The sequence below is a fragment of the Pelecanus crispus genome, chromosome 21 (genome assembly GCF_030463565.1).
Source record: "Pelecanus crispus isolate bPelCri1 chromosome 21, bPelCri1.pri, whole genome shotgun sequence".
In the NCBI taxonomy this organism is placed as follows: Eukaryota; Metazoa; Chordata; class Aves; order Pelecaniformes; family Pelecanidae; genus Pelecanus; species Pelecanus crispus.
In genome coordinates this window covers 5433815-5547129 of record NC_134663.1, presented here as the reverse complement: position 1 = coordinate 5547129, position 113315 = coordinate 5433815, and the positions used below count along the sequence as shown (strand labels likewise).

General features: G+C 58.3%; 8 protein-coding genes across 14 annotated transcripts; 6 read left to right on the top strand and 2 right to left on the bottom strand.

The window, feature by feature from the left end:
- The first annotated feature begins 454 nt into the window (after nt 1–454).
- On the top strand, nt 455–8594 carry RASSF2 (Ras association domain family member 2). Its single transcript, XM_075724051.1, has 10 exons — nt 455–563; nt 1712–1787; nt 1947–2098; nt 4889–4958; nt 6580–6759; nt 6853–6954; nt 7114–7165; nt 7268–7389; nt 8125–8222; nt 8442–8594. The coding sequence occupies exons 1-10, from the start codon at nt 505–507 to the stop codon at nt 8509–8511; spliced, it is 981 nt and encodes a 326-aa protein (XP_075580166.1). The 5' UTR covers nt 455–504; the 3' UTR covers nt 8512–8594.
- Nucleotides 8595–18314: 9720 nt separating this feature from the next.
- Nucleotides 18315–22308, bottom strand: PRNP (prion protein (Kanno blood group)). Its single transcript, XM_075724126.1, has 2 exons — nt 22167–22308; nt 18315–19111 (listed from the first exon to the last, which is right to left on the bottom strand). The coding sequence occupies exon 2, from the start codon at nt 19107–19109 to the stop codon at nt 18315–18317; it is 795 nt and encodes a 264-aa protein (XP_075580241.1). The 5' UTR covers nt 19110–19111; nt 22167–22308.
- A 13602-nt stretch (nt 22309–35910) lies between these two features.
- Nucleotides 35911–42530, bottom strand: LOC142595541 (prominin-2-like). The gene is given in 24 exon segments (XM_075724053.1): nt 35911–35974; nt 36086–36192; nt 36405–36494; nt 36647–36715; nt 36931–37011; nt 37427–37480; nt 37592–37684; nt 37755–37826; nt 37946–38092; nt 38217–38301; nt 38386–38477; nt 39010–39133; nt 39508–39660; nt 39787–39946; nt 40066–40129; nt 40219–40293; nt 40383–40582; nt 40688–40777; nt 40863–40926; nt 41117–41237; nt 41342–41544; nt 41662–41711; nt 41928–42174; nt 42176–42530. Coding segments are annotated over 24 exon segments (2703 nt in total). The 5' UTR covers nt 42374–42530.
- A 2370-nt stretch (nt 42531–44900) lies between these two features.
- Nucleotides 44901–50614, top strand: DUSP11 (dual specificity phosphatase 11). The gene is given in 11 exon segments (XM_075724028.1): nt 44901–44941; nt 45254–45329; nt 46283–46414; nt 47046–47169; nt 47707–47767; nt 48101–48147; nt 48625–48697; nt 48978–49106; nt 49518–49535; nt 49537–49560; nt 49949–50614. Coding segments are annotated over 11 exon segments (984 nt in total). The 5' UTR covers nt 44901–44906; the 3' UTR covers nt 50214–50614.
- Nucleotides 50615–50972: 358 nt separating this feature from the next.
- STAMBP (STAM binding protein) lies at nt 50973–64231 on the top strand. 3 transcript variants are annotated; one of them, XM_075724020.1, is made up of 10 exons: nt 50973–51070; nt 52983–53223; nt 57859–57934; nt 58579–58674; nt 59373–59748; nt 60449–60573; nt 61490–61627; nt 62824–62936; nt 63383–63482; nt 63924–64231. In XM_075724020.1, exons 2-10 carry the CDS (start codon nt 53009–53011, stop codon nt 63978–63980), a joined length of 1296 nt encoding a protein of 431 aa, XP_075580135.1. In that variant the 5' UTR covers nt 50973–51070; nt 52983–53008; the 3' UTR covers nt 63981–64231. The 3 variants fall into 3 exon arrangements, with proteins under 3 accessions (XP_075580135.1, XP_075580136.1, XP_009480715.2); XM_075724021.1 differs by lacking the exon at nt 50973–51070 and adding an exon at nt 51882–52545; XM_009482440.2 differs by lacking the exon at nt 50973–51070 and having other exon boundaries at nt 52558–53223.
- A 5190-nt stretch (nt 64232–69421) lies between these two features.
- LOC104033361 (actin, gamma-enteric smooth muscle) lies at nt 69422–71857 on the top strand. Of its 5 annotated transcripts, XM_075724022.1 has the most exons (8): nt 69422–69547; nt 69648–69776; nt 69862–69972; nt 70551–70635; nt 70733–70894; nt 70988–71179; nt 71416–71597; nt 71714–71857. In XM_075724022.1, the coding sequence occupies exons 1-8, from the start codon at nt 69422–69424 to the stop codon at nt 71855–71857; spliced, it is 1131 nt and encodes a 376-aa protein (XP_075580137.1). The 5 variants fall into 5 exon arrangements, with proteins under 5 accessions (XP_075580137.1, XP_075580138.1, XP_075580139.1 ...); XM_075724023.1 differs by lacking the exon at nt 69648–69776; XM_075724024.1 differs by lacking the exon at nt 69862–69972.
- A 1054-nt stretch (nt 71858–72911) lies between these two features.
- DGUOK (deoxyguanosine kinase) lies at nt 72912–76391 on the top strand. Its single transcript, XM_075724067.1, is given in 8 exon segments — nt 72912–72960; nt 73579–73625; nt 73627–73764; nt 73851–74032; nt 74537–74684; nt 75826–75941; nt 76053–76152; nt 76365–76391. Coding segments are annotated over 8 exon segments (807 nt in total).
- Nucleotides 76392–89209: 12818 nt separating this feature from the next.
- TET3 (tet methylcytosine dioxygenase 3) lies at nt 89210–107160 on the top strand. Its single transcript, XM_075724065.1, is given in 12 exon segments — nt 89210–89309; nt 96634–98205; nt 98207–98861; nt 101662–101752; nt 102481–102574; nt 103017–103225; nt 103359–103509; nt 103966–104055; nt 104174–104311; nt 104719–105055; nt 105436–105755; nt 105757–107160. Coding segments are annotated over 11 exon segments (5016 nt in total). The 5' UTR covers nt 89210–89309; nt 96634–96678.
- Nucleotides 107161–113315: the final 6155 nt, after the last annotated feature.

The following is a 113315-nucleotide window of genomic DNA, read 5'->3' as shown; positions in this document are numbered from 1 at the left end:
GAACCAGCCCAGCGTCTCTCGCTGCTTGTGGCAGTCAGCCCTCACGCCTGCTGTCTGCTCTCGGGACGGCACGAGGAAGCGTCAAGCTGGATGCAGACCTGCGTGTCCGAGGCTTTGTAGCAAAACCCTAGTAAGAGAAATGGGGAAAAGGAACAAATCCTGCTCACAACCCTTCCACCTCCAGGCCTGGCGTCGCTGGGGCGGTCCGTAGATGCTCGAAATGCAAATGGTAGCGTAAGCGTATCTCTGCCGGTATTAAATTTTCAGTGAGTTTACAACGCTTCTCCCCTTATCTGATTTCCCCTCCCTCCCCATCGAGTTTCCCAGAGCAGCCACATCAAACTTCACTGCATCCGCTGGAGCCTTTTCCCAAGAGCTCTTCCCAACCCAAGCAAGTTTATTTTTTTCCCCGTTATCCAGGGATGCGATAGCGGGATGGTTCACGCCGATGCTTTTCTCTCCTCCCTCTTTGCAATTCAGCTCCCATGAAAGAAGAGCGGGAGGATGGATTACGGCGGCTGCGAGTACCTGGTCCCCTGCGGAAAAGACAAATACATCTCCAAGTAAGATGCTGGGCAGGGCTGCGATGCGGAAACACGGCGGTGCTGGTGGCTGGGGAGTTAGTCGCGATATTCCCGGGGGTTTTCGCTTTCGAGCTGGGAGGAGGGAAGTGACCCTGGGTTTTAACTCAAATTCGGTTGCATTTGGAAAGAAAAAGCCGTTCTGGGGCAAGAAATGGCAGCTTCCTTTGAAAAAAAAAAAGCTTGTTGATGGGATTTTGAAATTTTTTTCTTCGGAGCATGGCCAGATGCTCTATCAACTTTCATGAAATACAGGGTTTGCTGAGAAAGGTCCCGATTAGTAATTGCACTTCTATGCTTTGGTAAAGAAGTAAAAGGATTCTTAAGTTTCGAGGAAGATTTTGGAGGATATATGTGATATTTTTTCCCCTTTTTTCTTTCTCATAACCCCAAATCCCCATGACTTGTTCTTCGTTATACTAGTCTGATGGCGTTGAGCATCCTCACACTGTCAGCCAGCTGAATTAATGACAGCTTTATGAATTAATGCCGGAGGCATCGCTTCCCCGTGATTCATAGCTGTGCTTAGACAGCCTGGGTTGGGTTTCATTTTTATTTTTATTTTTATTCTTATTTTTATTATTCATTTGCAACTGGAGCAGGGCTCAGACTTTTAATTTGAGCTCGAGGTCAGGGTCCCGCGCGATGAGCTGACGTGATAAACTCGCCTGTGATAACTTGTGACTCCAGCATGACCCAAGGGCTTGGGCGCTCTGAAAATTTCCTTGCTTTTCAGCCTTGTGACCGACTCCATCAAGGTCTGATGGGTTTTCTTACATCTTTTGGCACGGCTTATGGAGGGCACGGTTGCAGAGAGCTTGTCCCCCTGGTCGTGGTTGCAAAGGGCAACCCCTGGGGGAACCCGCAGCAATATCCTCAATGGGGGAGGTCTAGAGGCAGCAAAAGACCCAAATTTGCTCCAAATGGAGCTGGGCTGGGTCCCCCAGCTGTGTAGCAGGTTCAGTGCCCAGCCTGGCCCTGGGAAGCAATTCCTGCTTTCTCCCAAATCCCCCCAAATTCCCCCCCCAGCCGGCTCAGGGGGTACCACTCTGGGTACCGAGCGGTGCCTGCAACGTCCCCCCTCGCTCCTCTGCACCTTTTCTCAGCACCTTTCCCATTTTTTTTCCCAGAAATGAGCTGCTGTTACACTTGAAGACGTACAACATCTACTATGAAGGGCAAAACTTGCAGCTGCGGCACCGGGAGGTAAGAAACCCCGGGGCAGGCGCCCAACTTCTGCCTGGCAGCAGTGAAAAAACAAGGAAATTGGGTTTGACTCAGACGTGCGAGATCCGAAAAGGTGCCGCTTGGTGATATTCTCCGCTGCTTGTATTTCGGCTGTTGAGCTGCCCCTCTCTCGCGCAGGAGGAAGGCGAGCTCATCGTGGAGGGGCTGCTGAACATCTCCTGGGGCTTGCGGCGACCCATCCGCCTGCAGATGCAGGACGACAACCAGCGCATCCGCCCTCCGCCCTCCTCCTCCTCCTGGCACTCCGGCTGCAACCTGGGAGCCCACGGGTGAGGGGAGGGAAAAGGCGGCGGCGGCCCCCGCCGAAGGCGGCGTTTGCTGGGGGGCAACCCCAGCTCCCTTGTCTGGGTCCTGGGGTTTTTTTTTTTTTCCCATGTACAACACCCTGAAGAAGCCAAGGCTGAAATAAAGCGGCTCGGTTTCACTTTGCAGCGGCCTCCCCTTTTGCAAAGACCCCCCCCTTTTTGCAAAGACCCCCGTTTTGCAGAGACTCCCCCTTTTGCAAACCCCCCTTTTTGCAAAGACCCCCCTCTTTTACAGCCTCCCCTTTTTGCAAAGACCCCCGTTTTGCGGAGACTCCCCCTTTTGCAAACCCCCCTTTTTGCAAAGACCCCCCTCTTTTACAGCCTCCCCTTTTTGCAAAGACCCCCGTTTTGCGGAGACTCCCCCTTTTGCAAACCCCCCTTTTTGCAAAGACCCCCCTCTTTTACAGCCTCCCCTTTTTGCAAAGACCCCCGTTTTGCGGAGACTCCCCCTTTTGCAAACCCCCCTTTTTGCAAAGACCCCCCTCTTTTACAGCCTCCCCTTTTTGCAAAGACCCCCGTTTTGCGGAGACTCCCCCTTTTGCAAACCCCCCTTTTTGCAAAGACCCCCCTCTTTTACAGCCTCCCCTTTTTGCAAAGACCCCTGTTTTGCGGAGACTCCCCCTTTTGCAAACCCCTCCCTATTTGCAAAGACCCCCCTCTTTTACAGCCTCCCCTTTTTGCAAAGACCCCTGTTTTGCGGAGACTCCCCCTTTTGCAAACCCCTCCCTATTTGCAAAGACCCCCCTCTTTTACAGCCTCCCCTTTTTGCAAAGACCCCCGTTTTGCGGAGACTCCCCCTTTTGCAAACCCCCCTTTTTGCAAAGACCCCCCTCTTTTACAGCCTCCCCTTTTTGCAAAGACCCCTGTTTTGCGGAGACTCCCCCTTTTGCAAACCCCTCCCTATTTGCAAAGACCCCCCTCTTTTACAGCCTCCCCTTTTTGCAAAGACCCCCGTTTTGCGGAGACTCCCCCTTTTGCAAACCCCCCTTTTTGCAAAGACCCCCCTCTTTTACAGCCTCCCCTTTTTGCAAAGACCCCCGTTTTGCGGAGACTCCCCCTTTTGCAAACCCCCCTTTTTGCAAAGACCCCCCTCTTTTACAGCCTCCCCTTTTTGCAAAGACCCCCGTTTTGCGGAGACTCCCCCTTTTGCAAACCCCCCTTTTTGCAAAGACCCCCCTCTTTTACAGCCTCCCCTTTTTGCAAAGACCCCCGTTTTGCGGAGACTCCCCCTTTTGCAAACCCCCCTTTTTGCAAAGACCCCCCTCTTTTACAGCCTCCCCTTTTTGCAAAGACCCCCGTTTTGCGGAGACTCCCCCTTTTGCAAACCCCCCTTTTTGCAAAGACCCCCCTCTTTTACAGCCTCCCCTTTTTGCAAAGACCCCCGTTTTGCGGAGACTCCCCCTTTTGCAAACCCCCCTTTTTGCAAAGACCCCCCTCTTTTACAGCCTCCCCTTTTTGCAAAGACCCCCGTTTTGCGGAGACTCCCCCTTTTGCAAACCCCCCTTTTTGCAAAGACCCCCCTCTTTTACAGCCTCCCCTTTTTGCAAAGACCCCCGTTTTGCGGAGACTCCCCCTTTTGCAAACCCCCCTTTTTGCAAAGACCCCCCTCTTTTACAGCCTCCCCTTTTTGCAAAGACCCCCGTTTTGCGGAGACTCCCCCTTTTGCAAACCCCCCTTTTTGCAAAGACCCCCCTCTTTTACAGCCTCCCCTTTTTGCAAAGACCCCCGTTTTGCGGAGACTCCCCCTTTTGCAAACCCCCCTTTTTGCAAAGACCCCCCTCTTTTACAGCCTCCCCTTTTTGCAAAGACCCCCGTTTTGCGGAGACTCCCCCTTTTGCAAACCCCCCTTTTTGCAAAGACCCCCCTCTTTTACAGCCTCCCCTTTTTGCAAAGACCCCCGTTTTGCGGAGACTCCCCCTTTTGCAAACCCCCCTTTTTGCAAAGACCCCCCTCTTTTACAGCCTCCCCTTTTTGCAAAGACCCCCGTTTTGCGGAGACTCCCCCTTTTGCAAACCCCCCTTTTTGCAAAGACCCCCCTCTTTTACAGCCTCCCCTTTTTGCAAAGACCCCTGTTTTGCGGAGACTCCCCCTTTTGCAAACCCCTCCCTTTTTGCAAAGACCCCCCCCTTTTGCAACACGCCCCCCTTTCAAAGCCCCCTTTGCCTGCCAGAAGCTGCTTCCACAGCCAGCCTGGGGCTTCACGTCGATACAAATGTCAGCTGGACGCTGCTCCGGGCCCAGGTCGTTCCCCGGCCCAGCCGGTTCCCAGCCGCCCCCTGCAAGCACCCGCGGGCCCTGGGCTGCAGCTGGCCCTCGGGTGCCCAGAGCAGCAGGTCCGTGCCTGTCCGGGCCGTGGTGGGGTCCGCCGGGGTTTTGCATCGGTTCTTGGATGTCTGCAAAGAGGAAAAAAGAGCAGGGTCAGCTTTGCTTGGGCAGGTCGTGCGCTGGAGCTTGCAAAACGGCTGTTTCGGGCTTCAGCGTCCCTTCCCGGGAAGAGGGCAGCTGGGATAAGACCCTCCCCAGGGTTTTTTGGGAGCGGGACAGGACGAGATTCAGGATTCATATTGCAAGTAGCCCGCGCTGCGACACCACAGGGATGGTTATCTGCCGAACGCGCAGGGAGGACGGGCTGCTTCCCATCCTGGAAACAGCAATGTGGGGGCTTGGCGGGGAATTATCCTGGTTATCATTCCCTCTGCAGCTGCATCCTAGCGGGGCGCTCATCTTTTTTTTTTTTTTTTTTTTTATTGCCAGGTCCGTGCTGAAGCCCAGCACCTTGCCAGACATCCAGGTTACGGATGTGGAGGCCACGCCAAACGCGGAGGCTCCCGGGAGCGGTGCAGGTAAGCCAGGCTTGGATCCGGTTGGATTTGGCCGGGCAGTTGGGAGCAGCTGCCTTATGCTCCAGTTTGATTCGAGAAAAACATAAACCAGGCATTTTTTCCTCTAGAAATCGGTGTCTCCATCTCGCTCCAGGTTACTTTAAGCCATTGCCAAAGCACCTATATTTAATTTATTTAATAGCAGCAAGAAATTCTTAGCCCCGACCGCCCAAAACCCTTCCTGAGGGCTTTTGCTTGGGAAAGGGCCACGGCGGGATGTGGTGAAGAGGAGCTTCGAAAGAAATAGGGGGATGGAGCAAAGAGCCTCGTGGGATCGGAGGGAAAAGGATGTCGGCGTTTCCCCTTCCCGGCGGCTCCGCTTTTAGGGAAGAAGAATAGGCGCCGTTGGGAAGTGCCGTTACCATGGGGAAGTCAACATTTCTGCAGAGTTTTTTCCCCTCCCTGGTTTTTCCTCTGTAAGAGGGGGAAGAGCTCGTCCGCCCTGGCTCTTCGTTAACCCCTTGCTTTTAGCACGAGGCAGCGACGAACGGCACACAAGCTGTCCCACTGGCAATTCCCGCCGGAAAAACCTGCTTTAAGCATTTTTCTCATTTGATCAGGGCATTTTGCAGATGTTCCTGACTTTTTTTTTGGGTGGGGGGTGTTTTTGTGGAAATACACCCTGGGGGCAGGGAAGAACCAGCTAATCCTTTCGGCTTCAGGTCGCTCGTGCACTTCCCGGCTCGGGGAGGAGCTGAGCACTTGCAAAACTCATTGACCCATGAGACCCTTTGCCCCACCCCGATCCTCCAGCTTTTCCCCTTTCCCTTTTTGATCTCCCCACGCATGACACTTTTTCCACCCCCCCCCCCTCTTAATTAAAGCTTGCCTGGGCAATATCCGCAACGCATCAGAACCAGAGAAATAACCCAGCAGCGATTTCAGCCAGCGATATGATGTCAGTCCTCTGCCAGCGCATAAGAAAGAAGTCTTTTATTATATTTTTCTCCAAAAGCCTATAAAAAAAGAAAAAAAAAAAAAGCATCGCCTAACGTGCGTGCACAGCTCCTCGTGAGTGCTTAGTCACCGTGGCCCGTGGCGTGCATCTGGAGCAGCGCGCACCAGAGATTTTCCTTGCCGCAGACATGCTTTGAATTAAAACATCCAAGCTTGAGCCCGAGAGGTTCATTAAAAATGGATGAAGAGTGAGTTTATAATAATCTGGACCCAGGCCAGTTTTCACACAGAGATCTGAAGCGCTGGCCTCGTTTGCCGGCTCTCATTAAAGGAAAGGAGAGAGAAGAGGGGGAAAAAAAAAAAAGTTAAATTGTGAAAAAGCGAGTAAAGGTGCTCGAGTCCCTGGGAGAAGGGGCTTTATCCAGGTAGCAGCCTGGATTTGCGCAGTTAATTCTGAATTAATAGCCTCCTTCAGGAGCTGGGGGAGAATAAACCAGTAGCTGCGGTGGTTTAAACTGGTGGGTTAAATCTGTCCTGGGAAGTTTGTAGGGCTGTGTTTCTGGGATGGGGACTTTTGCATCCATAGGGATACTCCCAGGAGTTATTTTGCAGCAGGGAGACGCTGGGGCAGGACCCCGGGGGTGCTCGCTTGCCCCAGGCCCTCAGCCCCCTCCTCCCACCGGCTCTGTTCCAGCTGCCAAACCGCAGCCGGAGGAGACGCCGCAGCTGATGCGGACGCGGAGCGACGTGGGCGTACGGCGCCGGGGCAGCGCCCGCACCCCCAGCGAGCAGCGGCGCATCCGCCGTCACCGCTTCTCCATCAACGGGCACTTCTACAACCATAAGGTGAGCCCCCAGCCTCGCCGGCTCCCCAAAACCTCTCCTGACAGATCGCTGGGGAAATCCGGGGGGGGGTTAAATGGACTTTGCGCCCCGTAGACGTCCGTGTTCACGCCGGCGTACGGCTCCGTCACCAACGTCCGGATAAACAGCACGATGACGACCCCCCAGGTCCTCAAACTCCTGCTCAATAAATTCAAGGTAGGTCAGCTATCCCCGGCCCGCCCTCCCGCGTTGCCCTGCACAGGGAATTTATATCCCCTGCATATAAAACGCAAAGGCGGAGCGAAATAAGGGGATGTTTTTTCATTGCTGGGATAGAAACATGGAGCTTTAATAGTGATTTATGTCTCCATTCAGATTGAAAACTCGGCGGAGGAGTTTGCGCTGTACATCGTGCACACCAGCGGAGGTGAGTCTGCAAAAAACCCCCTGCCCCGGCAGAGCCGGCGGGTCGGACGCGGCAAAGCCTCGTCGTCCGCCGGGCCAAACGCCGGTGCTTTGGGCATTGCAGAGAAGCAGAAGCTGCGAGCCAGCGATTACCCCCTGATCGCCCGCATCCTGCAGGGCCCCTGCGAGCAGGTCTCCAAGGTCTTCCTCATGGAGAAGGACCAGGTGGAAGAAGTCACCTACGACGTGAGTTTGCCGGCGCGGGGTATTCCTCACTTTTGGATGGGCTCGGGACGCAGCCGGGGCTGGAAAAGCGGGGGGATGTCTCCATGCTGGGGATGTCTCCATGCTGGGGGTGCAGCAATTGCTTGGCTTTGCTCTCGCGTCTCCCCATGAACCCCCCCATCTTACGGCAAAACCCTTGTTCTGCGCTTGAAGAGCATCTTCAAACGGCAACCGAGCGCCAGCGCCCCAGCGCTGTTTTGCCATCCCAGATCTGCTCGCAGAGGAGCAATTGCTGCACGTTCTTTGGTGTAACTGATATTTTTTCCAGCCGGGGAAGGCGCTGCGGGCGGGGAACGGCTCGTTCGTGCCATCTGCCGGCTCCCTCCCACCCCGGCGCTGCTCCGCTCCTAAACCAGAGCAGAGATGAGGCGTTTTTGGGGTGTCTTTGGGCTTAGGCAGCGCTCCGTGCTGCGCTGGGGACACGCAGGGCTCTCCGTAGGAAGGGGCCAAGTCTTGCAGCCAGTGGGTAAAATACAATAAACCTTCGGTGGAGTTCTTTTTCCGCGTTTGCACAAGCTGATGTTCATGCTGTGCAAAGGAAACGTGGTTTCTTTTAGGGTTTGTTGCAAAGGGCAGGGGCATCCTTGATTTCCCCGGTTAAATGTGGGGAGAGGATGCTGCGAGGCTGCCTTCAGCCTCGCAGGGTCGGTGCGTCGCCCTCTTCATCGCCCGGCTTGGCGTTTCTCTCCCGCCCAGGTTGCTCAGTACATCAAATTCGAGATGCCCGTCCTCAGGAGCTTCATCCAGAAGCTGGAGGAAGAGGAGGATCGCGAAGTGAAGAAGCTAATGCGCAAGTATGCTGGGCTCGGTGCTGTTGAAGGGAGATGCTGAGAGTTAAGGACATTTTCGGGGGGGTAATTTGGTGCCAGAAATTCATTTGCACAGCCTTGCATCGCTAATGCAGGCATGAGCCGTTGGTTTTTGCATCATTCCAGGGTTTTCTTGGCAATTTGGGTTAAAAGCCCGGCTTGATGCTGCAAAAATCCCCTTTTCCTTGTCCTTCGCCTCTCCAGATACTCCATCCTCCGGCTGATGATTGAGCAAAGGCTGGAGGAGATTTCCGAAGGTCCGACGGCAATGTGAAACACTTCGCCGGCGCCCCGGCCCCGGTTGCATCGCACGAAGAGCCGTTTGCCCGCAGGATGTAACGTACCGATTCCCAACGCCCCGTCGTTCCCAGACCGCTCCCGGTGTCCACCCGGATCGCTCCGGCTCTGAGCCAACCCATCCTCCCGCGCCTTCATCTGCGCAACATCCTCGGGCGTTTCCTCCTCTGCAAATGGGTTTTTTTCCAGCAAGGCTCTGACCGGTGGCAGCTTCAACCAAAACCTCAAATCCCTGGAAATAACAGGGAGGGGGAAAAAAAAAAAAAAGAGGAAATCCGTGAGCAGGACAAAGCCGCTGAGGACAGGGCTGAGCGAGAGCTGCAGGCGTTCGACAGCAAGAATTTGGGCTCAGTTTGAAGACGCTCGCTGCAGCGGTGCCCGCGCACGGCTCCCGGCGGAGGACCCGCTGCTCAGTGGCAAGAGAGCACAAATAATTCCTCTTTTTGTAAAAAACAAACAAAAAAAAGCACATTTCTATTGCAATAATTCGCAGGTGACGGGAAACTGTTGTAAATCGATAAGGGTCTGCCGAGAATTGGGGGTTTTTTAACACTTTTGCTGCCGAAAGCAATCCTGGGGACTGACGGTTGGATTTACAGCAAAAGAGTAAATCACTTTTTTTCCCTTAACCTGCCTCTGGTCGCCTAACTCCCTCCTTCCCCCCTTTCTAATTTGCACTAATTTTAGGGATTTTTAACAACAAAAAAAGAAAGATGTCAAACCTGTCTGGGTAGCCGCACCATGCCAAATTGCGTGCACCAGAATAGCTTATGGCGCTGAGCATCTCTCGAGGGATGCTGTGTGGGAAGCGGGGGGGCGGCAGGAGGAGGGAGAGGCAGAAATAAAGAGGGGTTTATTTTGCAAATTGGTTTTGCAGCGGTGCCGGCACATTATCCCGGTGAAACGGGGACCGGGACTGGCTCCGTAATCACCATCACACCTGGAAAAACCTCTTTCTTCCCGGGTGAAACCAGCAGTATCAATTTTATACCTCGACGTGAACTAAAACTCTGACTTTCTCCCTCCCTTGAGTTTTTGCAATGTACCTTTGTAATGTTTTTTTTTTTAATTTTGATGGTACCTTTTCCACCTTTTAACATGTGTTAGGGCAAGTATTGTACAGCGAGAAAAGCTTTTTATGTATTTGAAGGATGACTGTGGCATTGCTTCGTTGATTAACAAGAAAACAAAATATGTAGCAACTTAATACAGAATGAAAACCCCCGAGTTAGAGCCTGGTTTGTTCGCAATAAAGCACTTTGCGGATCGAAACGCTACTGAAACGTGCTCCGCGCGGGCTGGGAGCGACGAGGGAGAAGAGCAAAACCTGTCTGGATCCTGGCGGAGAAGTTTCCCAAGGAGCAATGCTCCTGCCCTGCAGTTTTGGGGAGTCCCGGCTGAATCAGTGGAGGAGCGGGGGGCTGTCGCAGGGTTTGTCCAGCCCTTAGGGACTGCTTGTCCCCAGGCACCGTGGTCGGCAGGCTCCGTCCTCTGGAAATTTCCCTTCCAGAAGGTAAAACTCACCTCTAGAAAAAAAAAAAAAACAAACTCAGCATTGCTTAGCCTTGTTTTAAACCCATTGAGTTTTTAAACCTGATATATTCAGGGTTTTTCTCCTCCTCGGGGCTGAGCTCTCTGCATCCCCAAGGTTATCCCCAGCCGCGCTTTGCTTTCTCCCCGGAGCTGCCGGCCCCGCGTTATCCAACCCGCTGAAGCCCGTTTATCCCTCCCCGTGCAGGAGGGGGATACGAGTGACGTTGGCTCTGCTTATCGAAGCTTTATCCGACGGGAAAAGTCCGATGTGAGTGGAGCCCGGCGGGCGCAGACGGGGAGAACCATCGCCGGCGCGGCCCCGGGTGCACGGGTAAGGGCGGCATCCTCGGCGCGGAGTTGAGGGATAAAAAGAGAAGGAATTGGGTAGATAGCAAGGTGAAAAGTGTTGGGTTTGGGCACGCACCTGCGCTGGAGGTTGGGATGGGGAGGCACCGCACTCTGCCCGGCCGCTTCCGCACGGGGGTTTTCCCTGCATTGTGATCCATAAGCTCGAATAATGCAGGGGAAATAAAGCGGGGAGAAAAATAAGAAGGCAAAAATCCCCATGTCTTAATTTTTATGGGGTTTGCCGCCAGGGTTTGCGGCGTTTCCAGCAGTGGCGATGCAGCTGCAAACAGCTGGAAAGGGGACCCACGCTTCTCCGGGCTTTCCTTAAAATAAACCACATTAGCTGGAGGAGGCGGGCAGCGAAACAAGGCAAATTAAATTAATCAAGCCCTATTTTTTTCTTTTGAAGTGCTGGGTTTCAAAGCGGGGGGAGGTCAGGCCTGGCACCTTCTAGCAGGGGCTGCGGGAGGGAAACGCTGACGCAGGGATGGGGCGGCCGGCCAGGCGGGCTCTGCTTTTTCAAAAGGCTTTTGTCAACAGGGCTCCTGCTCTTTTGGGGACGATTCTGGGGCCGCGATGGCTCAGCAGCTTCAGTACAATGAGCCTGTTTGCTCAGCCGCCGGCTGGAGGGGTTGCAGGGTGGGGGACGGGGCGAGGGGAATCGCATCGTGATGCTCCGGCGCTTTGCAGCGGGGTGGAAAAATGAAGGCGCGACTTTGTTCGGGGAGTCAGGAGAGTTTGCATCGCACCACGTCGGCAGTGCCCACCCTCTGTATTTAATAAATATATAGAATACGGTAAATACGTACAATAATGGATTAAATGCATTGAATTCTTAACCTTATTACATGTAGGTTGGCCCCAGCTGAAGGCAAAGCACGCGGTGCACGGAGCCGGGGTCCCTGCGCTCACCGTCCCTCCTTGTGCCCCTTTCGCAGGTCGGGCAGGATGAGGCCCCGCGACGCCTGGTGCTGGGTGGCCATGCTGCTGCTCGCCCTCTTCAGCGACATCGCCGGCAGCCGCCGCGGTGCCGGTGGGAGAACCGGCGGGCGAGGCGGCGGCGGCGGCGGCGGCGGGGGGCTGCGCGGGGGCTTTCGGGCCGTCTCCCGCGGCGGTGGCACCCCTGGCCGTAGCTCTAAGGTGGCGGGGGCCATCGCAGCCGGTGCTGCCGCGGGGTACGGCATGGGGCTTTTGGGGCGCCCGCGACCGTCCCGCCTGGGTCACGGCGTCCCGGCGGTCCGGCAGCCCCCGCTAGCGGGTGGCTTTCACGCCCCGAGTTGGCCGGACGTGGGTGCCAAGCGGGGACCCCCCAGCCGAGCCCCTGGGGACCGGCGCGGTGGCATCGGCCCCGCTCTGCTGCTGGCACCCGCCGTCTGCGTCGTCAGCCACGGGCTGCAGCGCTGAGCACGGAGAGGGGACCCCGGGTGACCCCCGGCCGGCTGAGCCCGCCGGGATTTCTTAGTGAATGACTTTTCCGGGAGATTAGATGTGGCTTGGGGAGGTGGAAGAGATGCTCCGCCGCTGCCTCAGTTTCCCCCCGCCAGCGCGATGGGACCCTGCGCCAGCAGCCGGAGCTGGGCAGCCATCACCGTGCTCACGGGACCACCCGGGAGCCGGCCGGATCCTGCAAACCCCCATCTGCGAGAGCACGTACGTGAGCAAATCCAGCCCTGAAAGGACCCGCGGATATCTGCACCCGGAGAGATGCTGGATCAGCCCCGCCCTGGTTTCCCATTACATGGCTTTACCAAAACCCACTCCTTTCCCCCCAAAAAGAGCGCTGGGACTCGGGGTGGGGAGGGATGTGGGGCTTGAAAACGGACCCCTCCGCCTTGCAATAAAGTTTGGCCTTGAGACATTGTCCTGGTTTCGGCTGGGATAGAGTTAATTTTCTCCCTAGTAGCAGGCACAGTGCTGTGGTTTGGATTTAGTAGTAGAAGAATGCCGATAACACGCTGATGGTTTAGTTGTTGCTCAGCACTGCTTATGCCAGCCAAGGACTTTCCAGCTTCCCATGCTCTGCCAGGAGCACAAGAAGCTGGGAGGGGGCACAGCCAGAAGAGTTGATCCCAACTGCCCCAAGGGCCATTCCATACCATACGGCGTCATGGGCAGTATGGAAACTGGGGGGGTTGGCCGGGGAGCAGCGATCGCTGCTGGGAACTGGCTGGGCATCGGTCGGCGGGTGGTGAGCAATTGCATTGGGCATCGCTTGCTTTGGATATCATTATTATTCTTATCATTATTATACTGTTACTATTAGCATTACTATTTTACTTTATTTCAATTCTTAAACTGCTCTTATCTCACCCCGGGAGTGTTTCTCACTCTCACTCCTCCGATTCTCTCCCCCATCCCATCGGGGCAGGGCAGCGAGCGATGGCTGCGTGGTGCTGAGCTGCTGCCTGAACCCCGACAGACATCCTCTCTGTTTTTAAGCAAACCCAGCGCGTTCAGCACCGGTCGCAACCTGAGGAAGGGCCGCATCTTCGAGGGAGGCTGCGGGGTGGGCAGCGTGCTCGGGGACAACCCCGCCCCAGTCCCACCTCTCCGGCTTCGATAGCATCAAACACGTCCCAGTCTTCAGCACCCCCAGCCCAAAACACACCCAGCTGTGGGACTGACCCCGCCTCAGGTGCTTCGTGTTGGGCAGAGATGCAAATCCTCCCTGGGAAGAGCTGAAAAGGAGCGCTGAGGGATGCTCTCCCCTCCAGCATCTCTATTTTTTTCTCCAGTCCCTGTCTGGGGTGGTTAAAGCTTCCCTAAAAGCTGGTTTAGCTGCGGCGGCTCAGCCGTCGCCATGAGCAATGAAAATAAAGCGGCACCGAGCGAAATCCTGGGGATTCCCAAGAAAGCTGCGGGCAGGCGCAATCGCCGTCCTCCAGCAGGTGAGTCCCTCCCCGAAGTGTTTTTGAGCCTGGGTGTCTGTGAGCGGGTCGTGTCCCCTTGGAATTAGGGGCTTTGGGGGTGCGAGCATCCCCGTCATCGCCCCAGGAGACGGGCTGGGTCCGGTCTTGCCTCTCTCAGGGTGGAAGGAGCCCTGGCCAGTGTACATTGATTTTCTGGGCTCTTTTACAATACTTTCTTAAATTCTACCGAAGCCATTTGGCTCCTGAGGGATTTAATAGCGTTTCGGAGCAGGCGAGCACAGGATGCCCCTGAGGCCGATGCTCTTACAGCCGTCAAAATCGCTGTGGTCTCTCCCCCAGCTTCAGGGACAGCTTTTAGGCTGACCAAATCCAACTATCCATCTAATGCAGCGAGGGGTTGTTTGTTTTTTTTTAATGTGCTTGTTTAAAATAAACAATAAACCCGGCAGAAACTCCAGCCACAGCTCAAATTTGCATTTTTCCCGCACATATTTTGCATCCAGACCTGCTTTTACGTCCACACCCCGTCGTGAGCATCCTCTGCTCGCAGCCCTGATTTACAGCCTGAGCTCAGACGCGCCGCAGGGATGATGCCGCGCTTCCTACGTCGCATTCCCAAATTTTTCTTGCTTTCCCCCTCTTGCCAGCATGCAATACATGGGGACATGCTCCGATCTCACCCCCCAGTTTAATTTCCAGCCCTTGCAAAGGGCTGCGCTGTAGGAAAAGGCCTTAAAAGCTGTTAACGTCCTCGTTAACCATCTTGTGCTGGGGAGTTTTGGGGTTGCGTGTTCAGCTAGGGGAGCGGGGCTGCTCTTGAGCACCCCCAGATGCCGAGATCCCTTGGAGACGTGTTTTTCTAGGCGAGCGGTTGCAGGCAAAGTCAAAGCGTTTCCGTGCATTTTGCTCTGAAACAGCAACAGAGCGAGCGCCGGCCTCCAGCGCGGCCGGCTGCAAAGCTCAGCCCAATTTTGGAGGGTTTTTTGGGAGACCCAGCCTTGCAAAACCATCGCCAGGGTTGATCCTGGGAGCCGGGGCCGGGAGCGGACGGGAGATGGTGCTGTTCGCTCGGCGATGCGGCTCCTCGAATCCCCTACGCCCGACCAGACGCACGGATAAAATCACCCCCGGATGAGGTTTGAGCACTTGCTTTGCATTTCAAGCCTCCAAATAAGACTATTTCTCCTCCAGCTCTCTGCAAACTGTCCAGCTGTGCAGCAAAAATCCTCTTTTTGCAGGTATTTTTTCAGGTGAGAAAAATATATTCGCTTGCTCTGCCTGCCTGGGGGATGCTTATTTGTGGAGATGAGGGATGTGGGACAGGCGATTCGGAGGAGAGCGTAAAAAAAGGACCCTCAAAATTTTATTGCGTTTGTACTTTGGAGGGTATTTGTTATCAGCCTGGTAAATCAGAAATGCTTCCCCTTGTTGCTTTTCAGCAAGGCTCCTGCCCACGCTGCAGGATTTGGAGTATTTAAATTAATTGCTCTGTATTAATTAGCTGTCTAGTTCAACAGACTGCTCCTAGGGGCCAAGAGGGCTCCAGGATTATTGGATCCAACCGTCCTTAAAGGACATGAGGGCTGGGACCGTGTCTCGCTCAAGGGCTGCCGGAGCCAGGAAAGCGCTGACATTCCCCACCGACCCCGCAGCAGCGAGCAAGCGGCTCCAATAATCACCAAAAAACCCAATTACCCACGCGGGAGCCCACGCTGGTTAAAAAAAATTGGGTGCTGTGCGTGCAGAGGCGGGGGAAACGGCGGGGTTTTGAGCTCGCGACGTCGGTGTTTCCCGCTGCTTGGGGGGGTTGGAGCTGCTTCCCCATGCTGGGTGAAGCGCGGGGAAGATGGGGGGTTTTGGGGCTAAAAATTAGTTTTTGGTATTGCTGCTGGCTGAGGTCAAACGCTCCTCAGCGGAGTTTGCCGGGCTGGCGCTGCCAGCCCCTTCCTGGCCATATCCATGTGCTCACCTCGGAGAACAGGGTATTCCTTCTCCTGGGGTTTTCCCAGTTCTTTGTTGGTTTTTGGGGGGTTTTTTTCCCCCTCTTTGCTGGGGGTTCTTCCTCCTCCTGCTGGGCTGCAGCTCGCCAGTGCAAGGTCTATGAGCAGATGGGTTCTCCAAGCCCACCGCTGAAGGACCGCATCTTCATCGCTACCGCTTTCTCTTCTAATCGCTTTAAATCGCTCTCGTTTTACCTTGAAAAATCTTAATTAATACGAAGGGCTGTATAAACCACCCCGTGGTAGCTTGGGGACCCGTGAAGCATTTTCCCTGCAGGGCAGCAGAGCTGGGGGCTTTGGAGATCTTGTATTTATTTGTGTGTGTGTGTGTTCATCTTTAAATGACATGGGGAAAAGTCTGAGCTATTCACTTTTGAGTATTTAGGGCAAAATAACATCCTAAATAAAACGTCCCGGTAAAGTTTGGAGCTGGAGAGCTTTTGGGATGCGTTAAGGAGTTGGATGCTGAGCTGGTGTAGGATGAGCAGCGGCTGTAGGGATGCTTAGGACCGACCCAATAAATTCACGGGGGCTTTTTATTCCTCAAATCTTCCTTTCCATCGCCGTTTTTGAAATTGCTTTTGCACAGGGAAGATGTGAAGGGTGGAATCCTGACATTTTATTTTTATTTTCCTCATTTGGGAAACTAGCTCCAAAGCTAAACCTTGCCTACCATCTCTTTGTTTTGCCCCACTCCCCATTTGCTGCTCCACTTACCAAAATTCAGAGATAACGTGGTGATTCCCAGTAGCCATTTTTGAGCAAAAAATGTCTATTTTGCTCTTTCCAAGCACCTATGGGAGCTCTGGATCCCCATTATGGACCTCTTAGGGTTTCTTCTTTGGAGGCAAGCTGCTTGCATGCAGGATTAATCATCTATTTAGTGCTGACTAGGGATTTTTTTCCTTTATTTTTCTGCCAAAAGTATGCCAGAGAGTCACATTTGGGGTTTACCTGGAGCACCGCTTAAAGACCAAATCTTTTAGCATCCTTGCAGGCGACGGGGTTTGCAGCTCAGTAAATCGCATGCTGCGTAGGCTCAAACCAAACAGGTCCAAGGCTTGGTCTTGAGCTTAAAATTAAAGCACCGTCTGGCTGAAGGGTCCAAACTCTTCCATCTTTTTAATTGTGATTTTTTAACCCTTGCTGTAGTCTAAGTCGTCTAACAGTGATGCTAGTTTAGGTACTGGGGAGATTTGCATTTCTGGCAACATTAAGTAGGGCTTGGGGCTTCACGTGAAGTTGGTCGGGCTTAACGCCATTGAAACAGCAAATGTAAAAACTCTTTTATTAGACAGAAAATAGATGTAGTAAATACAAGGTATAAATGGGTGTTGACTTCCTATGGGGAGAAGAAATCCCCGGCCCCACCTGGTGCATTGGCTTTATTAGAAACTCTTTGTTGGACGGTAGCGATACCATTAGCGGGAGCAGGGGAGGAGAAAAGCTTAACTGAACCTGTGGGGTTTAGGCCAAATTTAGTCCCGAAAGGGAACAAAGGTGCCCACAGGCTGGGGAGGCAGGGACAGAAAGGGCAAAAAATGTCGCTTCTGGCTGCGGCGCCGCGGGGATGGGTGAGAGCTGTTTGCACGAAGGAGGCTGACGTGCACCTTGGCTTTATCCGTTTTAATTTGTACCAGACGGCGAACACTTAGAAAAGTATCGGAACGGCAAATTTCGTGCATGCACCGTTACGGATTTACAAAACATTCGCGTATCACAAAGTACGGGTTACCTCAAAGACCTGCTTTTCTGGTGAATATCCTGAAAGATTTCTTTTCTCTCTATTTTTTCTATATATCTCTATATATCTCTTCACTTAGCTTACACCGATGCAAAAAATCATTTAGGACGGTGTCATTCAGTGCCTTGCAAAAAGAAAAAAAAAAAAATACACAAGAAATATTAAATATAACTCAGGGCAACTGGTTCAGCAAGCGCAACTTTACAGATGCTACAGGTTACCTACAACCCAGCATCCACCCAAACACAAGAAGCAAGAATTTCACCCGCCGCTTCCACAAATTACTTGCAAAACGTGGGGGGTTTTTAGCATCTCGCATCCCTCAGGCTTGGTTTTCTTGATGCTGTTTGCCGTAACCATCCAATTTAGCTGATTTAAGTCTCTTGCTACGTGCTTGACCCCCTGCCCCAAGCATCCTTTTTGCTGTATTTTAACATCCTTTAGGTCAAGGTGATGAAGTGTGAGCATGACCTGTCACCTATAGCGCATCCAGAATAGCTTTTTCTCAGGCTGTAACACACCAAGCGTTACAGCTTTGGGGTTTTTTGGGGGCATTCAGCAGCACTTTTTGCCTTTAGACAGGCTAAAAAAGACAGCGAGGCTCAACCAAAAGCAAAGTGGCGCGGGGGTCAACTGAAACCCGGCCAGGGCTTCAGCCTTGCTGGGGGTGAGGGGTGTGTGGAAATCACTTTATTTTTGTGTATTGCTGCAGGAGGTATTTGCAGCATGCAAGGTGCGGCGCGGGCAGGTCCATATGTACACGAGGAAGAGTGGTTTTTAGGATTAAAGGGTTCAAATTGCAATTGGGCAGCTTGTTCCTTGAAAAACCCATACCTGACCCTCCTAAAACCCCTGTGGGGTACATAGGTGCTCGGGCGCAAGGCTGCGTTGTGCTGGGGAAAGGGGTTTTGGTGGCAGTGGGTCTAAGGGGATTAGGTAAAACCCTGCTTGTTAGCAAAGAGGATTTTTGGAAACGCTCTTGCAGGGATCTCCTCTCTGCCTGGTCCCTCTTGGGGTAGCCCCAAGGAGGAGGAGGTGATGAAGGCCATTTTTTGGGCATCCAGCTCCATCGCTGTCCTGCCACGATGGGGACGCGTTTGGGGTGGAGAAGAAAATTTTCATCCGGTTGCCTAAACTGGAGCCTCCGGGGAGGTGATGGGGAGCGTTGGTGCCCGTGCGCCCCAAGGGCTCTTCACCAAAGACGACCACAAGCAAGAACGAGGAGGTTTGGGGGGTCCCCACAGGGACACAGGTGACATCTCAAAGCCATGGGGTCCGGGGCGCATCAGTGCATGGCGAAGAGGGTGAGGAGGAGGAGGGTGGCAAGGGAAGCGTCGGCGAGGTGCAGCCGGATGCCGGAGGCCAGGCGGTACTCGCGGTACTGCTGGACGCACATCTCCCGGATCACCTTCGTCACCACCTTGGTCTCCAGCTCCACCTCCGTTTGGTTCACTGCTGGACCAGCCTCTGACATGTTCTTCTTGGCGGCGGGTCCGATGTTGTATTCGGTCACCGTGATGTTAAAGCAGTCGGCGACGAAGACGTCCTGCGAGACGGGGCTGCTGTAATCCCGGTAGTAAACCTGGTTGGGGTAACGCGCCGCGTTATTCCTCCACCACTGGTACTCATCGGGGCTGTCGAAGTTATAGTGCATCCCCGACATGACGCGTCCCATGGCGTAGCCCCCCAAACCTCCCACCACAGCGCCCGCTGCCGCCGCCCCGGCCACGTGCTTGAGGTTGGTCTTGGATTTGGGGGGTTTCCATGGCTTTTGGTTGTGGTAGCTTCCCCCACTGGATGGGTTGTAACCCTGTCCCCACCCCGGGTTGTGGGGGTAGCCAGGGTTGTGGGGGTAGCCAGGGTTGTGGGGGTAGCCAGGGTTGTGGGGGTAGCCCGGATTATGGGGATAGCTGGGATTTTGGGGATAGCCGGGCTGGCGGGGGTAGCTGGGCTGGCGGTGGCTCCCGGTGCCCCAGCCTCCTCCGCTGGGTTTGCCTTTGCTCTTCTTGGAGAAGGCGACGTCGGTCCAGGCGACGAGGAGCAGGGCTACCAGGCAGCAGGTGACGAGGAGCCTGGCCATGGCTGCGGGACACAAGGACAGGCAGCGTTACGGGCAGGAGGCAGAGACCCTGCATCCGCGCCGCCACGAGCATCACGGGCTTTAGGCTCCCTTATGCCTCATATAAAACACCCATCAACCCCTTTAATCTGGCTGCGGAATAAACAGCTTTGGATTTAAATGCATATTTATCCTCCCCAAACCCCCTTATTTATATATTTTTAAAATACTTATTTACATATATTTATATTTTTTGTGTATGTGTATATATATCCCCCACCTCCCCAACAGGTCCTCTGCTAGTAATGGCGATTTTAAGTAGTGGAAGAAAAGCTTTTGGGAAAAATGTTTCACTTGGTTGGGAGGCAAAAATCCACTTATCAAAGCTCCTCTATCCAATCAGATAATACAAATGAGATTTCTGATGTGCAACAACTGATGGCTATGAACAGATTCATCCCAATCTCAAAGCTTTTGGGCACCCAGGGCTGCAAGGAGGGCAACGCCCAGCCTTGCCCTGGATTTTTATTTTTTTTCCCCAAAGAAGGAAATTTGGTGTGTTTTGCCCAAGTCCTTGTTTATGTGCAACAGGCCTTAACCGAAGAACAGCATTTTTCTAGTTTAATGTGTTTGCAAATATCCGTTTACTCAGCGTTTTGCTGTTGGCATCCCAGGGGCATGCTAGGCGTCTCCTACGCTAGCTGGTGGGCTGGCAAGGATGAAATCCCATTTTAAGGAGCTGTTTCTCTCTCTGTGTATAATCCAGCCTGTATAATGCACACCAGGTCTGCAAATCCTTCGGAAAGACCTTTGGAAATCACCTCCCAAGCTGCAAAATCCCTTCGGGTGCCTCCCCGCAACGCCAAGGAGCGTTGAATTGCTGTTACCCTCGCGTTTAACGTGCAATTCCAGCAATAGCAAAGGGTTTTTCTGTCCTGCCCGAGGCTGAGTTCCCCCCTAAAATACCCCCGTGCATGCCAGGATGCTGGGGAGGGCGCGCGAAGCATTCCCGGCAAAGCATGGGTGGGCATTTTGCAGCATCCTTGGATGCTTCGGATGCGTTTGCGGGCTCACGTTACAGTAAGAAACAATTAAGGTTGGGATCCCGCGTGGGGTTTTTTGCAGGAATTAGTGGACTGGCTTCCTTGCGCGTCGCCGTTCAGCCCAGAGATAAGTTGAATGCAGTTAAGCGATGACGGTCTCTTGTGAGATATTGCCCTTCACTGCGCAAGCAGCTGGAACAAACCCGTGTTTCAGCCAGAAATTCTTCCGTTGCATGTTAGTTACGGGTTTACGGTCCGTAAAAAGCAAACTAATCTCTCCTTGGGTTCAGACAACGATGCTCTTTCTCTCCTCCCCCCGCCTCAGAAAACCTGGTCTTATGTCCAGAAATGTTCGAATTAAGGTCCTTTAATGTCAGCCTTTTGGTTGGGGGAAGATGCACAAGGCTGTCCCTTGTGATGGGGAGGAAAGCCAGGCTCGGGCTGCCTGCTCATTAATAAAAAAAAAAAAAAAATGGGTGCAAGCTGCCCGCCTTTGAGCGGGTTTGCTGCCTCCCTCGCCCCGCAGCACCCACCCGCTGGGAGCGAGGATGACATCGGGGGTTTAAAATAGCCGAAAGACACGGCAAAAACTTGGATGGGTGAATGCTTCTTGGGCACTCAAAAAAACCCCAAAACAAAACAAGAAGAAGAAAAAGGAACTAGGGGCGAAAAAGCAGCAAATTGGCAATTCTTCTTTTTTTTTTTTTTTTTTTTTAAGATGTGGCTCCCCACAGTGAGTTGCAAGGCGGGGAAAAATCAGCCCCTGGATGAAACCAGGTTACGGCAAAGCCCCGGAGGATATTCCAGCCTGACGGCACCAACGTATTCCTCTAATTGCCTTTGCAGAGACGAGCTCTGATAAACAGGGCAAAGGCTCATCTGCGTTTGCACTGCTGTTTATCGAACATATAAAATTATACACGTTCCTTTTCCGAGCTGAGTAAAGGTGGCCCACCCGCCGAGGTGAAGCGCCGTGGTTAATGGCTTTTATCACCAAGCACCTTGGGCAGCGGAGCTCCACCCCGGCTAAATGCAGTCGCTGGTACAAACCCCCTCTGCGTGATGGGGACCAGGGAGCTGCTTCCTCTGCTTGGCAATAATATTTACGGCACGACCGTATTATTGTTAAACTGTATTATCCAATGCCTTCGCAGGTATTTTTTTCGCCGACTCTTTTTAACCTTCCTCCCCTAATTTTCCCTCTCTGCGGGGGAACATAAGCAATGAGAAAATAATTCAGGTGATTTACACCAGAGCGATTTAGATCCGCGCTTGTGTTGGAAAACTGGAGGAATCCCGGCGCTCCTTAAGGGCAGAGGGGGAGGTGGAAAATGGAGGATGCGGAGCGATCGCAAGCAGCAATTACGTGCGCAGGGCTGGCAAGAAGGTGGCTTCGGCTTGGGAGGGGAAAACCAACACCCTGGTGCCAAAATAACTATGGAAATAACCTTAAGGTGCCCAGGAGGAGAGGAAAAAATGAAGGGAGGAGGGGAAGGGGAAGGTGGCGGAGCGATGCGGCGAGGACGGTGGGAAGATGCTCGGGAACGGGGGTGTCTGGACCCTCCTGGCAACGCTGGGAAGGTCCTGGATTGGGGGGGGATGAAAAATCAGGGCTGGGGCTACGGGGAAGGGGGATGGAGGCTGGCACTTTGCTTTCTGAGAATGCTACCCCGAGTTTTTAGAAATCACCTCCCCTTTTTTTTTACCCCCCCCAAATAATGGGGGAGCACAGTCCCGCGCAGCCGGGAGCTGTGGGAAAGAATAAAACCCTCCCGGTAGCTCGGGGGGGGAGAAGAAATTTCCCACCAGCGTCAGCTTTAAACCAGCCCTGAATAAACAAGCAGCGGCAAGAAGCAAAGCTCTGTCTTTTAAGGAGGAAGGTCAGCTCCGGAGCCTGAAATGTCTATTTTTAGGCAGCGATGGCTGGGAGAAGAGGCAGCCCCCCCATTCCCCGTGATGCTGCTCGGTGCTAAAAGCCCCCTCACCTCCGGATTTACCCCGCCCGCAGCCCCCCGTGTCCCTTCTCCCCCGACACTCACCGGCTGGGAACCCGTCGCTTGCTCGGTTTGGCGTGATTCAGCCTCGGCCGCAGAGCCGCGGCGAGGAATAAATAGCGAGAGGGAGGAGCTGGCTTCTGCGCAGACCAGCCCTGCACAGCCTGGCCAGCATCCATCCTCCTTCCCTAGGGAAACCGTGGCCTGCTGTCCTGCTTTCGGCTGGGATAGAGTTAATTTTCTTCCTAGGAGCAGGCACAGTGCTGTGGTTTGGATTTAGTAGTAGAAGAATGCCGATAACACCCTGATGGTTTAGCTGTTGCTCAGCACTGCTTATGCCAGCCAAGGACTTTCCAGCTTCCCAGGCGCTGCCGGGTGCACAAGAAGCTGGGAGGGGGCACAGCCAGGAGAGTTGATCCCAGCTGCCCCAAGGGCCATTCCATACCATACGGCGTCATGGGCAGTATAGAAACTGGGGGGGTTGGCCGGGGAGCAGCGATCGCTGCTCGGGAACTGGCTGGGCATCGGTCGGCGGGTGGTGAGCAATTGCATTGGGCATCGCTTGCTTTGGATATCATTATTATTCTTATCATTATTATACTGTTACTATTAGCATTACTATTTTACTTTATTTCAATTCTTAAACCGTTCTTCTCTCACCCCAGGAGTGTTTCTCACTCTCGCTCCTCCGATTCTCTCCCCCATCCCATCGGGGCAGGGGCAGTGAGCGATGGCTGCGTGGTGCTGAGCTGCTGGCTGGGGCTGAACCACGACGCCCGCACACCACAAAATTGGGGTTCAATGGGAGGCGATGCCGGTGACCAAATGGGCAGCTGGAAAACTGCGGCGCTCGGATGGTTTATTCAAGAAATATCAATAGGGTCAGCAGGGTTTGGGGCTGGCTTGGAAATCTTGGGGTCAGGGTTCTGGCAGAGGAAAAGATGCTTTTAGCAGTTGCTGGCTGCAACTCCAAATCCATTATCCGATGAAACAGAGAGATGCTCTGCGCGTTGATGGATAGGAAAGAAAATAGGCTCAGACCTACAGGGGAGAGGATGAATCTGGCTTCTGCGTTTGTCTCGCTCCGGAGCAGCAAAACTCCCTCCTGCACAGAGCGGTCGTGTTTTACATTGAGGTACCCCAACATTTAATGGGAGGAAATGCCACAGAAGGCGATTAAAAATTGTATGGGATGCTCGTGACAGGCTGGGGCTTTTACGGCACCCTTTTTCGGGTGAGGGGGTGTGTGGCTATAGAGCCCTAAAGACCAGGACGGGGAGTTACCCCCACCCTTTTAGGGTTAGGATGGGCTGTGATAAACGCCTTGAGTCCAGAGCAACCTGGGATGCTTGCATGGTGCTTGGGAGAGGCAAACGAAGCTTGAAACTAATTGCACTGAGACTGATTTTGGCACGGCCACGCGATACAGCCAAATCCCTACTGAGGTTTTGCTGCCGAAATAGCCGGGCCAGGTACGGCTGTCCTGGCGGCACTCCCGTCCCCGGACCGTGGAGCACATCTGGCTGTAAAGAGGATATCTGCCCCGCTGCTCCATACGCTTCTTCATCCATCTGGCTGGATTATGTTAAAATAAAAAAAAAAATTCTGTCTGGCAGGGAAATGGGTTGTGCTGGGCGCTTTGGCTGTACCGGGGAGACATCCGTATTAATTTCTGAAAGAGAAAATTAAATAACAGGGGCAGGATTAAGGTCAGCGAGCCTGTTGAAGCCCTGTCTTACAATGCACAGGGGTATTTATTCCTCGTGCAGATGGCTCCTCATTCCCTGGTTTTGGTTTAAATACTCTTCAGTGGGCTATCTAAAATCCAAAACCAGGAGAAGAAAGAAATACAGCTTCGGGAACAGGATGGTTAGGATGAATTCACCCGTGGCTTCTAAAAACCAGGATTTTTCCATAATAATATATTTCAGAGGAAGTTCTGGTCTTGTTTGGGGAAACATAGAAATTCTGTCGGATCCCAGCTGCAAATTGAGCAGGAGCAGCCTATGGATTTTTAATTAATCTTTACTTTATTGTGGAAGTTAGCAGTGCTAAAACCGCCCAAACCAGCGCATCCACAGCATCTCTTCCACGGAGCCGTGTGCCACGCCGGTTCTGTAGCGGCTCGGGGTCAAACTGCCCCCGGCAGCAAGCCAGGAGCTGCATCAGCCTCGGCTGGAGGCTTGGCCCTTCTGCAGCCGCAGCTCAGGCAGCGACGGGGCACGGAGGAAATAATGGGACGTTAAGTGCGACGGGGGTTCGTGCCAGGTTAGAAAGCATTAATGGGATGGGTTTTTCTCGTAACAAATGGCAAACACTGACTTTGGTTTAATGATGAGCTGGGAGAGGACCCACAATCATCTGACTCTGCTTCGTTGCTTCGCATTGATTTTTCTTTTTGGTGTTTTTTTTTTTTTTTTTTTTGCTTTAATTCATGCAAAACATTTTTATTCACATAACTCCAGACTTGCTTGGAGAATTAGCTGCAGCTTGCAAAGGCAGGGTAAGGCATTAAAATGGTTCGTGGGAGATTTACTGGGGTTTGGGGGTAATTTGGTGGGGTTTGGAGGTAGGGATGAAGCCCCACCGCCTGTCTCCATCCTGCTGTCACTCCCTGGAGCCAGCAAAAAATCTGGGCTCAAGCTCACCCCATCTCAAATCACGCTTAGCTTATCAGGAAACCTCTTTAAACTCCCCAAGGGCAAAAATAAGTGGAAATAAGTGCTGTGTTCAGAGGGTTAATGAAATGCATTTTGCAGAACTTGTTTATTTTCTGGTCTCACCGCAGAATAGTCTCTTTTAAGTTAAATGTTCTACTTCGGATTTTTCTTGGGAACCAGATGTCTCAGTAATATTTGGCTCCTGCCTGGATGAGAGCAGAGAAAATGCAATTTGGGGAATAAATGGGAGCGCAGGGAACAGAAGCGCTGGGAGCACTTGCTTTCCAGCAAAAAGGGAAGATGCCACCCGGTCAGGCTGTTATTTTCCTATGTCAGTGTGTAATTAAAAAATTGAAGCCTTATTAGGGTATTTTGCATTTTCTTTGGCCGTGAGGGCTTCATTGCACGAATGGGGTAAAGCAAGGCTGAGGCTCGCAGCCCTGCAGACCCCAGGAAGGGCAGCTCCCCACCGAGAGAGGGGAAATGTCATTTTTGGGCCATTTTTAGTAGAAGAAGGGGTTTTCCATGCGCTGGATAGAAATCTTTACCTGCACCATTATTCTGTATTAAACTGCACAAGAGGAAAGCACAGCTTACGGATAGTGTTTCTCCTTTGCTCTTGACAACCATAAGCTGTCCTGTAAAAAGGAAAAAAAAAAAAAAGATAAAAGGACTATAGAAATGTTTAGCCTTTTGCTGTGGATGAAAACAGGCCAGGAGGCAAAACTGGCTGGAGCAGAACATTAAACACACGCACCTCCAGAGCATCATCAGCACGCAGTCACGCAACCCGCGAGGGTGAGAAATCCCTAATCCCGGAGGCACGTAAGGGCACAGACAGCGTGCCAGGAGAGGAACCACCGAGGAGCAATAGCAAGCCACCCAAACTTTCCAGGCAACATCTCGTGCTGCTTCCAGGAGGGGTTTTGGGTTGGGTTTTTTTTGGTTTGGGTTTTTTTTTTTTTTTTTTTGACAGATGCAGCTCTGTTGCAAAGCCAAGGCGTGTAAAGCTAGCATGGAAAAAATAGATTAGGTTATGACTGCTCTAGTAAATGAGACTCGTCGCAGCCGTGGTGCTGGGGAGGAGGCTGTCCCCCGCCGTGCTGATCTGCTTTCCTCCCGGCGATGTCTCTTTGCAGCCTGATCTACGGGCAGATGTGACTGCCGGGCAGCAGGATCCCGCGGGCATCTGCCTGCCGGTGGGAGGCTGCAGCGAGGGACCACTGAAAGCTGGTTGTGCGGGGAGAAAGCAGCAAGCAAGGCAAGTCGTCGTCTCCTTGTGTTTCAAAGACGAAGCCGGATCCTTGAGGAAGCCGATTAGCTAAATTAATTTAATATGAATTTCACTTCCGCAGGGAGCAGCAACTGAAATACAAAATATTGGCGCCTGCATGCACGCTCCTTTTCTTTACTATTAGACTGTCTTTAAAAAGCTATAAATGTTCATCCAGCTGCTACAATCTGATTAGGCGTATAATAACCTCTGCCCGTGTGCTCCTGCTCTTCCAGGCAGGGACACACGTAAGCTCCTTACGGATGGGGCCCTCCCTGGCCGCAGGCTGATGCCTTTCCAATGATGCACCGCGTCTTGGGAAGATAACCTGCATGAGACACAGCTCCCAAAAATGTGCCTTTGATGCCTGTCAGGGTTGGCGGCATCACCCAGGTGTGCTAGAAGGTAAAAAAAAAAGCTTTTCTTAGAAAGAGAAAAAAAGCGCCATTTTTAGAAATACTTTCTCATTTTGGAATAAGCGCTGATAACAAAAGTGCTTTGAAGTGGGGGGGGGGGAAATCAAGTTTGGGTATTTGGGCCCCCCTGCTGCCAGCTAGATCAGTTTATGGGGAATGGGAGAAGTGGGTCGTGCTTGTTTGAGGAAGATGTTTGCTGTCGTTTCGGTTTCAGCCCAGCGCTTGGTTTAAAAATGAGTTGTCCCTGAGCCGTGGGAGCAGCCACTGTGGGACACGCCGCGTTTGTGCCTCCAGGCTGAACAATTCACCGCTGTGTCCGGCAGAATGAGCGAGGGGAAGAGCCGTACCCCTTCGCAGAAAGGGCTCGTTATGTGCTTTCATATCAGTAAACCTCCTGTTTTTCAGACAGACGAGGGCAGCCCGGTGCTTGGGCTCTTCTAAAACATGATGCCCCTCCATAAAGCCGCAGGAACAAATATTTTCCCAGCAGTGCTGTAATCCAGCTTCCCCTAAACTTCCCTGAGCCGTGCAATACCCACCAGCTGGCTCCTTCGCAGGAAAAGCTGAATATCTGTATTTTTTTTTCCTTCCTCACATCAGGGCTTGTAATATATGACTCACCGGGAGGCTTTCCTTTGCCTCTCCTCCCATTTATTTTTAACTTGTAATCCCCTCGGAAGACTTTCCGAGATCAGAGCAGCGGCGTAAGCATGTTGCATGACATAACGTGGCTGCGCTGAGGTCACCTTCTTAAAAATAAACCAGGGCACACACAGGAAGGGCGAAGGCACTCCCATTTCCATCGTTCTTACATCAATCATCCGTGCCAGCCTCAGACCCCGCTTCAGGGAATTGCTCTTACCCCGGAATGCGTCAGCTGTGTGCTGAGAGCTTGTAGGAGCGTGCCGAAATCCTGGCTGACATTTGAATGTTGTATTCCCCAGGTGGAGCCACAGGCAGGAGCATCTTCTTTTGGAGGTGGGATGGGTGGAGGGATAATGCCACGGTCCTTGGGGCTCCCTGTGGATTCCTGGCTGGGTTGTGTTGGGAAAGGGGCAGGAGAAATCAGTTTTCCTGGTGGGAAAAGGGGCTCTGGGGTGAGATGGGGAAAGCTGAACCCCAGGAAATACAGACAATTGTTTGATTTTTGATTTTAAAAAAAAAAAAAAAGTCAAGCAATAGACTGAAATAAGGACCAGGTTGGAGATGAAGAAATATTGAAAAGAACTGTTACGTTTTTCTCTTAGCTATATGTTTTTCTTTTATATACATAGTTTTGGTCCAGGTCTTCACCTTGTTTATTCACGTGAGAGTGAATCGAGCTTTCGCATCCCATGACCTGGTTTCTAACTCGTGCTCAGCGAGGATGAGATGATTAAACCCAACTCTTTCACAAAACAGTCATGCAACTCCTCTTAGCAGAGCCCGTGAGTACATTTCCACCCTGATTTTCCCCTCTCCCTCCATATAAAGGGTTCCCAGGGCCGAGGCCGGCTTCATGGGTTTTCATCCCCTTTTTCTCCAGGTGTAAATGAGAATAAGCAAAGACAAACTGAGCTTGGGAAATGCGTACCCATGGGGGAAAGTGGGCCAGATTTTTAGCTGTTAGGATTTGTAATCTATTGAAACAGTTTCCCGCGTGATGTGTACCTTTCCATCCATTTTGGAGCATCCTCCAGCTGGGATGTCGACCCAAAACCGTGTGTGACTTAGTCCAAAGCTTTTCCTTCCCCTAAAGCAACAAATTAAAGGCTCTTTACAAAGCTTATGCTGAGGATCAGGCTGACATTATATACCAAAGAGACATTATATACCAAATATTCAGGCATTATATGCCCAATCTGCTCCATATGTCTAAACCTCTGCCCTTCTGTCTTGGAAGGGGAGCTGCTGATGGGGGAAAGCTTTACCATCACCTGCGTGGGAGCACAAACAAGCCAATAATCGCTGTCTGGAGCAAGGAAAAGCCTGGGGAGAGACAAGGCGGCTCCGAAGACGCTGAAGATGCTCGTGCAGAGTTGTCATGGGCACAATGCTCTCCGTAGTCATCTCCATGGCTACCTCGGCGCACCGAGCCGAGGGGATGCAAGCGACGCAGGAACGGCATCATTAACTTAAATGCTGCACGCTCTCTCTCGGCTGGTGTAAGTAAGTAATGCTTAGGATCATCCAAGAGGTTTATCTCCAGGGATGACGGCTGGTTTTTAGCCAGAGCTTGAAGGGAGCTGAGATGCAAATGTTTTTATTTATGAAAAACTGAGATTTGTAGCATCTCCCCTAAGGTATTTCTATGGTGGATGCACTGGGGTACAAGTGCATTATGTACTCAGATAAGGCGCAGGTTTTTTTACTCGCCCTTAGCCAATGCAATCAAAAAACCCAGGTAATATTCCTGCTTCTGACCCAAGATTATGCTATGGGAATGGCCAGCCTAAGAAATAAAGCTGTGTAGGAAGCTGTGTTTTGACCAGGGTGTGGAGAAGGAAGTGTTTTGAAATTAGGGGTTTTTTTCCCCCTACTAGCAATTTTTTTTGTAAAGAGCATCAAAGATTGCGCACGCTAGGAACGTCTAGTTAATACAGGCTGGAGCTGAGATGTGCTAGCTTTAGGGGCTGAGTGGAGATGCCAGAGCCGACACCTCCCCTAAAGGATTTCTCCTTAATTTTATCTCCTTAACTTTTTCCAAAGCAACTCCCAATGCAGTGCGAACGCTGTGGCTTGCAGCCTGCGTGGAGAAAGCCAGGAGAATAAAAGTCATGTTAAATCTGTGCGGAGGGCTTGAATTACAAGGGAAGAAGCCCCCAGGCTTTTCAGGGCTTGGGGTTGCTGTGATCTCCACGCCACCAAGAGCAAAAAACCGGAGGTGTGAAGCACGGGCTGCAAAGCATTTTCTCTAGTGGTGCTTCGAGAGGAGGAAGGAATGGTTTGTAAGATGATGAACATAAACCTTGCTCCGAGTCCACATGTGGGAGCAGCACCGGAGGACAAACCCCAGCGTGGGCAGCAGTGTTTTGCTCCAGTGATGCACAGGGATTTTTTTTTTTTTTCTTTCTATAATTATTTCTAAAGCTGCTTCTGGTTGAACTACATGACTCTAACTTGCCCTTTTCCCAGCAGTTCTGCCGACCTTGGCCCCCAGCTTGTTTTTCAGCGCATTTCTCAGGAAGTCCATCGAGGCTCTAGGGGGAATGATGATCAAAGTATGGAAGAAATTAGTTTTGCATTTACAGCAGTGGGTTGGGATCGGCTGTTTATCCTGAGCCGGGAGATACACCGGGCAAATCATTCACACCCGGCTCGGCGCAACGAGGCTTCCTGCAAGCAAAGCCCCATCTGCAGCCATTATATAGCAAATAATAATTAGCACTGATAACACAACACAGTTTATTTTTCCCAGAGTGTTTTCTTGTCCATATTCTGGCCTGAAACATCTGTGCCATCCAAAATATTTTTGTGGTAGCAATGATCCAAGGAGCTTGTCATGGTAAAAACAAAGGCAGCTGGAGCAAAGCCTCCGGGACTTGATTTCTCACAAAGCTTAGCCTGTTTGGGAGCTTGCATTATTCTGCTAAGGATTCATTAGGTCATCTGTTGCCCAAAAAAAAAAAAAAAAAAAGGAACGTTTGATATAATTAGGCCAACTCTTTGGCTGAGGTGAAATGAAATAAAGCTGAGAATTGGGGTCTTGTTGCTCCCTCACTAATCGCTGGAGCTCTCCTGCAGGAATAGCTTTAAAATGAACACTTTGGGGGACCGGGATGGGGATGTAGTTTTGAAGAACTCTTCACGGCAGCTGTTTTGTATCTCAGCTTTCTGAGCTGTTTTCAGGGGATGATGAGAAAAGCAGATGGAAGAGGTCGCGGATCCTTTTTCTGGATAAAAAAGGAGGTTGGCATTCCTTGAAAAATGGGGAGGGGAAAAAAAAGGGGGAAATGAAATAACAATAGTAAACCTGGATGCTATTTTAATTCCAGAAACAGGCTGATTCTGGCAGAATTGGCTGCAAGAGCTTTTCCTGTATTTCTCCTTAATTCCAGGCATAGAGAAGAGAGATTTATGTCTTGAAACAGGTGGTGGTGGGGAAGCGCACCTGGGCTGAGCAGAGCTCCCGGCTCGCCGCCACGGACACAACCAGCGAGGGAGAGCTGACAATGCCACTGCCCTCCAGCCCTTTGAATTATTGATCTTATATATATTAATTATAGACACTTCTCAGGGTCAGGAGGTAGAGCACGAGGACAGTGTGCCAGGTGAGGTGTCGCAGGAGTTGAATTCCAAGAGAGGAGGGTTTGAGAAGGGAAGTGGTTTAAGCAACACCAGTTTAGTTAAGTCCCTATAAATGCACAGAACATGGATCCCAGACAAACTGAGACAGGAAAAAAAAAACCCAACCATCTGACGGAGGAGATACCCGCTTTTGGGGGGGAAAAAAACCCCTAAACCTACATCCAGGAGCTGGAAATGAGCTAATTTCAGTCTTCAATGACTCAGTACACGTAATCAAGCAGAGGGAAGGAGTGTCAGCCTATGCGAGGGGGTCCCTTTGGGGAGGGGTTGGAGGTTAATCGTAAACCATGACCTTGCTCTGGGTGAGGAATCATTATCCAGCTAGGTCCTCTTTTTTTTTTTTTCCCCCCCTATAAAATAAAGTGCCCTCCAGTCGGTTTAGGACAATTTTCTGCATTATACATTGGTGATTTACTATTAACTCAGAGATATAATGGCTCACATTTAATCCATCTACCTCCCAGGCAGGGAACAGAGAGATGGCAGCGGTGACCACACATATTTATAACACACATCTATTTTGGGGTGAATTCCTCTGTTATTCATTGCTTCTCTGTGTGCTTAGCTGTTATCTATTGTGACCCAGCTATAAGAAATAACTTTAGGAAGACGAGCCAGCTGAGTTTAGCTCATTTGTTTGCAAACCTGTATCATTTTTCCAGCAATGACTCAGCTAAACAAGTATTATTGCATTTATGTTACTTGCCGTGTAAAGTAGATAATCCCGTTGCTCTTCTGCACCACATAGTGGGTATTATTTTATTTAAAAAGTAGTCCTACTGTTGAGAAGGGGCTTATAAAAACAAGGCAGACCTTTCCCTTTTAATTATCTCAGTTTCATGATTGTAAGCCTTCAAAATATACCACAGAATCATAGAACTGTTTAGGTTGGAAAAGCTCTTTAAGACCATCCAGTCCAACCATTAACCTGACACTACCAAGTCCATCACTAAACAATTAAGGGTGGAGTAATAATTAATGTAATGTTTCCTGGCTTGGTGGCTGGATTATTTTTTAATGGAAGGAAAACTAGAATAGAATCATTAAGGTTGGAAAGGAGGTCTAAGATCATCAGCCCAACCATCAACCCAACACCCCCATGCCCACTAAACCATGTCCCCAAGTGCCACCTCTGCCTGTTTTTTGAACCCCTCCAGGGATGGGGACTCCCCCGCCTCTCTGGGCAGCCTGTTCCAGTGCTTGACTCCCTTTCCGTGAAGAAATTTCTCCCAATATCCAATCTAAACCTCCCCAACACAGCTTGAGCCCATTTCATCTCGTCCTATCGTTTGTTCCTTGGGAGAAGAGCCCAGCACCCCCTCCCTGCCCCCTCCCGTCAGGAGCTGCAGAGCGATCAGGTCTCCCCTCAGCCTCCTCTTCTCCAGGCTGAACACCCCCAGCTCCCCCAGCCGCTCCCCACCAGCCCTGTGCTCCAGACCCTTCCCCAGCTCCGCTGCCCTGCTCTGGACACGCTCCAGCACCCCAATGTCCTCCTTGTGCTGAGGGGCCCAAAACTGGGCACAGCATTCCAGGTGCAGCCTCACCAGCGCCAAGCACAGGGGACGATCCCTGCCCTGCTCCTGCTGGCCACACTGTCCCTGATACAAGCCAGGATGCTGTTGGCCACCTTGGCCACCTGGGCACAGGGCCAGCTCATGCTCAGCCGCTGTCAACCAACACCCCTGGGTCCTTTTCAGCCAGGCAGCTCCCAGCCACTCTTCCCCAAGCCTGCAGCGTTGCATGGGGTTGTTGTGACCCAAGCGCAGGACCCGCACTTGGCCTTGCTGAACCTCATCCAATCGACCTTGACCCATCGATCCAGCCTGGTCAGCTGGGAGCAGAATAGCCGTGAACCTATTTTCTGATTGAATCTCAGCTACCAACACTTCTCCACACCCCTAGCCTCTCCCCACCACCCCCCTTCCTCTGACCACAAAATATTCCACTTTAAATCTGATTTTTGCAGATGATACCACCGGATGGATTCCAGATGGGCTGAGGACATCCCTGGGCATGGGAGTTCCTGCAGAATCATTCTCCTGGCTTCAGCTCCCCAGATCCCTTTTGCAAAAAGCCTTTGCAATGCTGACCTCTGCAGGCAAATGCTGCATAAAACCAGCCGGCTCTAGGCAGCAATCACCTAAATAATGCATAAAGCAGGTATTTTACGTATTATCACTGGCTGTGGGTAGCAATAGCCTTTCAATAATGCATAAAAATGGGGCATTTCTCTGTTGGTGAGCAAACAGAGTATTTCAGTGAGAGAAATACTACGATCTTAGAGGTCCTTTCCAATCTTAATGATTCCTAGTTTCTACTTGCATTAAAAATAATCCAGCCCCCAAGCCAGGAAACATGAAATTGCTGCTCTCCCCTTAATTGGTTTAGTGGTGGACTTGGTAGTGTCAGGTTAATGGCTGGGCTGGATGATTTTAAAGGGCTTTTCCAACCTAAACGATTCTATGAAATCCTCATTTGCTTGGAAGGGGCTGATCTGCTAACTCCTGTAGAGACTGTGTGAATAATTTGCTAGTTGGACAAAGCAGTTTGAAATCAGGGGGTGAAGGATGCGAATGAAAAGCAGCCATTTCGCGCCGTAAAGCCATCCATGCTATAAACAGGGAGTCACAGGCCCTGCCTGGGCTTCCTTGGGAGGGGGGGAAAGAGCCAGAAACCACCTGCAGCCTCCCCCACCCTTAACCTGCAGTTTTGCCTGAGACCCCACCTCTAATTAACAGCACCCTGAGGGCCAGGAGGGCCCCCAGCCCTCCGGTGGGACGGGGCCATGTGTGCTGGGTCTCTGGGGGGCTGGAGATGGGGCTGCCATGGGCCCAGACCCGGTAGCCAGGCCCTGGCCCAGCCGCCTCCTCAGGGCCTGGCCCCAGAGCTTGGCCGGAGCTCCCCCGGCCTCCCCTCACCCCCGGCGGCCTGGAGCCCGCCCGGCCACGGCCGGGCCTCCCATGGCCCCAGGTCCCCTCAGCCCCAGCTCCCCTCAGCCCCGGCCTCCCCCGGCCCCAGCTCCCCTCCAGCCCCAGCTCCCCTCAGCCCCGGCCTCCCCCAGCCCCTGCTCCCCCCCAGCCCCTGCTCCCCTCAGCCCCGGCCTCCCCTCAGCCCCAGCTCCCCTCCAGCCCCTGCTCCCCTCCAGCCCCTGCTCCCCCCCAGCCCCTGCTCCCCTCCAGCCCCTGCTCCCCTCAGCCCCGGCCTCCCCCGGCCCCAGCTCCCCCCAGCCCCAGCTCCCCTCCAGCCCCAGCTCCCCTCCAGCCCCAGCTCCCCCCAGCCCCAGCTCCCCCAGCCCCAGCTCCCCTCCAGCCCCAGCTCCCCTCCAGCCCCAGCTCCCCCAGCCCCAGCTCCCCCAGCCCCAGCTCCCCCCAGCCCCAGCTCCCCTCCAGCCCCAGCTCCCCCAGCCCCAGCTCCCCCCAGCCCCAGCTCCCCCCAGCCCCAGCTCCCCCCCAGCCCCAGCTCCCCCAGCCCCAGCTCCCCTCAGCCCCAGCTCCCCCAGCCCCAGCCCCAGTTCCCCCCAGCCCCAGCTCCCCCCCCGGCCCCAGCTCCCCCAGCCCCAGCTCCCCCCCAACCCCAGCTCCCCCCCAGCCCCAGCTCCCCCCCGGCCCCAGCTCCCCCCCGGCCCCAGCTCCCCTCCAGCCCCAGCTCCCCCCAGCCCCAGCTCCCCCCAGCCCCAGCTCCCCCCCAGCCCCAGCTCCCCCCCGGCCCCAGCTCCCCCCCGGCCCCAGCTCCCCTCCAGCCCCAGCTCCCCCAGCCCCAGCTCCCCTCAGCCCCAGCTCCCCCAGCCCCAGTTCCCCCCAGCTCCCCCCCGGCCCCAGCTCCCCTCCAGCCCCAGCTCCCCCAGCCCCAGCTCCCCCCAGCCCCAGCTCCCCCCCAGCCCCAGCTCCCCCCCGGCCCCAGCTCCCCCTCCAGCCCCAGCTCCCCCCAGCCCCAGCTCCCTCAGCCCCAGCTCCCCCCAGCCCCAGCTCCCCCCAGCCCCAGCTCCCCCCCAGCCCCAGCTCCCCTCCAGCCCCAGCTCCCCCAGCCCCAGCTCCCCTCAGCCCCAGCTCCCCCCAGCCCCAGTTCCCCCCAGCTCCCCCCCGGCCCCAGCTCCCCTCCAGCCCCAGCTCCCCCAGCCCCAGCTCCCCCCAGCCCCAGCTCCCCCCAGCCCCAGCTCCCCCCCCGGCCCCAGCTCCCCTCCAGCCCCAGCTCCCCCAGCCCCAGCTCCCCCAGCCCCAGCTCCCCCCAGCCCCAGCTCCCCTCAGCCCCAGCTCCCCTCAGCCCCAGCTCCCCTCCAGCCCCAGCTCCCCCCCGGCCCCAGCTCCCCCCCGGCCCCAGCTCCCCCCCGGCCCCAGCTCCCCCCCCGGCCCCAGCTCCCCTCCAGCCCCAGCTCCCCTCAGCCTCAGCTCCCCCAGCCCCAGCTCCCCCCAGCCCCAGCTCCCCTCCAGCCCCAGCTCCCCTCCAGCCCCAGCTCCCCCCCAGCCCCAGCTCCCCCCAGCCCCAGCTCCCCTCAGCCCCAGCTCCCCCCAGCCCCAGCTCCCCTCAGCCCCGGCCGCCTGGAGCCCGCCCAGCCCCTCCGCCACCCCCAACCCCGGAGCCCCCTTGGCCGCGGCCTTGCCACCGCCCCGACCCCTTCGAGGCCTCGGGCGGCCCTGGCCGGGCCTTCCCCCTGCCTCGGGGCTGAACGGGATCCCTGTGAAAAACGAGGGAGACGGTGGCCGCGAAATAAAGCAGGCGGTGGCAGGTTGGGCTGGGGAGGACTTTAATGTGCCCCTGCCCGGGGGTCCCGGGTGCAGGGAAGCGTCGTGGGGCAGCGGGCGGGCATCCTTCCCTGCGGGGTCTGCGAGGGGAACGTCGGTGGTGAGCGGGAGCTGCGGGGAACCTTCCCCTGTGTCCTGGATCAGCCGGGCTCCGGGAGCATCCCTGGTGGGTGCTCAGACCCCGAAAGCTGGCTGAGGAAGAGGCATCGGAGAGACCCGGAGCTCCACGGCGTGTGGAGATGAGTGCCCCGTGCCCAGGAAGGATGCTCAGACCGTGAAGGAGACCGAGGAGGAGACGTCAGAAGGACCCGGAGCTCTGCGAGACGTCGGAGGGACCCGGAGCTTGGGCACAAGTTTGATGGGAGCTCCTGGGGCGCAGGGCGTGCCACCACGCTGCTGCCCCCCCCGTCCTAGAGCTTGAGCGCTGTGACACGGGGGATGTGGAAGGGACAGGTCTCCTCTGAACCCGTGGAGCTGCAGAAGAAGGAGAAAACATTGGGGGGGTCAAGGAGGAGCCCGCATCTCCCCTCCCTGCATCCTCCCACCCCAGGCAGCACACCCACCTGCCCCGTCCCCGCTGCTTACATGAGCCGGTTGCGGATGGGGCGGAAGTGTTTGGTGAGCCTGATGGCAAAGATGATGTTGGGGATGAGGAAGAAGGTGCAGGATCCCAGGCTGAACCAGAAAGCATTCTGCAAGGAGAGAGCATGGGGTCCCCGCTGAGCTGTGTGGGGAGAGGCAGCCCCCAGGCTCTGGAGGGGTTTGGGGAGCCTTGGGGTAGCTGGTCATCGGGGTGTGGGGCTGTCAGGGCTGCTGTCAGCCCCGGCTGCCCCGAATTCGTGCTGGTTGGTGGTGGGATGTCCCCCGCCGGATCCCCGCGGGGGGACAGGGATGGGATCCTTACCCAGGGGTCAGCGATGCGGTCACACAGGATCACCCGCCCGTTGTCCAGGGCCGTGGCGAGCGGCTGGCACGAAGCCACGTCCTCCCTCAGCTGGAACGAGAAGTGGCGACAAGGCGTAAACCCACTCCTGGCTCAGCGAGGGGATGCGTTTTGCTGCCTCGGCTCAGCGAGGGGCTTGCATGCAGCATCCATGGGGGCTCCCGGCCCCAAAGAATCCCTCTGTGGCGAAGGTGAGCACCTACCGTCTGCCCGACCCAGTTCAGGTACTGCGTGAAGTACCGCAGCTCCTTCCTCGTGAAGCAGCCGATCTCCTGGGCAGAGGGAATGCAGCATGCAGGATAAGCGCCATGCTTCCCAGCCCAGCTCCAGCCCCGCTCCAACCAGCTCTGGGCTAACGCCGGGCTCGGAAATGAAGGTTGGAGGCTTCAGGTGCCCCTTCCCCTCTTGCAGCACCCCGTTCTCACTCTTTCCTTCTGGCTGTGGGGGATTTTTGTACCCCCCAAGGGCTAATCCAGCCCTGGCTCACCTGCCGGAGGATCTGCTGGGCTTGCACAGGCAACCGGGCTTCTACCGAGGCCGTGGTGGCCAGCGTCGTCTTCACCCGCTCCTGGGGAAGCACGGGAAGGGCAGAGCATCCTTAGAGCACCGAGCAGCAGGACGGGTGCCCCAGGGCGCCGGGAGCAGGGCGTGCAGCACCGTGCACGTGCCGAGCATCGAATTGGGTCTGGTTGCCGGAGGGCAGGGAAAGAGGGACCGGACCCGAGCAGAGAAACCCCCGGCAGGGAGCAGGCGAGATGAAACGCTGTGGGACGGCTCTGCCGGCGATGCTGGAACGCCCCGAGTGCTGCAGGGGGATTTCTGATTTGCAGTAGCAAATCTAATTGCTAAAGGAGACCGATCCTCCCCGGATGGCATTTTTCCTGGCTCTCCTATCATCTTATAACTGGATTTTTGGGGCCCTGCCAGGCGGGCCTAATGGGGCACCACGTATTTTTTGGAGCTGAAAGAAACCGTGCAAGTACCTGGAGGTGTGGTGCCAAGTGGGAGAGGAACTGGACGCTTTCCCCCAGCTTTGCCTGCGAGACAAGGAGGTGAGAAGGGTGCAAAAGCCCCGTTGCCCCTTTCATGGGGATGCCACTGGGCAAACACCGGCAGCACTGTGAGCCACCAGCCCGGCACGGACTCACCACCAAAGCCTCCTGCGATTGCACCGTGGAGTTTTGCATCTGCCACAGGGCCCGGGCCTCGTCGGCCAGCCGCCCCGCCACCGTGCCGTTCCTCTGCGGGGGGACGGCGGGGTGAGGACGTTCCCGCGGGCACGCAGCCCCCGCCGCCCGCCCCGCAGCTCACCTGCATTTTCTGCAGCCCCTCGAGGCTCCTCGCCAAGCCAGGGAGGCTGGTCTTCACCACGGGGTTTTTCATCTGGGGGGAGATGGAGTCGGCGGCTGCCCAAAATCCAACCCTGGAAGCCAGCCCTGGTGTGGCTGGGCCGCATCCTGCCTGCCGCAGCGGGGACCAGCTCTCCACGAGCATCCTCTCACCTCCTCCTGGAAGCGCCCATAGTCCACCTCGTCCACGCCGCTGCGGGCAAAGGTCTCCAGGTCCTGCCTGCCCTCGCTGCGGAGGAGCCGCACATCGCCCAGGTGCGCCGTGAAGTCACCCAGGCGTTTTTGGAAATCGGCTGTGTACTGTGGGGGCGAGACGCGGGGGATGCTGCAGGGCTGGGGCCAGGCATCTCCATCCCAGTAACCCCAGTAAAGCTCGTGCGTCCTCGCACCATTACCAGAAGCTCTGGCTGCAGCCAGCCCTCACCTTGGGGGTTTTTAGGTGCTCATCCAGGTCGTAGGACCTCTCGAGCTGCAGCACCTCCCACAGCCCTGCGCCGCTCTTGCACTCCCTGGAAGGCAAAGGGACATGGGTGGCATGACCCCAAATTAGCCCTCCGATGTACGGGGCAGAGCTGGGCTCCTGCAGCACCCACCGGTACGTGGCACTGAGGTTGGAGTCCCTCCTGAGGTTGAGCTGGCGGGTGATGTTCATGGATGGAGGCAAGTTCCCAGGGGTGTCGATGAACTAGGCCAAACAGGAGGAAAAAGAGGACCAGGGTCAGGCACAGGCATCCCCAGCAACGATTTTGGGGGTGCTCTGCCCTCGCAGGTGTGTCCTGGGGTACCCCATCCCAGCCAGAGCTAATCTTGCCTTTATTAGTATGATCCCCATCGCAGAGCCTCGCCGGGCGGTGTTCGGGGGGAAAGCAGCGGACAGCCCCGTGCGGGGACCACGGGACGAGCCCCGATCCCATTCCCAACCCGGCTCCCAGCCCCTTCGCAGCGTGCCACCAGCCCCGAGCACCCCAGGGATCCCCAAATGACCGGAGGACAGGGGTCCTGCGGGTAGGAGCATCGTCACCTCGAGCAAATTAACAGCACAAGGGCAATTCCCCGCTGCTGATGCAAATCCAAGGACCTAATCCTAAAATTAATCTTGTGGTTTAGGATGGGGCTTTTCTGGATGGGTTTAGGGGGAGGACGCAGAGCGTTTGGAGGCATTTTGGCGCACGCAAGCAGAGATTTATGGGGCAATGGGTGGCTGCGTGGCTGCCCACCTTATAAATCTCCTGGTTGACCCAATTCCTGCAAACCAGCGTCTGGATGTTGCCCCCAACCAGGAAGGTGGCGAAAACCAGGAGGATGAGGAGCCAGGAGAACAGGAAAGCCAGGCCCACGCCGCTGAAAGAGGGAGAGGAGGCGCCGGCGGCAGCTTTGCAGACCCGAGCGGGCAGAAAGGCTTGTGGGGACCTGCCCGCCCGGCTGCAGCCCCGCGGCTCCCTCCCGCGTCCGGGCACGCCGGGCCTGCCTGGGAAGGGCCCGCGGGAGCGGGGTGTGCCGGGCAGCGGGGCCGGGGTGCTGGAGCTGCCAGCTCCCAGGGCGGAGCGGCTTCTCCCAAACCCGCTGGCGCAGGCGGTGGCTTCAAAGCCTTTCCGCTCGGCTTGCTCCCAGTCTCTCCCTTAGCTTTGCCCCTCTTTTTTTTTTTCGGGGGGGGGGGGGGGGGGGGGGGGTGAGATGGCAACAGCCCCTGCCCCGGCACGCGGAGAGATGCTTACAGCAGGAGAAACTTGGCACCAGCTTCTCCTCGGCACTCGTAGTCGCTTGGGTCCTCCCGCTTGGAGAGCCCGTACGTCCCCAGGGCCATGCCTGTCACGTTGCAAGCGAGGATGAGGAGGATGATGGAGCACAGCACCGTGCCCGCGATCCACCTGGAGGAAAGAGCAGCAGGGCACGGCCTCGAGATACGGGGCTGGTGCACCAGCTGGGCTTTGGAGCGGGGCTTGGCACCCATCTCTGCTGCACCCCGTGCACCCCTTCGTGCTCCCCGGCGTCACCTGTACTGCTCGAAGCGCTGCACCTCCCGGAGGTACGGCTGGCTCCTGTCGTCCGCCGTCACCAGGGCTTCGCTGACGGGCCGCGTGTAGTCGGGGAGGGGGAAGCTGTTGGCGATGGACTGCACCTTCTCTGTCACGCGGGCCATCTCGTCCCGCAGATCTGCAGGGCCAAGGCCATGCTGGAGGGGTGGGTGGTCCCCACGTTCCACCCTACGTCCCCAAATTGGGATTTGCCCCATAGAGGGTGTCCCCGCTCGGTCTGGGCTCCGTCCCACTCACCCTGGATGACCTGTGCCATCCTCTCCACGGCCAGCTCCGGGATGGAGTTGAAGGTGCCATTGCCCTGCGAGGAAAGAGGAGGTGCTGAGCGGCTTGGCCGGGGCTGCCTGCGGGTGCCAGACCCCCCCACAGCTGCACCCCGACACCCCCAACCTGGCGAATCATCTCCGCAAAGTCGCTTCGGGGCAGACCGGCCAGCGCCTTCAAAACCTTCTCCACCGACGGCACCTTGGGGTGGAAGAAGCAACCCGTGAGCCTCGGGGCTGCCAGAGGCAGGGTGGTGATGGTGATGGTGGGGGCCCAGCACCCCGTCCCACCTTGCCATAGTCGGCGCCCAGCTCCAGGCTCTGTGCCCTGCCCAGGACGCTGGCGCAGGAGGTGCAGCGCGGGTCGTCCAGCAGCGCGACCACGCGCCGACGCCGTTCCTGCAGCACCGGCTCCAGCTCAGCCCGCGCCGATGCCAGCGCCCGCGTCGTCTTGTCGAGAATCTGTAAATGGTGCAGCGAGGTCTGTAGGTCTTAAAGAGAAAGCCCAGGGCTAGTTCACGCTGCTCCGCTCGGCCGCCCCGGCTCTCCGGCGAGGCTTCGGCACCGGCCCCGGGGAGAGCCACGCTCGGCCGTACCTCCAGCCCTGTCCTGCAGGTCCACCAGCGCCGCGTAGGTCATCGCCTTCAGCTGCGTGTGTATGGAGAGCCCCACGCTCCGGCTGAGCCCTGCAAGGCATCGGGCATCCAGTCAGCATCTCATCCCGGTGGGAAGCTTGGGATGGGACCTGCCAGCGCCCGGTGCAGTGCTTACCACCCAGGTCGGAGATTATCTGCTGTCGGGGCACCTCGAACTGGTCTACCACCATCTGCACCCCCTGCCAGGAGAGAGGAGCCGGTCAGCCGGGGGTAGCAGCCGCCGGGAGGGGAGGGAGCCCCACGTTGCTATTCAAAATACATTTTTAATGCAACCGCACCGCCTCCTCTTGCTTCCCAAACTGCTGCGTGAGGGAAACGCAGCCATCCCGGGGCTGCACCCCGCGCCGGGGGAGGCGGCGGGGGACCCACCTGGGGGACGTTGGCGATGTGCTGGTACAGGGTGCGCAGGGTGGCCGGCACGGCCCCCAGCCCCGGCTCCATCTGCCCCTTCACCCGCTGGCTGGTGACGAAGGCGCAGATGACGCTGGTCCTGCCGGGGACAAGCAGGCGGTGACGGGGCTGCCCGGTAGAGCCTCCCAGTCCCGTCCCAGTGGGACACAGATCCCCCCCGACCCTGGGGTGAGGGGGACTCACAGGATGACGAGGGAGGTGAGGGACAGGCAGGTCAGCAGGCAGCGGCGACGGCAGCCCAGTGAGCGTCGGTGGGCGCGCAGGCGGCCCCCACACCGCCGGCGGCTCTGGCAGTAGCAGAAGCACATCCCGGCTACCGGCACGGCCACGGTGAAGAGCAGAGCCACTGCAGCGCAGACGACGTAACCCAGCTCATACTGCACCACCTGCGTGACGGGAGAGCCCAGTCGGCACCGACGCACCCAGCTTTTGGGGTGCTCCATGTGCCCTGTCCCAGGTGGGTGCCATGCCCGTGGGATCCCCCGCCCCATGTCGCGGCTCACCTGCGACGTCTGCACCGAGCTGGGATCGTTCAGGGCCGCCCTGAGCAGCTCTGCAAAAGAAACGGCGGCGCCGGTAAAAGGGGTCCCACCCAGTGCACCCCCAAAAACCCCCTGGGCAGCGGGGCCGGGACGGAGGCAGCATCCCCCTCTGTGAAGCGGCTCAGATGCCCCGGAGCAGCTCCAGACATGGGGATCGCAGCCGGCAAAAGCCCGGTGGTCCCGGCACCCGTGGCGGTGGGGTCCCGGCTCCCTGGCTCAGGGCTCACCTGTGGGCAGGGGGTTTTGCTGGATGAGGTCCAGGCAGCGCCGGACGAGGCCGTAGAGGGGATCGAGCGAGCTGGGTACGCGGTGCAGCGCCGGCACCCGAATCTCGGCGTGTGTGTCGGTGAAGCGGAGGACGCCGCCGGGGCTGGCGAGATGGCATTGCTGGGTGCCGGCGGGCCGGAGCAGCGCCCAAGCCAGCAGCAACCCGGCCACCCGCATGGCTTCGGCGGCGAGGGGAGAGCCAGGGGGGCTCTGTCAGCCTGCGAGCGGGCGGAGGGGCATGCCCAGCCCCGGATGGCTCTCTCCGGCTCGGCTCGCTGCTCCGGGAAACCTGCCTGACGGGTCGGCTGCCTCGCAAAGCCCAGACGCTGCCGTGGCTTGTTCCCCCGACGGGCTCCCCGGGGCGGCTGGGCTTGGCGGGGCTGTGTGGAGGCGTCTCCCAAACCATCCCAGGCCTGTTTCACAACCCCTGGCATCCCTGAGTCACCGCCGTGGGGTCCCCACGGTCAAGGCCGTTCCCAGAAAGGGTGGCAAAGCACCCCCCCGGGGCTTTGGGGAGAGGGCCAGGTGGCGGTGAACCCCCTGTCCTTGGGCTGGAGGGTGCTTGTCCCCGCCGCAGCCACCTTGGAAGGAGGGATCTGGGATTTGGGCATCACTCGGGGGGTGGAAAAGCCCTTGTGGGTGGATCCGTGCCTGCAGACCGGGTCCCCGCGGGGCTGAATCGCCCTTTGCAAAAACATCCCGAGCCCTGGGGCGCGTGCGATGGGCTGGGAAGGAGACGGGAAAACAGGGGGGACGCAAGGAGACGGACGGCAAGCCCTGGCCGGCGACGCCTGCTCGCCGGCCATGTGTGAGATGAGTTTTCTGGGCTTAGCCAGTCCCTGCCTCACAGCCCGAGGCAGCCACGGCTCCTTCCCAGGGCCGGATCCTGCTCGCCAGCATGGGCCGAGCGCTAATTACAAGGTTGGCTGGAAATGAGGGAGGTTCAACCTGATTTCCCCGGTGCGGGGGGAGCAGCCCCCGTGTGCCCAGATGGCCGCGGGGCACCCCAAGAGCTGGGCCCCCTGCTCGGCTGGGCGAGTCGAGCCGGCCCTTCCCCGCCACCGGCTGCTGACACCGCTGTCCTCCCGGCATTGATGCTAATCCATGTGGTTTTCCTCCCTCTGGAAAAGGGGCTTTTCTCCCAGCTGGAGATGCTGGCAGCAGCTTTCCAGGCTGGGCACAGGGTGCTGCTCCCCACCACCCTCTTGGGAATGAGGTGCTGCAGACTGGAAAATCTTGCTCTGGCTTGGCTGAGTCCTTGTCCCGGGACAAGACTCCCAGCGTAGGAAAGCGTGGAGTCTGAACAGCGATTGTGCGTGGTACATATACATTTGTATATGTGCCTGCATATGGCAAAGGAGCCCTGGCCGTGTGCACTGGTACTGGGGCGGTGGTGGCCATGCCGGTGATGATTTCCCATCCCCACGATGGTTTCCCGTGCCAACAGTTTCCCGTGCCAACAGTTTCCCATCCCAACGATGATATTTTTTTGGGGAAGGTGATTTTTGTGTCGGAGGGGAAGTGATGGGGCTGGCACCGGTGACCCTGCAATGCCGACGCGCATGTGCTGCCCCGTCCTGTCCCGGTGGCGGGGACAGAGGGGTTTTGGGGTGCTTTGGGGTGGCTTCTGTCCTCCCTCTCTCTGCCGTGAGGGGCAGCTGCGGCTCCCGGCTGCGGCTGCACCACCCTGGTGCTGTGTGGCCATGGTGGGGTGGCCCTTTGGGGGGGGTCCCCAGGTGGGGGTTGCTCCTTAGTGGGATGGGGGATGCTGGTGCTGGGTGATGGTGCTGGGGATGTCAGTACCAGGACGGCATAGAGACACCGGTACCAAGGGTGTTGGTGTCAGGATGGGGTAAGGGTGCTGGTACCAGCATGGGGTGGGGATGCCGGTGCTGGGGATGCTGGTACCGGTGCTGGTGCAGGGTGGGGATGCCAGTACTGGGCCTTTGGTGCTGGGGTGAACCAGGGTGCTGGGACAGTGACACTGGTACTGGGGCGGTGATGCTGGTGCTGGGGAGGTGATGATGGTGATGCTGGTACTGGGACAGTGACACTGGTACTGGGGCGGTGATGCTGGTGCTGGGGAGGTGATGATGGTGATGCTGGTACTGGGACAGTGACACTGGTACTGGGGCGGTGATGCTGGTGCTGGGGAGGTGATGTTGGTTCTGGTACTGGGATGGTGATGCTGGTACTGGGGCGGTGATGCTGGTACTGGGACAGTGATGGCGGTGCTGGGGAGGTGATGTTGGTTCTGATACTGGGATGGTGATGCTGGTACTGGGGCGGTGATGCTGGTGCTGGGGCAATGATGCCGGTGCTGGGGAGGTGATGCCAGTGCTGTTGCTGGGTGGTGGTGCCGGTGCGGGGCAGTGGTACTGGTGCAGGGTGGTGATGGTGATGCCAGTGTGGAGCGGTGATGCTGGTGCCGGTGCTGGGACGGTGATGGTGGTGGCCAGTGCTGGGAAGGTGATGCCAGTGCCAGTGCGGGGCGGTGATGCCGGTGCCAGGTGGCAATGCTGGTGCCGGTGCGGGGCAGTGGTGCCGGTGATGCTGGTGATGCCGGTGCCGGCGATGCCCGGTGATGCCGGTGCCGGCGATGCTCGGTGATGGCGGTGCCGGTGATGCCGGTGCCGATGATGCCGGTGCCGGCGATGCCGGTGCCGGCGATGCCCGGTGATGGTGATGCCGGTGCCGGCGATGCCCGGTGATGGCGGTGCCGGCGATGCCCGGTGATGGCGGTGCCGGTTCCGGGCCTGTCGTACCCACTTGTAACCGCTAGGCGGCGCTACAGTCTCAGCCGTCGCCTGTGGGGGCGTGGTCTCCACTCGGGGGGCGGGGCCTCTGCGTGCCTTGGCCGGCGCGGACGGCGGCTGCGCGGGGTCACGGCGGCGGAAGCGGAAGTGCTCGGCGGGCCGAGTGCCGGTGCCGCCGCCATCATGGAGGGCAGAGGGGCCTCCCGCGTACCGCAGCGGTAAGTGCTTCTCCCCCGCCTTCTCTCCGCGCAGCTCCGCGCCTTTCTCCCGCCCTGGGGCCTCCCGGGCGCTGCCGCGGCGCGCTGCGGCGGCCCGGTGCTGCCGGGAACCGCGGGGCCCGGCCGGGCCCTGATGCCGGCGGCGCTGGCCCGTTACATTTAACTTATGGCAGGGCCCGGGCAGCGGGGAGCCGTAGCTTAAAGCTTGTGGGGTGTGGCGGAGTGAGGGGTTTTGAGGGTCTCCGAGTCGGGGGGAGCGCGGGGCCGGGTCCTCGGGTCAGCGGTTTAACGTCTCCGTGCTGCGGGGTTTAGGTGGACCGACTACATCCCGCTGGGCAAGAGGATGCCAGGCACCCGCTTCATCGCTTTCAAGGTCCCCCTGAAGAAGGTAAGCGCTTGCCGATGCCCTGGGCCCGTTTGGGGTGGAAAGTGGCTGCAGGAAAGCAGCGCTTTGAAAAGAGTCAGTGAGTGAATTCCTTCAAAGAAATGAGAAAGAGCGTCAGTAGGTTGCTTTGTTGTTTATTTTTGGTACGTGGGTTATAACCCAGGCGAGAGAGGAGCAGAGCGTGGTCACTGCTGTTTGACCAGTCAGCGTGTGATGGGATTGTGGTGGCATTCGCGCTGTGGGGGTGCCCAGGAGTGGCTTCTGGGGTTGTTGGCAGCTTCCTGGGTGCTGGCAGCACTGCCTGGGCACCTCAGGTCTGAGGAGATCTGTCCGGGCAGGGGGGATGCTGCGGGCAGCCCCCGCCGGTGTTGCTGGATGCCTGGAGGCTGTACAGCCTGATGAATGCAGTCCCAGAGCTGAGTTTTGGGAGCGGAGGCTGTGAGGGGTCAGGGTGGCGGCACTGCTGCCCGCCCAGCTGTGCCCAGAGGACCCTGCTGCTGTGTGCTGGCGCGAGCGCGGCTCCAGAGTGGTTTGAGCACAGCAGTTACGCCTAAACCAAACACTGGGTCATGTCCGTGGGGGTCGCAGAGTTCGTGGAGGTGAGCAGTGCTGTTTGTGCACCTCCGTTTGAGCTGGAGGCCTATTTTATAGCTTTCACCAAACAAAAACTTCAGTTTCTGGGTGTGTTTGTGATGCTGCAGTGTTCTGCCACAGTATAAAGTTTTCAGTCACTCCTGAAAACCCTCAGCTGACCACTCCCAAAGTAGTGAGGTCCTGAGCACGTTCTGATTTGGCTGGGTGTAACTTGTGTGTCCGTCTGCGTCTGCCTTTGCTTGTTGTCTGCATCTTTCTCTGTGAAGGGATGATCTTTGGGAGTTTCTGGAGCATGAACCTCTTCCCACCAGTCGCGATGCACCTGAGTTTAATGTCTGCTTTTAAACATTATTTCCCTTCAGAGCTTTGATCACAACCTTCATCCAGAGGAGAGATTTTCGCCTCGTGACCTCATTAAGAAAGTCAAAGAGCAGAAGGAAGAACTGGGCCTGATCATTGACCTGACATACACAACTCGCTATTACAGGCCAGAGGTCAGTCTTGGTCTTACTGTTGGGCGGGTGAAGCTCTGTGTAAGCCCTGATATTGCTGATAGAATGGAAAATGTTTCTTGCAAGAAGATAACTTTAAAGAGTATGAGGTACTCGAATCCTCCGGCAGGGGGATGAGGTGACGCATTGCTGGCCCGTCGGGATGGGGTCTTCGTCCTCAATCAGCACAGGCCTGGGGTCTGTGCAGATCCTCTTTGTACCAACCAGCACAAGTCTTGGGATGCCCTAAAGCTGTTTTTTGTAGGCTCTCCTAAGCGAAGAGCTGATTACAACCAGCTTTGGCTTGTGGTATCAAATGTGTGGATGATTGCTTGGAAAGATGTTCCATGCTCTGCATAGGCTTCATCTTCCCCAGGGAGGAAAGAGCAAAGGCATGAGAAATAAAAATGCAAACAGGCTGCTCTGGAATATTGGTTATATGTCATAGGAAAAAAAAAAGAAAAGGGGGGGTGGATCAAGGGGGTGAAGCAGAAGCTTTCTTACCTAAAACTGTGTTGCTGCTTTTTTGGGCTTGGTTGAAAAGCTTGGCTTCTTCTGGTTTATGGCTTATGGTTCTCTAATTGATAAGAATCCTTGTGCTTTTTCTGGAAATTACTGACGGACTTTCTTGTAGGAGCTCCCAGCCACGCTCTGCTACTCAAAGATCTTGACCATGGGACATGAAATACCAAACAGGCACACCATTTTTCAGTTCAAATGCGTTGTAAAAAAGTTTCTGAGGGACAACAAAGACAACGGTAAGTGTGGATTTCCCTTACGTTGCTGCTGTTGGGGAGGGCACTGCAGACTTGGAGGCCAGTGATATTTTAATGAATTTCTTTTCCTTCTCTTGACATGTGAACGTCAAGATAATAAGATTGGTTTGTTATGGTAAAGGAATTCATGCTGGCGTTCTGATAATTTGGCAACGAGTTGAGCTTCAGTTGAGTTTGAGACTGCATCTCTAGACTGGCTCTAAATACTGGTCGCTTTTTGGTAGCAGTGTAAGCAGCAAGCTGTTCGTGCTTAGGAAATGTGGGATGACTTTTTGTGGAGCTTTTAAATCCATCCTCCCTGCAGTGAGCTGTGTGACCATGCAGATGAGCTCACAATTAAATGAGCTAATGAGCTGAATCGGTGGTGCTAATTAGACATAAAGATGGTAATGTGGTTGCGTGGTCACTTCTGTTTGTTTACGCTGGTGTCACTGTTGGGGGACGAAGGCAAATGGGCTTGTTCTGGTTGGGTTTTGGAGAAAGAGCACTTAAATATAACCTGATTATTCTGCGTTACAGATAAACTCATTGGAGTTCATTGCACACATGGCTTAAACAGAACTGGCTACCTGGTTTGTAGGTGAGTTGTCCTTAGTCAAACTGAGTTAAGTGATGGCATTGCCAGCTCTTGTTGCTCCAGCAGGAAATAGTGTTGCACCAGTAAAACGAGAGTCAGGTGACCTGCGTGGTCCCAGACTTGCAAGGATTTAAAGCGTTTCAGCTTCGAGAAGGTTGTCGTTAGGAGGCACTTTTTATCCCCGATTTCAGCAGACCAAATGCTGATATTCCATTCTGGCATGTAATTAGGAGCCCTAAAAACTTCCCGGTTATTCTTTCTTTTTGAATTATCGCTAACCTGTCAATGTTTCCATAGCTAATTGTGTAATTAGAGCTTTCTTGCTGATCTGTTCAGGTACCTGATTGACGTTGAAGGCATGAAGCCAAACACTGCAATAGAGTGTACGTATATATATGTTCTTGTTCGGATGCGAAATGTTTATCGTGGGCTCGTGGTTTTAGATGGTCAAAAGGTTTGGGCTATGCCAGGGAGGGAGTGTTTTACCTGTACACCTGTGTGTGTGTGTTTTCCTGTCAAGTAGAATGGGAGCTGGAGGAGGAGAGGTGTTGGGGGTTCTGCAGGGTAATTGGAAAGAAGGAATTAAGTTTATGGCCTGACTTGGAGCTAACCAGGGTTGAGCGAAGCCAGGGGGCACCGAGCGCTGTCAGATAGTGCCGTGCTGCAGCTCTGCCTGCGTTTCTGCCTTGTCACGGGCTGTCATGCGGAAGGCAGTGTGCTGAGTGGAATCGCCCTGTGTGACCTGAGGTTGGAAGTATAGGTTGAAGGGGTTAAAATCTTTCTAAAGGGTTGAAGTGCTCTGCAGCCCCAAAGATGACTTGTAGAGAGCGCTGTTTTAACTCGGACCTGTCTCTCGCCAGTGTTCAACAGGGCTCGAGGGCATCCTATTGAGAGAATCAACTATATCCAAGATCTTCAAAAGAGATCTGTGAAGTAAGTCTCTGTGTGTGCATGAGCAAGTGCACGTGTCCAGGGAGAGCTGCTGTCAAGCAACAGACGTTTAATGTGATGAGCTCCTAGGAAGGGAGGTAGAACGGGCCAGTGGAGGAAGGTGGGCTGTTGGGAGACCTGGGTTTAAAGATCTCCGCAGGCCTGCTGTCCTTCCTTTTTTTCCGGGAGCAGAAGGGTGGGTTTTTTAAGTGTAAAAGACCTGTTGTGATCACTTGGTAAATGGTTTCTGGACACAATCAAGACATACAGAATTCTTTTTAAGGAACAGCGAACTAAAGAATTTGGGCTCAAGCCCCTTCAGAAAAAAAGCTGGCGCTACACCAAACAGAGAAAAGCAGAGGGATGAACATTATCCGCATCATTCGAACCAGTCCCCCTTAGCGGTGCCCAGGTAGGATTTTGCTTCTTGCCTCTGTGTGTGCCGTACAGCTGAGCAGACAGAAAAAAAAGAGCTGCTTTCTCATTTTTAAGAAACTTAAACTTGGATTTTTACAAGCTACCACTCAGGCTCCCGTTGCCTTGCCAGCTCTGCGGTGGGGAAAAAAGTTTTCCCTGAAACTTGTCTAGAGCCTACAGATTAACATTGAAGTGTTCCTTGTGTCTACAGCAGCAAAGCTCTTTGCCTCCGAATAACACACTTGTGCCTGTAGATGCGGAGTAACATAACTGCCAGTGCTGGTGCTAGTTCCCAGTGGGGCTGAAATGTTCTCAAGCTGTCAGACTTCAGGGACAAGAGGATTTGGAATTGGGTGCCAAGTGAGGCAGCTCTTCCCTGAGAGTGAAGCGGTAACTCTGTTCCTAGGCTCCTCCCGTCTCGGCAGGTTGGCGGGGGAACATGAATGCAGGTGAAGAGCTTCCTCCTGGCCTGGGGCGCACGTTCTAGGTGGGAGATGACCTCTGGCAGCTCCTAGCTGCGGGGGAGCTCCAAAACCATCTCAGGAGCTCATGTGCGGTAGCCAGTGGCTGCTTCTGGCAGAGCAGTGGCTCGTTCAGCCCCACTCTTCATGTTTCCTGCTGAAAAACTTCCCTTACTGTAAGAAATCGGCATGTAGGAAATAAGCTGCTAGCTGGGCGTTCTTACTGGCTGTCGCATTGTTGGTGCTGAAGCAAAAGGGACCAGGTAAACCCGGAGGGTCCAAGGAGATTCACAACCAGCCCTTTCGGGCTCTGCGTGCAGAGAGACTGAACGAGGCCATGACTTCTCCTGGTACTGACACCTGAATTTTCTTCCAGAAACTCTGGCAGCACCAAGAGGCACCGCAGGCGAAGCACCAAGGCGCAGGAGCAACACCAGGAGCTGGCACACGAGCCTGGGGCGACGGAGCAAAGGCAGCTGTGCAGTTTGGCAGCGAGGAACTGCCGGGTTTCGTCGCCCGCTGATGAGCGGTGCAGCGGACTCTGCTTTCCCCCCGAGAGCCCCCAACTCTGCCCGCCTCAGGAAATGCAAGCAGCCAGGAAACGCAGGCGCCGACGCAGGAAACCTGTTGCGACGGCGTAGGGAACGTTGTGCGCGACGAAACAGGGCTGTCTTCAGGGCTGTGTCTTCACCCCGGAGGAGCTCTGAGATGGGTCTCTCGCCGCTTGCACGAGTGGCTTTGTAACCTCCACCAGCAGTCGGGAACTGCAAATGCAGGTGTTCTTAACACAGCTCTTTTTTTGAATTTTATTTTTATCTTTTTCTCCCCTTCCCCGCCCCAGTACTTTTACAAATCTCACAGAAATTTTTTTTAATCCTATGTTGTACCGGAGTCATAGCTCTGCTCCGTGAGGGCTGCGGAGAATAAATGTGGACCCAAACGGAGCTGGAATTACCCTAAAGAAACATCCTCAGGAGCATCCCTTTAACCTTCAACAAAAAGGGCTTTTCCTTGATTTCCTCAATACATAACAAGAAATAGAGATGATTTTTTTTTTTTCCTTTTCACCCACTTTTGCTCAAGTAAATTTCTGTGTGCGTACACCTCTAGCCCCAGTTGCGGAGCGGTTATTCCCCCCGGATGGGCCTGACGAGCGCCGCAGCTTCCGTGCTCACCCGAGCGGAGGGTTGTCGGGCGGTGGACTCTGGCCTCGCGACCGGACCGTTTTGGGGTGAGAACGGGTTTTTTCGGGGTGGCCCGGTGCTGTGCAGCCGGGAAGGGAGCTGCCCCTTTAAGGTTCAGCGCTGGGCTCTGACGTCGTGACGCCCGGCTTTCCGCTGAGGGGAAGGAAGCTGCCGCTCGGCCGGGCGGAAGTGGGAGGTGGCTGCGGCGTGCCCGGATGTTGCGGCGGCTCCTGATTGGCTGCTGGAAGCGAGGCGGGGCGGTGGTGTCGGCGTTTCGGCAAGAACCCGGAAGCGCTGAGGGGAGGCGGCGGCAGGTCAGGGCCGGGCCCGGGCGCTGGGGCTGCGGGCGGGCCCCTCCTCGCTTAAGGGGCCAGGGCCTGGCGGGGAGGCGGCTTGGGAGGCTGGGGGGGCCCTTCCTCTGCTGGGGGGCCGGGCCAGGCGGGCTCCGGTTCGGGGGGATCTCATCTCGGGGTTCCCTTCGTGGGGCTCCGGTCAGGGGGCTCTGGCTGTGCGTGTCTTTCCCCTTAGGAAGGGGGACCCGGTGGGGCTCCCCTTGCTCTGTTGTCGAGGGCTGGGAGCCCGTGGGAGGTTTGGCTGGGGGATCCTGTATACTTTTTTAGAGGGGAATGGCAAGGACAGGCGGTTCTGGGAGGGACGGGCAGTGCTGGGGGGCTCCTCTGCTCTCCCTTGCAGGGAAGGGGCTGTGGGAGTTCTGGAGGGCTCTGATTTGGTGAGGAAGGGGCTTCCTCTCTCCGGGGGCAATGGCTGGGGGGGAGGAATGTCTGTAGTTTGGGCGCCAGCAGCTTGGGGGGGGGAGGGGGTGGTTTGGGCACTTTATCTTGAGGGGTGCTGCAGGAATTAGAGGGGGAGCTCTGGGTTGGGGACAGCGGTAGTTACGGTGCGTGAGTGGTGTCTCTTCTTCCTTGGGGGAGAAGGACTGTGGAACTTGCCAGGGGTCTTTGGTTTGGGGAGGTGACCGGGAGCTCTGCCTTGGAGGAGCAACTGAACCCACGCCCCTGGTAGAAGCACCAGTGAGGAGGAGAAGCTGAAGCCCCCCCTGAGCTGTGGCTCTGTCGCACCCCATAAGTGAGCGCTTTGGCACAGCAGCCTCTGGCAGCACCGAATCCCACAGTTCTTATTTATGGCAAGAGGCCTGTGGAGGCCCCTCCAGGATGTGGGCTGAGAAATGTGGGCCTGCCTGCCCTAAAAAGGGGCTTCTGCTCCAAGATAACCCCGGAAAGGCAACTCCTCCATTGCTCGGGATCCTCAGGTGGTACTTAGCTCAGCTCAGGACACTTGCCCGTTTAGGAAGGAGCCGCAGTAAATCGTGATGTCATGCGTGTGGCAGTCACGTTGTTGGAAGGCTTGCGAAGTGCTCTGGATTCAGCGCTGTGATTTCATAGGGAGTTTAACCCTTATGCTGGTCCGGAGTGGCTTTTCCAGGGGAAAACTGCTTTGGGTGTGGGGGAAGAGCATTGTGGAGAGTTTCTGGGCTCGCTGCCCCTCAAACAGTCTCGGTGCTTCGTCAGCTTTGAATTGACCAGCTTGTGCCTTAGGGCTGTGAGGGAGAAGGGGTTTGTTGGAGCCAAGCGGGAGGCAGACGCACGGATCAGGTCGAGGTGCATTCCTGGGGCGACGGGTGTGCCTCCCGCAGCACAGGGGAGAAGAGGGATTGCGACTGTGCCCAGGCGAGAGCAATTTGGGATCGAGCTTGTTGGGTTGGGACGGATCTGCTGAGCAGCAGCGGCTGGAAGGATGGCCTTTGGCTCCGTCCTCTTCTCACTGCTGTGTAAGCAAAATGGTGAACGCTGCAGCGTTGAAACACTGTGTAAAGCTGCTTCTGCTCAAGTCTGAATGAAATGCTTTGGCCTTCTCCCCTCAGACTAGTGACCGGCACTAGTTTTGTTGCGTGGAGAGACAATTGGGAAGGAAGCGCTATCGTTGGTAGGATTTGGGTGGGCCAGACCCTAGTTTGAAATCAATTGCTGAGGACTGATCTTGAATTTGTGGCTGCTTTTTGAGCCGTAAAGGTAAATCCAAGCGCTGTGCCCAAAAAGAGCTGGGCTTCTCCCAGATTCCTCTCTCAGGACCTAACTTGGCCCATGTATTAAATGCTTTTCTGCTGAGGGGGGATGATTTCTATTGAGGAAAGACAGTCCTGAGGAAACTGGATGAGTTACCTGGTTTACATTGGTTTTGATGCACTTGACTTTCCTCCCACCGCAGAGTTCGTCAGCCTCACGGCAGCTTTGATGTGTGTTGTTATGCCCAACCACACCGACATCAGCCTCCCGCCAGAGGAGCGAGTCCGAAGACTGATCCAGGTGGGAAGCGCTGTGGAAGTGAACGAGGATGTCCCACCGCGACGTTACTACCGCTCCGGAGTGGAAATCCTCCGCATGGCCACCGTTTACTCGGAGGAAGGCAATATCGAGCATGCCTTTATTTTGTACAACAAATATATCACGTAAGAGCAACATTGCTGCTTTTGCAAGTAACCCGTGCTGATACAAGGGGTTGTGGGTTTGGTGTTGCGTATTTGGAGCGTGTCTAAACACTGTGAGGCCTTGCTGAGCTGGAAGAACTGGGTTCTCTGCAGAGCTCTGCTCTTTTTGAATTTCGGTTACCGCAGAGGTGAGGATACAGCTGGTTAGACTGAGTAGGAGATGTCGTAACGGTGTGAGGCGCTAGCCCACAAACGCCGCTCACCTCTTTGCAGGAGGTTTGTAAAAGTTGCCTTTGAAACCAGGCTGATCCTGGATTTCTCTGTCCCTCTGCAAGTGGAGACTGCTGTCAGCAGGAGGGAGGTTTTGGCTCCCTGTGTGTGGAAGCTTCCTGGTGTTTTATCACTGCAGAGTGGCTAGATTGGCCTCGATTGTCGCTAGGTTGGCCGTGCTGTCCTATGGATTGGCAAGGATCTGTGGTCAAGGATCTCGGTATCGAGTATCTACCTCAAAGGATGTAGGCTGGTTGGTGGTTTCTCTAACAAACCGGCTTTGGAGGAGGAGCCTGCTTTACACATAAGTTACTACAGCCCTTTACAGCAGGCAGCGAGTTCCTCCTTCAGGTGCAGGGACCAGCTGTAGGTTTAGTTTTATGTCTCAGTTTTATGCCCCCTCCCAAACACACATGCATATGCCCAAGCCCTTCTTGGGAGGGACGTGGGGAAGAGTCCTGGGTCCAAAGAACCTGATCCCAATCAACTGGTGAGTTTCTTGGGTACTGAGCACCCTTTTAGAAAGCCCCAGATCATATCTAAACCCAGCCAACACCCTGTTTGGTGTCTCAGCTGTAGGGTCTACGTTCCGTGTAGACAAGTGCAGAGCCACATATTCTTGCCGTCACCTCTGCAGCTGGCCAGAAATGAGCCATCTTGGGTCTGAAACCCCGCTGCTGTCCCTGCTGAGCCAGAGCCTATGCCGTGCTAACGCGGTGATGTGATGTCAGGTCTGGATCGTGTCTGAGCAGCCTGCAGTACGAGTGGATCAAACAGGCACAGGCCTGGCGCTGTTTAAAGGGCTGAAAACTGTCATCCTCAGAAAATATCCCAGTGGCGGAGTGTCCTGTTCCTGTGGATTTTTTGGCCAAAACCCTGTCCCTCCTGCTTCTGCCCAGTGCCACTCTGATATGGTCTCTGCTGTGCCGACGCTGCCCGCTTACCCAGAATGTTGTTGGCATCTCTGTGGGCATTTTCTCTCCCTGCCCCCATGTGCGGGGTTCCTGCCCCTTAAATCCAACGCATTTTTCTTTCATTAGCTTTTCTTCCCGCCTTGCACTTCCTGAGCTTTTATGGGCATCGTAGCGGGTGCCCTGGGAGGCTGCACAGTGAGATGGGAAGTGTAAAACCCTTGGGAAGGTTTCCAGGCTGGTTACGTAGCCGAAGGAGAAACTCTTTAACTAAACAAATGAACTAAAAGCACCTTTGCTGTTTCATTACAGCAATGATAGGTGCTGGGGTATTTTCTCTCTAGCAGCTTTCAAATGTTCGTGGCATTTACGGTAGCCTGGCTGCTGGGCTGCCAGGAAGGTGAAAAAACTTTCCCTCAGTGGTGTGATTTCTCCAGTGCTGATGAATATGAACTTCTGTCCTGGATTGTCCGAAGATATGAATTTAATGTCACTGTCTCATTTCTTTAAATGAAGATGCGAAGCTGTAGCTCAAGCGGTAGGCTTGACAAAATGTTTTCTAGATGTCCTTCCCCAAGGGCGTGATCCAGAAGGCAAGAGCGGGGCACTGGTAATTGCAGCCTCTCATGGGACTTGCTCCGCTCTCCCCTTTCTAGAAATGGGACCCAAATTCTTCCCCTAGTGCTGCAGCCCACATCTGCAGTCAGTGCTGGGGCTGTCCTTCCTCAGAGCCCAGCTGCGTGCCCGAGCGTATGGCCTAGTGCCAGCGCTTTCCGCATCAGGCTGTGCCTTCAGGAAGGGAAGGACTCCAGCCCTGGGAAGGGCGTGAGAGGCTTTTAGCTTGGTGTGTTTGGTGGGAGTGAGCGCATCGTCCTTGGGAGCGAGGTGTGGTCTATGTGGCTTTGGGAAGCTGGATTTCTCTTTATTTCCCTATACAGCACTCCCCAAGGGTGATCCTGAGGCCTGAATTACACGATGAGCTCTGTGTTGTGGTGCTCGATTTGGAGAGCCATCGGTTTTGAGACAATCTTGTCTAGACCCAGGGTAATCTCAAGGCAGATCTGCACTGAGATTCCCATTGAGGCAGCCAGCTCCCTGCTTGGCCTCCGGCCACCCACTCGGTCTCGCGCGGGTCGTTTGGCTGCACAGCACCTCTGTTTCCCAGGCAGAAATGAAGCCCATTGCCCAGCCCTCCTCACGGTGGGCAGGAGGGCGGCACAGGTATCTCTAAGAATAACCAGGCTGGACTTCTAATACGTGTGTCTTGTCACCTTGTAAGACATCTGCTTGCTTGTCTTCTCGAACAGCTTCTTCTGCATTGATCTGAGTGGATGTTTTCCTTGAATTGCCATCAGGCACGCTAGGTTTGATTTCACTAGAGCCAAATAAGAAAGGAAAAAAAAAAGACATGAATTTTCTGTGGTGTTTCGGCTCCTGGTTTGCCTGCGTGGCTGCGAGCTGCTAGGATTGGCTCTGGGGTTTTGCGTGGGGTGTTGTAAGGGACTGGAGAGATGCCGGCTTGGCATGCGTGCTGTAGCAGTGCTTAAAAATAGCCTGTGATCTGGCTGCTCGGTGCCAAACAGCTGCTGCTCATAGTGGACTCGGGAGCAGGCGGAGGTTTGAACAAGCCCAGAACTCCCGGTGATGGGAGCCGCAGGTTTCAGTCTTGCCAAGCCTCAGCTGGGCTGTTGATAGGAAACGTGAACCGTTCCTGCCCTTCCTCTGCCTCCATCCCCAGCCTGCCACTGCCTGGTCTTGCTGCAGAGTTTTCCTCTGGCTACCTGAGTCCTCCTCTCGTCCTGCTGCCCACTTTTTCCCCCCCTTCCTGACTTATGGAAACCCAGCTGTCTCTGCTGGTTTTTCCGTCTTCCCCAGGCCAGCATCTGCTCTTAATCCTTCTTAGTTAATCCCTTCCATTTTAATCTGTGAGCTGTTGGCAATGATCGCAGCCTTGTTTTGTCTCCTCGACACAGTGACCTACTTCACAACCACCAGCCGGGAGCAGGGACCTTGCTGGGTGTTTCGGATGGAGCAACGGCTTCTCCGTGACTCTGGGCTGTGACGTGGCTGTGCTGATCCTGCAGTCTCTGGCGAGAGCATCCTCACGCTCTCTGTGGCAACCGGGAGCGTTCGGGGTTGCAAAAAGTCCTTCCTTTTCCCAGAGGACTGAGGTTTTGAAGCAGCTGAGTTTATTTACTGCACACACAGAGGCTTCTCAGTGTGAAGAGTGTTCTCACTCTGTCCCCCCTGAGATTTTCCCGCTTGGCTCTGCTTGCTTTGTTTGTGCTGCTCCCTGGGGCACAGTCTAGTCCTCATTACCCTTATTCTTTGTGCCTGGGCACAAGGCAGCTCTCTAAAGGAGCTGGAGAGCATCCTCCTTCGGATGCTGAAGCGGCGTAGCAAAGATCCATGAAGAAGGCCAGGATTTTTTTTGCGTTATGCCTGCAGGCTTTGTGGACACTCGGAGCAAGCACAGCTCCACTTGCAGGAGATGAGGACCCAGCTAAGCTCGCCATGAGCTCACCCTGAGCACGCAGTCAGGTAGTGCGCTGCTGGGGACTTGTTCACAGACATAACTCGGGGATGCTTCAAGCCTGGAGAGCCTCACAGAGCTGAGCCAGGGTGAATTGCCCCATGTTTGCGGGCTTTTTTCCCTTGTTTTCGTGCTTGCAGTAGTCTTTCTCTGCATCTTCGCCACTGTGTCCTGCAGAGCTCCCTGGAGGGAGTGAACAGCTACCCTGTTTGTAGAGAAACCAAAGATTAACCTGTTCCTAGTTGTGCTGGGAGCAGGGTGATGTTAAGTTCAGTCTTGATTTCCCTCCCAGAAATCTGCACAGAAATAGCCCTGCTGCCTGAAATATTGCCCTGACCTTCTGGGGTGGTCGGGCCACAGAGCCGAAAGGCTCCTGATGCAACAGCTGGGGATGTTGTGAACTTGCTTTTAGCTTACCTGTAAGTTTCCTCTTTTCAAGGTCTGAGTTAATTTCCCCATCTCTTGCACAAACCGTTTGCTCCCCCCTACAGAAGGACGGTGTGAGCACTGAGTCAGCTGAGTCCTTGGATGCTCGCAGAGGTGTAGGCAGGTGTCCAGGGACCTTCCTGAATCACCACTAGCGTCCTTGGTGGTTTAGACCAGCTTATTAATGTGTCTGTTCAAAACCAATGTATTTATCCCTGAGGATCATCTCTAAAGTCCAGGTGGAAGAAAAATCTCCCATGCGAGGTGCTCCCCTGGGACGGAACGAGATCTCCTGTGTGCCATGAAGAGCTCAGAAGGCTGTTATATGACGGAGGGTTTCCTGCAGAAAGGCAGGCGACTATCCTGATTGTGGGGAGCACAGGGTCCAGGGAGGTGGTGGAGCAAGGGGACAGTGCTGGATGGGAATGGGCTGTACCCCCACAATGCCACTTACCATCTTGTGTCTGTCCCTTTCTGCTGTGATTCAGAAACGCAGTTTCTCTCCTGTGTTTACAGGCTCTTCATTGAGAAGCTGCCGCAGCACTGTGATTACAAAACTGCTGTCATACCCGAAAAGAGGGAGACAATGAAAGTAAGTAGTAACATTGCCAAATCTTTAACAGCTGCTGTCGGAAACGTTTTGGGGTCCTTGATCTTGGGTGTTCATGGCTCTGGGATGAGTGATCCACACAAACGCTGAGAGGCCTTGGCTTGACCAGGCAGTCCTGACCCCTTGGGAGTTATGGTTTGGGTTCTTCTTACCCCATTGTATTTGTGCTGGGCTGGCTGTGGCCATCCAGTTTACTTTCTGTTGAGCACTGGGGTGTCCTTTCTTTCCTGTTAAACTCCCTGCTCTTTAAAGACCACATGGCTTTTCCATGGTGGCTGGATGCTCAATGTGGTGGTCCTCAGGGGATTTGCCAGGGATCCTTGGAGATGGCTCACAGCCACAAGTAGCTACCGTTCCTCTGCTCAGCATTGACCAGAAGAGCAAAGGATAACGCTGCCTAAGCTCTTGCTCGGTGGTGTTGGCGGTGCTGTCTGTGCCACCCAGCTACGACGTGCCTGGCTGCAGCCTGTCCGCAAGTGGTGGTGGAGCTGCTCGGCCCTTCCTGCCTCGTGAACAAGTTTATAATCTCTGGGTGCTACATGTCTGTTGATTCTTGCATCTGTTCAGGTCTTGTTTTTCTTGCCTTGGAGCTATCACACTCTTATGACTGTGTTTCCTCCCTTCAGAAACTGAAAGAAGTAGCCTTCCCCAGAGCTGAAGAGCTCAAGGAGGAGCTATTAAAGAGGTACGCCAAGGACTATGCTAAGTACAAGGAGCAGAAGGTGAGTGAGAGGAGACTGGAGGCCTGTGCCTCCCCAGAAGACCCTCAGCCACCAAGGGTTTGGAAGAGGGCAGGTCTCCAGGGCTCCCTGGGTGCTCTGAAATGTGAAGTCTGGGCAGCCCCAGCTTGCAGGGTCCAGCCTCATCATCTGCAGCGCAGGGCTGTCCCAATGATGTGTCTGCTGCCGTATGTAGGTGAACCTGTCACAGGCATCCCTGTGTCTCTCTTCATCATGCATCCTGGAGGCTGTCTGAGCTGGGACTGTTGTTTGGTTGTTTTTTCTCTTTGTCTCAACACGAGGTCTAGGTCTTATGATCCAGAAACTCAGCAGGCAGCTGGTAACAGCATGGGCAAGGATCTGGGGTTCTGTGGGCAAAGCAGAAAACTCTGCAGTTGGTTTTGCTGCGGACAAGTCCAATTTTAGAGATAGGATAGAGGGAAATCAACCTGGAATTATATTTCTGTGGAAGAGGGAGGGTAAGGCAGCAGTTTACTGCCCTGATCTAGCTGGCTCTCCTGATGGAAGTACGGATCTCTGTTTTGCAAGCTGCAGCTTCCTTGCAGGGAGTGCTGTTCACTGGTTACCTGCCTAGAAGTAGTCTGGGATTGCTGAGGGTCTGCAGTGCATAGGCTTCGTATTCTGCCTCGGGCTAGTGTTCCCCTGTCTGCTGATGTCCCTTGGCATATTTCTCCTTGCAGAAGGAGGAGGAAGAGGAATTTGCACGCAATTTGGCTTTGCAGCAGCAGCTGGAAGAGGAGAGAAATCGGGTAGCCCTGATGAAGCAGCAGCAGGCAGAGCAAGAGCAGTTTCATGCCTTTGAGGAGATGATTCGACGACAGGAGCTGGAGAAGGAACGTCTAAGGATAGTGCAGGAATTTGGAAAGCCAGAGTCGAGTCCTGAGTCTCTGGACGGACCCCTCATCCCTGGCGTAGAAAAGCCTCCAACTGATTTAATCCCGAAGGTTCCCATCTCTCCAGTTCACCCTGCAAGTCCGTCAGCGGGGACTGTCTCATCCAAACCTCCTGTTGTGGACAGATCTTTGAAACCTAGCGCTTTGGGGAGCACGGAAAACAGTTAGTACCTCTCAGTGCACCCTTCTCCCTAGCCAAACACGGCCGAGGAGCCGATTTGCCTGGAAGGCTCTTGGAAGTATCTGATCATGGCTCCATCCCTTCTGGGGGTTTGGCCTTCCAAGTCACTGGATGTTCTCCCCATTGTCCAGCAGAGCTTTGCAGGGCTGGGGAGAGCTGTCTTCTCTTGGGAATCGGCCCCCCGCATTTCCCCAGCCCAGTCTCTCTGCTGATCTAGAGTCTACAGCCTATTTGGCTTTCCTAGATCCAAATACTTGTTGGAGATTGGGATTTAGTTCTTGGCTAGGCTGATCGAATTCTCCTCTTCTGCCAAATACGGCTCCAAAATACTGACTCGGATGCTTCCAAGTGACTGGTTCTTGCCCAGTGACACATGTTACTTAAATGACATTTTGTAAGTGTGGTTTCATGTTCTTTAACAAAATACTTGGGGTTTGACACACTGCTACAGGTCTCTTTCTCTCATAAGTGTCCCCGTTTTGAAAGAGGTCGTGAGTGTCCTGTATGAAGTGTCACAGTGACTTCGTTTATCTGTGACTGCTGTTGTAAGGGTAGACATGAGAGCAGTTAACGTTTCCAGGCTGGATTTACCCAGTCTAGTCCCTTCAGATCCTGACCTGAGGGAACATTTCTCCAGCATTCCTGACTGTCCTTGCTCATTGTGCTTCCATTCTCCCCACAGATACAAGCATGGACGTCCTTCGCCAGGTCATCGTCCCTAGGGAGCTCTGCCAGAAATTCCTCCAGCTGGCTGATGCCAACACGGTCCGGGGTGTGGAGACATGTGGGATCCTCTGCGGTAAGCTGGTAAGGTGGTAATCCTAATTAAGACCCTGGAATTGGCGCAGGGGCTTTTTGTCAGGGCGTGCAATAGCTTTGAAAATGGCGAGAGGATCCTGTTTTTCGCCATGGAAGGCTGTAGTGCAGTTTCGCTGATGACTAGGGTTTTGTGTGAGTGTTAGGGATGATCTGCCTCTCCTTTTCCTCCCTTTAACATTAGGATTTCCTCACACTGAATGAGGTGCTGGCCCCCAAGTCCCTATGGGTGTTTGGCTTCCTCTCTCCTGTTGAAGACTCTCTGCTGGGTACTCCCACGTTGCCGTGACAGGCAGCTCCGGTGACCTGTCCTTTGGGTACCAGCAGGACTGAGGGGTCCCAGCTGTGAACTAGAACCCTCACCAAGACAAGGCTGTGCAAACACCGACTGGAGACAGTTAGTTCTCCCCCAAAGAGTTTGTGTGCACAGGTTTCTATTGGCAGCTCCAGCCTGTCCCCCTGAGTCGCCTGGGGCTGCTTTGCTTGCAGAAGTTTGCTTTGAAATGAAGTTGCTTGATGTAGCAACTTTCTGCAATCCAGCTGCTTCCAGGCACTTTGTGATAATTTAATTGTGAGGCATTGTCTCCTAGTGAGTGCTCTCGTGGGTGCTCTGCACGGCAGGGAAAATGAAATGGAAAGCCGTGGGTCATGCTCAGACTCAGAAAATCCTGCGACTCCTTTGTCAGTACCTTGCAGTTACTATTTCTGTGACCTGTAAACGGACAGTAGATGCATCTGTGGGCTTGTTTCCAGACCTGCTGTTCCCCTGGCTGGGCCCCTGAGCGATGGATGCAGAAGTACCGTGTTCCCAAAGCTTAAGAAATTACCTTTGCACCAGTGGGCGGCAGCAGTGTTTCCTGCCTGGGGGGTGCCCAGTGGGTAACAGCCTCCCTGTGCTGCCTTGCAGATGAGGAACGAGTTCACCATAACCCACGTCATTGTTCCCAAGCAGTACGGAGGCCCCGATTATTGCAACACGGAGAATGAGGAGGAGCTCTTCATGATCCAGGATCAGCATGGCCTTGTTACACTAGGCTGGATCCACGTGAGTCTCTCATTCCTGTTTCACTTCCCAACTGGCCTTGCATTCAGCCAGGAGGGAAAGGGGTGCGTGGAGCAGGGCTGGCGGAGGAGAATTTACTGGAGGAGATGGCATGGAGCAGGCAGCATCATGCAGTTGGATTTCTCCCTCTGGTGCAGTCTCAGTCACTACTCAATGCTACTGCAGAAATCCAGGCCTGTTTTGAGTCTGGGTCCCTTTCTAAAGCATCAGGCCCTTTGAGAGTGGGATATTGGGCATGAAGCTCATGTTTCATCCAGCTAAAAGCCGACTCCCGAGGCACTGTCGGGGCATCCCGAGCTCCTGCTGTCAGCGCAGGGCCTCTCCCGTGATGCGTCCCCGCAGTAGCGCTGCTTTTCGCAGACAGCTGTGTGCTGCTCTGCCACGGGATGTGCCAGTTCCAGATTCCTCCGCTGGCTTCAGCACTGCCCTGCTGCCTGTCCCCGTGGAGCCTTTGGCAGTTGGATTGGTGCCAAGCAAAATGTTTGGTGCTGCTGAGGAATCTCTTGAAAGCAGCAGCTGCCTCACAGGCTTTGACAAATAAATGCCTGCTGTGTGTGCCCGATATGTGCGGGGTCTCTGTTTTTGGTGTTAACTCTTCAGTGATGGCCCTGCAATATCCAGGGACCCTCAAGAATCCCTTTGACCTTTCTGCTGGTCTTGGCAACGAAAACCTAACAAGCGAAAGGGGAAAGACCTTTCGGCAAGAGTGGGGCTGTGAAATCTAGCTGTCAGCCGGAGTTGGGTAAGGTGGTGGTTGTCTGTGATCGTACAACCCTTGGCTGTCTTGGCGGAATGCGGTATCTTGAAGTACCTTGGCAGTGTGTTAGTGCCTGGTGATGCTGTGCCCCAGGGGTAGCAGCACTTCAGAAACGTGTGGAGTGCCCTGTGGGGAGGTGTGCATGAAAGCAAGGACAGCGTTGTGCCTTACAAGTGTGACTTTCCATGGGATATGGCCAGAAATGTAGAGCTCCTGTATTTACTCTAAATGGAAAAGAGGAGCAGATGTTTTGGGTTGGGGCAGTCCAAAACCATTTTCAGTGTGCAAGCATGTCCTCTGTGCCATCCGAGGAGCTGTCTCTCTTCTCTGTTACAACCTTCTCGTAGCAGACGTGGTCCCTTTGGACAAGTCCTCTGACCCTGCTGTAACTTCCTCTCTTTTCTGTTGCCTTGTGTTTCAGACTCACCCCACGCAGACAGCCTTCCTCTCCAGCGTCGACTTGCACACGCACTGCTCCTACCAGATGATGTTGCCAGAATCCATCGCTATCGTGTGTTCTCCAAAATACCAGGAGTGAGTATGGATGTGGGGTAGGTAAGGCCTTTCCCTCTGCCTGTGCTGCCCAACCAAAAGGTTGGGCAGGAGGTCTAGTCTCTTCAGAAGGTATCAAAGGCTTGTTTACCGTGACCTTTTCTCTGTCGGATTCCTGGTGTGGAATAAAATGTCAAGTCACACAATGAAAGTTTTACCAAAAGAGGCTGGAAGAGCACGTGTGATTTCACAGCTCTTCTGAGCTGGTTTTGGGGGGGCATATCTGGGCCGTGGTTGCCCACCCATGAAAAGAGACCAGTTTGCAGCCGCAGAGCTGGGGAGAGGAGTGTCCCGGGCAGAGGAGCGTCCCACAGCGTGCCGTTCTCACGCGAGACGAGCAGACTCAAGCGTGCTCCTTCAGACACAAAAGGAGGTGCTTCTATTTGCAGAAGCTTGAGCTACACGGAGCTCGTGTTTATTTCCTCTAGGACGGGGTTTTTCAAGCTGACAGAGCATGGCCTGGAGGAGATCTCTTCCTGCCGGCAGAAAGGATTCCACCCGCACTCCAAAGAGCCTCCTCTCTTCACTGTAAGTCACCCCACGAGGCAGTGGGGGCTGTAGGACCGTGAGTCAGCGTACTGGATGCTTCACTTGAATTTATATCTGTGTCGAGGTGCTAGGCTGTGACCCAGGACAGAAGGGTCAGCCTGGCAGGGGCTTGTCTCTTCCTCGAGTTCAGATGCGAAAGCTTTCGAACTTGTTAGCATGTGTTGGAGGTGTGATGCAGGGCACTTCTCTGCAGAAGCCGGTCAAGGCAGCGGCAAAGGCTTGTATTTGAGAGAAATATTAATATTTGTTCCTGCTAGGGTCTCTGTGTGGCACTGGGCAGGCACTAGTTCTGGGCCAGAGAGGGCTGTTCTGCAAAGGATGCTGGGTGCAGGTTGTGTCAGGAGGTAGAGGGGACTCACCTGAGCTGTGGGAGCATCGGAATAACCCCCTGTCCCCTCTTTCTCTTCCCCTCTCTTCCAGACCTGCAATCATGTGTCAGTAGTCGAGAGAGACGTGGTCCTGATGGATCTCCGATAGGCCTCTTGCCTCAACACAAAACCATCTACCTACCTTCTAGGCCTAGGGAATTTTTTTTTTTCCTCCTGTAGCAGATGATTTCTACCGTGTAGTGATCCTTCCCCTTCATCCCCCAATAATCGCGGTGAAATCGGCATCCTGACCTCAGTGGGAGCACGTGAAACCTCAGTGCCTGGCGTCAGGCTGGGAAAGTGGTGCTGAGGTTCAGGGTGTGGGGAAAAGCTAACTGGAAATTCAAAGACAGAAGCTAACACTGAAGCAGTTGTTTAATACTCTAATCTATGGCTTCTCGAGGGGGGTTCCTCGTGATTTGCTGCAACCATGAGGTGTGGAAACCTCTTCAAGTGCTTTCCAAAGTGGGACTTGCCCAAATTAACCCGTGCTTTGTTTTGCCTCTCCCTCTGGGTGGTTGTGGTCTCAGCGCAGCTGGCTGGAGTAGATGAGCCTCTGCTATAGTTTAAGGTTAAACCTTCCTAAGCCCTCTCACCCCATGCAAGAGCTTATCGCCGCTGAGCCGGAGCAAGTCCTGCTTGCTGGTATGCAGGTCTTTGCCCGGTGAGGTAAGAAGGGGCCCGACCTCCTTTGGGAACCCCTGTTTGAGCGTTTTGGGGGAGAAGGTGCCTGGGTGCGGCACTGCTTTGCACGAGCTGCTCCGTTTCAGCAGTGCGGGGGGGTGTCTGCTGACTTGATTCCTTTGCCTGGATGGGGGATTCGCTCCGGCCCTTGGACCGCCCGGAAAGGGCTTGGGTTGGGCTTGGGTTGCTGGTGTTACCGTGGAGGAGGCTCTCGGTCTCCTGGCTGCAGCGCTGTCGTGTGAAGGCTCTGCAAGGCCATCGCCTCTCTGAGACGGGACTCCGGCAGCTTGTGCTGCTTCGATCCTCAAAGATCACCGCCCCCAATTGCCTCTGCGCTGCTCAAAGCAGTATGAAGTGTGTCCTTGCCAAAAACGAGCGCTCCGTGACGTCGCCGTTATGCGGTACACCAGCCGGGGACCTCCTCCCAATTACTCTCCTCGGATGCCAAGCAGCGATTTTTTTTTCCTTCCCTGCGCTATCCGTGCCGAGCGTCCGCCCTCGCGTCTGCCGCCGTTGAAAGGGAAGAAGCGGCATTGAAAGGTGGAAGGCATCTGGCCTCAAAGGGCTGAGCGTGATCCACCACATCTCCACATCCTCTGGCAGGATGCTGTGATGATCAGCACATGGCTGTGCAGCCAAGGCTGGAGTCGCCTTCCCACCTGGCATGCATACATATGTGTTCTATATGTCATGTCCTTGTACTTCTACATGCAGATTTCTTGGGTGTACAGTTTAACACAGACGGATCCTATTATCTTGGCTGGGTTTCTTTCGCCACTTGTTTTCTTTGAGCTAACTCGGTGGGTTGGAGGAGTGCGGTGTGGCTGAGAGCGGGGAGGGAATCGATTTATTTAGGGGTTGTGTTTATTTGCAACAGCCACCTCCTCGAGTCCTGCGTGACAAACTGCCGCTGCCATCAGTTTTGCAGTCGGTTTTGGAAACGGGCTACTGCCGGCAGTGGGAGGGAAGCGAGGGGACTTCAGGGCATCTGTGGGAACTAACTTGCAGACCTAATTGATTTAATCTGGGCTCGGGTGGGTTTTGCAGCCTCGGCCTATGGGTGTTCATCCCACAGCTCTGCTCTTCGCCCTGATGGTTCTGCTCCCCCAGAGCAGCACAGGGACGCGAGGTGTGTCTTGCAAAGCAGCGATTCCTTCAGATTGGTAGTGAAGATCACAACGAATTTATCTCAATTTCCCATCCCTGAAGGTCTTGGGTCTGAGCTGACCCCAGCATTGAGCCCCAGCCGGGGAGAGGAGCCGGTGGCAAATTGCCGCTTGGTTCATCAGTCGTCCCAGTGACCGATAAACCCTCGTGGAGAATTTTTCAGATACCTTGCAGCGCGGCCGTACGCAAGGGCCGCATTTCTCACGTCAGCGGCCAGCTGCTGCCTCATGCCCAGCCCTGCTCTCCGAGCTGGCGGCTTTTTAATCGCATTTTTTCACTTAAAGTCACTGAGTCATCAGTTTGTGTAGTGGGATGAATGCTGATATCCTGGCACTACTGCCTGTGTCCCACTCACCCACCCCATCCGTCCAGCTGCACCAGATGTGGCTGTTTATACCTTAAAAATCACTCAAAATGGGGGCTTGGATTTGGTAGGAGCTCAGCCCTAACAGAAACCACGCTTTGCAGGAATAGTTTATTTTCTGCAACAACACAACTTGCGTGTTTGGGGGGGGTTTCCTGCAGGCAGGGAGCGATGCTTATCTCCGCCTCGGGGATGGGAACAGCCCCAAATCCCTGCCCAAGCTCTCAGTGCTGGTTTGTCCATCCCCGGCGGCAGCCCCAGAGGTTTAAAGCGCAAACGTTACCCTTATACGGAGGTGCCGAGGTTTGGCCTGCGTGCCGGGAAGTTTGAAATCCCACAGCAACCCGGGGCTTGCTCCCCTCCTCGTCCCGCGTTCATCCCAGCTCGGGCCAGCCTCGCCCGTGCCGTGGGATGCTTGGCGTTCCTGCGAGCATCCCAGGGCTGCCGGCCACCCTCCCCACGGCCATCGAGCGCCGGCGGCTGGATTGGCTGTGGTGGCCGAACCTTTCCTTTTTAGGCTGCGTGCCTGCTCCGGCTCAGGGCTTTGCTGCCGCGGTCCCAGCTCCAAACTGGCCGTGCCGAGGCTTTCTGTCCCGGCTGGCCGCGGTGACGTGGGGTCAGGGCGGGTTGGGGATCCCGCAGGGATGGGGAGCGTGGAGCCAAGCCGCCTGGCCCCGGGCAAATGCCGGGGATAGAAAAGCAATGTGGCTTGCTGCTGCAGAGTGGGCTCCCGGGTTGATACCCCGCGGTTTGCACCAGCCTGGGGTTCGGGGGTGTCTCTGGCTTTGGGCACGGTCCCTCCTGCCCTGGGGTGGGGTGAGGTCCTGCCGGTGGCTCCGCGCAGACCCCTGGCACGGCCGTGCTCCCTTCACACGGGGCTCTCCCAGCACCGGCACGGGCTGCTGCATCCATCCAAACCCCCCCTTTCCCCCCCACCCCCCCCCATATCTGCTGGGTTTGGGGTTAATTTTTTTTTTTTTTTTTTTTTTTTTTTTGCAGTATGTCATATATGGCAACCTTTTGCCTCGGTGACCTCATGGTTGGCGGCAGACCAAGGGAGCCAGGCCGGGACGCGAGGCAGCAGCAGGTCCCCGGGGTGTGCGGTGGCAACACTGACAAGTGCACGGCCAGGGGACCCAGGGGACAAATCCAGCCCCCGTGTGCTGAGGTTTTCCTGGAGGAGGGAGGATAACGGGGGTGAAACCGCTGACTGGGGACGTGGTTGGAGGTGCGAGCGGGCTGGTTGTGCCGGGGAGACACCGTGTCCCTGTCCTGCCCCGCGGGGTGACAGCCCTGAGTCCACTCCCTCCGGGGCCGGGGGGGACACCAGCACCCTTGGGTCCCTTCTGGTGGTGGTGGGACCCTGCGGCTCTTGGTCCTTATTGCCGCACCGGTGCCTCGATGTCCCTGCCCTGAGCACAGCCCGGGACCCCGCAAAGCAAAGCAGGAGGCAGCCCAGGCACCCCGTGCCTCAGTTTCCCCATCTGCAACCCGAGTGCCCGCAGCTCCGGGTGGTGGCTCTGGGGCATCTCTCCTGCCTCCCCCCTACCCCGGGTGCTTGGGGAGAGGCCCCGGTGCGGGACCATTGCCCTTAAAAAGGCAGCTGGGAGTTTGGCAGCCGCTGGTTGGCCTCTGTGAGGGCCACGGGCTGCCGCGGCTCCGCTCGCCTCCTGCCAAGGCTGCATCCGCGGGGCTGGGGCGGCTCCGGCCCCCCCTGCTGCATTTGGGCAGGGGGATCAGGGGACAGCACCCCCATGGCAGAGCCCCAGGGCTCATCCTGCCTCCAAAATCCTCCCGGGCGGCGGGTGAGAGCTGGGTGCACCCGCGACACAGGCCTGGGCTTTGGACCCGCCAGTCCCGGCGCTGCTCGAGCTGAGGATTTGGGGGACGAGGGGCTTTGGGGCACCAAAAGGCCAAAAATGGGGGCAGAGAAAGAAGACCCCAGGGAGAGACATCCCAGAGGTGTCAGATGCCAGGGAGACACGGGAGAACGGAGGCCGAGAGGAAGCGATGCACCAACCCGGTGCATTTCCAGTGTCTCGGCGATGCCAAATTCCCATCCCGGCTGCAGGGTGTCCCCCACGGCAGAGCCCCGACGCCCACCTCCACCCAGGGGGGTTTCTCCACGCTCTCCCCGGGAACCAGAGATGCATCCATCTCCTTTTTGCCGAGACCGTCGCTTATAAGGACTTGTATCTCGCTTGTTTATCGGAGTGGAGCATAAAAGGAACAGGCTCACAAATGGGATGTTGCCTCCCAAGCATCCCCACATACATTTTTCTTATAATAATTAACCGTGCTGGGTCCTACCATCAGTCCAAGGTCAATTTAATGAAATAAAACACCTTATATGGCCATATGGCTAACACACCATCATTTAGCCTATTTAGGGTCTTTGTTTAGAGAGGATCCGCCTCTGAGGTTTCACGGGCTCGCTGGTATTTATACCAAAGGCGCATCGGGACTCGGTCCCAGAGGAAAGGAGCTCTCACGTCCGTGGTGAGTACTGCCTGGCCCTGGTTTCCCTTTTGCTTGCAGGAGAGCGGGAAGGAAAAACACCCCGGGGGGTTTCGGGGTGCCCCAGCACTTATGGGGTGGTCCCAACTCGGTTTGCACAGGGTGGGGGTGGGGGGGGGGGGTGCCAACCCTGGCACAACCCCGCAGCCAGGGGCTTCCGTGGAGGTGACGAGAGCTGGGCTGCGGCCAAAGCAGGTCGTGCTCTTCCAGATATCCCCAGGATTTGGGTTTTTTTTTCTTTTTGGGCTCCTGCGAGGTTTTTGCCTGCTTCCCTCCAGATTTGGGAGTGCATACGCTGCTGGAGGGGGGCACCCCCCGGGAAGGGCTATTTTTTTCCCATTTTTGGGAAAGGATGTGAGGGCAGAGCAGCCAAGGGGCTGCGGAGACAGGACCGGACGAGATGGCATGGCCTGCCATCCCCCTGCCCGCTCGGGGGGCACTGGCCAGGGACGGCAACGCCGGAGCTCCCCGGGGAGCACTGCTGCCGGGCAAGCACGGACAGGAGGCTTTGGCACCCATTTTGGGCGAAGGATGGAGCAGCAGCATCGGCGCGGAGCGGCACCCACGAAGGATGAGCATCACCCCGCTCCCAGCATCGCCGCACCGGGGCCGGACCCGGCGGCCACCCCTCGGCACAGCCCGCGGAGGATTTTGCAGGGCTGCGCATCCCCGAGGACTCCAAACCCCTCCAACACCCAAAGCCGGACGCGGTGGCGCGGCGTAACCCTCTCCCCCGCCCACCCTTTAACGCTGCTTTCCCCCCTTGCCCCAGCTTTTCCCCCAGGTCCCCCTGAACACCAACCGCTCCCGGCCCCACCATGTGCGAGGAGGAGACCACCGCCCTGGTCTGCGACAACGGCTCCGGCCTCTGCAAAGCCGGCTTTGCCGGCGACGATGCCCCCCGCGCCGTCTTCCCCTCCATCGTGGGGCGGCCCCGGCACCAGGTGGGTACCCGGGGGGGCAAGCGGCAGCCCCCAGCCACCCCCCACCCCGCTTTAATCAGCGAAACGAGGCTAATGAGGCCGTCTCTCTCGCCGGCGTTAGGGTGTCATGGTCGGCATGGGGCAGAAAGACAGCTACGTGGGCGACGAGGCGCAGAGCAAGAGGGGTATCCTCACGCTCAAGTACCCCATCGAGCACGGCATCATCACCAACTGGGATGACATGGAGAAGGTGAGACCCACCCCAGGCCGGCAAGCGGGTGCTGGCCCCGGCTTCGGTTTGGGGCAAGACCCCAACTCTCCTTTGCCCGCCTCAGATCTGGCACCACTCCTTCTACAACGAGCTGCGCGTGGCCCCCGAGGAGCACCCGACCCTGCTCACCGAGGCACCCCTCAACCCCAAGGCCAACCGGGAGAAGATGACCCAGGTAAGGCGCTGCAGGACCCCAGGGGACAGGGATGGACCCTCCGAAACCGCAGGAAGGGCTGGAGGATTTTGGAGTTTAGTGAGCCAGGAGGGGACGGCGTTGGGGGGAACAGCGGGCGGTGGGGCGAAGCTTGGCACTTCAAGAAGGGCAGAGCTCTCGGCAGCGTGCTCGGCTTTCTCCGCAGCACGTGGACCCGCGGGGTTTGCCTTGCCATGCGCTGACCCACATTTTTTCCACGCAATGCGCAGACCCACGTGATTTTCTGTGCAACGCAATGACTCACGTTTCCATGTGATGCGCCACCCCACGTGTTTTTCAGTGCGACGCAGCGATCCACGTGTTGTTCTGTGCAATGCGTTGACCCACATGTGCGTGAAATGCAATGATCCGCCTATTTTTCCGTGCAACGCAACGATCTGCCCGTTTTTCCGTGCGATGCAACAATCCGCGTGTTTTTCCACGCAATGCACTGACGCCGTCTCTCCGGGAAGGCACGGCCCCCCTGGGTTGGGGTGGGATGCCACTGGGGACCCCCGTGTTCCCCCCTAACCCGCTGCCCCTCTCGCTCTCCCTCCCAGATCATGTTTGAAACCTTTAATGTCCCTGCCATGTATGTTGCCATCCAAGCCGTCCTCTCCCTCTACGCCTCCGGCCGCACGACCGGTGAGTAGGACACGCGGCATCCCGGGGACCATCCGTGATGGGGAAGGGACCGAGCCAGCTCCGAGCCCCCTCCCTCACCTTTCCCCCGCCTTCCCAGGCATCGTCCTTGACTCCGGGGACGGCGTCACCCACAACGTGCCCATCTACGAGGGCTACGCTCTGCCCCACGCCATCATGCGTCTCGACTTGGCCGGCCGCGACCTCACTGACTACCTCATGAAGATCCTCACCGAGAGGGGCTACTCCTTCGTCACCACCGGTACGGGGGCGGGGAGGGAGGTATGGGGTGATGGGGGACCCCGTGGTGCTGCCACGGCACCGGGTTGAGCCTGTTAGCCGTCGTCTCCCGCAGCCGAGCGGGAAATCGTGCGCGACATCAAGGAGAAGCTCTGCTACGTGGCCCTTGACTTCGAGAACGAGATGGCCACGGCTGCCTCCTCCTCCTCGCTGGAGAAGAGCTACGAGCTCCCTGACGGGCAGGTCATCACCATCGGGAACGAGCGCTTCCGCTGCCCTGAGACCCTCTTCCAACCCTCCTTCATCGGTGAGCCCACCCCGAATTGTCCTGGCTGTCCCCTAGGTGGTTGCCCCCCATCCCCACCACCCCACCAGCAGGCAACCAGCTCCCATGGGTGCCCCACAGGGGTCTTTTGGGGCTCCCCCAAGCGCTTTGCACCCCAAATGGGGGGACAAACCCATGGGCGACCCTGTGGCTCTTTTGGGGAGCCCTGAGGAGGCATGGGTGGGGGTCAGGGTGCTGACAGCCCCCTTCTACCCCAGGCATGGAGTCAGCCGGCATCCACGAGACGACCTACAACTCCATCATGAAGTGCGACATCGACATCCGCAAGGACCTCTACGCCAACAACGTGTTGTCCGGCGGCACCACCATGTACCCCGGCATCGCCGACCGCATGCAGAAGGAAATCACGGCGCTGGCTCCCAGCACCATGAAGATCAAAGTAAGCTGGGGGGGAGGGGCAAACTATGGCCACCACCACCCCAAATCCTCTCCCGGTGCAGCTTTGGGGGGGGTGGTGGATCAAGGGGTACATCCTAACGGCTCGTGTCTCGGCAGATCATCGCCCCGCCGGAGCGGAAGTACTCGGTGTGGATTGGCGGCTCCATCCTGGCGTCCCTCTCCACCTTCCAGCAGATGTGGATCAGCAAACCCGAGTACGACGAGGCCGGACCCTCCATCGTCCACCGAAAATGCTTCTAAGCCCCCTCCCCGCCCCGCAGTGGCCCCCTGCGCCCGGGCTGGGGTGCCCCGCTCCTCCTCAGTCCCCGCCGCTCCTCCCCACCGCCCACTGCGCATTAAAGCCTTTTCTCCAGGCTCTGCCCCTTTTCCGGGAGATTTTGGGGTGTTGGGGGGTGGGAGGGGTTGGGGTGGGGGCTGAGGGTAACAGGGGGAGGGATGGGGGACCTCATGTTGGTGCCAGTGGTCTCACGGTGGTGTCCCTGATGCCCTCAACCCTGCCTTGATGCCCCCACCACGTCAATGCCCTTGACCCCATGTTGTTGCCCCCAATGTTGCGTTGGTGCCCCTGACCTCGTGTTGGTGCCCCTGACCCATGTTCGTGTCCCCAATGTCACACTGATGACCTCAGCCCTGTGTTGATGCCTCCAACCCTGTGTTGATGCCCTTGACCTTGTGATGGTGTCCCCAACCCTGTGTTGATGGCCCCAACCCTTAGTGATGCCCTTTACCTCATGGTGGGGCCCCCAGTCCTCTTCTGACACCTCCAACCCTGTGTCCACGCCCTTGACCCCATGTTGGCGTCCCCAACCCTATGTTGATGCCCTTGACTCCATGTCGCTGCCCCTGTGTTGATGCTCTTGACCTCACGCTGGTGCCCCCAACCCCATCTTGACGCCCTGGACCTCATGTTTGTGCCCCCAACCCCATCTTGACGCCCTTGACCCCATACTGGTGCCCCCAACCCCAAGCGGGTGCCCCCAATGTCCCGTCGATGCCCTTGACCCCATACTGGTGCCCCTGACCCCATGTCGGTGACCCCGGCCCCATATGGGTGCCCCGCCCCGTCCCCTCCCCAGCACTGCCGGGACATGCTGTAGGCGGGGTCACATTTGCATAAATTACCATACCACCCCCGCACTGCGCGCGCCTCCAGCCGCCGCTTCCGCGGCTGCTCCCCCTCCTTCCCTTCCCCCCGCCCCGCCTTCCCACGTGCTGACGTCACGGGGACGGCAGCGCGCGCCGCTCATTACCATGTCATTAGCATATGACGCGGGAAGGCGGAAGCGGTGGCGGGATGGGGCGGTGCGGGGCCGCCCTGCGCCTGGCCCTGGAGGGGAACATCGGTACCGGGGGGGGGGGCACAACGGGGGTCCCCAGGGTGACACGGGGAGGGGGGGGCAATTTGGGGCGCGGAGGGGCTGGGGGGGCAATTTGGGGCGGGGAGGGGCTGGGGGGGCAGGGGGATTTGGGGTGCGAGGGCCTGGGGGGGGCTGGGGGATTTGGGGGGCTTAGGGGGGGCGCAGCCTGAAGCCCCTCGGGGCCCAATGTAATGTCTGTGATTAATTCTTGCTGCCCGCCTTGGGGGGGGGGGGGCACCCCAAAAACCTGCGCTACCCCGCGGCGGGAGCCAGGGCGGGGGGGATGCAGGGGGATTTGGGGTGCGAGGGGCTGAGGGGAGGCAGGGGGATTTGGGGGGGGGCGCAGCCTGAAGCCCCTCGGGGCCCAATGTAATGTCTGTGATTAATTCTTGCTGCCCGCCTTGGCGGGGGGGGGGCACCCCAAAAACCTGCGCTACCCCGCGGCGGGAGCCGGGGTGGGGGGGATGCAGGGGGATTTGGGGTGCGAGGGGCTGAGGGGGGGCAGGGGGATTTGGGGGGGGGCGCAGCCTGAAGCCCCTCGGGGCCCAATGTAATGTCTGTGATTAATTCTTGCTGCCCGCCTTGGCGGGGGGGGGGCACCCCAAAACCTGCGCTACCCTGCGGCGGGAGCCGGGGCGGGGGGACGCAGGGGCTCACCCCGCGCTGCCCCCCGCAGCCGTGGGGAAATCGACTTTCCTGAAGCTGCTGGGTGCCACCTTCCCCGAGTGGCACCTGGTGACTGAGCCCGTGGCGCAGTGGCAGAAGGTGCCAGCCGGCGGCACGGCGGAGGTAACGGCGGCTACCGGCTGCGCCGCGGCACCGCCGGGCACCGCGCCGCGGCCCGCCAACCTCATCCTCCATCTTTTCCGTCGTAGGCGTCCGTGGGTTCCGCCAACCTTCTCCGGATGATGTACCAGGAGCCGGCCCGCTGGTCCTACACCTTCCAGACCTTCTCCTGCCTCAGCCGGCTGAAGGCGATGCTGGAGCCGCCGCCCGCACAGCTCCCCGGGCCCCCCCGCCCCGTGCGGGTCTTCGAGCGCTCCGTCTACAGCGACAGGTACCCGGCGTCCCCAGCTGAAACGGCGGAGGAGAGGGATGAAGGGATTAAATGGGATAACCGGCGTCCCCGCCGCCTGCGTTGCGTCCCCTGGGACCCCCGGGGTGAGCGGAGCCCGCGGCTGCGCCCCCCGAAGCCCGGAGCGATGCTCAATTAGAGAAATCTGCTTGTTGGATAAGTTGGGACTTGGGTATATACCCCAAATAATTTTTGCTCGCGGCTGCCCCATCCTCACCCGTGTCAGGCGGCGGCTCGAAGCCCCTCAGGTGACGGCTGGGCTCGGTAGCGGCGAGCCGCGCCGGGTGGCTCGGTGTCTCTCAACGTCACTCAGCCCCAAATTAAGGATTTCCACCTTAATTAAATGCCCGCAGTTCCCAGTTGGTGCAAAAAAGAAGGTGAAAAAAAAGACCGTGAAGCCGCCTGGGCGGGGGGATGGCTTGGAGGTCCCGGTGCCGGCAGTGCCGGCGGTGCCGGCTGCCCTGTCCCCTCTCCGTCCCCTCCCAGATACGTCTTTGCCAAGAACCTCTCTGAGGCCGGGCACCTGGCGCCGCTGGAGTGGGCCATTTACCAGGACTGGCACAGCTTCCTCCTGCGGCAGCTGGGGCCTCGCGCCGCCCTCCACGGCTTCCTCTACCTGCGGGCGACGCCGCAGGTGGGTGCCGGCGAGAGCCCCCCTGTTCGGCGCGGAGCGGGAGGCGGCAGGCATTCGGCTCGGCTCTGAGCCCGGCGAGCTCCTGAAATTGTTCAGATGTTGGGTTTGAACCAGAAATCGCTGGCCTGGAGGAGCGGGGTCTGCTCCAGTTCCCCTGGGAATGTCGGTGGGAGTTTTGCTGCGGATCCTAGAGCGGATCTGGGGGAGGGAGGGCTGTGGCACCTGCCGGGATGCCCGATGCCCGGCTGTGGTCCCTCCCCTGGGGCTGCTTTGCCGGACACTGGCATCCCGCTAACCTCCCATCTCCCACATCCCGTTAATCTCCCTATATTCCCTTAACTTCCTATCTTCCATCTCTCCCGCTAAACTCCCGTCTTTCCCACATCCCATTGACCTCCCATCTCTCCTGCCTCCCATTAACCTCCCTGCATCCCATTAACCTCCCGTCTCCCCCGCTAATCTCCCATCTCCCACATCCCATTAATCTCCCTATATCCCGCTAACCTCCCGTCTACCATCTCTCCCGCTAACCTCCCGTCTCCCTGTATCCTGTTAACCTCCCTGTATCCCGTTAACCTCTTATGTCCTATCTCTCCCATTAACCCTCCATCTTTCCCACATCCTGTTGACCTCCCGTCTCTCCCGTTAACCTCCCATCTCCCACATCCCATTAACCTCCCGTCTCCCATCTCTCCCACTAACCTCCCATCTCCCCGCATCCCGTTAACCCCCCTGTATCCAGTTAACCTCCTATGTCCCATCTCTCCCGTTAATCTCCCGTCTCCCCGCATCCCATTAACCTCCCGTCTCTCCTGCATCCCGCTAACCTCCCTGCATCCCATTAACCTCCCATCTCTCCCGTCTCTCCCGCTAACCTCCCATCTCCCCGCATCCCGCTAACCTCCCGTCTCTCCCGCTAACCTCCCGTCTCCCACATCCCATTAATCTCCCTATATCCCGTTAACCTCCCATCTCCCATCTCTCCCGCTAACCTCCCATCTCCCCGCATCCCGTTAACCTCCCCATACCCCATTAACCTCCCGTCTCTCCCGCTAACCTCCCGTCTCTCCCGCTAACCTCCCGTCTCCCCGCATCCCGCTAACCTCCCGTCTCTCCCGCTAACCTCCCGTCTCCGGTGCAGACGTGCCTGGAGCGGCTGCAGCGGAGGGCGAGGAGCGAGGAGGGGGGGATCCAGCTGCGGTACCTGCAGCAGCTCCACGCCCAGCACGAGCGCTGGCTGGTGGAGAAAACCACGGAGTGAGTCCAAATCCAGCCCCACCGCGCTCCCCCCGCCGGCAGCGTGACCCCCCCTGCCCCCGATTTGGGGGTTTGTTTGGTTTAACCCCTTCTCTCCCTTCCCGTCTTCAGGGTCCACTTTGCGGACGTGAAGCACGCGCCCGTCCTGCTGCTGGATGTGGACGAGGACTTTGAGCACGACGCGGCCGTGCAGGGCGTCCTCATGGCGCAGGTGGGCACGGCTGGCGTGGCGCGGCGGCATCCCGCTGCCGGCAGCGCCGGGATGGCAGTCGGAGTCGTGCTGACCTCCGAGTCTCCATCTTCCTTTTTCCACGGAAAAAATAATTCCCGCACCCTTGGGCTAAGCTGGTTGAAACCTCGGCCGTCCCGGCACCGTCCCAGCGCCGTCCCGGCACCGTGCGCTCAATCGGCTTCTCCTTGCAGGTGGAGGCTTTTGTGACGGCGCTGTGAGCATCCCCGCCCGCCGGTACCCGTGCCAAGCGGCAGAGCCGGGAAAGCGGCATCACCGCCGCGACCTCCGGCCGAAGATCCCAACGCCGAGGCCACGGGACAAATCCTGCTCCCCAACTGTCCCCATCGCTCCTTTTATTGGGGCGAGGGGTGGAGTTAAGGCGCTGAGAGCACGGGGTGGCTTTAAGGCGAATCGTCGGAGGCGCAGCCGCGATGAGCTTCGGGGCGGCGTGGCACGCTCCCGGCGCGCTCGGGGGGCCCCGCTCGCCGCCGCGACCCCCTCCCCATCTATAGCCGGGGATGCCGGAGCCAGGGATGTTCCGCAAGGTGGATTTAACGCACCAGTGAAATTCCACCGGGAAATCATCGCGGCTCACATTTAGGTTACGCTAACCCCCGTATTTTATTATTTTTTATATATGTGTTTTTCCCTTAAATTAAAACCAAAGCGACGTCGAGCTCTTCTGCCTCTTGAGCTGCGGGCGGGGGGAGCGCGGGGTCGGGGGGGCTCCGGTGGGGGGACGTTTTGTTCCTCCGGTTTTGGGGGTGCTGGCCGGAGAGCGGGGGTGACCCGCGGGGTCCCGGGGGGGTGAGGCTGGGCTGGCTTTGGGGGAAAGCCGCGGGGATTTGGCCCCCGCTGGGTGGGCTTTGCTGGTGGGGGGGCTTTTAGGGGGACCCCTGGGTGGGGGGGAGCCCCCTGGGGAGTGGGGGCGGGGATGGCGGCCCGGAGCCCCCCCCCCCCCCGCCTTTAGGGGAGGTTCCGGCGGGGTGTGCGACCCTACATAAACACGGGTGGGGCGGGGCCGGCGGGGGCGGGGGCCGAGCACGTGTGAGGGGCACCTGCCCGGGGGGGGGAGCAGCGGGGGCTGTGGGGCGGGGTGTGGGGCAGGGACTGGGGAGTTATGGGGTAGGGGCTGGGGGGGGCACGGGAGCCGCGCTGCCACCCGCGGGGTTTTCTCCAGCGACCCTACAATAACAACAGCGCGGGACCTGCACGGACCCCGCTAACGACCCTACAGTAATAACAGAGCGGGGACGCTGACATGGACCCACCTCCGGCGACCCTACAATAACAACCCAGCATGGACCCACCTCCGACGGCCCTACAATAACAACCTGGTATGGACCCACAGCTGGCAACCCTACAATAACAACCCGGTGCACCCCCCACACGCTGCGACCCTACAATAACAACCCCGTGCACCCCCCACACCCCGCGACCCTACAATAACAACCCGGTGCACCCCCCACACCCTGCGACCCTACAATAACAACCCCGTGCACCCCCACACCCCACGACCCTATGATAACAACCCCGTGCACCCCCCACACCCCGCGACCCTACGATAACAACCCCGTGCACCCCCCACACCCCGCGACCCTACAATAACAACCCGGTGCACCCCCCACAACCCGCGACCCTACAATAACAACCCGGTGCACCCCCCACAACCCACGACCCTACAGTAACAACCCCGTGCACCCCCACACCCCACGACCCTATGATAACAACCCCGTGCACCCCCCACACCCCGCGACCCTACAATAACAACCCCGTGCACCCCCCACACCCCGCGACCCTACAATAACAACCCCGTGCACCCCCCGCACCCCGCGACCCTACAATAACAACCCCGTGCACCCCCCGCACCCCGCGACCCTACAATAACAACCCGGTGCACCCCCCACACCCTGCGACCCTACAATAACAACCCCGTGCACCCCCTGCACCCTGCGACCCTACAATAACAACCCCGTGCACCCCCTGCACCCTGCGACCCTACAATAACAACCCCACAACCCCTCTCCCCAACTCACAGCCGCCCTCCCCTCGCTTCCCCCAAACCCCTCCAACACCACCGGGGTGCACCCCTTACCCCCCCCCCGTAACCCCAGAGGGTCTGGGTGCCCCCCAACCCCTTGCTCGTTGCAAAGCATTGGGGGGGTGGCGCAGGGCGCTGGCCTGGAGCCCCCCGGCCGGCCGGCGGGTCCCCCCGAGCGGGCGCCTGCAGAACAAAGGAAGCAGCAGGAGCAGGAGCAGCAGCAGCAGCAGCAGGAGCAGCAGCAGCAGCAGCAGCCGCAGCAGCAACAACGCGCAGCTCCGCTGCAACACCCACCCAAGGGTGGTGGTGGTGGTGGTGGTGGTGGTGGTGTGGGGGGCGGGGGGCAATTTGCAACCACATTTTCAACCCCGCTTTTCCGTCTCCCCCAACATCCCACGCCGCCGTGCATGCGCTTAGCTCCGGGTCGAACCCACCCAGCCCCCCGTTTCCAAGGGGGGGCCGTACCCCTTTTTTCCGGTAATGCTCTTTATATCTAAATGGGGGGGGGGGGGGGATGCGTGTGTGCGTGTGCGGAAAGTTGCCGGCGCGCGGCTGAAGTTGTGTGGCGGCGGCGGGGTGAAGTTGTGCGAAGCTGCGTGTTTTTAAGGGGGAAAAAAAAAATAAAAAGGCAAATGGGGTTGGAAAAAATAAGGGGGGGGGGAGGAGGAGCAGCACCCCGCTTTGGTGGGAGTTTGGGGGAAGGAGGAGTGGGGAGACAGTGGGGCCGCCCCCGGGGTGGAAATTAAAAGTCGGGGCGACTCGCGTCAGCCGGGCGCTTCACTCGGCTTCGTCTCTGTCCCCGCAGGAGTCACCAGCGTCCCCGCGGCGGGGGGGACGGTGACGGCGTTATGTCCCTCTCGCCGCGCCCCCGGTTCCTCTGCCAGCCCCGTCCAGCCGCCGGTTCCCCCCGCTCCCCCGCGGCGGGGGGGAGCCCCGAAATCTAACGTTCGCCCCGGGAGCGAGATGGAGAGGTGCGAGGGGCTTCGCCGGGAGGTGAGTGCTCCCCCAGTCGCCCCCCCAAACCCATCCGTCCCCCCCTTCCCGGGCCGCCTTCGCCTTTTTGGGGTGATTTGTGGCCTCTTTGGGTCGGCTGTAACGTCACCGTAACTTGTAGGGGGGCTCGTCGGGGTGGGCAGGGAAAGCCCCTTCTTGGTTGGATGATGGTTTTATTTTTTTAAGGGTATTTCCGTGGGAAATGGAACCTTCTGCTGCCTTAAAAGCCGCTTTGATGCCTTAAAGCCCCCCCCCCCCCCCCCCAAAATCTCAGCTCGCCCCTGGCGCGTCCCCAAAACGCCGCCGTAGGGTGGGTGGCGGCGGGAGACACAGGACAAACCCCACCTTTAAAGTGAATTTATTTGAATTTCTTGGTATAAAAGGGCAAAACGCTGCGCGAAACCCACCCGGGTGCCGTGGGGGGGGGGGGGGGGGTCGCCAAAAAAAGAAGGGGGTGGCGAGGAAGGGGGTGTGCGGGTAGGGCAGAGCCGTGCCCGGCGGGGAGCATCGCCAAGCAAACAAGTCGTGGCATTTTCTCCACCAAATATTACAACGCCTTCCTTTGGCGCTTCTGGTTTTACCGGCCGGGGTGGTTGTAACCGGGATTTCTAATATCGCGCCCGTCGTGCCCAAGCAGGCAGGGGGACGGGGGGGCTGCGGGGGGGGCTCCGAGGTGGAGAGAGGTGGGGACGGGGGAAAATCCCCTGCGTGGGGGCTACTTTTAGGACTTTGCCCCCTAAAGAAATTGCCGCTGCTTTGTTTTCTGGGGGGTATTGGGGTGCGAGCGGCCGCCTCGCGCCTCCGAGTCGTATCCGGCAGGTTTTCCCCTTGGGATGGCCGGCGGGACGACGGGATGGGGCGGTGGGCCCGGGCGGCTCGGCCGGCGCTCGGCACATGGCGGGGCAGGGGGAAGGACTTTGCCCTTGGCAAAGCGCCGGTGAAAACGGCTGACGGTGGGGATTTGAGCCCCGGCGCTTTTCCGGGGCGGGCGTGCTAACAAGGATGATTTATAAGGATGCTGCCGGAGCTGGGATCGGCACAGCGGGATTCCCCTGGGAACCCAAGTGCCAGTGGGTCCCTGCCCACCGCGTGCTGGTCCTGGTGGTGCCGGCGAGGGGTGTGCCGCGGTTCCCACGTCCCGGCGCCTTTCCCGGGGTGCTTTGGCAGATGAAGCGAGCTGAGGAGCCAGAGCCTTTCCCCGGCACCGGTTCTGCCCGTTCCTCCGGCTCAGCCGGGCCCGGGAAAGCCGGCGTCTCCCCTCGCGCCTCCGTCGCTGGAGCCGCGCTCGTGCCCTCAACCTGCGGCTCTGATTTCCACGCCGGGCGGTGCGTCCCCGTCCACGAGGGTTTTGGGAGAGGAGGAGGAGGAGGGAAGATGCCGGAGGCCGAGGTTTCGCTCCGCTCCCCATCCCGCGGCACCACCGGGCCCTCTCCGGGCACCTCTCGATGCCTTTGCCATTTGCATAACTAATCAACGTCTTGGGAACCCGCTCATTACCGCCGCGGCAAAGTACGCGGCAAAGCCTCGCTGCGTGCCGGCGAGCCGCCGGTTTCTAACAGGAGCCACCCAACCCGCCCGGCAAAGATCGGGGTGGCGGAGGGGAGGGTGCTCTGACCCCTCTCCCCCAGCCGGGGGGGGACAAACCTTAAATCAACCCCGCGGGAAACTCCATTCCCGGCAGGAACGGTTACACCGGGACCCCAAAGCCCCTTTGCCGGGCGGCGGCGGGACGCGATGCAGCTCGAGGTGTCCCCGGCGCGTCCCCGGCGTTGGGAAATGAAAGCCCCTAACTGAATTTGGCAGGCTGTCTCGGTGCCAAACGCTGGAGATTAGGGATAATCTCATTTAAAGCATTACTAATAAAAAGTTACTAAATTTGTCCATCTCGAGGGGTTTTCCCTGGCGCGTTGGGGTGGTTTTTTTTTTTTTTTCCACCGGCATGAAATCGCCCCAAACCGGGTCTGGCATCTCCAAAAAAGCATCAGGGTGATGGATGGGATGAGGCTTCGCCTCGTTTTTGGCCGGCGCATCCCGGTGTCCCCCAAAGGAGCGTCACCCGCCTGCCGGGGGGGACGTCCTCGGTTAATCCGGAGCGATGCTCGCCGTTACCGTGCCGCCGCCGCAAATATTCCCGATCTCGGCTGCGACGTAAGCAGCTAAAATGACTCGGGAGCAAATTGCCGGGTGGATGCCGGCGGATGCGCTGCCCTGTCCGCCCGGAGGAGGAGGAGGAGGATGGGAGGAAGGAGGCGTCTGCATTAATTAAATCCTCCCCGTGTTTTTTGCAGCGACCTGTTGCATGGCGGTGCCGAGCTTGGCCGGGCAAAGGGGGTTTGCAGCCCGCAGCGCCGTCGTGCGAGGTTGGAAATTGGGGGAAATCCAGTTCCCAGCACCAGTTTATCCTATTTATTCCTGTGGGATTCGCGTTGCTCGGGGCAAAGGTCGGATCCCGGCGGGCTGCGGCTCGGCGTTGCAATAGGGCTCTTGGCTCACGCGTGGCCTTTTCGGGAAGAGACAAGCTCAAGCAAATATCCCAGGGATGGGAATGTCGGGTCCGTGGTTGCGTTTTCCGCCGGGACTCAGCATCTGGTTTGCCCATCCCTCGGGCATTACACGGGTCCGGGGCTCCTTGGGTCGCTCCTTCTGCTGCAAATCCCGGCGGAAAACGGTTTTCACCGGAATGCTCCTGGGAAACCTTTGGGACCTTTGAGTTTGTAGAAGTTTTGCCGGCGATTCAGCCCAGAATAGGCTTGGAAAGCTCCAAACCTGGAGCATCCCGGAGCAGCACCTCTATGCCCTGGATGGGGAAGACTTTGGGGGAATTCGCTTTCTCGCTCCCCTTTTTCCTCCCACAGCCCCCCTCCCCAAATATTCGTGCGCATCGTCCGGAGACCCGCCAGCTCCGGAAAAGCTGGAGCTGATCCCATCAGGGCTGTTTTAAGGACTCCAGCCCTGCCTTAACCCTTTCGCCGGCCCATTCCCACCGCTTTTCCCATGGGAAAATGCTTCCCCCCTCCGCCCCCTTTTCTCACCAGGGCCTGGATTTTGGGGAGAAGGCGGCAGCGGGGCCGCGCGGGGGCTCCTGCGTGGGGTTGCAGCCTCGCCAAGCTCTGAGGTCCCCGAATTAACGACGTCCCCGAATTAACGAGGGTGCGGGGGGTTTAAAAGCAGGAAATTTTTTTTTTGGGGGGGGGGGGGGGGGGGGGGTGTGCAACAAAGCGTGGTTTTGGGCCGGGGGCCGCCCCTGCCTGTTGCTGCTCCCTCTCACCAGCGTGGGCTGCTGCCTGTTTCCCGGGGGGGGCACAGACACGATCGGGGTTTGGGGGTCCTGGTACCCAATTTTTTTTTTTTTTTTTTTTTTGGAGAAGAGCGGCAGCGGCATGGGGGGAGGTGCGGCGTTGGGGGGGGGAGGCACCTCCCCTGCGTGTCCATGTGTCCGTGTCCGTGTCTGTGTCCCTGTGTGTCCGTATCCGTGTCCCTGTGTCCGTGTCCATGTGTCCGTGTGTCTGTGTCCGTGTCCGTGTGTCCGTGTCTGTGTCCCTGTGTGTCCGTGTCCCTGTGTCCGTGTGTCTGTGTGTCCGTGTGTCTGTGTCCGTGTCCGTGTGTCCACGTCTGTGTCCGTGTCCATGTCTGTGTATCCCCGTGTCCGTGTCCCCGTGTCCGTGTCTGTGTCCCCGTGTGTCCATGTCTGTGTCCCCGTGTGTCCGTGTCCCTGTGTCCATGTCTGTGTCCCCGTGTGTCCATGTCCCTGTGTCCGTGTCCCCGTATCCCCATGTCCGTGTCCGTCTGTCCGTGTCCGTCTGTCTGTGTCCATGTGTCCGTGTCCGTGTGTCCCCGTGTCCGTGTCCCCGTGTCTGTGTGTCCCTGTGTCTGTGCCCCCGTGTCCGTGTGCCCCCGTGTCCGTGTCCCCGTGTCCGTGTCCCCGTGTCCATGTCTGTGTGTCCGTGTGTCCCCGTGTCCGTGTGTCCCCGTGTCCGTGTGTCCGTGTCCCCATGTCTGTGTGTCCGTGTCCGTGTGTCCCCGTGTCCGTGTGTCCGTGTCCCCATGTCTGTGTGTCCGTCTGTCCGTGTCCCCGTGTCCGTGTCCCCATGTCTGTGTGTCCGTCTGTCCGTGTCCCCGTGTCCGTGTCTCCGTGTCCGTCTGTCCGTGTCCCCGTCCCCGTGTCCCCGTGTCTGTGTGTCCGTGTCCGTGTCCGTGTGTCCCCCCCGCCGCCCCCGCTCCTGCGCAGCGGCCGCGATCGCCTGGCGGCCCCGGGGGGGGGGGGGGAGCGGGCGGGCGGTGTCGCGCTGCGTGGGGGGGGGTGTGCGTGGGGGGGGGAGGAGGAGGAGGAGGAGGAGGAGGAGAAGAAGGAGAAGAAGGAGGAGGAGGAGGAGGAGGAGGAGGAGGAGGAGGGGGGGGGGGGAAGAAGAGATGCGCCGGTCAAACACCCCCCCGGCTGCAGCAGGGCGGCGGTGAGGGAGCGCGGAGAGGGAGACAAGATGGCTTCCTCCTGAGGGCCGGATCCGTGCCGGGGCCCGGCGGGGGCTGCGAGGGGCAGCGGCGGGGGGAGCGGCGAGGTAAGTACCCCCCCCCCCCAAAAAAAAAAACCACTCCCTACTCCCCCGCACCCCCTGCATCCCACCCTGCCCCCCCATGGCCGTGCAGCCCCGCGGGCGGGGGGGGTTTGAGGTCGCCCCCCCCCCCGCGGTGTTTGCGCGGGTTTCGCGGCCCCGCGGGCGCGGAGGAGCCGCGGCGGGGCCGGGAGGACAAAGCGGCGGGGCCGGGGGGGGGGGACCCGCAGCGCCCGGCCGGGCCCCGGCTCTGCCCGCTCCCCTTCGTGGAATTTGTGGCGATTTTTTCTCTTTTATCCCTTTGCCTTCCCCCCGGCGGCTGGGGGGGCACATGGGGGGGGGGGGGCTGAGCCCTAACATGCCCCCCCCATCTTTATTACCCCATTGCTTTTCAGCTTTTTTTTTTTTTTTTAAAAAAATTATTATTTTTATTAATCCTCTCCCCCTCCCTCCATCCCCGAAATGTGCTGAGCTCAGAGGTGCGGCGGGTGATGCTAACAAGGGCGATGAGGCTCCCCTGGCGTGACGTCACCCTGACGTAACGCGGCCGCTGGCAGCTGTCATCCCTCACCGTGACGAGGACGCGGGGTCCGGCGAGGTCGGCCCCCCCGCTTTTCGTCATGCCGGGAGTAACGGGGGTAGGATGGAGGTGGGGAGAAAAGGCGGCTTGGCCCCCTCGGGGGGGGGTCTCCTTCGCCACCCGAGGCGGCGATTTGGGTTATCCCGGCGCCGACAGCGGCGTGGTTTGGCGGCGGGCAGGATCCGAGCGGCTGCGGATGCCGGTGGCACTGGGGGACGTCCCCGAGGTCAGGGAGAGCGTGGCGAAACGCGTGGCCGCCCCGAAGTTTTGAGTCCGCGGTGAGCGGCTTCGGCACCACGTGTTTTCGAGGGACGGGGACGCTTTGGATCTCGCACCCGGGATGCTGCCGGCGCGCGCGTCCGTCCGCCTGCCCGCCCGCCAACGCCGGAGCCGCCTCCGGATCCGCGGATGCTTTTGCAAAACATAAGACCCCTTCATAGGTGCCGGGGTGTCGCGTACCGTGGGGTGCCGGGATGCGGCGCGCGCCGGTGCGGCCCCGAGGTTGCATCATGCTGGGGAGGGATGGGCAGCGCCGGAGCAGAGTCCTCGCACGTTGTTACGGTGGCCCCATAAACCAGCCCCGCTCTTGGCCTTTGGCACCTAATTAGCTGTGACGAGGTTTGTTTTTCGGATTACCGACCTGGACCCTTTATCGCAGGTAATTAAGGGGAGAGGTGGCTCGGAGGAGGAGCCGATGGGACCTTGGGAAGGCAACACGTCCCCCCGCTCCGTTGGCCTTTCCTGGTGGGGCTTTGCTGGCCCCGCTGGGGACGGGGACGGCGAAGCAGTGGCGCGGTGCCTCTGGGACGCGCGGTTGTGCTGCGGGTCTGTGTCCTAAAAAGCCTTTCCCAGAGTGCCTCCGGCGCTGGCACGCTGGGAGTGAGCTGTCCCCATGGCACTGGGGTCCTTGGTCCCCTTCCTGCATGTGCTGGGGTCGCCGGTCCCTGTCCCCATGGCATCGGAGTCCCCGGCCCCCTTCCTGCATGTGCTGGGGTCCCCAGTCCCTGTCCCCATGTCATCAGGGTCCCTGGTCCCCTGCCCATGTGTGCTGGGGTCCCCAGTCCCTGTCCCCATGTCATCGGGGTCCCTGGTCCCCTTCCTGCATGTGCTGGGGTCCCCGATCCCCATCCCTATGGCACTGTGCATGTGCTGGGGTCCCCGGTCCCTGTCCCCATGGCATTGGGGTTGCCAGTCCCTGTCCCCATGTCATCGGGGTCCCCGGTCCCCTTCCTGCATGTGCTGGGGTCCCCGGTCCCCATCCCTATGGCACTGTGCATGTGCTGGGGTCCCCGGTCCCTGTCCCCATGGCATTGGGGTTGCCAGTCCCTGTCCCCATGTCATCGGGGTCCCCAGTCCCCTTCCTGCATGTGCTGGGGTCCCCGGTCCCCATCCCTATGGCACTGTGCATGTGCTGGGGTCCCCGGTCCCTGTCCCCATGGCATTGGGGTTGCCAGTCCCTGTCCCCATGTCATCGGGGTCCCCAGTCCCCTTCCTGCATGTGCTGGGGTCCCCGGTCCCCATCCCTATGGCATTGGGGTTGCCAGTCCCTGTCCTCATGGCATTGGGGTCCTTGGTCCCCTTCCTGCATGTGCTGGGGTCGCCGATCTCTGTCCCCATGGCACTGGGGTCCCTGGTCCCCTGCCCATGTGTGCTGGGGTCCCCAGTCCCCATCCCTATGGCACTGTGCATGTGCTGGGGTCCCCGCTCCCTGTCCCCGTGGCTTTGGGATATTCGGATTCCTGCCTGCGTGTGCCAGGGTCCCTTGTCCCCATCCCCACAGCATCAGGGTCCCTGGTCCCCTGCCTGTGTGTGCTGGGGACACTTCCATGTGGCATCGGGGTCCTCAGTCCCCTGCCTATGTGTGCCAGGGTCCTCAGTCCCTACGGCATTCCGTGTCCCTGTCCCCATAGCGTCGGCGTTCCTGACCCCCTGCCTGCGTGTGCCGGAGTTCCCCAATCCCCATCCCCACTGCATCAGGGTCCTTGGTCCCCTGCTCGTGTGCGCCGGTGTCCCCATCCCTAGGGCAATGGTGTCCCTTGTCCCTGCCTGTGCATGCTGGGGTCCCTGCTCCTTGTTCCTGCAGCGTTGGGGTCCCCGCTCCCCTCCCTGCATGTGTGGGGGTCCCTGGTCCCCATCCCTGTGCCATCAGGGTCGCCAGCTCCCTCCCTGGGTGTGCTGGCCTCCCTTGTCCTTGTCCCTATGACATTGGGGTCCTTGGTCCCCTGCCCGCGCGTGCCGGCATCCCCGGTCCCCGTTCCTACGGCAGTGGGGTCCCCATTCCCTGCCCACGCGTGCTGGGGTCCCCGCCATGTCGCTCGCTCCACGTGCGCGCAAGGAGCCTTTCTAACGGGACGGCAGCGAAGGGGCCAGCGCCGAAGCCCACCGTCCCTGTCCCCTCGCCGTCCCCACCGCGGCTCGGGGTGCGGGCTGGGATGAGAGCGATGCACCCCAGCCCTCCTGGGGACCGGTCCCCCCTCTCCTCTCCTCTGCCAGCTCTTTAGTCTCGCTGCTTTGAGCTCAGTGCAAGAGGGTGCCAGACCATTTTTGAGGATGAAAGAGCTTTTTTTTTTTTTTTTTAATCCCCCCCCCTCCCCGGGCCGGCATCCAAGGGGAGATGAAATGAAACGGGAAGAGGCTGGAGGTGAAACAGCTGCGATCGGCTCCGTCCCTGCTCCACATCTGCCCGCCACGCCGCTGCCAGCCCCGCAAACTGAGTTCAGCCCCAATTTTCTCCTCTCTCCTGGGGCCAAAACCCCCTTTCCCCGGGAGCTGGGATGCTCGGCGGTGGCAGGACAGGGCTGGCAGCGTGTGGGCAGCGGGGATTTGCAGGCAGGGCTCTGCCGGGTTGTCGGAGAGAGTCGTGTCGCGGGGACAATGCGGCGTGTTTGTTTGCTACAGCTAAAATGGCAGTTCTTAAGGGGGAAAAAAAAAAAAAGAGAGAAGTGCTTCTGCACATCCAGTCACCGCATCTTTTGATTAAATGAGATTTTGCTGTCGAACAGGGGAGCTGGGGACCATGAGCTCCCGAGCCTGCAATTTCCATCGCAGCCAAATGAGGGGAAGAAAAAAAAAGCCCTGAACCACCCCAAGCCCTGAAAATGCTGTAAAAAAACAAAAAAAAGGATTGGAGCAAGTTGTAATTGCTGCAGTCATCAGCGCGGAGGCTGGGGGATGCTGTGTAATGGCTGGAGGGTTCGTCACCGCAGAGCTGGTGGCTGCTGGTGGCACGGCCCCGGTCACCGCAGCCCCCGCTTCCCAGCCTGGCCGAAATGGGTGGAGGAGCATCCCAGGAGCTGCGGCGAGCATCCCGGGAGCTGCGGCCGGTTGTAAATGCTGTGCTGGAAGGCGATGGGGTGCAGGAGAGGGATGAGCAGCAACAGGGCAAGGGGCTTTAAAGACCCCAAGCCTCTGAGAAACCCCAGCCGGTGTTGCAATTAAAGCCATCACATTTCAGGCCGTTGCATCTAACGCCGTTGCATTTAAGCCGTTGCACTTAAGCGGTTGCGCTTAATGCCACTGCACTTAACGCCGTTGCATTTAAAGCCCTTGCACTTAAAGCCACACCGCTTAAAGCCATTGCAGTTAAAGCCCTTGCCCGTAAAGCCGCACCAATTAAAGCCATCGCAACGCAAGCCCTTGCAGCGGGGCCGACTTCTCCCACCGGCGCCGGGTGCCTCGGCGAGCCTTCGCCGGTCGGGATGCCGGCGTGAAGGCAGCCGCTGCCTGTCCCTTGCCCGTCCCCGTGCTCCTCGCCTGCAGCCGCTGGCAGCCAGTGCTGCCGGCCGGAGCACGCTGCCTGCCCGCACATGGCTTTTTTTAGGTTTACAAACATGATGGCCCCGTGCACGCGCCGCTTCCCCCCCCCTCCTTCCCCGTGAGTCATCAACCCCGTCACCGGGCCGGGGAAGCCGGAGGCGGCGTCGATGCATCCCCCACGGTGCTGATGACCCCAGTGGGGGGAAAAAAGCAAAATTAGAGATTCCCCCCCCCCCCCCTTTTTTTTTTTTATTGTTCCCGTTCCTCTTTTGGCGAGCGAGATGAGGAGGATGTGGATGGCGATTGCGGTGGCTGTCCCGGCTCGCAGGTGTTTTCGGAGAGGACCGCGGCGCTGGTGGAGGGTGGGAGAGCTGGAACGCTTCTGCCTTCCTCGCCCTGCCGGCAGCCACGTTCCAGTAGCCTTGGATTCAAGGCAATGCCGATGGACGCGGTTTTGGGGATGGATGAAGTTTCGGCAGGGGGGGAGAGCTGGTGAGACCCCAGAATGTAGGCAGAGGTGCTGGCAAAAGCCTAGCCGTGCGGCTCCCCGGGGCCCGGCAGTGCCGGTGCCGCGGCTGCTGGTGAGCGTGGAGGTGCCGAAGCCCCCGCGGCTGAGCTCATCGCCGGAGCTGGTTGGCGTCGGGGCTGAGGTGGCTGCGGTGACTCAGCAGCGCCGGTGCTGACTCAGCGGGACCGGCCCCGGGGAGGCAGCCAGGATGTGTGTGGGGGGCTTTAAATTTTGGGGGAGAAAAAGGTGGTTTGGTTTTCTTTTTTTTTTTTTTTTTTGTATAGCATGCTGCAAAATGGTTTTGCCAGTGCTGAGCCGGTGTCCGTGCTGCTGGCGCACGTTTTCCACCCTCTGCGTCTTCCTCTGGCCTTTGGAAAAGGGATTTCGTCCAGAGGGGTCGCGTCTGCTACCCGTCGCGGGACGCTTTTCCCCACGGGGGATGGGTCGTGGCGGTGAAACCAGCTCCGGGTTTGGCAGAGCCGGCGTTTTCCCTGCTCCCAGACGGGGCAGGGCTGGGCTCCCACTCATCTCCCGGCTCCTGCCCGCCGGCCATTGCGCCGACTTGTCCGTGCTTGCCGGGCGGGAGGGCGGCGGCGCGCACGGTTCTCCTCCTCCTCCTCCTCTGCCGAAAGGTCGGGCTGCGCGGCACGGTGGGCGGCGCAAGGAGCCCCCGCGTCTCGGGGGGGGGACGAGCGCGGCATCCCCCAGGTACGACGGAACAGGGATGGGCTGGAGGGGAGCCAAGCACCCATGGGTGCTGGGTGGCACATCCTCAGCTCGCGCCCCGGGGGCCAGGAGGGTGCAGGACCCACCCTGGCTCGAACTAGGGGAGCAAAGCCTTGAAAATCGGGGTGCGCTTTGGTTAGCATATGGGTGTGGGGCGGCTTTCCTCCTCGCTCCCCAAAAACCGGCCTTTCTCCCCCGATTTGCAATGCAGAGCGGTCGGCAGGGTGGAAATGTCCCCTGCCAGGGGGGCGGGGGGGCCGGGAGGGGACCAAGCCCTGGTCCCGCGGGGACGCTGGCAGCAGGGCTGCGAAATCTGGCCCAGCCCCGCGGGGGCGGCTGGGCTGGGGCCGGGCGAGAGGCGAGGCGAGGCCCCGGGCCTTTCTCCTGTGGCCCACGCACTTCCCACTTCCTTCTTCCTCCCCAGGTGGGTCCTTTTTCCTTCCCGACCCTGTCCCCTTCCTCCCCCACCTTGTCCCCTTCTTCCCCTTGTTTCCCTTCCTCCCCTTCCCCGTCTTCCTCTTCTTCCCCTCCTTCCCCATGCCCTTTCTCTCTTTCTTCCCCTTTCTCCACATTTCTCCCCACCTCCTTCTTCCCCTTCCTCACTTTCCCCTTCCCCATCTCCATCCCCATCTTCCCCGTGCCCTTCTTCCCCTTCCCTTTCTCCTTCTTCCCCTTCTCCTTCTTCCCCTTCTTCTCCTTGTTCCTCTTCCCCTTCTTCCCCTTCTTCCCCTTCTTCCCCTTCTTCCCCTTCTTCCCCTTCTTCCCCTTCTTTCCCTTCTTCCCCTTGTTCCTCTTCCCCTCCCCTTTCTCCTTCCCCTCCCCTTTCTCCTTCCCCTCCCCTTTCTCCTTCCCCTCCCCTTCTTCCCCTTCTTCCCCTTCCACTTCCTCTTCCTCTTCCCCTTCCTCCCCACCCCTTCCTTCCGCCCCCTTCCCCAGGGATGGAGCAGGCACTGCTCCCCACCGAGCCGCCGCTCCCCACCAGCCGGTGATTTGGCTTTGCCCAGCCGGCCCCGGCGCCAATCTGGTAGCCAAGTGCCGGCACGAGAGGAGCCAGCTGTGTTTGAGGAAAAAACCGCTCCAAGAAACAAAAATAGCACCGCGGGGTTTTTTATTTTTCCCCCCCTCCTTTTCCCTTTCAAGAGCTCGGCTCCCTCCCTGCCCGGCCGGAGCCGGCAGCCTGATGCGGCTCCGCGCCGTGCCAAGCCTTTCCCCCTGCCCGCGCCAACTGGCGGCTCCCGGCTCGGCTCCGCGCCGCGGTGGGAAGGCATGCCGTAGTGGGAACGCACGCCGTGGCTTGGCCGCGGCAGCTTGCTTCCCAAAACCTGCTTCGGTGGGAGCATCCGCTGGGGCATTGCTCGCCCGGCCCCGGTGCTGAACATCCCTGCTCCCAACATTCCTTCCCCGAGCATCTTCACCCAAGCATCCCTGCTCCGAGCATCCTGACCTGGAGCATCCCGACCCAGAGCATCCCGACCCCGAGCATCTTCACCCCAACATTCCTGCTCCGAGCATTCCCGCGCTGAGCATCCCTTCCCGGAGCATCCCTGCTCTGAGCATTCCTGCTGTGGCCCCTCCAAAAGGGAAAACCATTTTCCTGAAGGAAATGAGGTGGATGGAGATGGAACAAATTTTTTTCCACCTGGAAAAAAATCCCCCATCTCCCTTGGAAGCTCCCGGCGCTGGTGGGATGCCAGTGTAGGAGCCGGGAGCGGGGCTGTGTCGCGTTCAACTGGCTCCTCGTACCCTGGTGAGAAGGAAAAGGCAGGGAAATAATCGCCCCAGCGCCATCCGGAGCAGGGTTACGGCTACGGGGGGTCCCCGAAAGTGCTCCCGGGCCTCATGTAAACAGAGCCGGGCTTCCCGCGGCATAAATCAGCTCAGCTCCTTCAGCATCGGCGCTATTCCGGCTTTTCTGCAGGCTAAATGAGGACAGGAGTGAGCAGCTCAGACCCAGCGCCGGGGTCAGCCGGGGCCATGGAAACAGCTTGGAAAACAAGGCGGGAGAGGCAGCCGCGGCCGCCCGCGGCGCCGGGAGGCAGCGGGGCCCTGAGCTGGCGCGGTGGGTACCCCGGCTGGGGGGGAGCCGGGGGGGAGCCGGGGGCTGTTGTGGGGCCGGCTCACTGCTCGGGCTTCCCAGATTTCCTTTATTTTCCAGTTTGCGGGGCGTTGAGCATGGATTTAGGGCATCCGCGCCATTCGCTCCCTCCCCACTGGTACCTGGGGACCGTGGCGGTGGTTTGGGACCGGGAGGGGGTTTTTCCGTCTCGTGGGGTCTGGCGAGGCGAGCATCAATCCCTGGGGCGGGGGGTGCGTGCGATTTCGGCAGCATCTCCTTCCCCGGCAAAGCCCTTTGGCTGCCCCGGCCAGGCGGTTTGTTATTGTAGGGTCTCCCGCGCTCCGGGATCCTCGGGGCTTCCCCCTCCCCGGTGCCCCCCAAGCCGCCGTCCCGGCGGAGGATCCCCGGGGCTGTTGCCAGAGGAGGAAAACCACAAGCCAAGTGCCGGGGCTGGCTGGGCTCCACCGGCGCGGCACGGGGCTGGCAGCCAAGCTGCCTCCTGCCTCTTGGCCGGCCCATGCCGCTGGCTGGCAGCGGCACCGCTGACCTCCCGAACACCCGGCCGTGCCCTCGCCGCAGCCCTGGCGCACGGCGGTGCGTCCCCCCCCGCTCCCCGCCGCCCAGATGCCACCGGGAAGGGCTCGGCATCCCCGCCGGCGCGGTCCAGCCTTCCTCCGCTTTCCTCCGGCTTCCAAATTCTGCGCTTTTAATAAAATCGAGCGTTTTTTTGCAGCGGGACGACACCAAGCGGCGTCTTCCGAGCTGCTTTGCATGCAGCGAGTTGCTCCGTTCTCTGCGGCCGAGCCATTTGGCTCCTGCCAAGGGGTTTAATAAACCCCCAAAATATTGATACGGGGGAATTCGGGGGGCCCGGCGGGGGCGCGCGGGTGTTCATGGAGGGCGAGGGGTGTAAAACCTGTTCCCCCGTTGGCTTTGGGTGGGTTTGGCTCATTTTTCTTACCGCCCAGCGGGGAGGTTGAAAGTAATAATTTGAAACTTAGGTATATGGACTATAGGTGATATAGGCTGCTGGCCATATAGGGTTGTTGGATGTATAGGTCACTGCATATGTGGGGTTGCTGGGTATATAGACTTGGGTATTTGGGCTTGCTGGATATATGGGTCTGCTGGATAGGTGGGATTGCAGAATATGTAAGTTCCTGGATGTAAGGAGTTGCTGGATATATAGGGTTACTGGATATATAAGGCTCCTGGATGTATAAGATTGCTGATTATAGAGGGCTGCTGGATACATAGACTGCTAGATGTGTAGGCTTGCTGGCTATATAGGCTGCTGGCTATAGGGTTGTTGGCCGTGTGGGTCGCTGGATATGTAGGGTTGCTGGGTGTATAGGACTTGGGTGTTTAGGGTTGCTGAGTGTTTAGGGTGGCTGGATATACAGGTCTGCTTGATATATGGGACTGCAGAATATATCGGTTGCTGGATATAATGTGTTGCTGGGTACTGGTTATGCAGGTTGTATAAGATGCTGGATGTATAAGATTGCTGATTATAGAGGGCTGCTGGATATATAGGGTTGCTGGATATATAGGGCTGCTGGATGTGTAGGATTGCTGATTATATAGGGCTGCTGGATGTGTAGGATTGCTGATTATGTAGGGCTGCTGGATGTGTAGGATTGCTGATTATGTAGGGCTGCTGGATGGGTAGGGCTGCTGGATGTATAAAATTGCTGGATATATAGGGCTGCTGGATATATAGGGCTGCTGGATGTATAAGATTGCTGGATATATAGGGCTGCTGGATATATAGGGCTGCTGGATGTATAAGATTGCTGATTATATAGGGCTGCTGGATATGTAGGGCTGTTGAATATACAAGATTGCAGGATATATGGGGTTGGTGATTATATAGGGCTGCTGGATGTATAGGGTCGTTGAATATATAAGATTGCTGGATATATAGGTTGCTTATTATATAGGGTTGCTGGATATATGGGGTGGTTAGATATCTAAGATTGCTGAATATGCAGGTTGCTGGATCTGTGGGTCACTGTATCTGTAGGGCAGCGGGATCTGTAGGGCAGCGGGATCTATAGGGCAGCAGGATCTATAGGCAGCGGGATCTATAGGGCAGCGGGATCTATAGGGCCGGCGGTGGCGGGGGCTGCGGTTCCCTGCCAGAGCCAGCGGAGCTGCGGCCGTCCCTCCCCGCCCGCTCGCGGGGCCGGGGTCCCCCTCTCGTCCCCCCGTGGGGTGTCGAGGCGCCTTTCGGGGCCCAGCTAGCACCGGCGGGCTGCGGGGGCTGGCGTGGGGCCCTCCGCCGTCCGTCCGTCCGTCCGTACGTGCGCGCAGCGCCGGGGCTAATGGCTTCTCCAGCTGGTTTTGCAGGGGGCGGGGAGGGCCGGGGTGGCTGAGGCTTGAACAACTCGTTTCGTCTTTCCTTCCCGACGGTCCCACTGTCGCCTCCGGCTTCGCCTCCCGCCCCGCACACGTAAGTGCTGCCCGACCAGAGCCGTACCCGAATCCGGCACCGTGCCCCCGCCGGGGCTCCCCCCCGGCACTCACTGGGTTATAAACAGCTCCGGACTATTCCCAGGGAGCGCAGCCCAGGCTGGAAACCCTCCAAGCTGGGCTCTGCGTGTGTGGTTATTTCTTTTTTTTTTTTTTTCCCCTCCCTTCCCTCTGTTTAAGGCATTTAAAATGGGGGAAAAAATTAAAAAAAAAAAAAAAAAAGAGGAAAAACAGATTAAAAAAATAAATGTTTTCATCCTCAGGGGAATTTTTCCCTTTTTATAGCACCCGGAGGATGCAGAAAGGACCATGCAGGAGCCGAGCAGCCGAGCTAACCCGAACCGAAGTGCTTGGTTTTCCCTTCATTTTAATTTATTTCCCTCCCCCTTCCCCAGCTTTTACTCTTTCCCAGGGCGAATGGAAGCGCTTTGGGAGCAAAGGGAAGTTTGGGCAGGCAGCGCTTTTTCCGGGGAAAACGGGCCGAGGTGCGGAGGAATAGGTGCCCGTGGCGGTGATGGAGGGATTTCTGCGGATGCTGCCGGAGCGAGTCAGGCTGGGGGGCGAAGGGGGATCGATTTTTGGGGGGGAAGCCGCGAGGTCTTTCCATCTCCCAGCCTGCAGGGCTGGGAACAAAAGGAGCTGGATGAGAGAGCCAGGAAAAAAATATTTTTTTTTTAATATATATATATATATTTCCCCCCCCGCCCCTCGGTGATTTGGGGAAGGTTGTAGCTTTCGGGTTAACCCTTTAGGAGCGGCGAGGGATGCTCGCTCCTGCCGTGCGTTCGCAGGGTGGACTGTTTCCCTGCATCCCCAACCCGGCTCGATAACGCGCTTCATGGGACGGAGCAGCCCGAGGTGCCGCCCCGGCCCGGCGGCTGGGTTTTGGGGCTTCCCCTCCCCTTACCCAGCAGGTTCGCCTCCCCGCCCCGGGTAAACCCTTGGGACCGGCCTCCGCTCCCCACCCAGAGCAAAACAGGTTTCGCATCGTTTCTCCGGGCTGGCGTCGCCGCCGCGATGCCGGGGATGCTTTGGGGGATGAGCGTGTCCCCCCGAGGACTTGGAGGGGGCTCGGGGCGTTTTTGTCCCTGCCACCGTGCGCCGCTTGGGAAAAACCCTTTTGGCTAGGGAGGAGGAGGAGGAGGAGGAGGAGGAAGTTGACGGTGTAGCAAGGACGGGCGAGGCTGTTTCTTCCTTGGTTTGCAAAGGAGAGCGGAGGCGGCGTGTTGTCCCCACCCTGCCCGGGCTGCCGTTTCGCCGGCGCACGGCACAAACCGGCGGCGAAGCGCTTGCTCCCCAGACCTGATGGACCAGTCCCATTGCTTGCGCCTGCGTCGCTCAGCTCCGGGGATGCTGCGAAGGGACCAAAGCCGGAGCCCCTATAAAGCTGCGGCAGCGTCAGGGTGAGCCCTGTGCCAGAGCGGGGCCGCGGTGATTTGCACCGGTGCTGTGCTCCCCTGGGAGTTTTCATCCCCGGGAGAGGGGGGATTTTTGGGATATAATCATGCCGGGAGTGGTTCTTCCCTGGTTTTGCTGGGGTTTTGCCGCAGTCGGCAGCGTGCTTATCTCCGGTGTAGAAACCAGCCACGCTCAAGCGTGCGGCTTCGCTCGCCCCGCAGGACGCCCGTGCCGAAGCCGTGGGACCGGAGGCTGAGGGGTTAAACGCACCTCCGTTGCCAACAACTGCACACTGACAGCTCGCTCGCGTACCAAGCCGTAACTTGGGGTCTACCGGCGAGCCTGGACTGCGGATCCTTCCTGTGAGCCAGTGCCAGCACCGTCCAGAGGCAGGAAGCTCTGCCCACAGCCTTTGCTTGCTTTGTCATATTTTTTTCCAGCGAACTCTGCTGTATTTTTAGCTCGCAGGAAGCTCCCCTGGTTATCGGCAAACTGCTAAATACGCTGCCGGTGCCCGGCGCCGCCGGAGCACTTAAAATCCCCGCCGCTGAGCGGGGAGAGAGCCACGGAGCACAGAAAGACCCCTCCCATCCCTGGCAAAACCCCTTGGAGGGTCTGAACCGGGGCACGTGAGTCCAGATACTGGGGTGACGGACTCCCGGGGTGCCGCCACCTCGCGTCGGTGCGGAAGGCTCTGATGGTTTTGGTCTCTTCTTGGCACGCGGCCGGTTTTCTGGACGCCGGTGCTGTAGCTCGGCGTTGCCGGGGGCCCCGGCCTGCCGTGTTGATACAGACGCTGGGTTATTCGAGGTGAAAGCATCCCCGCGCTGCCCCTGGCACCGGCGTAGCCAACTCGGCGGCTTCCTGCCGTGCCGCGGCCCCCGGCGAAGGACGGCTGCTCCCAGCCAGGATGTTTACTTTGGGCACGGGTCCAAAAAAAACCCCCCTTTTCTCCCCGTGCCGCTTCCTTCGCCAGTGCAAACCGTGTCACTGGAGCCAGGGACGCCCTCCCTGTCCCACCCCGCCGCATCTCGCCCTCGGCGGGCGATGGAAATCCCGAACCGTTCCGTGAGCAATTTCGAAAGTGGGTGGCGGGGTGGGGCCATGGGTGGTGTGGGGCCGGCGTGGTGGAAACCGTACGCCTTTTGAGCCGAGCTGCTCTTTGCGCAGACGGGCAAAACCCGCGTGGTTTTTGCCGGCGGTGATTATTTTTTCGCGTGGCTCGTTTGCGTCTTCATCAGCCGGGTCAGAAAAAGAGAAGGGGGAAGGGGGGAATAAAAAAAAAAAAAAAAAAAGAGCAAGAAAATAGAGTGGGCGGTGATGGCACGTGGGTTGTGGCAGGGGATGCTCACATCTCTCCTCTCTCCCTCCTCGCAGACAGGTTCGGCGGGCGACCCGGTTGATGGACCCAGCAGAAGCCAAATGGAAGAAGGGCCAGTTAATTATGTCGAAGAAAGGCGGCTGAACGAGGGCAGCGGGCTCAGCCTGGCGAATGGGGGCCGGCCGGAGGCGGGGGGCACCGCGCTGATGGAGCCGAGCGGCTGGTCGCCGGGCCAGCCGCCCGCCGCTGGTAAAGCCCACTTGGAAGACGTCAGGAACCTGGTGGCCTTTTCGGCGGTGGCCGAAGCCGTTTCCTCCTACCGGCTACTGCCCCCGGGTTCGCCGTCGCTGCTGTACGAGAAGTTCGACTCGGAGATGAGCCGGGGTGGGCTGAGCGCGGTGGACGGCGTGCCGCGGGGGGAGGACCTGCACGCCCTCAAGGCTGCCCTGGCTTTGGCCAAGCACGGCGTGAAGCCCCCCAACTGCAACTGCGACGGCCCCGAGTGCCCCGACTACCTGGAATGGCTGGAGCAGAAGATCAAGACGGCTCTCGGCGAAGAGCCGGCATCACCGCGGCCCCGCGCCGCTGCCCCCAACCCCCCGCCGCCCCCCCAACAAGGTGCTATCGACCCCCAGCTGGTGCCTGAGACCGTCGAGCCGTGCCCACCCGACGGCCTCCCCTTTTCCCAAAGCGCGTTGACCATCGCCAAGGAGAAGAACATCAGCCTGCAGACCGCCATAGCCATCGAAGCCCTGACGCAGCTCTCGGCCGCTCTCCCCCAGCCCGCCGGCGACGGCCAGCCCCCGCCCCCGCCGCCCCCGCCGCCCCCCGCCGCCCCCTTCGGCCCCGGCCCCCTCGCCCCGCTGGGGGCCACGTGGCAGCGAGGGGACGAGCCCCGTTATCCGCCGGAGCCGGGAGCAGCACCGGAGCCATTTTTCGGCGCGGCGCCTCCGCGGAGCGGCTTTGCGGCGGCGTGGGGGCTGGAGGCCGAGGGGGCGGCGGGGGCCGGAGACCCCATGGCGGAGCTGGAGCAGCTGCTGGGTAACGCCGACGACTACATCAAGGCGGCTTTCAAGAGACCCGACGCGACGGCCGGCAAAGCGACTGCGCCTAAAACAGAGCCCCCCGAACGAACGCCCAGCAAGGATGTGCCAGGCGGCCCCCGTTTGCCACCGGCGCTGCCGGAGCCTGACCTACACAAGAAGACGCAGCTGGTCCTGCAGCAGCATCTCCACCACAAGCGCAGCCTCTTCCTCGAGCAAAGCCTGGCAGCGGCGGCGGCACCCCCGGATCGGCCGAGCGGCTGGTGGGCTCCCGGCGCCCCGGCCGTGCCCCCCAAGCCCTTTGAAAAGCAGGCCAAAGAGAAGAAGAAGAAAACACCGCCCGAAAAGCCCCCCCCGGCCAAACCGCTCCGTAAGCAAGTGCAGATCAAGAAGGCGAAGCAGAAGGACTCGCAGCCGCTCTTCCTGCCCCTCTGGCAGATCAGCCTGGAGGGGTTTCGGGCGCCCGCCGAACCCCCCGCCGAAGAGATGCAAACCGAACCGCCGCCGCCTGCCTTCCCGCTCCAGCCTCTTGCACTACCCCTGCCCGCCGCCCGCCCCCCGCCGCCGAACCCCCTCGACGGCGGCCCCCCCGGCTCCCGACTCTCAGGAAAGGGGTGCCCCCGGGGGGGGCCCCCAAATTCACCCGGTGCCGGCGGGCTCAACCGGCTCAGAGGAAGCGCCCGCTGCCCCCCCGCCGGCCACCCCGACCCCCATCGTGGTGGATGACAAGCTGGAAGAGCTCATCCGGCAATTCGAAGCCGAATTCGGGGAGAATTTCAACCTGCAGCCCCCTGAGACGCCCGCCCCGCTCGCTCCCGGGGCCGCCGAGCTGCCGGGGGGGCCAGCGCCAGCCCCACAAGTGCCCCCCACCACCACCGCCGCCGCCGCCGCCCCGGCTTTGAGCAGCGCTCCCCAAGCTGGACCCAAAAGCTTTTCGTTCTCACCGGGGAAGGGTCCGCTTTCGGAGCCCCCCTTCACCGCCCGGTCCCCTAAACAGATCAAAATCGAGTCTTCTGGTGCTATCACCGTGGTGTCGACCACGTGCTTTTACTCTGAGGAAAGCCAAAACCCAGACGCAGATGACGCTGACGGGACACCCACCAAGGACGAGGTGCCGCTGACGCCGACCCTGAGCGGCTTTTTGGAGTCGCCGCTGAAATACCTGGACACGCCAACCAAAAGCCTCCTGGACACCCCGGCCAAGCGGGCGCAAGCGGAGTTCCCCACCTGCGACTGCGTTGGTGAGCCAGCGGCCGTGCCGGGGGATTACCGGGGTGGCGGCGAGCCCCGGGGTGGCATTTCGAGGAGGTGGCTAAGCAGGGTGGGATTGCCCTGGATAAATAACGGAGCGATGCCGCGGCGCCGGCAAAGGCCACTTTTTTTTGGGGGGGATGCGGCGCTCACGCGGCGAAACCGTGATGCTGTGGAGTCCTCTTTCGCTTTCTCTTCTCCCCTCTTATTTTTATGGTCGGACGGCAAACGCCGAGCGACTGCCGCGTCGCTGCGGGGGTGGCACCAGTGCTGACCTGGCTGTGCCGGCGTGGGTTGGAAGAGCTGCAAAACCAAAGGGCTGTTGGGTGTTGCCTCTGCTTAACCGCTCGGCTAAATCCTGTAGAGGGGCCAGCGGTTGCCCCGGCGCTGAAACCTGCCTAAAACTCAGCTCAGCTGGTTGTTCCTGCTATTTTAAGCCAAATTAGCTGGTTTGGGTTACTCCAAGTAACCCAAACTTTGGCTCGGTGTGCGTGCTTACGCCTGGAGCTGTATTTGCTGCTGGGATCCTGAGTTGTTCGGTGGCTGATCCCACCGGGACACATTGAAAAGGCTCCAAATTCTTGGATTTGGGGTTTTTTTGTGTGTGTTTGGGTTTTTTTGGTGTGTGCTGGCATTTGTTAGACTTCGCAGCAAGTGCTAGAGATATCCCGCCCGGTCCCCACAGCCCAACTCCATCCAAGTGCTGGGAGCTAGGTCTTCTCTCCCCAAAATTTAGACCGGAGCCGCGCTCTGCCCTGGGAGGAGCAGGGTGAGGATTTGGGGCGTCCAGCCGGAAAAACAAACCCCCGCGCCGCTGGGAGAGGTGGCCTCGGCCCAAACGCAAGCCGCACTTTATTAGCAGCGCTTATGATTATTTATTTGTTTGCTTGTAAATGGCAGCAGTAATTAGCCCGAACGGCACCGAGCGAACGAAAGGCTCTTCTGGAGCCGCTCGAACTGATCTCGGAGTTTCGCCCCGCAGTGCCAGGAAGAGATTCGGGTTGCTTTTTCTTTTGCAGCGTGGTTTAGGGGCTCGGAGAGGGGGGAACTCCCCCCCTACCCCCCCGCCACCTCTCTCCATTTTCTCAAGGAAAAGCTGTGAGAGAAAGCAATTAAGTGGGAGTCGGGGCTCGGTGCTTTATTAGGTGCCTGTGCTGTTAGACGCTGTAATAAAATCAGCCTTCGCTGCGTGTCCCGTATTGATCTCTGTCTGGACAGCTGCAGCCCAGCTGAGCCCGGCTTTCTCCTCGCCCTGGCGCCCAGCCAGTTAGACATGACGGGAATGAAAATCAGGGCGATGAGAGCAGAGAGATGGAAAGACAGATCAGACCCGGCCGTCGCGCCGGATGCGTCTCACCCGGCGGCATTCGAGCATCCCCCGTGTGCCAGGGATTGACCCCTCTGCCGCCGCGGCTGCCCGGAGCATCCTCTGCTTCCCGTGCTGGCACCTTCGCGCCCTAAAAGCCCCAAGGGCTTTGCTGCTGGGGGGGGGGGTTGCTTGCAGGGCTGTAGCCCCGGCATCCTTCTCCCATATCTCGAGCATCCTTCTCCCATAGCCCCGGCATCCTTCTCCCCTATCTCGAGCATCCTTCTCCCATAGCCCCGGCATCCTTCTCCCCTATCTCGAGCATCCTTCTCCCATAGCCCCGGCATCCTTCTCCCATATCTCGAGCATCCTTCTCCCGTAGCCCCGGCATCCTTCTCCCGTAGCCCTGGCATCCGTCTCCCCTATCTTGAGCATCCTTCTCCCGTATCTTGAGCATTTCTCTCCCGTGTCTTGAGCATCCTTCTCCCATAGCCCCAGCATCCTTCTCCCGTATCTTGAGCATCCTTCCCCGGATCTTGAGGATCCTTCTCCCGTATCTTGAGCATTTTTGTCCTGTATCTTGAGCATCCTTCTCCCATAGCCCCAGCATCCTTCTCCCGTATCTTGAGCATCCTTCCCCGGATCTTGAGGATCCTTCTCCCGTATCTTGAGCATTTCTCTCCCGTGTCTTGAGCATCCTTCTCCTGTAGCCCCAGCATCCTTCTCCCATATCTTGAGCACCCTTCTCCTGTATCTTGAGCATTTTTGTCCTGTATCTTGAGCATCCTTCTCCCATAGCCCCAGCATCCTTCAGCCTCTCTCCTGCACAGCAGCTTCTTCCTTGCCTGGGCTCGGCCAGCTCAGGGCATCCCGTGAGCATCCCCAAATCCTGTGGGCAAGCCTAAAAGCAGGCAGCAGTAGTTTTCAGCCCCCAAGTCATCCCGTGATGGTTTTAGCAGCATCCAGCCGGGCCAGTCCTGGTGAGCGGGACCAGACGGGTGCCCAGGGTGGGAGCTGGCGGGTAACAGGGGGGCCGGAGCGGGGTTTGCATGACGAATCGCCCGCTGCCGCTCATCGCTGCTTCTCGGCAGAGCTCATCAAAATGCACCGTGCCAAAGCAGACGGTGCAAATCCCCATGCTGGGATGGAGCCGCAGTTGCTGCCAGGATGCTTGGAGGGGCTGTGGCCCCTCGGGGAGGTTTTTGGGTCCCTGAAGGGTGCGGGTCTGAGCACCTGTCCCCTTGTTCCCCAGCGGTGTTTTAGTGCTGGGAGCAGAAAATTAAGAGGAGCCACCAGGCTGTTTAACAACCCACTAATTGCAGCTTCCCTTCCCCAGTGCTCTTAGGGGGAAACGCCATCAAGGAACCTTTGATTTTTGGTGCAAAAGTGCTCGATTTGAGGGAATTTGAGGGTTTGGCATCCTTTGGGGCAGCCAGCGGAGGTGCAGACCCTGAAATCTCTGTCCCCCTCTCCTGCCTCTGCAGAGCAAATCGTGGAGAAGGACGAGGGACCGTATTACACCCACCTGGGCTCGGGGCCCACCGTGGCATCCATCAGGGAGCTCATGGAGGAGCGGTAAGGGCCCTCACCCCAAACTGTCCCATCCTGGGGGGCCATGAGGGTGAGGGGGGGCCCGTGGGGTCTTGTGAAGGCGGGTGGGGTCCCGTGAAGGTGGATGGGGTCCCAGGAGTGTGAATGGTGTCCCATGAGGATGAGCGGGGGGGTCTCAGGAGGGCGAGTGGGGTCCCGTGGGGTTCTGTGAAGGCGAGTGGGGTCCTCTGAGGGTGAGTGGGTGCTCCTGAGAGTGAGTGGGGGCTCATGAGGGGTCCCATGAGGGCGAGTGGGGTCCAGTGCGGGTGAGTGGGGTCCTGTGAGGGTGAGTGGGGGCTCCTGAGAGTGACTGGGGGCCTGTGAGGGTCAGTGGGGGCTCCTGAGAGTGAGTGAGGGCTCATGAGGGGTCCCACGAGGGCGAGTGGGGTCCAGTGCGGGTGAGTGGGGTCCTGTGAGGGTGAGTGGGGGCTCCTGAGAGTGACTGGGGGCCTGTGAGGGTCAGTGGGGGCTCCTGAGAGTGAGTGAGGGCTCATGAGGGGTCCCACGAGGGCAAGTGGGGTCCAGTGAGGGTGAGTGTGGGCTCCTGAGAGTGAGTGGGGGCTCATGAGGGGTCCTACGAGGGCGAGTGGGGACCAGTGAGGGTGAGTGGGGTCCCGTGAGGTGAGTGGGGACCAGTGAGGGGCCCATGAGGGCGAGCGGGGGACTCGTGAGCGTGGTGGGGGCGAGCAGCGCTGACGCCCGTCCCTTGGCAGGTACGGCGAGAAGGGCAAGGCCATCCGCATCGAGAAGGTCATCTACACAGGGAAGGAGGGGAAGAGCTCCCGGGGCTGCCCCATCGCCAAGTGGGTGAGTGCCTGCGCCCTGGCTCTCGTCCCGCCTCGGAGCCCTCCCTGGGGTAACGCTCCTGCCCGTCCCCTCCCTGCCTGGGGACAAGGAGGTCCCCCGCCGGTGGGGTTTGCGGCAGGCAGGGGCGGGATGCTCGATCTGTGGCTGGCAGGGAGGAAGCGAGAGCAGCGGCCGCCCCCGGGGAAACTCCACGGGGTTTCCCACCCTCGGCACCCGCCGAATGGCACGTCCGTGCCTGCAGCCCCTGAGCTGGGCACGTCTTCCCCCCGCAGTGCCCAAAAGCCCGTGGGGGTGAACGCGGTCATGGGAGCCCCCACAGCTCTGCCCCCCCAAATCCCCACGGGGCGCTGCGGAGGGCAGCCAGGACCCTCTTTTGGGGTCCTCCCCATCCCGGGAGGTGCTTGCTCTTGGAGTGGTCTGACTTGGCCCCTCTCTTTTCCAGGTGATCCGGAGACACAACCAAGAGGAGAAGCTGCTGTGCCTGGTGCGGCACCGGGCCGGCCACCACTGCCAGAATGCTGTCATCATCATCCTGATCCTGGCCTGGGAGGGCATCCCCCGCACACTGGGTGACACGCTGTACCAGGAGCTCACCGACACCCTCACCAAATACGGCAACCCCACCAGCCGCCGCTGCGGCTTGAACGACGAGTAAGTCGCGCCGCGCCGCCGGTCCCGTTTTGGGGAGAAAGGGTGGGAAGGGGACGCGGGGGTCCCCCCTTGTTTTCGGAGCTGCCATCACCGCGCCGGCGGCTGACGCTCCTCTGCGGTGTCCCTCCCGCAGCCGGACCTGTGCGTGCCAAGGCAAGGACCCCAACACCTGCGGCGCTTCCTTCTCCTTCGGCTGCTCTTGGAGCATGTATTTTAATGGCTGCAAATACGCCCGGAGCAAAACTCCCCGCAAGTTCAGGCTGGTGGGGGACAATCCCAAAGAGGTGGGTGACGCGGGCGGAGCGGGGCAGCACCGCCGGGGCTGTGGGTTCGGACCTCCTTTTACCCCGAGCTCCAAGTTTTGCAGGGGGGAAGCCTGAAAATAGGATTCCTTGTGGGATTTTTGATGAATTAGGGAGACGGGGGAAAGAAAGTCAACCTGGTGAAATCAGAGGGCAGGCTCGGCGTCCCAGAGCCAGGACTTTTGGTGTGACGCCAAGGGCCGGTACGGGGGGGCACAAATGGGGTCTCTCTAGAAACCCCATGGAAGCTGCCAGAGGGCTCATGGGTCAAGCAAGCAAAAGCACAACCTCACCAGGAATTTAAGCCATGTGCTTTGCGCGGGTGAGGGACATCGTGGGAAGGGTGGGATGCCACGTGGCGTTGCCGGAGCTCTGCCCCCAATTCTGTCCCTGCTGCCGAAACCCCTGGGTGACATCCTCCTCTTTTCCCTACCACAGGAAGAGCTGCTCCGGAAAAGCTTTCAGGACTTGGCTACCGAGGTTGCTCCGCTTTACAAGAGGCTGGCGCCGCAAGCCTACCAAAACCAGGTACTGGCCACCCGCTCGTCCCCTTCGGAGCGCGCCAGCCTGGCGGCAGGCAGAAATGGGCACGGGGGTGGCAGCGTGTAGATTTTGGATAACCGGAGCCCTCTCCTCCTTCCGCCAGGTTACCAACGAGGACGTAGCGATAGACTGCCGGCTGGGCTTGAAGGAGGGGAGGCCATTCTCGGGAGTGACGGCGTGCATGGACTTCTGCGCTCATGCTCACAAAGATCAGCATAACCTCTACAACGGCTGCACGGTGGTAAGCAGGCGGCTGGCGGGGCTTTTCGGGGTGTTCCCCCTGCCCCGTTTCAGGATGCTCCTTTTTGAGCCACTCGGTCCCTGCTGTCCCCAGCCGTCCTACCTGTGTGACTCCAGTGGCCGGTCCTCGGTGTTTGCACACCTCAAGTGAAACCACCCAGGTCTGTGGGGTGCTGCAGCCACCCCAGCTAGGCAAAAGCGCGGTGCTAACAGGGACCGTGCATTTGCTTTCGTCTGACCCAAACCCCGTGGGAGGTTTTTGAATGCTGGCTGGGAACCAGTGCGGGCTGGGGAGGATGCCAGGCTGGCGTAGCTTCGCGTCGATGCGGGGAATAAGGAGATTCCGCCCCTGTCCCGCGTGGGCCGCATCCCGGCAGCATCCCGCTGATGGCACCTGCGCTCCCCCAGGTCTGCACGCTGACGAAGGAAGACAATCGCGTGGTGGGGAAAATCCCTGAAGATGAGCAACTGCACGTCCTCCCCCTCTACAAGATGTCCAGCACGGATGAGTTCGGCAGTGAGGAGAACCAAAACGCCAAGGTGGGCAGCGGGGCCATCCAGGTGCTCACGTCTTTTCCCCGCGAGGTCCGCAAGCTGCCCGAGCCTGCCAAGTCCTGCCGGCAGAGGCAGCTGGAAGCGAAGAAAGCCGCCGCAGAGAAGAAGAAGCTGCAGAAAGAGAAGCTGATGACGCCGGAAAAGATCAAGCAGGAAGCGCTCGAGCTCCCTGCGCTCCAGCAAAATGCAGGTAATGGGGGCAGAGCCCGAGGTCCCATTGCCGGAGTCGTCCGGAAGGCGCGCGAGGGGACGGGGATGCGGTCGGGGGCTTTCTCGGGCCGGTGGCTTGGAGCGCTCGGCGTGTCTGGGTGCATTTTGGCATCTCTGCGGCACCTGGGTTTTCCCTCGTACTGCGGTGCGGTGGGGAGCTCTTGCCACAGCCCGGAGCATGGGTGCGAATTGGTGCCAGCGTGCCGGGCGATGCCGGGCGATGCTGACCTCTGCGCTTGGCCGGCGAGCCCGTCACCGTGGGATTTTCGAGTCCGGCCGAGTTTTTGGGGTCCTCGCTGCCCACCGGCAGTTTCCTCGGCCGGCGGGGTCACGGGGGCTGTGTGTGTGCTGTGCCCGCAGGTATGGCGTTGAAAAGTGGGCTGCCCCCGCAGCCGCTGAAACCTTCCATCAAGGTGGAGCCGCAGAGCCATTACAACGCCTTCAAGTACAACGGCAACGCGGTGGTGGAGAGCTACTCGGTGCTAGGGAGCTGCCGGCCCTCCGACCCGTACAGCATGAACAGTGTTTACTCTTACCATTCCTACTATGCACAGCCCAATCTGCCTTCCGTGAACGGGTTTCACTCCAAGTTCGCGCTTCCCTCCTTCGGGTATTACGGCTTTTCCAGCAACCACGTGTTCCCCTCGCAGTTTCTGAATTACGGGGCGCCCGAGAGGAGCGGGGAGCAGCTGGGTGAGCAACGGCTACGAGAAGAAGCCCGACGTCCCGGCGTTGCAGGATAACCTCAACCACGCCTACGGGAACGCCGATTTCCCCGAGCCCATCCCGCACAGCGTCCGGAGCAAAAACCATCACCAGCGCACCTACGAGCGGGCTAACCGCTACGCCAGCCAGCAGAAAGCGGCGGTGGCCGGGGCGCACAGGACTAGCTCGGGCTCGGAGGAGGCACTGCCGTTTGCACAGAACTGTTTCGGCAGCCGGCCCATCAAGCAGGAACCCCCAGACCCTCCGCCCGCCATCGAGCCCCTTCCCGGCGCGGCGGCCGTGCCCGGCGCCAGCTTAGCCCTGCCGGCCATCCCGGCACATGGCGGGGGGCCGGAGCAGCGGTGGAGCCCCTTCAAAGCGTCCCGGGGCACGTCTTCCCCCGAGAGGACTAGCACGGTGGAGGGCTCGTGGAGCACCTTGGCGCCGGGCTCGGGCGGGCGGGAGAAGCCGAGCGCCTTCGACGCTGCCATGCGCTTGCCGCCGCCAGAGAAGCAGTGGCCCAACGTCCTGGCAGGAGAGGCGGCGGCGCGCGGCTCGGGTTTGCTGCCAAAACCGTGGAGCCCCTGCAAGCTGGGGGAGGCGGCGCTGGCCGGCACGGGCAACTCGAGCCTGCTGGGGCCGCTGGGTTTTGGCTCGGCACTGCCGGGGCTGCCCAGCTTCCCCGAGGAGCCGTGGGGCTCAGTGAAGGTGGAGGAGCGGAGGACGCCGGCGCCCAGCCCGGGGCTGCCGGAGAAGCCGTGGGAAGCGGCGGTGGGCGAGAAGGGGGTGGTGGGGCCTCGCCGGGAGAAGCCGTGGGACCCCTTCGGCCTGGAGGAGGATCTGCCGGAGAAGGCGGTGAAGGAGGAGGAGGAGGACGAGGAGGAGGAGGAGGAGGAAGAGGAGGAGGAGTGGTCGGACAGCGAACACAACTTCCTGGACGAGAACATCGGCGGGGTGGCCGTGGCGCCCGCCCATGGCTCCATCCTCATCGAGTGCGCCCGCCGCGAGCTCCACGCCACCACCCCGCTGAAGAAACCCAACCGCTGCCACCCCACCCGCATCTCCCTGGTCTTCTACCAACACAAGAACTTGAACCAGCCCAACCACGGCCTGGCGCTGTGGGAGGCCAAGATGAAGCAGCTGGCGGAGCGGGCTCGGGCCCGGCAAGAGGAGGCGGCGCGCCTGGGTCTCCCGCCGGACTCCAAAGCCTTCGCCAAGAAACGCAAGTGGGGCGGCGCGTTGGCGACCGAGGCGCCCAGCAAGGAGAGGAGGGACTCGGTCCCGACGCGGCAGGCGGTGGCCATCCCCACCAACTCCGCCATCACTGTGTCCTCCTACGCCTACACCAAGGTGACGGGCCCCTACAGCCGCTGGATCTGAGACGGAGGCGACCGCCGCGGCCCCATCTTACCTCAACCCTCGGCAGCGCTGGCGCCTGGCGCTGCTTCGTGGTGCTTTCTCCTCGGGCGTGGGGGAGAAGAAAAAAAAAAAAAATAGACAAAACCGAAGCAAAACACAACAACAACAAAAAAAAACCCAACCCACGGAAAGCGAACCCAACACGCACGCTCGGAAACAGCGGAGCCGGCGCGGGCGCACGCCGTCGGAGAGCTGCGCTTGGCGAGGAGTTGGCAAACAAAGCAAAACTCGGAAAAAAAAAAAAAAAAAAAAGAGGAACGATGCTGTTTGACGCTTTTCGGTAATCTCATATTTATATCTCCGCGTTTTTTTAATCTAGCCTCGTGCGCCGTGCGAACGGAGGGAGAAGTTTATAGCGTCCTTTCGCAAAGGAGAGGTTTTTAATTCCACTTAAAAATACCTATTTATTGGATTTTATTTTATTTTATTTTTTACTCGGACGACAACGACGAAGCCGATCTTCAAAAAAGAAGCCAACATCGAAAACAGAAAAAACCCTAAACACAAAGAAAAAACAACCCGAACACCAAACCAGCTTAAAGGCAAGAGGTGACTCCCTCCAGCTCCAGCGCGTGGGGGCTGGCGGGATCGTGTGCTTTACCGTCAGCCGGACACGCCGAACATCCGATTATTTTTTTTCCCAAGGACCTAAAAATACCTATTTTGCAACTCGAGGAGACCTTCCTTACAGCGACGGGAGACCCGCTCGCGAGCGGGATGTCCTGGGATGGCACGTCTTCGCTCGGCTCCTCACCGCCGGCGGGATCGGCTCCGCCGGGACGGACCGAGCCGGCGTCTTTCCCGGCGCCGGAGACCTCAGGACACGTCTGGGCTGGGGACTGCCGCTGCCGGGGTGCCGCGCTCGGGCTCGGACTTGGGGCTCCTTTGCCGGCGACCCCGGGGAGAGCGACGGCGGCGGCGGCGGCATCTCTAAAGGAGCCGACAGGACAAAAACAGAAAGAAAAAAAAATAAATACAAAAACAGGAAAAAAACACAAACCAACCCCAAACTGTGAATAGCTAGTGTTGCTCTCTGTACATCACTGTTGCTACAGTCTGGTGCTTTCCGTCTCCGGGGGACTTTCTCCGTGCGATCGGCTCTGGGAAGAGCGAATCCCAAGACTTGGCTGGCCAAAACCCCCGCCGGTCCGCCTTCCCCGCCGGCGCCGGCGAGCCGGCGTGGTGGCGAGCGCCGCCGGGGCTCGGTGCTTTTTCTCTCCCCGGGTGCCATCCCTCCTTCCTACGGATCGCCATTCTTCCCGCAAAAAAAAAAAAAAACAAAACCCAAACCCACAAAACCCCAACAAATAACCCAACGACGGACAACAACCGCGTGGTGCTTTTCGAACAATCTCAGTCGAGACTTTCCGCCCGTCTGCGATGCCGAAGCCGTGCCGGGACGGACGGGCGGGCGGGCGAGCTCCCCCGCGGCTCGCCGGGAGGGCGGCATGGCCGAATCCGGGTGCCGGCGTCCCCGGGGTCGTTGCTTTTGCACTTTCAGGTGCCTTTTGGAGAGCCAGCGAGCCAGAGCCGACGCCGTCACCGTGCAGAAATCACCTTGTGTTTACTGTCACCCTCCTTCCTTGCGCACTGGCACAGATCAGCAGGATCTCGGTAAAACAGCCTGAACATTTACGTGGTCTGATTTTAAACCTGTAAATAGGGAAAGAATTTTTTTAAAAGCACTTTCACCTAGATTTAAAAACGAAAGCGAAAGTTAAAAAAACAACTTCCCTCTTTCCTTCCTCCCCTCCAAACCCCCAACAACTTGAAAGCAGTATGTTTTAAACAAGATTATTGTGGGAGAACTGTAAATACTGGCAGAATATTTAACATGCTTTGTCCGTCCTTCATAATTAATTTTTTTTTTTTTTTTTTTAACCGTAATCTGTAAAGTCGCGTATATTTGACAAGGAAACTCAACGAGCTATTACCGCTTTTCTTATAAATACCCAATAGCATATCAGGATTGTAAGAGTCGATGGCAAGTCAGATTTTAGGGATGCCCGGCGGGCGATGCTGGTTCCAGCGCGGTGACCCGACGTGTCGATGTGGTTCGGAGGGCGAAAAGGGGACCCGGCTGATCCCCGCCGGCGGCATTCGGCGGGGCCGGATTCGGGTGCCGGCCCCGGTTCGCATCGCCCGGGGTCTGGTCTGACTGTCGTGGCGGGGGTGCCTTGCGAGCTTCGCCTGGATGGGTGTAGAGTCGGGAGGAGAAGGGGTGTGTTCGGAGAAGGCGAGAGTCCGTGTAACCTGTCTAAGTCCTGCTTCCTCGGAGGTTTTTTTTGGTGCAGGGAGGGGGTTCGGTCCGGCGCGGCGTTGGCTCCGGCGGGTTCAACCCGGGTAAGCGGGGAGATGCCGGCGCCGCGGGTCGGGGAGCGAGAACTGCTGCAGTCTCACGTTTTTACACTACATAACGTCTAACCTACCTCAAATCTCAGTCATTAAAAATTAGCACGCTTCAGACTTCTTCTACGAAAACTAGAAATCTATGCACAGCTCTTTACCCCTTGCTGCTGAGAGGCTGTTTTTTCAAGCAAAATCTTTTCCTTTACCCGTCCCGGCGGCCGCGCTCATCCCGCCCGCGTTGAAGCCAGGGGGGGTCGCGGCGTTAAGGGGGACTCGCTGGGGTGGGGGGGGGATGTTTTTAATCGCTTCAGGGTGGGATGGGGACCTAATTTTGCAGCAGGTCGCGGCCACAGTGGCTCTAGAACAACGCCCGCGGTAGAAACCCTGGGGAGAGCTCGGCGCGGGGAGCCCCGACGGGCTCCTGCCGCCCCGCTTCGGTTTTTCCGGCCGCGATGCTTCGCCTCGGGCGGGGAACGGGGGACACGTTTCGGGGTGTCCCCCCACCCCTATCTCGACGCTCTCGGGACGAGGCACGGGAAGGAGAAGGAAACCAGAATCCCTGAGGTGCCTCAATTGCTGATTTTTCCTTTTAATACTGGAGTATGCTTTGTGGGCTCTATAAGGCATATTTTTATTAAATGAAATCTTCTAATAAAAACGGTGCTATGGTGTTTTAACAAACTGTATCACGCTTCTGCCTGATTCCATCTCGCTGAGGTGCTACTAATGTATATACGAAACTAGGGAACCAAGAAAAAAAAAAAAAAAAAAAAAAAGCAATGTCGTTGAGAAGGAAGTTTACTTTTCCGGAGCGACAGCTCGAAGCGTGCCGGGAGCCGGTTGGGTTTATGCAAACTGAAAAGGGTGCCGCGTCGGAGGCGTTCCGCCGACTGGGCTTGCGGTGGAGCCGTTCCCCTCCGGTGTGGGGCCGCGGTGCCGGCAGGAGAGCCGTGTGCGGATGTGGCGCTTGGATGAGGTGCTCGGCTGCAGTGCTCGGGCGCGGTGCTCGGCCATGCATTGTGGACGTGGTGCTCGGCCAGGGTGTGTGAACATGGTGCTCGACCACGGTGCTTGGACATGGCGCGTGGACCTGGTGCTCGGGCACGGTGCTCGGACATGGTGCGTGGAAATGGTGCTTGGGCACGGTGCTTGGCCACGCATCATGGACGTGGTGCTCGGGCACGGTGCTCGGCCGCACATTGTGGACGTCGTGCTCAGACGTGGTGCGTGGACGTGGTGCTCGGCCAGGGTGTGTGAACACGGTGCTCGGCCACAGTGCTCGACCGCGGTGCTTGGACACGGTGTGTGGACATGGTGCTTGGGCACGGTGCTCGGCCACGCATCGTGGACATGGTGCTCGGGCACGGTGCTCGACCGCGGTGCTTGGACATGGTGCGTGGACATGGTGCTTGGGCACGGTGCTTGGCCACGCATCGTGGACATGGTGCTCGGGCACGGTGCTCGACCGCGGTGCTTGGACATGGTGCGTGGACATGGTGCTCGGGCACGGTGCTCGACCGCGGTGCTTGGACACAGTGCGTGGACATGGTGCTTGGGCACGGTGCTCAGCCACGCATTGTGGACATGGTGCTCGGGCACAGTGCTCGACCGCGGTGCTTGGACATGGTGCGTGGACTTGGTGCTCGGGCACGGTGCTCAACCGCGGTGCTTGGACATGGTGTGTGGACATGGTGCTCGGGCACGGTGCTCAACCGCGGTGCTTGGACATGGCGCGTGGACATGGTGCTTGGGCACGGTGCTCAGCCACGCGTCATGGACATGGTGCTTGGGCACAGTGCTCGGATGTGGTGTGTGAACATGGTGCTTGGCCACGGTGCTTGACTGCGGTGCTTGGACATGGTGCTCGGGTACGGTGCTCTGCTGTGGTGCTTGGACACGGTGCTTGGACACGGTGCACGGCCACGGTGCTTGGGCACGGTGCTTGGCCGTGCACACAGTGCTCGGGCACGGTGCTCTGCTGTGGTGCGTGGACATGGCGCTCGGGCACAGTCCTTGGCCACGCACCATGGACACGGTGCTCGGCCACGATGAGTGAACATGGTGCTCGGCCGCGGCGCTCGGACACGGCGCTCGGCCGTGGTGCTCGGCCGTGGTGCGTGGACACGGCGCTCAGCCATAATGCGGTGAACGTGGTGCTCGGCCGCGGTGCTCCGACACAGTGCGTGGACACGGTGCTCAGCCGGGGCGTGTGAACATGGTGCTTGGACGCGGTGCTCGGCCACGGTGCTCAGCACAGTGCTCAGCCACGGTGCTCGGCCATGGTGCGTGGACGCGGTGCTCGGGCAGGGTGCTCAGCCCGGTGCACGGGTGCGTTGTGCACGCACAGTGCACGTGCACAAAGGGCACGGTATGTGGGTACGGTGCTTGGGCACTGTGCGCGGCCGTGGTGCTCCGGCACCATGCATGACCGTGGTGCTCAGACACGGTGGTCACACACGGTGGCCGGCCACGGTGCACAGCCATGGTGTGTGGCCACGGTGCTCGGGCACGGTGCACGGCCACGGTGCTCGAACAGGGTGCATGGGCACGGAGAGGGTGCGAGGGCACGGTGCAAGGGCATGGTGCATGGACGCGGTGCTTGGACACGGTGCTTGGGCATGCTCCACAGATACGGCACTTGGGCACGGTGCTCGCCCACCGTGCACGGACACGGTGCTTGGCCGTGGTGCGTGGGCACGGTGCACGGGCACGGAGCTCGCCCACCGTGCACGGACACGGTGCTTGGCCGTGGTGCGTGGGCACGGTGCACGGGCACGGTGCTCGCCCACCGTGCACGGACACGGTGCTTGGCCGTGGTGCGTGGGCACGGTGCACGGGCACGGTGCTCGCCCACCGTGCACGGACGCGGCGCTCGGGCACGGTGCTTCGCCACGGTGCCGGTGCCCACCGGCACTCAGCACCGCACTCGGCACCGCGCTTCCCCCCAGCTCCCTCGGGCTCGTTCCCCTCCCCAAATCACCGGTGTCTCCCCGCGGCGAGGGCTCAGCCGGGCATCCCGCTTCTGCCCGTCTCTTTCTTTTCCCCTTTTTTTCCATTTTTTTGGGGTTTTATTGGTGCTACTTTCTTCCCCTTCGGCTTCCCGTCAGCGCCGGGGCAGCAGTTCCCCCGCGCCCCCCAAACCAAGGCAAATACCTCAACCCCCCCACGCCCCCTGCGGCGCCGCGGCAGCGAAGGCGAGCGAAACCGGGGCGAATCTTTCCGAAATCAGGGATCCTTTCGCAGCGGTGTTTCTTCCTTTATTTCTTTTCCTCCCCCTCCCCATCCCTTTCCGCCCGGGTTTTTTTTTTTTTTTTTCTCCTCATTTTTCCACATCCTTCAGGGATTACAAACCGCCGTAATTTCAGCCTCAGTTTTATTCCAGGAGCAGTTTTTTTCTTTTTTTTTTTTTTTTTTGCCTGTGGGTTTTTGCACCGCGGCGCAAAAAAAAAAAAAAAAAAAGTAATAATTCAACATTTAAAAATAAAGCGCCGTTTCTTCTCGGATTTGGGAATTCGGTCGGAGGCGGGGGGTTTGTTTTTGGCATTTTTGTTGGGGGGTTTTTTTTTTGGGATAATTGAGGAGGGGAGGTGGGACGGCGGCAGGCGGAGGGGGGGGGCACCGCGGGGGTGTCCTGGCGGCTCCGAAAAATTCACACTTGAAGATTTCTTGGTCGGCTCGGGACTGTGGTTACTTGAAATGAAGTTTTTTTCCGGGGCGGATCGAGGACCGGTAGATTTTTTTTCCCATGTCTCAAGGCAATAGGATTA

Excerpts from the sequence above, each read along its gene's own strand:
- RASSF2 (XM_075724051.1), top strand. The coding sequence starts at position 505 with ATGGATTACGGCGGCTGCGAGTACCTGGTCCCCTGCGGAAAAGACAAA. Across the intron at positions 564-1,711 it reads AAAGACAAATACATCTCCAA|AAATGAGCTGCTGTTACACT; the intron begins GTAAGATGCTGG and ends TTTTTTTCCCAG. Across the intron at positions 1,788-1,946 it reads TGCAGCTGCGGCACCGGGAG|GAGGAAGGCGAGCTCATCGT; the intron begins GTAAGAAACCCC and ends TCTCTCGCGCAG.
- PRNP (XM_075724126.1), bottom strand. The coding sequence starts at position 19,109 with ATGGCCAGGCTCCTCGTCACCTGCTGCCTGGTAGCCCTGCTCCTCGTC.
- STAMBP (XM_009482440.2), top strand. The coding sequence starts at position 52,928 with ATGAGTTACCTGGTTTACATTGGTTTTGATGCACTTGACTTTCCTCCC. Across the intron at positions 53,224-57,858 it reads TTGTACAACAAATATATCAC|GCTCTTCATTGAGAAGCTGC; the intron begins GTAAGAGCAACA and ends CTGTGTTTACAG. Across the intron at positions 60,574-61,489 it reads GGATCCTCTGCGGTAAGCTG|ATGAGGAACGAGTTCACCAT; the intron begins GTAAGGTGGTAA and ends GCTGCCTTGCAG.
- LOC104033361 (XM_075724022.1), top strand. The coding sequence starts at position 69,422 with ATGTGCGAGGAGGAGACCACCGCCCTGGTCTGCGACAACGGCTCCGGC. Across the intron at positions 69,548-69,647 it reads TGGGGCGGCCCCGGCACCAG|GGTGTCATGGTCGGCATGGG; the intron begins GTGGGTACCCGG and ends CGCCGGCGTTAG. Across the intron at positions 71,180-71,415 it reads CTTCCAACCCTCCTTCATCG|GCATGGAGTCAGCCGGCATC; the intron begins GTGAGCCCACCC and ends CTTCTACCCCAG.